The sequence below is a fragment of the Chroicocephalus ridibundus genome, chromosome 12, assembly GCF_963924245.1.
Source record: "Chroicocephalus ridibundus chromosome 12, bChrRid1.1, whole genome shotgun sequence".
Classification (NCBI taxonomy): domain Eukaryota; kingdom Metazoa; phylum Chordata; class Aves; order Charadriiformes; family Laridae; genus Chroicocephalus; species Chroicocephalus ridibundus.
In genome coordinates this window covers 11,384,464-11,520,785 of record NC_086295.1, presented here as the reverse complement: position 1 = coordinate 11,520,785, position 136,322 = coordinate 11,384,464, and the positions used below count along the sequence as shown (strand labels likewise).

Genomic DNA, 136,322 nt, shown 5'->3' with positions numbered 1-136,322 from the left:
GGCTGAGCCCCGTTTGTCGTGTTTCCTCCTGAGCCCATGAAATAGCGCTTTATTCCCGGGGTCCCTTGCCCTGGAACTCGGAAGCTTTCCCTCCCGCCCCGGCTTCCCCGTTCCCTGCTGGCGGCCCGGGCCCTTCGCGCCGCCCGTCGGGGAGGACAAGGTCCGGGAGCTCCCCCCGGGCACGTCGGGGTTTCGCCGCGGGCCGGGCCCCCCGCTCCCGCGGCAGCCCAGGCCGAAGCCGCAGCCTCCGGCAGAGGCTCCGGCGCTGCCGCCGCCTTCCCCGGGCGACGGCCCGTCCCCGCGGCCCCGGCTCTCGCCCGCCGTCTCGGGGCCCCCCCGACACGCGGCTCGCGGGGACCGTTTCCCCCCGCTCCCGCCCCCAGCGTCGGCCGGGGCCGGTAACGGTCTCCGAGCGGAGCCGGCCGGAGCGAACCGCGGCCGGAGCGGCCTCTTCCCCCGCGGCAGCCCCGCAGCCCGCAGGAAAGCGCCGCCGCAGAGCGGCCCCGAGCGAGCCCGTCCCTCCCGCCCCGCGGCTCCCGGCGGCGCCCGTCAGGCGGCGGAGCCCGGCCGGCGAGCGGGGGCATGGCGGCGCCGGGCCCGGCCTCCCTGCAGCGCCGGCTGCAGAGCTCGCAGGAGGCGCGGCACCGGCAAGCGGTGCTGGTGCGGAAGCTGCAGGCGAAGGTGAGGAGCGGGGGCGCCTGCCCGGGGGGAGCTCCCCGAGGCCGGGCCGGGGTGCCCGCGCCGTCCGCGGACGGGACTCGGCGGCGGAGCCCTCGGGGGGCGAAGGCGCGGCCCCGGCGGGGTCCTGCCCGGGCCCTGCCCTGCGCTGCCGCGGGCGGGACGGCGCCGAGCCCGGAGCTCGGGGGAGGGAGGGAGGGAGGCCCCGGGAGCCGCCCCGCCCGTCCCGTCCCGTCCCGTCGGCGGTCACCCCCGAGCCGCTCGCCGGGGCTTGGCCGGGCTCGGGGGAAGCGAAGCTTCCCGGTCCCGAAGGGACTCGGTGTCGGAGCGGCAGCGCCGTGGCGCGGGCTGAGCTCGGGCTGCGGAGAGCGAGAGAAAAGCCGGTGCCGGAGGAGCCGGGTCCGTCCCCGGCTGCAGTCGCTCATCTTCATGCCGTGTCTGCGCCCAGGTCCTGCAGTACCGGACCCGCTGCCGAGAGCTGGAGCAGCAGCTGGAAGCAGGAGCGGTGAGTGCGCAGGGCGCGAACTGAAGAGAGCGGCCGGAGCGTTCGGGAGCGAAAAAGCTCCCCGGGCCATGGCGGGGGAAAGCAAGATTGTGCTCGCGGAGGGTTTCAAGAAGCGCTGCGAGTTTGCCCGCCCGTGTTCTGCCCAGTTGCCGCTCTTAGAGCAGCCAGCAGTCCCAGAAATGCAGGATTGGAGTTGTGTGCGGGAGTGCTTTATTGGCGGGGAACGTTTTGTCCTGGGTCTCGGGCGAGGGCTTTGCTGCCTGTTCGAGGGCTGTCTCTGAAATAGAATGGGTGGACAGACAGTGTTTTGGAAGGCGAGAATGCTGGCGTCGGCCAGAGAGAGCTGTCTCTGTGCTTTTCGTTCTGCTTCCCGGCTAAAGCAGATCTAGGAAAGAAAGGGTGGGAGCGTAGGAGGGCATTCCTGGGCTTCAAGTGGAAGAATTGGACTAACCATTTGCTTTCTTCTTCAGGGATGCCTCCCAGGCAGGTGGGAAGGCACAGAGGCCCTGGAGAAAGCCCTGCTTCAGGTGAAAGAGGAGCAGCAAAGGTACAAGGAAGAAGCGTTCCCTCCTACTCGGTATCCTGGATGCTCACGGCAGGGAGGGAAAACCTGTCAGTGGTAGGCAGTCTCCGCAAGGGGAGTGTTGGGGCAAGCCCTTTGGAAAGGAGAGAGGTGCACCACCTGTTCTGTGGGGCAGTAATAGTGGTGTGTGCTGACCGCTTCTGTTTGGAGCGGGGCGTTCCTGCGGGTGAGCTCCAAGGGTCCCTTTCCAGCCTAAACGCTGCCCTGGTGCAGTAGGTGAGGGACTGGGGGCAACGCTAGAGAAAGGTGATGCGTCCAGTGATGAGGCAGCACGAAGGGGAGGCCCAGCCGTGGGCATCGTCCGAGTTGAAGAGGAAGGAGAAACCCAACCTGTAGGTGGAAATGGAAGGCTTAAAGCAAGGAGAAGCAAATGAGTTGGCCATCAGCGAGAGATCTTAGTTCACCCTAGAAAGCGCTTTTCCTGCCTCTCAGTTTGAGAAGAAAGTCAGTGTTGGGGGAGCCGGGAAATCCCGGGGATGGTGCTTGTGGATAGGGGTTGTTCAGTGACCTCATGGCTGTTCCTCCCTTTGCAAGGTGCGAGGATCTGGCCGAAGCGAACAGTCTGCTGCGGGAGCACCTGGAGAAAGCGGAAGAGGTGAATTCAGCCCTCAAAGAAGATGTTGGAAAGCTGACGGTGGATTGGATGAGGGCGCGGGAGGAGCTGGAAGCGAAGGAGCGCGAGTGGCGCCAGGAACGTGAGGTGAGGCTCAGCTGCGGGAATGTCAGAGGTGGTGCCAGCGTGGCATGAGAACGCGTTTTGTTTCTGGCCCAGAGAACTTGCTGCGAGAAGGTTGTGGCTCTGCTGAGGATGTGTTGGTGTTGACGAGCAGAAGAGAGGGGTTGTCGCGGATGGAGCGATAGACTTCACCCCTAAGAGAGAAGCAGCAATATATTTATAGATATAAACGAATGATTTGACCAAGTCGACAGTAGATGCGACAGTTTTAAGGGGGTGCTATAGCAAGGTCCACTTGTTTTTTTCCTGCACAGAGGACGGGGTCAGAGAGAGCTGTCAGGGAGACCCTCCCGTGGAGTCAAGGTTCAGAAAGGACCCCTGGCTTTCTAAAGGCCTTCTGAGAGAGGAGCCTGGGTGCGGCTGGACCCAATCCCAGTCGCAGACTTGGTCAATGGTTTATGGCTAAAGGATTATATGTGCACAATCAATGCTTTCTATCACAGAATGTCAAAGTTCAGCATGCTATAAACCAATTTAGCGAGGATCTGTTGCAGCCAGGAATCTCGTAACCTGGAGGAGTAATCCTGAGCAGCGTCCCTGCTCACGGGGAGATCCTGGCCGCAGCCCGCTGCCGAGCAGGAGAGCTCCAAATGCCCTTGGGCTCTTGACTATTTATGGGGGGAAGATGACGACTTCCAGTCGTATTTGCACATTGACCACAGTACCAGGATTGCGGTGAGGTGGGCGCATTGCTCACGTCACCCCTTGGCTGTTGTGGTGTTATGCGTCTCCCTGAGACCCCCTGTGAGCCCCGGATGCCGCCATCACGACGAGATGCGCCCATGGTGACCTGCAGGGGTGGTTATCGCTTGGGCAGGGTTATGGGAGCCAAAGATCAAGTTGGTGCGTGGGAGGGGGAGCTCAGCGTGGCAGGGGTGGGAGATGGAGGAGTGTCTGCAAATCGTGGTGATGGAAGAGGCCCACCTGCTGTGGCCGTGCTGCTCGGTCCTAAAGGCAAATGCTTGCTGCTGCTGGGCGCTGTAGGGCAGTGACACAGGAGCGCTCGTCTTTTTGATGGTTCTTAAATCTCCGTCTAGAGCCGTGAGAGCAGAGAGGTCTGTGTGTTTTGAGATTCAGAGTAGCCAAGGGAAGGACAAGACAGGCCTCCGTCACCGCTAGCAAATGGGAGAGTGGTCTTGGAGGGGCTTGTCTTTGTCTTCCTCCACCAAGAGTGTGAGACGGCTCTGCAAGGCGAGGTGCTGACTCGGGGTCAGCTTGCTTTGCTGCTGTCCCCTCCCGCAGGAGAAGGGTGGATGTTGCCTTCTTTGAAGGCAGGTGGCAGGTCTGCTGGGGCTGCTTCTGCGGTGCCTCTTCAGTCCTTGGTGCCCTGTCGGAATAGTTATTCAAGGAGAGCTGGCGATGGTGGTTGTGCTCTCTGCCAGCGGAAAGACTCGTACAGTGATGGCGGAGGCTGAACTGGCATTTCTTTTTGTCTTTGCATCTTTAGCTCTATGAGAACTACTTCAGGGGTGACCGTGACCGTCTGCTCGGTCTGTGGCATCAGATGGTCACCTTCCGCCGTCATTTCCTGGAAATGAAGGCTGCCACGAACCGGTGAGTAGAAGTTGAGGCCCCATCTCTGGCAGAAAAGATGTACCTTCCCTTCACACCTCTCTGAGGTTCCTTTCTCAGAGTTGCCTCCTACACAAACAAGAGCAGCGTAGCCGTGATAGTGTCTGCTGCTGGTGTCGGCAAGCGATTTCAAACTCTGGGTTACCGTCAGCCGTTTATCTTCCTGGATTATGAACCTTCCTTAATGCGTCGAGCGTGCCTTGGTTCTTGTGTTCTTTGTGCTTTTTTGTTACGCCGTTTTAGGCTTATTCTTCCTCCACCTTCCTGAAAAGTTTATTATGTGGCTGTTGTCGTGAGCCTCTGAGCAGTCGCTCGCCAAGGTGTGTCCTGACCCCAGAGTGTCAGGGGAATGATTTGTCCCCAGCCGAGATGTCATCTTTCCTGCCAGCTTTTCCTCTTTGCGCGATTACGTGCGTGAGAAGCGAGTCAGCTGATGGAGATGGTGGTGTGAACGTTGGCTCTTCCTTTGTTCTTCTGCAGAGATTTGTCAGAGCTGAAGGCAGAGCAAATGAGGCTTTCTGGGTCTGTAATGGCAAAGTGCTCCCATCTAAACTGCAGCGTGATGTCCTTCCAAGCCAAGGGGGAGCTGGAGAAGAAGGAGCTTCAGGACAGGTAAAGGTGTTTTAAACTTTGCTGTTAGCACCGTTCTCTTCTGGGGCTGCCTCTTGCGTTCATAGATGGGCTGTGTTCACATTGCAAACACGCCCGTTCTGCACAGCCTTGTTTCTGTCCCGAGTCAAACGGTTGCCTTCAACAGAAAGGACAGCAAAAATCGCCTGACTGCCAGAAGCTCCTCTGGGTAAGACCAGACTGGCAAAGAGGTGGCGTATTCCAGTGCTTTTGCTGTGAACTGGTTCTTGGTGAGCAAGCGAGAGCAGCCTAAAGAGAGCTCTGTCTCTGGTACAGCCCTTTTGCTCCCCGGGGCGGTGCTAGAGGAGTTGGCAGGAATTTGCCCAGCACCATCCTAAGCACTGTAGCACCTCTGTGCTGACAGTTCCTTGCCAGACTGAGTGCAGAAGGCCTTTGGGGCAAGAGGGGCCATTTTGCAACATGCAGCGTATTAACCTGGACCCTCCTGTGATCCCACGGTTATTGGATTGGACATTCATAGCCGTCTCCCCAGAGAGCTTGCAGGGCCTTTGATTCATTCACTGCAGAAGGCAAAAGTAATTGTGGGAGTCGTAGTCTGGACTTTCAAAGTCTGTTTTAGCCCAAGAAGAACTTGTGCAAGGCTTGTATCCAACGTATGAAAGAGGAGAGAGAGAACTAAGAGGCAGGAAGCTGTTGCGAGTACCTGAACGTTTTGGAAACGTTCTGTGATGTCTGGAAGCTTGATTTACTTTCTCAATGACGAACGTTTCATCCGTGACAAAGAGTGATGCAGCTCTAGTCAGGAAATGCCGGTGGTGTTTAGGTGTAGGTCCAAAGCCGTTGGAAGTCATTCCAACTGCCATAGCTGGGACACAGTATGTGCTCCTGGTTTTGGAAAGGAGGATGTTTTTACGTTGACAACTTGTTTGTCTTTCCCCTTCTCACAGACTGAAGGACTTAGTGGCACTTGAAGACAAACACTGCTTGTTACAGCATGAGTTGTTAGTTGCGAGAGAGGCGCTGGAGGAATCGCACCTTGAGAGGGATGTGCTGAAGGAAGAGAAGCATGAGCTTAGAGTGGCCCTGGAGAAGGTATGGTCACCTTGTGGTAGCAAGACCAGCACAGATGCTTTTTTCGTGTCAGTAGACGCCAGGGAACGTGCTGTTCTCCTCCTTGGGAAATGGTGATGAGACCACGCAGGCTCTTTGGGGTAGTTTGTCCGCACGTGCTTATTGGGAGCGCTGACCTGGGAGTATGTCAGCGAGACGCAGGGGATGTGGAGTTGCTGCTCTCCTCTTCTTCAGAGTAAGTCTTGCTGTATTTAATTTCCTCTGTGCTTCTGTGATTGCAGCTGGAGGGAGAGAATGACGCTCTCTTGTGTAAAGTGGATGAGATGGAGAGAGCAAAGATCTCTGCCCAGGAGAAGCTGAGCTTGTGTAGAAGAACAACCAAAGAGCTCTGTGCAGAGAAAGCCCACCTGGAGCAGCTGCTGAAGAAAGCAGAGGAGCAACAAGAGGAGCTGCGGGTAGAGCTGGGGGTCCTGGCAGAGGAGAAGGAAGAAGCCCAAGAGAAACTCCTTGAGGTGAGACCAAAGACCTGGTGCTTCTGGGTGGGCATGTGGCTGCTTGGCTGGGTGAAGCTGTGCGTGTTGGCCTCCTTTTTGGCTTCTGGTAAGTTGCAGGGAGAGGACTGCATCCACGACTCTACTGTTCTCCCATGTGGCAAAAGCAGCAAACTGTGTAGCTCTGGAGCCTTTGTCTGGGGCAAAAGCCAGGGCTGCACGCAAGGACTCTCACTGCATTTTGTCCCGCTTTCAGGTTTCCCGCCAGCAAGAGTCGTCTCGCAGTGGCCTGGAGCAGTTGCGCCAGGAGTCCTCTCGCCAAGGGCACGCACTGGCCGAGGTGTGCGCAGAGAAGGAATTGCTGGTGCGGGAGAAGGCTGCCCTGGAGGTGCGACTGGCAGCCCTGGAGCGGGAGAGACAAGGCCTTTCGGAGCAGCTGGCAGAGGCCAGGTAAGGGCAGGGAGGAGACCCTGGGCAGGACGTTCTTTAATGTCTGTAATGGTAAAGGTGACAATGGTTACATGGGGATTGATTGCATCCTCTGTGCTTTTCACATGTTTTCGCTTCCATGGACAGAAAACGGAAGAATTTCAAGTAAAAAAAACCAAAGTCTACCTTGATTTGAAGGTTATTTTTCTGACAGCTGAAGCTGGCCAAGCTGTCCTGAGCGTTGAGCTCCTGTTTATGCCCCCTTACATGTTCCTCTGTGACGTCCACAGCAAGCCGAGTGGGCTCTCAATGGAGCCATGATTAAACGACACATAATTAAACTAAGCTAACTGGTGTTAGTATGGTGCAGGAGCTAGAGCTGGTGACACCAGCAGCAGGGAAACCTCTCTTGAATTGTCGCCAGCCTTCAGGGGTTCCTGCCCATCACTGATGTCTGTTAAAATGGACATAGTTACTTTGGCCTGCCAGAGACCGGTGTAATCGGGACTGTGTGCTTGTTCTCCTCCTTGAAGATACATCCTCCGTTGTCCACCCAAGTTTTGCTTGCTGGCACAGGCTTGGTGGGCGCAGCTACCCGTGTGTCGTGGATCAGACCCCAGCAAGTGAAGATTTGGCTATTGCAGTCCAATTTGGCTGGGCTTTCTGTGTGCTGCCAGGTGACAAGGGAAGCCTGGCCATTCCCTCGCAGGGGCCCGCATTGCTATTTTAAAGGGCAGAAATAGGCTCTCTGTGCAGGAGTTTCCACGCGAGCCTTTTTCCGTAGGCAGGGGTAGGGATCTTGCACCGCTTCTTCCTGGAACAACTCCCTGTTGGGTGTCAGGAGCAAGCAGCTCCTTTCTCTCTGTATTCACGCTTTGCAGGTCAGGGAAGGAGACCGTGGAATGCAGCCTGTTGGAGGCTCAGCAGCACTTGTCTGAGCTGGAGATCACCAGGAGTCATCTTGAAACCCAGCTTCACGCGGTGGCGCAGGCCAAGGAGGTGATCCAAGGTGAGAGCCTCCCGTTTCTGGTGAGCCCGTGCCCGGGGAAGGTGGTATGAAAGCAGCTCTGTGTCCGCAGTGCTTCTGAGGAGCGAAGGAGCTGGAGACAGACCCCTCCTCCACGGAAACTCAAAGGGCGTAAGGTCAGTAAAGTCAGAGCCGCTGTTTGTGCAGCCTCTGACTCTTGCCATTTGTCGTGTTTGCAGGGGAAGTGAAGTGCCTTCAGTGGGAGCTGGAAGCAGAGAGGTCTCTCCTGAAGCAGGAACGGCAAAACATGGCGCAAGAGCTCCTGCAGAAAGAAGAGCAGCAGCATACCGACACCCTCAAAGTTCGGGAGGCCGACCACCAAGGGGAGATAAACAAGCTCCTGCAAGACGTGGTAGGAAACACTATGCTTCTGAATCCTTCAAGCAAGCTTTGTGGGCTGGCTTGAGGAGAAGAACAGCCTGAGCGTGTGAAATGGCAGCAGTGGTCTGTCCCGGGCGACACGGTGCCGGGCCAGGCAGCAGAGCCAGTGGCTCGTCCTGGAAAGAGCGTGGAGACCCCCAGGACTCTGGTGGGACAGTAAATGCAGGCACGGGTTGCGTGTGGGCGTAAGAGGAGTTCAACAGAAGGTTGGGTGGTCCCCAGCCAAAGCATGGCAGCAAAGGGCTGGGATCTTAGCAGCCTCCCGCCCGCCATGGAGTAGACTCCTAACGCTGCTGCCAGCTGCAGGCGGGGGAACTTTGTTCCTTCCTTTCTGTCCTTTGGCGGCTGACAGAGGTGTTGGAGCAGACGGAACAGGCCCCTTGTTGCTGGTACTGGCGTTCGCGGCCTGTCTTGTGAGGAGGGCACGAGGGTCTGGTCCCTTTCTGACCCTGCAGTCCGTCTGCACCTTTTCCTTGATGAAAAGGGAGCCGAGCTGTGACAATGGAGGCTGTGAGCCTACGCTGTTCTGAGGAGCTTGGCTGAGACTTCATCAAATGACTGAATGGTTTGGGTTGGAAGAGACCTTAAAGATCTTCTAGTTCCTACCCCCATGCCAGTGGGACACCTCCCACTAGACCAGGTTGCTCCAAGCCCCGTCCAACCTGGCCTTGAGCACCTCCAGGGATGGGCCAGCCACAGCTTCTCCGGGCAACCTGGGCCAGGGGCTCACCGCTCGCACAGCAAAGAATTTCTTCCTAATATCTCATCTCAGTCTCCCTTCTTTCAGTCTAAAACCGTTCCCCCTGAGCCCCTTTAGGGACTGGAAGGGGCTCTAAGGTCTCCCCGGGGCCTTCTCTTCTCCAGGCCGAACCCCCCCAACTCTCTCAGCCTGTCCTCACAGCAGAGGGGCTCCAGCCCTCGCAGCATCTCTGTGGCCTCCTCTGTCCCCGCTCCAACAGGTCCGTGTGCTGATATTGATGGCCCCAGAGCTGGAGGCAGCACTGCAGGGGTTCTCCCCAGAGCGGAGCAGAGGGGCAGAATCCCCTCCCTCGCTCTGCTGGCCACGCTACTGGGGATGCAGCCCAGGATACGGGGGGCTTTCTGGGCTGCAAGTGCACGTTGCCGGCTCTCATGGACCATCACCCCCAAGTCCTTCTGCTCAGGGCTCTCTCAATCCATTCTCTGCCCAGCCTGTGTTTGTGCTTGGGCCGAGAAGACAATGTTTGCTAGTAATTGACCATTCAGCTGCTCAAACGCTTTCTGTCAAGCCCAGAAGTAATGAAAGAACTACGCAGCTTGCCGTTAAAATGAATGCGAGTCCAAGAGCTGTGCGTGGGTGATTGCTTCATCTTGCCTAGATAGGAGAGAACCAATGTGTGGCGGCTGGGATTTGGCCTGGAAAGGAAAGGGCACAGTTGACCAAGCGAATGTACTAAACGTAGCAGAATTTTGTAAGGATGGCTGAACAGCAGCGACACTGATGGTGCTTAGAGGATGCTTTCAGAGATGGAGACTTGTGAGGTCCAGCTTTCCCAGGGTATTAGAGAGAATGGAAATGGTACCGTTGGCTGGTGAGGTTGAAGGCTTCATTGCGCTTTCAGGGTGTTCTTTTGGCGCAGGGATTTCTGCGAGGTGATGTGGAGGAGGGCCCCTGGGAAGGGAGAGTGTTGTTTTGGGCTGTGGACCGGGAGGAGGAGGAGAAGGGACGTAGCACTGTCCTTTCCTCCATGGTCGCTCTCCGCGATGTGTTGACTCTGGCCCTTCTCTCCTTTCTGTGGCACCACTCCCATCATCTGCTCTCTGAATGCCCAGCAGGCGATTGCAGAAGGGCAGCGGCTGTCCTGGCTCTCGGAGAAGAGACTCCTGTCGCAGCGGCTGGAACGTCTGCAGCGAGCAGTTGCAAGGCTGGACCGGGAGAAGAGGGAGCTGAAGCAATACAGTGCTGAGCTCAGGAGGACTCTGGAGGAGGTAGACCAGGCTTTCGCTGCCTCTGCGCAGCATCACGGTCCTCTGGAAGACACCGCATTCCCAGAGGCAGCACTGTGGAGTCCTCGGCTTGTTTCCTTCCCTCTCCCACTGTCCCCTGTGGCCACACACTTTTGTCTTTTCTCTCTCTTCTGGCACCCCGTTGCCTTCGCAAATGCACGTTCACTGCGGTACCACCCTTCTTGCCCCAGTGTCCCCGTACACACCCATTGGACACTCTTGTGTCAGGAACTCTTTCCTCCTGCGCGCTCTCTTCCGTGGGCTACTTGGAGTGCTTTTTGGCCCCAGCGTTCTGTGGTGCAATTCACAGTCCCTGAGCAGCCATCTCCTTGCCGTGATGTCCAGAGGTCCTTTTGCTCCTTGTTTGGTGGCAGGCTTCTGTGACCCTTTCTCCTATCCAACGTGCAGGTGGAACGTGAACGGAGGCGACTGAGGAGATATTGCAGAGGTCGTGCGCTGCCAGATGCAGGCGGATTTTCTGTCTCCGAGTCTGACCAGCACGAGATGCTGGCGTCTCAGCAGGTGAGACCAGGATCTTACTCGGTGGGAGGAGGCTCTGGCCAGATGGAGGAACGATGGCAGCAGCCCCCCAGTATAGACCGGCTGAGGAGCAGGAAAGCTCTCATCCAAAGCCGCTGTGGCTGTGCTGGTGGGCACAGCTCTGCACGATGCTGTGGCCCGAGTTTTGTTTGGCCATGGGGAAGGGAGGCCGGCAGGCGGTGGGAATACCCAGTCAGATGCGTCCCTTGGCCATGGCCAGACAGCATCGTTCCCCGAGGTCTGGTCTCTGTGGTGCCTGTGGGTCAGGCAGGGTGGGAGAGGGATTGGAGGAAACTCAGAAAACGGAATGGATGGGAAATAGAGAATAGTCTAAGGACGTTCCCCTTGAGCCTTGCTCGTCTTGTTGAGCTTTCCCATTTTCCCTTTTCACGCGCCAGCTGTCACGTTTTTAAGGCAGATGAGAGCAGAAGAGTTCCTCAGTGCCTTGTGTCACCAGTAACTCTCCTGCTGAGGAAAAAGCCTGTGGCAGTAAGGTGGCAGTAGCCCCAGTCTCTCTCTTGGAAAGGGGAGTTGGGTGACTTAATCCTGTAGGAACCTCTCTCTCTCATATCCATGGGATGTCTCGGGGTTGTACGTGTGAATGGTAAGGCAGAGAGAAAGTCAACTTGTTGATAGTGTGAGGTGAGGCCAGGGTGACTCTGGGAACCTGCGACTTCCATTCCCCGAAGAGCAAGTGTTTGTCGGGGCTGGCGTTAGAGGGTGCGTCTTCCCCGAGAGCCGGTACCGTGGAGCTAGGGCTGGTCCTACCAGCGTGGGCTTGTCTGAGCTCGGCCTTTGGCCTCTTTCAGGTGTCCCTTCTGCAGACGCAGCTGGCGCAAGAGCGAAAATAGAAGCGGGACTGGATTGCGTGCTGTGCAAAGACCGGCCAGGAACTTCAAGACCTTGAAGGCCAAAGCTGCTGCTCCGATGGCAGAGACTCGGGAGCTGCGCTGAACCTTGTCCTGCCGCGGAGCAGCTGCAGCGTCGCAGGGTTCCCGTCTTGGGCCCTTCCCTGGACTGTGTTTGTTTTCCTGTGGGCAGGGGGGGTGCATTTGTTCTCTTTAGATTTTGCAGCATGTGCTAGTGATAGTGGGGTTTTATGTTTTTGTACTAAAAACCGTTTTGTACTATTTCTGAAGGAAAAAAGGGAGAGGGGTTTTTATGTTTTTGTACTAAAAACCATTTTGTACTATTTCTGAAGGAAAAAAGGGAGAGGGGTTTTTAAGTTTTTGTAATAAAACCATTTTGTATTGTTTCTGAAGGAAAAAGAGAGTGCTTGGTACATTCATGGGTCAGGAAAAGGTTAGAGTAGGGATGTCAAAAGAATATGGTTAAAAAGTTCCAGGAGCGCTTTGTATAGAATTGTAGTAGAACTTGGATGGAACCTGAGCTGAACTCCTGAAATTAAACCTTAATTGGCCTAATTAGGGGGATCTCCCAAACCCTTCCAAACTTGGACTTGAATGCACGTGTGTGATGAGGGCTGGTAAGGGAACTGTAGCTCACTCATGGGCTGTATCTTATCACTGTGAACCTGGGACTGTCGGAAACGTGTGGTGTGCTGGCTGTTGTTAAACGCCCGGCACCCGATTCTGCAGAACTGAAATAAAGCCAAATATCTCGACTCAGTGTGTTGATTGGTTTTTGCCCAGCGGGTGAAGAACCCTGATTTAGGGCCATCTCCTCCTGCCCTGGTTTTTCCCATTCCCCGCCTGCAGCTCTCTTTGGGTGAGCCCTGGCACCGGCTGCTCGAACCTGCTCCGCTGCACCGTTCTGGGCCTCCACAATAGACCTGCCTCCCCGCTGCGCAGCGAGGAGACCCAAAGGCCATGTGGCAGAGCGGTCCCCAGGGGGAGACGCCAGCGTCCGTCCGCGGAGGGGCGAGAACAAGGGTTTTGTGCAGGGCTGCTTGCTCTGAGGAGAAAGAGCCCTGGAGAAAGGATCTCAACAGAGCTGGGCCAGTCCCTCTGATAGCCCGGCCACAAAGCTTCCCAAAGGAGACAAAAGCTGGGTCTTTGTCTGACCCAGGCTGTGGGAGGGAGGAAGAGGAGGGAAATCATTGCAGGGAAGATGCCCGGACAGACACAGTATGGCCTGGCCTGAAGGAAGGAAGGCACAAGGCACCCCCTGGGAGCAAACGTTTTATTGTCCGCCTGGTGGAGCTGCGCGGGGGCTCCTTGCCCCAGGAGCCGCACACCTCCTCAGGACCAAACGCTGCCCAAAGCTCCCCAACGTGCTCGCCACAATCTCGCGAGCCACCAGTCCCAATTCCTCCCATCGCTCCGCAGGAGAAGTGTCCAAAGGCTCTGCCTCTCTGGCACTGGCAAACAACCTCCCGCCGACCCCATGGGGAGCCCTCCTGAAGACGTGGAGGGGCTGATCCAGCGCCTTCCCCCATCCAGCACTTCCCCGACCACGGTCTCAGCCTCCTCTTGAAGCTCCTGCTCTTCGGCCAGCGTAGCCCGCAGCAGCGTAGGCTGGATGCTGTTGGGCACGTATTCTCCGGCACGCTTCTGAGACTAAACTGAGGAGCAGCTTGGCATGAGGGGATGGTCAGGCATGAGGGGATGGTGAGGAAGAGCCGCTTAAGACAGGACTGAAGTGTAATGTGTTGGGATTCTTAACTTTGGGGGGTAGGTATGTATTAAGCTGGCCCCCCTTTAAGGGGGCTCGTCCCCATGCCCACTGCATTCCCGTTGCCATGGCCCGTGTTCCATCTGTAACTGCCAGTGCCTGGCGACGGGCACAACGCATCCCCTCTGCCCTGCGCCCGACAGCCCTTCTCTCCTGCTCCCGACACAGCCCTGCTCTCCTGCTCCTCACAGCTCCTACCCTCCACCCAGCCCTTCCCTTCCCATCCCACCTGCTCCATTACCTTTCCCCTAGCGTTGTGATAATGAAGGCGACGAAGACCAAGAGGCTTGCGCTGGCAGAGGTACGTCCCTGCTCCCCGGAGGTGGGCACCCAGCAGTGGTCGGGGGGCCGGGAGCTTGTCTCGCCCTCTCCCCCCACCCCTGCAAGGCCAGGGGCTGGCAGAAGCCCTTCTGGGCTGCTCATGCCCTGCTGGGATGCAGCATCCCTGCGCCGGGGGGACACGTCCCCACACAGCCCAGGCTGCCCCGGGCTGGTGCCGCAGGGATGCTCGGCGGGAGCAGGCGGGTGCTGGCCGGAGCCTGAGCCGGTGCCTGCGCTGCCCCTTTCCAGGCTGGAGCCGTGGGAGCTGAGCCCTGCCAGCGGAGCAGCGCCGAGCCCAAAGGCCACCTGCACCAAGTAAGGAGCTTCAGGGCGCCCAGGCAGGCGCAGGGCCGGGGTCTGTGCAGGGGGGGCGCCTTGGCCGGGCTGTGTGCTCAGGGCCCCATGGGGCAGGGAGCAAGGCCACTCACCCCTGCCCTCACTGTTCCGCCAGATCCAGAAGACCATGCGAAACAGCAAAATTATGAAGACACAGAAGTACAGGAGCCTCCAGCTGCAGGCACTGGGGCGCCAGTGCTGGTGGGTGCTGGTGGCCAAGGAGCTGCCCAGGTCCAGCCAGCTCCTGCTGGGGCTGTGGCCACGGCTCTCCCTGGCCAGCGAGAGGGGCAGGGGTGTGGAGAGCCCTGTCCCACGGGTCCACTCGGCTGCGCAGGGCAGGGCCAATGCACTTTTCTGCTTGCCTCTTGTCTTAGGATGTTAGAACTTGCACTGGAGGCTGTGGACGAGGCTGCCAGGAATATAAACATAGAAGAAAAAATGGAGGTTGACGAGAAGGAGGAAGTGGAAGAGATGGAGGTGGATGTGGAGGAGGAGGAGGCGATGGATGTAGACCTGCCATCAGGAGGACAGGCACGTGCTCGCCATGCACTGCCCGCAGGGAGGGAGGGTCTCCTGCCACCGGGCTGGGGCTGGGGCTGGGGCTGGGGTGGGTGGTCCCCGCTGCAGGGACACGGCAGCCGCTGCCCTCGTGCTGGTGGCACAACCGCCCCCACCGCGCTGCCCTGAGCCCCCGTCCGCTTTGGGCTGGGAGCGGTTCCTTAGGGCCGGGACAGGCAAGTGTGTGCCCGAGCCCAGGTGGGGCTCAGCGCTGGCGGCAGAGTCCCGCTGTCCCCAGCGTGTCCCAGGGCTGTGGCCATCGAATGCCCATCACGGTGAAGCCCGAAGTGAAGGAGCTGCTGCCTTTTCTTCCAGGGGCAGCAGACGTGTGGCAGTTCAAAGCAACATACAAGAGCGACAAAGAGGAAGAGATGTATATAGTTATATTTCTACAGTTGGGTTTCTATAGGATTTATATAGTTATATTTCTACAGTTAGTTGTATTTCTATAGTATTTATATAGTTGTATTTCTACAGTTGTCTTTCTATAGTATTTATATAGTTGTATTTCTACAGTTGTATTTCTACCGTTGTGTTTTGTAGTTACTTGTGTTTTTGTCAGTAGTTGTAGGTAGTTGTGTTGTTGTTAATAAAGAGTTGTGTTCATGTTTTTCACACCCAAGTTCTCTTTGCCTTTGTTTGGGCACCCGCGGCGTTTGCAGAGTTGTGGTTCCAGTGTCTCGGGGATGGCGGGGCTGGAGGCGGCTGGGGGTGCTGGCACGGGCGCCCCGGGGGCAGGGGGTCCCTGTGCACAGATGGGATGCGGCTGACGGCAGGGACAGACCTGGGCACCAGCGGGGTTCATGGGCTGCTGGAGAGTGGTGGCCCCAAGAGCAAAGAGGTCCCCAGCCAAGCGTGAGCTCTGCCAGGATCGACCCCTGCCGTGATGCCATCAAAGCAAGCTGGAAACCTGCTGCTGGCCTTGCTGCTGGAGGGAAAGGAAAGGGAGGGACGGGGCACGAGCCAGCATGAGGCCGCAGAGCTGCAAAATGCAAACTGATCACCCGAGGACCATGACATCCTTGGGAATGGCTGGTACAAGGATGAGGGGAGAAGGTTTTGGAGCTGTAGGTGCTGATGTTTAAGGCCTTGAACCTCCCCATGCTCAGGTCTTTGCTTCTGGTTCTGCCTTGCTTTAGCCGGGGCCGTGCCCAGAGCTGAAGCCCGGAGCAGAGCCCTCCTTGCCCTCCGGCATTCCCGCTGCTGGCAGCGGCCCCGGGCCCTGGTCGCCACTCGGGGCGAGCCGTGGAGGGGGCAGCACAGGTTGCGGGGGGCTTTGGGGAGAGGGAGCTGGTGCAGGGGTGCGGTGGGCGCAGGGTGTCGGGGTGCGGGGAGCCGTGGGTGCCGGCAGAGTGGCGAGGGGGGGCGATGCTGTGCGGGCCGGGGGTGCGGGATGCGGGGAGCGGCGGGGGGCCGGGGCTGCGGGCACGGGGCTGCCCCCGGGCGCTCGGGAGCCGCGGCCCCGCCCGCCCCCTCATTACCCGCGGCTCATTAGCCCCTCATTAGCGGCGGCCGGGGCGTGGTGCCCTCCCCGCGGAGGCGGGCGGGGAGCGCTGCCGGCCATGGGGGTTGCGGGCGGCGGCGCCCTGCCGTGCTGCTCCTGTCCCTGGGGGAGGCTGCCCGGGCGGGGGTCGGGCTGCGGGGGGCCGGGCTGCGGAGGGGCCGCTCCCCGGGGTGCGGAGGCGGGGGGCGATGCGGGGTCCCCTCTCTCCGTGTGGCTCTGTCGGGGCTGTGCGTGTGTGTCCGGTGGGTGTCGGCTGGCGGAGCCGAGCTGTCCGTGCCCCCCCGGCTGTCAAGGCTCCCCTGGACACAGGGGCTTCAGCCAGGGACTCGCAGGTGTCCGGGCTGTCCCAGGGTCAGGCGCTGCAGGGAGCAGCCTGCACCCGGTCTCCAGTCGGATCCTGCTGCCCAAAGCAATCCTTCTCCCTTCCCCCCCGCATGCTGAGACCCTTCCTGCGAGATCCTTTGTCCTTGTGGCTTGAGTTGAGCTCACCCCTGGTGTTGGTGAGTTTGTAGCGAGTGCCCCAAGATGATGGTGTTGGGAGGGCATTAACTTTCTCAGAGCTGTAATAATCCTAGGTGAGCTGGGTAACGAGGGTGGTGTTGGGCGGGTTTGGGGAAAGGTCTGCTTAAAGAGCAATCGAGCAGAAGGGGCAAGGTGGGGGGCAAGTGGGAAGTCAGTAATAAAATGTTTGTGGGGATGACTGGGGGCATCTTTTTGTGCCCAGCAGTGAGTTGTGGGGAGCGCAAAGGAGTTGCAAGGAACTGCAGGGAGCAATGAAGGGAAAGCCCCGGTGCCTTGGTTCGGAGGAAAGGTGCCAGGGCAAGGCGGGGGCTGAGTGCCCGGTGGGTCAGGCTTCCCAAGGTGCTGCCAAGCAGCCCGTGGGCTGGGAGGGGAAGGCATCGCCCTCAGCGGTGGGGTGGAGGCTGTGGGACGCGCTCCTTGGTGCCAGCCCTGCTGGCAGGCATGTGTCAGGGCTGAGGCGGGTGGGGGGCAGCCGGGATGGGGCGGGGGATGGCAGCAGGTGGGGGTCTCAACAACCCGGGACGAGGTGCCAGTGCCGCTGCCAAGGCAAGTGGAGGATCCTCAGCCCTGCTGCCTGCCCCAGCCAAAATGTGGAACTTTGGTTGTTGCCAGAAGGGGAAAACGCTTCAGCAAAACTCTTTTGCTCAAGGAGAATGGAAACTAATTTTTTTTAAAATGTTATTTATTTGGTGCATGCATTCTTCTGCCAGCAAACGTGCCGATGGGAGGTTGTCTGTGACCTGCTCTTTATTGCCCCTTCTCTGCGGGACAGGCTGGCTCGGGATGAAAATTCTCTCTGGGCTGAGGCCCCAGAGATGCAGAATCCCCCCCAGGTTGGTGTCGGGAGTGGGGTTGCTGCCCACTGGCGGAAAGGAGGAGGTGAGGGGGGAGGAGGAGGGATGAGCACTCTCACCGTTGGCTGGGGAAATGGTTTGTTTAGTTTTTGCTCACAGGTGCAGGAATGAAGAGTTTTGGTGCCACCGCAGCAGCCCTGGCCGGCGAAGGGCTGAGATAAGGTGCAGAGCCCCGACTGCGCTGCAGAGCCGGGGGTCCCAGGCTCATCCACCAGCGCAGCAGGAGCTTTGCTTCCCCAGGTTCAGTTCTCCCGACCCTGCTCTGCACAGGCTGCTCGCCCCCACGGGCTGCTCAGGGGAGGGGTTTAAGGCTGCAGAAGGTGGGTGTGCTCCGAGTCCTGCCAAACGGCAGAGAGCTGCTGATTCCTGAGTGTAGTGTCCCCTGACAGGAGAGGTCAAGACGGGGACCCTTTCCACTGCACAAGGAATGCAGAAAGTGTAGGCAGCCCTACAGGGAGGCCCCAAGGCTCCTTGTGCCCATCGGCCGTTACTGGGAACCACTGAAAAGAGTCTGTCTCCATCCTCTTTAAACCCACCCTTTAGATACTTGTCAACATTAATAAGGTCTCCCCTCAGCCTTCTCTTCTCCAGGCTAAAGAGTCCCAGCTCTCTCAGCCTTTCCTCATAAGGGAGATGCTCCAATGCCTCCATCGTCTTTCTTGCCCTATGCTGGACTCTCTCCAGCAGTTCCCTGTCTCTCTTGAACTGGGGAGCCCAGAACTGGACACAGTATTCCAGTTGTGGCCTCACCAGTGCAGAGTAGAAGGGGAGAATGACCTCCCTGGACCTGCTGGCCACACTCTTCCCTCTGCAGCCCAGAATTCCGTTGGCCGCCTTGGCGACAAGGGCACATTGCTTGCTCATGGATAATTTACTGTCTACCAAGACCCCCAGATCCTTTTCTCCAGAGCTGCTTTCCAGCAGGTCCACCCCTCACCTCTACTGGTGCCTGACATTCTTCCTCCCCAGGTGCAGGACCCTACACTTGTCCTTGTTGAACCTCATTAGTTTTTTCTCTGCCCAGCTCTCCAGCCTGTCTAGGTCACGCTGGATGGCAGCACGGCCCTCTGGGGTGTCAGCCACCCCACCCGCTTTGGTGTCATCGCGAACTTGCTGAGCATACGCTCTGTCCCCTCGTCCAGGCCCTTGATGAATACATTAAACAATACTGGTCCAAGGATTGACCCCTGGGGGACACCACTGGTTACAGGCCTCCAACTCGACCCTGCTCCATTAATGACGACCCTCTGAGTCCTGTCACACAGCCAGCTCTCAGTCCACCTCCCTGTCCCCTCGTCTAGTCCACACTTCCTCAGTTTCCTAAGGAGAATGTTATGAGAGACAGTGTCAAAAGCCTTGCTGAAGCCAAGGTAGACGACATCCGCTGCTCTGCCCTCATCCAGCCAACCAGTTATAACATCATAGAGGGCTCTGAGATTGGTCAAGCATGATTTACCCTTGGGAACTCCATGTTGACCACTTCTAATAACTTCCTGCTCCTGAACGTGCGTGGATATGACCTCCAGAACGAGTCGCTCCACTACCTTCCCAGGGCCGGAGGTGAGACTAACTGGTCTGTACTTCCCCGAGTGCTCCTTCCTGCCCTTCTTGAAGACTGGAGTGATATTGGCCTTCCTCCAGTCCTCAGGCCCCTCTCCTCTTCTCCATGACCTTTCAAAGATGATGGAGAGTGGCCAAGCAATAACATCTGCCAGCTCTCTCAGCACTTGCGGGTGCATCTCGTCAGGGCCCATGGACTTATGGATGTCCAGTTTGGCCGAGTGGTCTCTAACCTGATCTTCCCCTACTGGGGAAAACTCTTCCTCTCTCCAGACCGTCCCCCTTGCCTCCAGGGCCTGGGATTCGTGCAGGTCGGCTTTAGCAGTGAAGGCTGAAGCAAAGAAGGCATTTGGTAGCTCTGCCTTCTCTGTGTCTTCCACCACTAGGGCGCCCATCTCATTCGTTAGTGGGCCTACGTTTTCCCTAGTCTTCCTTTTGCTGTTGATATACTGAAAGAACCTCTTGTTCTCTTTAACCGTGGCGGCCAAGACGAGTTCTGCTTGAGCTTTGGCCCTTCTGATTTTCGCCCTGCATAGCTTTACTACGTCTTGCTATTTTTCATAAGTAGCCAACCCCCTTTTCCAAGGATCATAAACTTTCTTTTTTTCTCTGATGGCCAGCCTAAGCTCTCTATTTAGCCAGGCTGGTCTTCTTCCCTGTCTGCTTGTTTTCTGGGACTTGGGGATGGCCTTCTCCTGAGCTTTTAGGAGTTCCTCCTTGAAGGAAGACCAGCCTTCCTGGGCACCTTTGCCCTTCTGGACTGTCCCCCAAGGGACACTCTCAACCATGCTCCTAAGCAGGCCAAAGTTCGCCCTTCGGAAATCTTCGGGATCCGCTCTCGGGAAACGTCTAAATTATCCCTGGCACCCTCAGAGACACCCCACTCCCACAAGGAGTCAGACAAGGAGTCAGACAGCCGAAGGTGGGGGGGTTGAGGTAGGAGGCAGCTTTCAACCAGTTTTTCAACACGTTTAAGGCACGCAAGTCTATGAAACGTGCAGATCAGTCCGACTGCTTTTATACTGGCTACTTTTGCGGGGCAAATCTTTGCCTCGTCCCTCTGAAATCATGACAAGGACTCATGGATGCATTTCAGGAATAAAGCTCCCAAGGTAATGGTCTTTTACGACTAGAAAGGAAGCAGCTGTTCTGGCCAAACTTGGCTTTGGTTGTATCTTTAAATCACAGCGGGCTGACAAATGGCATGACCTGGTCAGAGGAAAGAGCCTCTCCCCAGGGAAGGTTCCGGAGACTCAAGCCTTTAAGCCTAAACGTGCCCCTTACTGCAGGCACTTTGTGTGTGTTCATGCAGACCTGAGAAATATATTGTAGCTGACTTACCGGTTACAAGTTGTAGGAAGTGGCCCTTGGCTACGTGACCCTCTCCTCTACCCTTTCTACCTGTTATGGCTCACCCTTGCTCTTCGATACAAACCAGAGAGGATTGTTGCAGAGGAGCAACAAGAGGAGCTGCGGGTAGAGCTGGGGGTCCTGGCAGAGGAGAAGGAAGAAGCCCAAGAGAAACTCCTTGAGGTGAGACCAAAGACCTGGTGCTTCTGGGTGGGCATGTGGCTGCTTGGCTGGGTGAAGCTGTGCGTGTTGGCCTCCTTTTTGGCTTCTGGTAAGTTGCAGAGAGAGGACTGCATCCACGACTCTACTGTTCTCCCATGTGGCAAAAGCAGCAAACTGTGTAGCTCTGGAGCCTTTGTCTGGGGCAAAAGCCAGGGCTGCACGCAAGGACTCTCACTGCATTTTGTCCCGCTTTCAGGTTTCCCGCCAGCAAGAGTCGTCTCGCAGTGGCCTGGAGCAGTTGCGCCAGGAGTCCTCTCACCAAGGGCACGCACTGGCCGAGGTGTGCGCAGAGAAGGAATTGCTGGTGCGGGAGAAGGCTGCCCTGGAGGTGCGACTGGCAGCCATGGAGCGGGAGAGACAAGGCCTTTCGGAGCAGCTGGCAGAGGCCAGGTAAGGGCAGGGAGGAGACCCTGGGCAGGACGTTCTTTAATGTCTGTAATGGTAAAGGTGACAATGGTTACATGGGGATTGATTGCATCCTCTGCGCTTTTCACATGTTTTCGCTTCCATGGACAGAAAACGGAAGAATTTCAAGCAAAAAAACCCAAAGTCTACCTTGATTTGAAGGTTATTTTTCTGACAGCTGAAGCTGGCCAAGCTGTCCTGAGCGTTGAGCTCCTGTTTATGCCCCCTTACATGTTCCTCTGTGACGTCCACAGCAAGCCGAGTGGGCTCTCAATGGATCCATGATTAAACCACACATAATTAAACTAAGCTAACTGGTGTTAGTATGGTGCAGGAGCTAGAGCTGGTGACACCAGCAGCAGGGAACCCTCTCTTGAATTGTCGCCAGCCTTCAGGGGTTCCTGCCCATCACTGATGTCTGTTAAAATGGACATAGTTACTTTGGCCTGCCAGAGACCGGTGTAATCGGGACTGTGTGCTTGTTCTCCTCCTTGAAGATACACCCTCCGTTGTCCACCCAAGTTTTGCTTGCTGGCACAGGCTTGGTGGGCGCAGCTACCCGTGTGTCGTGGATCAGACCCCAGCAAGTGAAGATTTGGCTATTGCAGTCCAATTTGGCTGGGCTTTCTGTGCCCTGCCAGGTGACACGGGAAGCCTGGCCATCCCCTCGCAGGGGCCCGCATTGCTATTTTAAAGGGCAGAAATAGGCTCTCTGTGCAGGAGTTTCCACGCGAGCCTTTTTCCGTAGGCAGGGGTAGGGATCTTGCACCACTTCTTCCTGGAACAACTCCCTGTTGGGTGTCAGGAGCAAGCAGCTCCTTTCTCTCTGTATTCACGCTTTGCAGGTCAGGGAAGGAGACCGTGGAATGCAGCCTGTTGGAGGCTCAGCAGCACTTGTCTGAGCTGGAGATCACCAGGAGTCATCTTGAAACCCAGCTTCACGCAGTGGCGCAGGCCAAGGAGGTGATCCAAGGTGAGAGCCTCCCGTTTCTGGTGAGCCCGTGCCCGGGGAAGGTGGTATGAAAGCAGCTCTGTGTCCGCAGTGCTTCTGAGGAGTGAAGGAGCTGGAGACAGACCCCTCCTCCACGGAAACTCAAAGGGCGTAAGGTCAGTAAAGTCAGAGCCGCTGTTTGTGCAGCCTCTGACTCTTGCCATTTGTCGTGTTTGCAGGGGAAGTGAAGTGCCTTCAGTGGGAGCTGGAAGCAGAGAGGTCTCTCCTGAAGCAGGAACGGCAAACCATGGCGCAAGAGCTCCTGCAGAAAGAAGAGCAGCGTATCGACACCCTCAAAGTTCGGGAGGCCGACCACCAAGGGGAGATAAACAAGCTCCTGCAAGACGTGGTAGGAAACACTATGCTTCTGAATCCTTCAAGCAAGCTTTGTGGGCTGGCTTGAGGAGAAGAACAGCCTGAGCGTGTGAAATGGCAGCAGTGGTCTGTCCCGGGCGACACGGTGCCGGGCCAGGCAGCAGAGCCAGTGGCTCGTCCTTGAAGGAGCGTGGAGACCCCCAGGACTCTGGTGGGACAGTAAATGCAGGCACGGGTTGCGTGTGGGCGTAAGAGGAGTTCAACAGAAGGTTGGGTGGTCCCCAGCCAAAGCACGGCAGCAAAGGGCTGGGATCTTAGCAGCCTCCCGCCCGCCATGGAGTAGACTCCTAACGCTGCTGCCAGCTGCAGGCGGGGGAACTTTGTTCCTTCCTTTCTGTCCTTTGGCGGCTGACAGAGGTGTTGGAGCAGACGGAACAGGCCCCTTGTTGCTGGTACTGGCGTTCGCGGCCTGTCTTGTGAGGAGGGCACGAGGGTCTGGTCCCTTTCTGACCCTGCAGTCCGTCTGCACCTTTTCCTTGATGAAAAGGGAGCCGAGCTGTGAAAATGGAGGCTGTGAGCCTACGCTGTTCTGAGGAGCTTGGCTGAGACTTCATCAAATGACTGAATGGTTTGGGTTGGAAGAGACCTTAAAGATCTTCTAGTTCCTACCCCCATGCCAGTGGGACACCTCCCACTAGACCAGGTTGCTCCAAGCCCCGTCCAACCTGGCCTTGAGCACCTCCAGGGATGGGCCAGCCACAGCTTCTCCGGGCAACCTGGGCCAGGGGCTCACCGCTCGCACAGCAAAGAATTTCTTCCTAATATCTCATCTCAGTCTCCCTTCTTTCAGTCTAAAACCGTTCCCCCTGAGCCCCTTTAGGGACTGGAAGGGGCTCTAAGGTCTCCCCGGGGCCCTCTCTTCTCCAGGCCGAACCCCCCCAACTCTCTCAGCCTGTCCTCAGAGCAGAGGGGCTCCAGCCCTCGCAGCATCTCTGTGGCCTCCTCTGTCCCCGCTCCAACAGGTCCGTGTGCTGATATTGATGGCCCCAGAGCTGGAGGCAGCACTGCGGGGGTTCTCCCCAGAGCGGAGCAGAGGGGCAGAATCCCCTCCCTCGCTCTGCTGGCCACGCTACTGGGGATGCAGCCCAGGATACGGGGGGCTTTCTGGGCTGCAAGTGCACGTTGCCGGCTCTCATGGACCATCACCCCCAAGTCCTTCTGCTCAGGGCTCTCTCAATCCATTCTCTGCCCAGCCTGTGTTTGTGCTTGGGCCGAGAAGACAATGTTTGCTAGTAATTGACCATTCAGCTGCTCAAACGCTTTCTGTCAAGCCCAGAAGTAATGAAAGAACTACGCAGCTTGCCGTTAAAATGAATGCGAGTCCAAGAGCTGTGCGTGGGTGATTGGTTCTCTCCTATCTAGGCAAGATGAAGCAATGTGTGGCGGCTGGGATTTGGCATGGAAAGGAAAGGGCACAGTTGACCAAGCGAATGTACTAAACGTAGCAGAATTTTGTAAGGATGGCTGAACAGCAGCGACACTGATGGTGCTTAGAGGATGCTTTCAGAGATGGAGACTTCTGAGGTCCAGCTTTCCCAGGGTATTAGAGAGAATGGAAATGGTACCGTTGGCTGGTGAGGTTGAAGGCTTCATTGCGCTTTCAGGGTGTTCTTTTGGCGCAGGGATTTCTGCGAGGTGATGTGGAGGAGGGCCCCTGGGAAGGGAGAGTGTTGTTTTGGGCTGTGGGCCGGGAGGAGGAGGAGAAGGGACGTAGCGCTGTCCTTTCCTCCATGGTCGCTCTCCGCGATGTGTTGACTCTGGCCCTTCTCTCCTTTCTGTGGCACCACTCCCATCATCTGCTCTCTGAATGCCCAGCAGGCGATTGCAGAAGGGCAGCGGCTGTCCTGGCTCTCGGAGAAGAGACTCCTGTCGCAGCGGCTGGAACGTCTGCAGCAAGCAGTTGCAAGGCTGGACCGGGAGAAGACGGAGCTGAAGCAATACAGTGCTGAGCTCAGGAGGACTCTGGAGGAGGTAGACCAGGCTTTCGCTGCCTCTGCGCAGCATCACGGTCCTCTGGAAGACACCGCGTTCCCAGAGGCAGCACTGTGGAGTCCTCGGCTTGTTTCCTTCCCTCTCCCACTGTCCCCTGTGGCCACACACTTTTGTCTTTTCTCTCTCTTCTGACACCCCGTTGCCTTTGCAAATGCACGTTCACTGCGGTACCAGCCTTCTTGCCCCAGTGTCCCCGTACACACCCATTGGACACTCTTGTGTCAGGAACTCTTTCCTCCTGCGCGCTCTCTTCCGTGGGCTACTTGGAGTGCTTTTTGGCCCCAGCGTTCTGTGGTGCAATTCACAGTCCCTGAGCAGCCATCTCCTTGCCGTGATGTCCAGAGGTCCTTTTGCTCCTTGTTTGGTGGCAGGCTTCTGTGACCCTTTCTCCTATCCAACGTGCAGGTGGAACGTGAACGGAGGCGACTGAGGAGATATTGCAGAGGTCGGGCGCTGCCAGATGCAGGCGGATTTTCTGTCTCCGAGTCTGACCAGCACGAGATGCTGGCGTCTCAGCAGGTGAGACCAGGATCTTACTCGGTGGGAGGAGGCTCTGGCCAGATGGAGGAACGATGGCAGCAGCCCCCCAGTATAGACCGGCTGAGGAGCAGGAAAGCTCTCATCCAAAGCCGCTGTGGCTGTGCTGGTGGGCACAGCTCTGCACGATGCTGTGGCCCGAGTTTTGTTTGGCCATGGGGAAGGGAGACGGGCAGGCAGTGGGAATACCCAGTCAGACGCGTCCCTTGGCCATGGCCAGACAGCATCGTTCCCCGAGGTCTGGTCTCTGTGGTGCCTGTGGGTCAGGCAGGGTGGGAGAGGGATTGGAGGAAACTCAGAAAACGGAATGGATGGGAAATAGAGAATAGTCTAAGGACGTTCCCCTTGAGCCTTGCTCGTCTTGTTGAGCTTTCCCATTTTCCCTTTTCACGCGCCAGCTGTCACGTTTTTAAGGCAGATGAGAAGAGAAGAGTTCCTCAGTGCCTTGTGTCACCAGTAACTCTCCTGCTGAGGAAAAAGCCTGTGGCAGTAAGGTGGCAGTAGCCCCAGTCTCTCTCTTGGAAAGGGGAGCTGGGTGACTTAATCCTGTAGGAACCTCTCTCTCTCATATCCATGGGATGTCTCGGGGTTGTACGTGTGAATGGTAAGGCAGAGAGAAAGTCAACTTGTTGATAGTGTGAGGTGAGGCCAGGGTGACTCTGGGAGCCTGTGACTTCCATTCCCCGAAGAGCAAGTGTTTGTCGGGGCTGGCGTTAGAGGGTGCGTCTTCCCCGAGAGCCGGTACCGTGGAGCTAGGGCTGGTCCTACCAGCGTGGGCTTGTCTGAGCTCGGCCTTTGGCCTCTTTCAGGTGTCCCTTCTGCAGACGCAGCTGGCGCAAGAGCGAAAATAGAAGCGGGACTGGATTGCGTGCTGTGCAAAGACCGGCCAGGAACTTCAAGACCTTGAAGGCCAAAGCTGCTGCTCCGATGGCAGAGACTCGGGAGCTGCGCTGAACCTTGTCCTGCCGCGGAGCAGCTGCAGCGTCGCAGGGTTCCCGTCTTGGGCCCTTCCCTGGACTGTGTTTGTTTTCCTGCGGGCAGGGGGGGTGCATTTGTTCTGTTTAGATTTTGCAGCATGTGCTAGTGATAGTGGAGTTTTATGTTTTTGTACTAAAAACCGTTTTGTACTATTTCTGAAGGAAAAAGGGAGAGGGGTTTTTATGTTTTTGTAATAAAAGCCATTTTGTATTGTTTCTGAAGGAAAAAGGGAGAGGGGTTTTTAAGTTTTTGTAATAAAAGCCATTTTGTATTGTTTCTGAAGGAAAAAGGGAGTGTGGTTTTTATGTTTTTGTAATAAAAGCCATTTTGTACTGTTTCTGAAGGAAAAAGAGAGTGCTTGGTACATTCATGGGTCAGGAAAAGGTTAGAGTAGGGATGTCAAAAGAATATGGTTAAAAAGTTACAGGAGCGCTTTGTATAGAATTGTAGTAGAACTTGGATGGAACCTGAGCTGAACTCCTGAAATTAAACCTTAATTGGCCTAATTAGGGGGATCTCCCAAACCCTTCCAAACTTGGACTTGAATGCACGTGTGTGATGAGGGCTGGTAAGGGAACTGTAGCTCACTCATGGGCTGTATCTCATCACTGTGAACCTGGGACTGTCGGAAACGTGTGGTGTGCTGGCTGTTGTTAAACGCCCGGCACCCGATTCTGCAGAACTGAAATAAAGCCAAATATCTCGACTCAGTGTGTTGATTGTTTTTTGCCCAGCGGGTGAAGAACCCTGGTTTAGGGCCATCTCCTCCTGCCCTGGTTTTTCCCATTCCCCGCCTGCAGCTCTCTTTGGGTGAGCCCTGGCACCGGCTGCTCGAACCTGCTCCGCTGCACCGTTCTGGGCCTCCACAATAGACCTGCCTCCCCGCTGCGCAGCGAGGAGACCCAAAGGCCATGTGGCAGAGCGGTCCCCAGGGGGAGACGCCAGCGTCCGTCCGCGGAGGGGCGAGAACAAGGGTTTTGTGCAGGGCTGCTTGCTCTGAGGAGAAAGAGCCCTGGAGAAAGGATCTCAACACAAGGACCGCCAGAACCCAGGCTCAACAGAGCTGGGCCAGTCCCTCTGATAGCCCGGCCACAAAGCTTCCCAAAGGAGACAAAAGCTGGGTCCCATGGGGAGCCCTCCTGAAGACGTGGAGGGGCTGATCCAGCGCCTTCCCCCGTCCAGCACTTCCCCGACCACGGTCTCAGCCTCCTCTTTAAGCTCCTGCTCTTCGGCCAGCGTAGCCCGCAGCAGCGTAGGCTGGATGCTGTTGGGCACGTCTTCTCCGGCACGCTTCTGAGACTGAACTGAGGAGCAGCTTGGCATGAGGGGATGGTCAGGCATGAGGGGATGGTGAGGAAGAGCCGCTTAAGACAGGACTGAAGTGTAATGTGTTGGGATTCTTAACTTTGGGGGGTAGGTATGTATTAAGCTGGCCCCCCTTTAAGGGGGCTCGTCCCCATGCCCACTGCATTCCCGTTGCCATGGCCCGTGTTCCATCTGTAACTGCCAGTCCCTGGCGACGGGCACAACGCATCCCCTCTGCCCTGTGCCCAACAGCCCTTCTCTCCTGCTCCCCACACAGCCCTGCTCTCCTGCTCCTCACAGCTCCTACCCTCCACCCAGCCCTTCCCTTCCCATCCCGCCTGCTCCATTACCTTTCCCCTAGCGTTGTAATAATGAAGGCAACGAAGACCAAGAGGCTTGCGCTGGCAGAGGTACGTCCCTGCTCCCCGGAGGTGGGCACCCCGCAGTGGTGGTGGGGCCGAGACCTTGTCTTGCCCTCTCCCCCCACCCCTGCAAGGCCAGGGGCTGGCAGAAGCCCTTCTGGGCTGCTCATGCCCTGCTGGGATGCAGCATCCCTGCGCCGGGGGGACACGTCCCCACACACAGCCCAGGCTGCCCCGGGCTGGTGCCGCAGGGATGCTCGGCGGGAGCAGGCGGGTGCTGGCCGGAGCCTGAGCCGGTGCCTGCGCTGCCCCTTTCCAGGCTGGAGCCGTGGGAGCTGAGCCCTGCCAGCGGAGCAGCGCCGAGCCCAAAGGCCACCTGCACCGAGTAAGGAGCTTCGGGGCGCCCAGGCAGGCGCAGGGCTGGGGTCTGTGCAGGGGGGGGGCCTTGGCCGGGCTGTGTGCTCAGGGCCCCATGGGGCAGGGAGCAGGGCCACTCACCCCTGCCCTCTCTGTTCCGCCAGATCCAGAAGACCATGCGAAACACCAAAACAATGAAGATACAGAAGTACAGGAGCCTCCAGCTGCAGGCACTGGGGCGCCAGTGCTGGTGGGTGCTGGTGGCCAAGGAGCTGCCCAGGTCCAGCCAGCTCCTGCTGGGGCTGTGGCCACGGCTCTCCCTGGCTGGCGAGAGGGGCAGGGGTGTGGAGAGCCCTGTCCCACGGGTCCACTCGGCTGGGCAGGGCAGGAGCAATGCACTTTTCTGCTTGCCTCTTGTCTTAGGATGTTAGAACTTGCGCTGGAGGCTGCGGACGAGGCTGCCAGGTATATAGAAGAAGAAATGGAGGTTGACAAGAAGGAGGAAGTGGAAGAGATGGAGGTGGATGTGGAGGAGGAGGAGGCGATGGATGTGGACGTGCCATCAGGAGGACAGGCACGTGCTCCCCATGCACTGCCCGCAGGGAGGGAGGGTCTCCTGCCACCGGGCTGGGGCTGGGGCTGGGGCTGGGGTGGGTGGTCCCCGCTGCAGGGACACGGCACCCGCTGCCCTCGTGCTGGCGGCACAACCGCCCCCACCGCGCTGCCCTGAGCCCCCGTCCGCTTTGGGCCGGGAGCGGTTCCGTAGGGCCGGGACAGGCAAGTGTGTGCCCGAGCCCAGGTGGGGCTCAGCGCTGGCGGCAGAGTCCCGCTGTCCCCAGCGTGTCCCAGGGCTGTGGCCATCGAATGCCCATCACGGTGAAGCCCGAAGTGAAGGAGCTGCTGCCGCTGAGCCGGCTCGGGAAGCCCCAGCTCTGCTGGGTGAGGCGCTGCTCGTTAGCCAAACGGCCGTGCCGCTTGCTTTTCTTCCAGGGGCAGCAGACGTGTCGGAGTTCAAAGCAACACACAAGAGCGATAAAGAGGAAGAGATGTATATAGTTATATTTCTACAGTTGGCTTTCTATAGGATTTATATAGTTGTATTTCTACAGTTAGTTGTATTTCTATAGTATTTATATAGTTGTATTTCTACAGTTGTATTTCTACCGTTGTGTTTTGTAGTTACTTGTGTTTTTGTCAGTAGTTGTAGGTAGTTGTGTTGTTGTTAATAAAGAGTTGTGTTCATGTTTTTCACACCCAAGTTCTCTTTGCCTTTGTTTGGGCACCCGCGGCGTTTGCAGAGTTGTGGTTCCAGTGTCTCGGGGATGGCGGGGCTGGAGGCGGCTGGGGGTGCTGGCACGGGCGCCCCGGGGGCAGGGGGTCCCTGTGCATGGATGGGATGCGGCTGACGGAGGGGACGTCCCTGGGCACCAGCGGGGTTCATGGGCTGCTGGCAGTGGTGGCCCCAAGAGCAAAGGGGCCCCCAGCCAAGCGTGAGCTCTGCTGTGACTGACCCCTGCCGTGGTGCCATCAAAACAGGCAGGAAACCTGCTGCTGGCCTTGCTGCTGGAGGGAAAGGAAAGGGAGGGACGGGGCACGAGCCAGGATGAGGCCGCAGAGCTGCAAAATGCAAACTGATCACCCGAGGACCATGACATCCTTGGGAATGGCTGGTACAAGGATGAGGGGAGAAGGTTTTGGAGCTGTAGGTGCTGGTGTTTAAGGCCTTGAACCTCCCCACGCTCAGGTCTTTGCTTCTGGTTCTGCCTTGCTTTAGCCGGGGCCGTGCCCAGAGCTGAAGCCCGGAGCAGAGCCCTCCTTGCCCTCCGGCATTCCCGCTGCTGGCAGCGGCCCCGGGCCCTGGTCGCCACTCGGGGCGAGCCGTGGAGGGGGCAGCGCAGGCTGCGGGGGGCTTTGGGGAGAGGGAGCTGGTGCAGGGGTGCGGTGGGCGCAGGGTGTCGGGGTGCGGGGAGCCGTGGGTGCCGGCAGAGTGGCGAGGGGGGGCGATGCTGTGCGGGCCGGGGGTGCAGGATGCGGGGAGCGGCGGGGGGCCGGGGCTGCGGGCACGGGGCTGCCCCCGGGCGCTCGGGAGCCGCGGCCCCGCCCGCCCCCTCATTACCCGCGGCTCATTAGCGCCTCATTAGCGGCGGCCGGGGCGTGGTGCCCTCCCCGCGGAGGCGGGCGGGGAGCGCTGCCGGCCATGGGGGTTGCGGGCGGCGGCGCCCTGCCGTGCTGCTCCTGTCCCTGGGTAAGGCTGCCCGGGCGGGGGTCGGGCTGCGGGGGGCCGGGCTGCGGAGGGGCCGCTCCCTGGGGTGCGGAGGCGGGGGGCGATGCGGGGTCCCCTCTCTCCGCGTGGCTCTGTCGGGGCTGTGCGTGTGTGTCCGGTGGGTGTCGGCTGGCGGAGCCGAGCTGTCCGTGCCCCCCCGGCTGTCAAGGCTCCCCTGGACACAGGGGCTTCAGCCAGGGACTCGCAGGTGTCCGGGCTGTCCCAGGGTCAGGCGCTGCAGGGAGCAGCCTGCACCCGGTCTCCAGTCGGATCCTGCTGCCCAAAGCCATCCTTCTCCCTTCCCCCCCGCATGCTGAGACCCTTCCTGCGAGATCCTTTGTCCTTGTGGCTTGAGTTGAGCTCACCCCTGGTGTTGGTGAGTTTGTAGCGAGTGCCCCAAGATGATGGTGTTGGGAGGGCATTAACTTTCTCAGAGCTGTAATAATCCTAGGTGAGCTGGGTAACGAGGGTGGTGTTGGGCGGGTTTGGGGAAAGGTCTCCTTAAAGAGCAATCGAGCAGAAGGGGCAAGGTGGGGGGCAAGTGGGAAGTCAGTAATAAAATGTTTGCGGGGATGACTGGGGGTATCTTTTTGTGCCCAGCAGTGAGTTGTGGGGAGCGCAAAGGAGTTGCAGGGGAATGTAGGGAGCAATGAAGGGAAAGCCCCGGTGCCTTGGTTCGGAGGAAAGGTGCCAGGGCAAGGCGGGGGCCGAGTGCCCGGTGGGTCAGGCTTCCCAAGGTGCTGCCAAGCAGCCCGTGGGCTGGGAGGGGAAGGCATCGCCCTCAGCGGTGGGGTGGAGGCTGTGGGACGCGCTCCTTGGTGCCAGTCCTGCTGGCTGGCATGTGTCAGGGCTGAGGCGGGTGGGGGGCAGCCGGGACGGGGCAGGGGGTGGCGGCAGGTGGGGGTCTCAACAAGCTGGGACGAGGTGCCAGTACCACTGCCGAGGCAAGTGGAGGGTCCCCAGCCCTGCCACCTGCCCCAGCCAAAATGTGGAACTTTGGTTGTTGCCAGAAGGGGAAAATACTTCAGCAAAACTCTCTTGCTCAAGGAGAATGGAAACTCATTTTTTAAAAAATGTTATTTATTTGGTGCATGCATTCTTCTGCCAGCAAACGTGCCGATGGGAGGTTGTCTGTGACCTGCTCTTTATTGCCCCTTCTCCACGGGACAGGCTGGCTCGGGATGAAAATTCTCTCTGGGCTGAGGCCCCAGAGATGCAGAATCCCCCCCAGGTTGGTGTCGGGAGTGGGGTTGCTGCCCACTGGCGGAAAGGAGGAGGTGAGGGGGGAGGAGGAGGGATGAGCACTCTCACCGTTGGCTGGGGAAATGGTTTGTTTAGTTTTTGCTCACAGGTGCAGGAATGAAGAGTTTTGGTGCCACCGCAGCAGCCCTGGCCGGCGAAGGGCTGAGATAAGGGGCAGAGCCCCGACTGCGCTGCAGAGCCGGGGGTCCCAGGCTCATCCACCAGCGCAGCAGGAGCTTTGCTTCCCCAGGTTCAGTTCTCCCGACCCTGCTCTGCACAGGCTGCTCGCCCCCACGGGCTGCTCAGGGGAGGGGTTTAAGGCTGCAGAAGGTGGGTGTGCTCCGAGTCCTGCCAAACAGCAGAGAGCTGCTGATTCCTGGGTGTAGTGTCCCCTGACAGGAGAGGTCAAGAAGGGGACCCTTTCCACTGCACAAGGAATGCAGAAAGTGTAGGCAGCCCTACAGGGAGGCCCCAAGGCTCCTTGTGCCCATCGGCCGTTACTGGGAACCACTGAAAAGAGTCTGTCTCCATCCTCTTTAAACCCACCCTTTAGATACTTGTCAACATTAATAAGGTCTCCCCTCAGCCTTCTCTTCTCCAGGCTAAAGAGTCCCAGCTCTCTCAGCCTTTCCTCATAAGGGAGATGCTCCAATGCCTCCATCGTCTTTCTTGCCCTATGCTGGACTCTCTCCAGCAGTTCCCTGTCTCTCTTGAACTGGGGAGCCCAGAACTGGACACAGTATTCCAGTTGTGGCCTCACCAGTGCAGAGTAGAGGGGGAGAATGACCTCCCTGGACCTGCTGGCCACATGGCCGCCTTGGCGACAAGGGCACATTGCTTGCTCATGGATAATTTACTGTCTACCAAGACCCCCCGATCCTTTTCTCCAGAGCTGCTTTCCAGCAGGTCCACCCCTCACCTCTACTGGTGCCTGACATTCTTCCTCCCCAGGTGCAGGACCCTACACTTGTCCTTGTTGAACCTCATTAGTTTTTTCTCTGCCCAGCTCTCCAGCCTGTCTAGGTCACGCTGGATGGCAGCACGGCCCTCTGGGGTGTCAGCCACCCCACCCGCTTTGGTGTCATCACGAACTTGCTGAGCATACGCTCTGTCCCCTCGTCCAGGCCCTTGATGAATACGTTAAACAATACTGGTCCAAGGATTGACCCCTGGGGGACACCACTGGTTACAGGCCTCCAACTCGACCCTGCTCCATTAATGACGACCCTCTGAGTCCTGTCACACAGCCAGCTCTCAGTCCACCTCACTGTCCCCTCGTCTAGTCCACACTTCCTCAGTTTCCTAAGGAGGATGTTATGAGAGACAGTGTCAAAAGCCTTGCTGAAGCCAAGGTAGATGGCATCTGCTCTGCTCTCATCCAGCCAACCAGTTATAACATCATAGAGGGCTCTGAGATTGGTCAAGCATGATTTACCCTTGGGAAATCCATGTTGACCACTTCTAATAACTTCCTGCTCCTGAACGTGCGTGGATATGACCTCCAGAACGAGTCGCTCCACTACCTTCCCAGGGCCGGAGGTGAGACTAACTGGTCTGTACTTCCCCGAGTGCTCCTTCCTGCCCTTCTTGAAGACTGGAGTGATATTGGCCTTCCTCCAGTCCTCAGGCCCCTCTCCTCTTCTCCATGACCTTTCAAAGATGATGGAGAGTGGCCAAGCAATAACATCTGCCAGCTCTCTCAGCACTCACGGGTGCATCTCGTCAGGGCCCATGGACTTATGGATGTCCAGTTTGGCTGAGTGGTCTCTAACCTGATCTTCCTCTACTGGGGAAAACTCTTCCTCTCTCCAGACCGCCCCCCTTGCCTCCAGGGCCTGGGATTCGTGCGGGTCGGCTTTAGCAGTGAAGGCTGAAGCAAAGAAGGCATTCGGTAGCTCTGCCTTCTCTGTGTCTTCCACCACTAGGGCGCCCATCTCATTCGTTAGTGGGCCTACGTTTTCCCTAGTCTTCCTTTTGCTGTTGATATACTGAAAGAACCTCTTGTTCTCTTTAACCGTGGTGGCCAAGACGAGTTCTGCTTGAGCTTTGGCCCTTCTGATTTTCGCCCTGCATAGCTTCACTACGTCTTGCTATTGTTCATAAGTAGCCAACCCCCTTTTCCAAGGATCATAAACTTTCTATTTTTTTTTTCCTGATGGCCAGCCTAAGCTCTCTATTTAGCCAGGCTGGTCTTCTTCCCTGTCTGCTTGTTTTCTGGGACTTGGGGATGGCCTTCTCCTGAGCTTTTAGGAGTTCCTCCTTGAAGTAAGACCAGCCTTCCTGGGCACCTTTGCCCTTCTGGACTGTCCCCCAAGGGACACTCTCAACCATGCTCCTAAGCAGGCCAAAGTTCGCCCTTCGGAAATCTTCGGGAACTGCTCTCGGGAAACGTCTAAATTATCCCTGGCACCCTCAGAGACACCCCACTCCCACAAGGAGTCAGACAAGGAGTCAGACAGCCGAAGGTGGGGGGGTTGAGGTAGGAGGCAGCTTTCAACCAGTTTTTCAACACGTTTAAGGCACGCAAGTCTATGAAACGTGCAGATCAGTCCGACTGCTTTTATACTGGCTACTTTTGCGGGGCAAATCTTTGCCTAGTCCCTCTGAAATCATGACAAGGACTCATGGATGCATTTCAGGAATAAAGCTCCCAAGGTAATGGTCTTTTACGACTAGAAAGGAAGCAGCTGTTCTGGCCAAACTTGGCTTTGCTTGTATCTTTAAATCACAGCGGGCTGACAAATGGCATGACCTGGTTAGAGGAAAGAGCCTCTCCCCAGGGAAGGTTCCGGCGACTCAAGCCTTTAAGCCTAAACGTGCCCCTTACTGCAGGCACTTTGTGTGTGTTCATGCAGACCTGAGAAATATATTGTAGCTGACTTATCGGTTACAAGTTGTAGGAAGTGGCCCTTGGCTACGTGACCCTCTCCTCTACCCTTTCTACCTGTTATGACTCACCCTTGCTCTTCGCACCCTTGGCAGCCTTTCTCTATTCACAGGTTGTGGCATTGCAAATGTAATGCCTGGGGACAAGAAGTATTTAAAATGTTGCGTAACGGGTCCTGTATCAGTCCCAACGTACTGACTGGGTCTACTTTAGACAGCGCTTTATTCCCGGGGTCCCTTGCCCTGGAACTCGGAACCTTTCCCTCCCGCCCCGGCTTCCCCGTTCCCTGCTGGCGGCCCGGGCCCTTCGCGCCGCCCGTCGGGGAGGACAAGGTCCGGGAGCTCCCCCCGGGCACGTCGGGGTTTCGCCGCGGGCCGGGCCCCCCGCTCCCGCGGCAGCCCAGGCCGAAGCCGCAGCCTCCGGCAGAGGCTCCGGCGCTGCCGCCGCCTTCCCCGGGCGACGGCCCGTCCCCGCGGCCCCGGCTCTCGCCCGCCGTCTCGGGGCCCCCCCGACACGCGGCTCGCGGGGACCGTTTCCCCCCGCTCCCGCCCCCAGCGTCGGCCGGGGCCGGTAACGGTCTCCGAGCGGAGCCGGCCGGAGCGAACCGCGGCCGGAGCGGCCTCTTCCCCCGCGGCAGCCCCGCAGCCCGCAGGAAAGCGCCGCCGCAGAGCGGCCCCGAGCGAGCCCGTCCCTCCCGCCCCGCGGCTCCCGGCGGCGCCCGTCAGGCGGCGGAGCCCGGCCGGCGAGCGGGGGCATGGCGGCGCCGGGCCCGGCCTCCCTGCAGCGCCGGCTGCAGAGCTCGCAGGAGGCGCGGCACCGGCAAGCGGTGCTGGTGCGGAAGCTGCAGGCGAAGGTGAGGAGCGGGGGCGCCTGCCCGGGGGGAGCTCCCCGAGGCCGGGCCGGGGTGCCCGCGCCGTCCGCGGACGGGACTCGGCGGCGGAGCCCTCGGGGGGCGAAGGCGCGGCCCCGGCGGGGTCCTGCCCGGGCCCTGCCCTGCGCTGCCGCGGGCGGGACGGCGCCGAGCCCGGAGCTCGGGGGAGGGAGGGAGGGAGGCCCCGGGAGCCGTCCCGTCCCGTCCCGTCCCGTCCCGTCCCGTCCCGTCGGCGGTCACCCCCGAGCCGCTCGCCGGGGCTTGGCCGGGCTCGGGGGAAGCGAAGCTTCCCGGTCCCGAAGGGACTCGGTGTCGGAGCGGCAGCGCCGTGGCGCGGGCTGAGCTCGGGCTGCGGAGAGCGAGAGAAAAGCCGGTGCCGGAGGAGCCGGGTCCGTCCCCGGCTGCAGTCGCTCATCTTCATGCCGTGTCTGCGCCCAGGTCCTGCAGTACCGGACCCGCTGCCGAGAGCTGGAGCAGCAGCTGGAAGCAGGAGCGGTGAGTGCGCAGGGCGCGAACTGAAGAGAGCGGCCGGAGCGTTCGGGAGCGAAAAAGCTCCCCGGGCCATGGCAGGGGAAAGCAAGATTGTGCTCGCGGAGGGTTTCAAGAAGCGCTGCGAGTTTGCCCGCCCGTGTTCTGCCCAGTTGCCGCTCTTAGAGCAGCCAGCAGTCCCAGAAATGCAGGATTGGAGTTGTGTGCGGGAGTGCTTTATTGGCGGGGAACGTTTTGTCCTGGGTCTCGGGCGAGGGCTTTGCTGCCTGTTCGAGGGCTGTCTCTGAAATAGAATGGGTGGACAGACAGTGTTTTGGAAGGCGAGAATGCTGGCGTCGGCCAGAGAGAGCTGTCTCTGTGCTTTTCGTTCTGCTTCCCGGCTAAAGCAGATCTAGGAAAGAAAGGGTGGGAGCGTAGGAGAGCATTCCTGGGCTTCAGGTGGAAGAATTGGACTATTTGCTTTCTTCTTCAGGGATGCCTCCCAGGCAGGTGGGAAGGCACAGAGGCCCTGGAGAAAGCCCTGCTTCAGGTGAAAGAGGAGCAGCAAAGGTACAAGGAAGAAGCGTTCCCTCCTACTCGGTATCCTGGATGCTCACGGCAGGGAGGGAAAACCTGTCAGTGGTAGGCAGTCTCCGCAAGGGAAGTGTTGGGGCAAGCCCTTTGGAAAGGAGAGAGGTGCGCCACCTGTTCTGTGGGGCAGTAATAGTGGTGTGTGCTGACCGCTTCTGTTTGGAGCGGGGCGTTCCTGCGGGTGAGCTCCAAGGGTCCCTTTCCAGCCTAAACGCTGCCCTGGTGCAGTAGGTGAGGGACTGGGGGCAACGCTAGAGAAAGGTGATGCGTCCAGTGATGAGGCAGCACGAAGGGGAGGCCCAGCCGTGGGCATCGTCCGAGTTGAAGAGGAAGGAGAAACCCAACCTGTAGGTGGAAATGGAAGGCTTAAAGCAAGGAGAAGCAAATGAGTTGGCCATCAGCGAGAGATCTTAGTTGACCCTAGAAAGCGGTTTTCCTGCCTCTCAGTTTGAGAAGAAAGTCAGTGTTGGGGGAGCCGGGAAATCCCGGGGATGGTGCTTGTGGATAGGGGTTGTTCAGTGACCTCATGGCTGTTCCTCCCTTTGCAAGGTGCGAGGATCTGGCCGAAGCGAACAGTCTGCTGCGGGAGCACCTGGAGAAAGCGGAAGAGGTGAATTCAGCCCTCAAAGAAGATGTTGGAAAGCTGACGGTGGATTGGATGAGGGCGCGGGAGGAGCTGGAAGCGAAGGAGCGCGAATGGCGCCAGGAACGTGAGGTGAGGCTCAGCTGCGGGAATGTCAGAGGTGGTGCCAGCGTGGCATGAGAACGCATTTTGTTTCTGGCCCAGAGAACTTGCTGTGAGAAGGTTGTGGCTCTGCTGAGGATGTGTTGGTGTTGACGAGCAGAAGAGAGGGGTTGTCGCGGATGGAGCGATAGACTTCACCCCTAAGAGAGAAGCAGCAATATATTTATTGATATAAACCAATGATTTGACCAAGTCGACAGTAGATGCGACAGTTTTAAGGGGGTGCTATAGCAAGGTCCACTTGTTTTTTTCCTGCACAGAGGACGGGGTCAGAGAGAGCTGTCAGGGAGACCCTCCCGTGGAGTCAAGGTTCAGAAAGGACCCCTGGCTTTCTAAAGGCCTTCTGAGAGAGGAGCCTGGGTGCGGCTGGACCCAATCCCAGTCGCAGACTTGGTCAATGGTTTTTGGCTAAAGGATTATATGTGCACAATCAATGCTTTCTATCACAGAATGTCAAAGTTCAGCATGCTATAAACCAATTTAGCGAGGATCTGTTGCAGCCAGGAATCTCTTAACCTGGAGGAGTAATCCTGAGCAGCGTCCCTGCTCACGGGGAGATCCTGGCCGCAGCCCGCTGCCGAGCAGGAGAGCTCCAAATGCCCTTGGGCTCTTGACTATTTATGGGGGGAAGATGACGACTTCCAGTCGAATCTGCACATTGACCACAGTACCAGGATTGCGGTGAGGTGGGCGCATTGCTCACGTCACCCCTTGGCTGTTGTGGTGTTATGCGTCTCCCTGAGACCCCCTGTGAGCCCCGGATGCCGCCATCACGACGAGATGCACCCATGCTGACCTGCAGGGGTGGTTATCGCTTGGGCAGGGTTATGGGAGCCAAAGATCAAGTTGGTGCGTGGGAGGGGGAGCTCAGCGTGGCAGGGGTGGGAGATGGAGGAGTGTCTGCAAATCGTGGTGATGGAAGAGGCCCACCTGCTGTGGCCGTGCTGCTCGGTCCTAAAGGCAAATGCTTGCTGCTGCTGGGCGCTGTAGGGCAGTGACACAGGAGCGCTCGTCTTTTTGATGGTTCTTAAATCTCCGTCTAGAGCCGTGAGAGCAGAGAGGTCTGTGTGTTTTGAGATTCAGAGTAGCCAAGGGAAGGACAAGACAGGCCTCCGTCACCGCTAGCAAATGGGACAGTGGTCTTGGAGGGGCTTGTCTTTGTCTTCCTCCACCAAGAGTGTGAGACGGCTCTGCGAGGCGAGGTGCTGACTCGGGGTCAGCTTGCTTTGCTGATGTCCCCTCCCGCAGGAGAAGGGTGGATGTTGCCTTCTTTGAAGGCAGGTGGCAGGTCTGCTGGGGCTGCTCCTGTGGTGCCTCTTCAGTCCTTGGTGCCCTGTCGGAATAGTTATTCAAGGAGAGCTGGCGATGGTGGTTGTGCTCTCTGCCAGCGGAAAGACTCGTACAGTGATGGCGGAGGCTGAACTGGCATTTCTTTTTGTCTTTGCATCTTTAGCTCTATGAGAACTACTTCAGGGGTGACCGTGACCGTCTGCTCGGTCTGTGGCATCAGATGGTCACCTTCCGCCGTCATTTCCTGGAAATGAAGGCTGCCACGAACCGGTGAGTAGAAGTTGAGGCCCCATCTCTGGCAGAAAAGATGTACCTTCCCTTCACACCTCTCTGAGGTTCCTTTCTCAGAGTTGCCTTCTACACAAACAAGAGCAGCGTAGCCGTGATAGTGTCTGCTGCTGGTGTCGGCAAGTGATTTCAAACTCTGGGTTACTGTCAGCCGTTTATCTTCCTGGATGATGAACCTTCCTTAATGCGTCGAGCGTGCCTTGGTTCTTGTGTTCTTTGTGCTTTTTTGTTACGCCGTTTTAGGCTTATTCTTCCTCCACCTTCCTGAAAAGTTTATTATGTGGCTGTTGTCGTGAGCCTCTGAGCAGTCGCTCGCCAAGGTGTGTCCTGACCCCAGAGTGTCAGGGGAATGATTGTCCCCAGCCGAGTTGTCATCTTTCCTGCCAGCTTTTCCTCTTTGCGCGATTACGTGCGTGAGAAGCGAGTCAGCTGATAGAGATGGTGGTGTGAACGTTGGCTCTTCCTTTATTCTTCTGCAGAGATTTGTCAGAGCTGAAGGCAGAGCAAATGAGGCTTTCTGGGTCTGTAATGGCAAACTGCTCCCGTCTAAACTGCAGCGTGATGTCCTCCCAAGCCAAGGGGGAGCTGGAGAAGAAGGAGCTTCAGGACAGGTAAAGGTGTTTTAAACTTTGCTGTTAGCACCATTCTCTTCTGGGGCTGCCTCTTGCGTTCATAGATGGGCTGTGTTCACATTGCAAACACGCCCGTTCTGCACAGCCTTGTTTCTGTCCCGAGTCAAACGGTTGCCTTCAACAGAAAGGACGGCAAAAATCGTCTGACTGCCAGAAGCTCCTCTGGGTAAGACCAGACTGGCAAAGAGGTGGCGTATTCCAGTGCTTTTGCTGTGAACTGGTTCTTGGTGAGCAAGCGAGAGCAGCCTAAAGAGAGCTCTGTCTCTGGTACAGCCCTTTTGCTCCCCGGGGCGGTGCTAGAGGAGTTGGCAGGAATTTGCCCAGCACCATCCTAAGCACTGTAGCACCTCTGTGCTGACAGTTCCTTGCCAGACTGAGTGCCGAAGGCCTTTGGGGCAAGAGGGGCCATTTTGCAACATGCAGCGTATTAACCTGGACCCTCCTGTGATCCCATGGTCATTGGATTGGACATTCATAGCCGTCTCCCCAGAGAGCTTGCAGGGCCTTTGATTCATTCACTGCAGAAGGCAAAAGTAATTGTGGGAGTCGTAGTCTGGACTTTCAAAGTCTGTTTTAGCCCAAGAAGAACTTGTGCAAGGCTTGTATCCAACGTATGAAAGAGGAGAGAGAGAACTAAGAGGCAGGAAGCTGTTGCGAGTACCTGAACGTTTTGGAAACGTTCTGTGATGTCTGGAAGCTTGATTTACTTTCTCAATGACGAACGTTTCATCCGTGACAAAGAGTGATGCAGCTCTAGTCAGGAAATGCCGGTGGTGTTTAGGTGTAGGTCCAAAGCCGTTGGAAGTCATTCCAACTGCCATAGCTGGGACACAGTATGTGCTCCTGGTTTTGGAAAGGAGAATGTTTTTACGTTGACAACTTGTTTGTCTTTCCCCTTCTCACAGACTGAAGGACTTAGTGGCACTCGAAGACAAACACTGCGTGTTACAGCATGAGTTGTTAGTTGCGAGAGAGGCGCTGGAGGAATCGCACCTTGAGAGGGATGTGCTGAAGGAAGAGAAGCATGAGCTTAGAGTGGCCCTGGAGAAGGTATGGTCACCTTGTGGTAGCAAGACCAGCACAGATGCTTTTTTCGTGTCAGTAGAGGCCAGGGAACGTGCTGTTCTCCTCCTTGGGAAACGGTGATGAGACCACGCAGGCTCTTTGGGGTAGTTTGTCGGCACGTGCTTATTGGGCGCGCTGACCTGGGAGTATGTCAGCGAGACGCAGGGGATGTGGAGTTGCTGCTCGAAGGCAGGGATTTCCCTGCCCTTGTTGTCATGTTGTTCTTTTGTCTCTTCAGGCCGAGCAGTCGGTGGCAGAGCTGACAGGGGCTCAGAATGAGCTGAGTGCTGAACTTGCCGATCTACGTGTTGCAACAGCAAACATGAGCTGTATCAATGAAGCTCTTGCTTTGGACAAAGTGCAACTGAACAAACTTGTGCTGCAGGTGAGCAGAGTTGCCAAAGGTCTTGGCAGGTGTTTGTCTCCAGCTGCTGCTGCTTCTCAGACTTCTTGCCTTCTGAGAGTGTGACTGACTGAATATGGAAGGGTTCCTTTTTCTGTCCAAGCCCAACCTTCATAGGAAGTCTAGCAAGAGCGCCACAGATGCTGTTTCTGGCAGGGGAAGACAGGGACAATCGTAGACTCGTAGAATTGTCTAGGTTGGAAGGGACCTTTAAAATCATTGAGTCCAAACACGAACCTAACACTGCCAAAACCCCACTAACCCATGTCCCTGAGCGCCACGTCTACCCGTCTTTGAACACCGTGTTGCTCCCTTTCCATTCTCCTACTGTTGCTTAAATGCAGTGTCCTTCTTCTTCTTGGGAAATGGTGACGAGACCACGCAGGCTCTTTGGGGTAGTCTGTCCGCACGTGCTTATTGGGCGCGCTGACCTGGGAGTATGTCAGCGAGACGCAGGGGATGTGGATTTGCTGCTCTCCTCTTCTTCAGAGTAAGTCTTGCTGTGTTTAATTTCGTCTGTGCTTCTGTGATTGCAGCTGGAGGAAGAGAATGACGCTCTCTTGTGTAAAGTGGATGAGATGGAGAGAGCAAAGATCTCTGCCCAGGAGAAGCTGAGCTTGTGTAGAAGAACAACCAAAGAGCTCTGTGCAGAGAAAGCCCACCTGGAGCAGCTGCTGAAGAAAGCAGAGGAGCAACAAGAGGAGCTGCGGGTAGAGCTGGGGGTCCTGGCAGAGGAGAAGGAAGAAGCCCAAGAGAAACTCCTTGAGGTGAGACCAAAGTCCTGGTGCTTCTGGGTGGGCATGTGGCTGCTTGGCTGGGTGAAGCTGTGCGTGTTGGCCTCCTTTTTGGCTTCTGGTAAGTTGCAGAGAGAGGACTGCATCCACGACTCTACTGTTCTCCCATGTGGCAAAAGCAGCAAACTGTGTAGCTCTGGAGCCTTTGTCTGGGGCAAAAGCCAGGGCTGCACGCAAGGACTCTCACTGCATTTTGTCCCGCTTTCAGGTTTCCCGCCAGCAAGAGTCGTCTCGCAGTGGCCTGGAGCAGTTGCGCCAGGAGTCCTCTCGCCAAGGGCACGCACTGGCCGAGGTGTGCGCAGAGAAGGAATTGCTGGTGCGGGAGAAGGCTGCCCTGGAGGTGCGACTGGCAGCCATGGAGCGGGAGAGACAAGGCCTTTCGGAGCAGCTGGCAGAGGCCAGGTAAGGGCAGGGAGGAGACCCTGGGCAGGACGTTCTTTAATGTCTGTAATGGTAAAGGTGACAATGCTTACATGGGGATTGATTGCATCCTCTGTGCTTTTCACATGTTTTCGCTTCCATGGACAGAAAACGGAAGAATTTCAAGCAAAAAACCCAAAGTCTACCTTGATTTGAAGGTTATTTTTCTGACAGCTGAAGCTGGCCAAGCTGTCTTGAGCGTTGAGCTCCTGTTTATGCCCCCTTACATGTTCCTCTGTGACGTCCACAGCAAGCCGAGTGGGCTCTCAATGGAGCCATGATTAAACCACACATAATTAAGCTAACTGGTGTTAGTATGGTGCAGGAGCTAGAGCTGGTGACACCAGCAGCAGGGAACCCTCTCTTGAATTGTCGCCAGCCTTCAGGGGTTCCTGCCCATCACTGATGTCTGTTAAAATGGACATAGTTACTTTGGCCTGCCAGAGACCGGTGTAATCGGGACTGTGTGCTTGTTCTCCTCCTTGAAGATACATCCTCCGTTGTCCATCCAAGTTTTGCTTGCTGGCACAGGCTTGGTGGGCGCAGCTACCCGTGTGTCGTGGATCAGACCCCAGCAAGTGAAGATTTGGCTATTGCAGTCCAATTTGGCTGGGCTTTCTGTGTGCTGCCAGGTGACACGGGAAGCCTGGCCATTCCCTCGCAGGGGCCCGCATTGCTATTTTAAAGGGCAGAAATAGGCTCTCTGTGCAGGAGTTTCCACGCGAGCCTTTTTCCGTAGGCAGGGGTAGGGATCTTGCACCACTTCTTCCTGGAACAACTCCCTGTTGGGTGTCAGGAGCAAGCAGCTCCTTTCTCTCTGTATTCACGCTTTGCAGGTCAGGGAAGGAGACCGTGGAATGCAGCCTGTTGGAGGCTCAGCAGCACTTGTCTGAGCTGGAGATCACCAGGAGTCATCTTGAAACCCAGCTTCACGCGGTGGCGCGGGCCAAGGAGGTGATCCAAGGTGAGAGCCTGCCGTTTCTGGTGAGCCCGTGCCCGGGGAAGGTGGTATGAAAGCAGCTCTGTGTCCGCAGTGCTTCTGAGGAGCGAAGGAGCTGGAGACAGACCCCTCCTCCACGGAAACTCAAAGGGCGTAAGGTCAGTAAAGTCAGAGCCGCTGTTTGTGCAGCCTCTGACTCTTGCCATTTGTCGTGTTTGCAGGGGAAGTGAAGTGCCTTCAGTGGGAGCTGGAAGCAGAGAGGTCTCTCCTGAAGCAGGAACGGCAAAACATGGCGCAAGAGCTCCTGCAGAAAGAGCAGCAGCATACCGACACCCTCAAAGTTCGGGAGGCCGACCACCAAGGGGAGATAAACAAGCTCCTGCAAGACGTGGTAGGAAACACTATGCTTCTGAATGCTTCAAGCAAGCTTTGTGGGCTGGCTTGAGGAGAAGAACAGCCTGAGCGTGTGAAATGGCAGCAGTGGTCTGTCCCGGGCGACACGGTGCCGGGCCAGGCAGCAGAGCCAGTGGCTCGTCCTTGAAGGAGCGTGGAGACCCCCAGGACTCTGTTGGGACAGTAAATGCAGGCACGGGTTGCGTGTGGGCGTAAGAGGAGTTCAACAGAAGGTTGGGTGGTCCCCAGCCAAAGCATGGCAGCAAAGGGCTGGGATCTTAGCAGCCTCCCGCCCGCCATGGAGTAGACTCCTAACGCTGCTGCCAGCTGCAGGCGGGGGAACTTTGTTCCTTCCTTTCTGTCCTTTGGCGGCTGACAGAGGTGTTGGAGCAGACGGAACAGGCCCCTTGTTGCTGGTACTGGCGTTCGCGGCCTGTCTTGTGAGGAGGGCACGAGGGTCTGGTCCCTTTCTGACCCTGCAGTCCGTCTGCACCTTTTCCTTGATGAAAAGGGAGCCGAGCTGTGACAATGGAGGCTGTGAGCCTACGCTGTTCTGAGGAGCTTGGCTGAGACTTCATCAAATGACTGAATGGTTTGGGTTGGAAGAGACCTTAAAGATCTTCTAGTTCCTACCCCCATGCCAGTGGGACACCTCCCACTAGACCAGGTTGCTCCAAGCCCCGTCCAACCTGGCCTTGAGCACCTCCAGGGATGGGCCAGCCACAGCTTCTCCAGGCAACCTGGGCCAGGGGCTCACCGCTCGCACAGCAAAGAATTTCTTCCTAATATCTCATCTCAGTCTCCCTTCTTTCAGTCTAAAACCGTTCCCCCTGAGCCCCTTTAGGGACTGGAAGGGGCTCTAAGGTCTCCCCGGGGCCTTCTCTTCTCCAGGCCGAACCCCCCCAACTCTCTCAGCCTGTCCTCACAGCAGAGGGGCTCCAGCCCTCGCAGCATCTCTGTGGCCTCCTCTGTCCCCGCTCCAACAGGTCCGTGTGCTGATATTGATGGCCCCAGAGCTGGAGGCAGCACTGCGGGGGTTCTCCCCAGAGCGGAGCAGAGGGGCAGAATCCCCTCCCTCGCTCTGCTGGCCACGCTACTGGGGATGCAGCCCAGGATACGGGGGGCTTTCTGGGCTGCAAGTGCACGTTGCCGGCTCTCATGGACCATCACCCCCAAGTCCTTCTGCTCAGGGCTCTCTCAATCCATTCTCTGCCCAGCCTGTGTTTGTGCTTGGGCCGAGAAGACAATGTTTGCTAGTAATTGACCATTCAGCTGCTCAAACGCTTTCTGTCAAGCCCAGAAGTAATGAAAGAACTACGCAGCTTGCCGTTAAAATGAATGCGAGTCCAAGAGCTGTGCGTGGGTGATTGGTTCTCTCCTATCTAGGCAAGATGAAGCAATGTGTGGCGGCTGGGATTTGGCATGGAAAGGAAAGGGCACAGTTGACCAAGCGAATGTACTAAACGTAGCAGAATTTTGTAAGGATGGCTGAACAGCAGCGACACTGATGGTGCTTAGAGGATGCTTTCAGAGATGGAGACTTGTGAGGTCCAGCTTTCCCAGGGTATTAGAGAGAATGGAAATGGTACCGTTGGCTGGTGAGGTTGAAGGCTTCATTGCGCTTTCAGGGTGTTCTTTTGGCGCAGGGATTTCTCCGAGGTGATGTGGAGGAGGGCCCCTGGGAAGGGAGAGTGTTGTTTTGGGCTGTGGACCGGGAGGAGGAGGAGAAGGGACGTAGCACTGTCCTTTCCTCCATGGTCGCTCTCCGCGATGTGTTGACTCTGGCCCTTCTCTCCTTTCTGTGGCACCGCTCCCATCATCTGCTCTCTGAATGCCCAGCAGGCGATTGCAGAAGGGCAGCGGCTGTCCTGGCTCTCGGAGAAGAGACTCCTGTCGCAGCGGCTGGAACGTCTGCAGCGAGCAGTTGCAAGGCTGGACCGGGAGAAGAGGGAGCTGAAGCAATACAGTGCTGAGCTCAGGAGGACTCTGGAGGAGGTAGACCAGGCTTTCGCTGCCTCTGCGCAGCATCACGGTCCTCTGGAAGACACCGCATTCCCAGAGGCAGCACTGTGGAGTCCTCGGCTTGTTTCCTTCCCTCTCCCACTGTCCCCTGTGGCCACACACTTTTGTCTTTTCTCTCTCTTCTGACACCCCGTTGCCTTCGCGAATGCACGTTCACTGCGGTACCACCCTTCTTGCCCCAGTGTCCCCGTACACACCCATTGGACACTCTTGTGTCAGGAACTCTTTCCTCCTGCTCGCTCTCTTCCGTGGGCTACTTGGAGTGCTTTTTGGCCCCAGCGTTCTGTGGTGCAATTCACCGTCCCTGAGCAGCGATCTCCTTGCCGTGATGTCCAGAGGTCCTTTTGCTCCTTGTTTGGTGGCAGGCTTCTGTGACCCTTTCTCCTATCCAACGTGCAGGTGGAACGTGAACGGAGGCGACTGAGGAGATATTGCAGAGGTCGTGCGCTGCCAGATGCAGGCGGATTTTCTGTCTCCGAGTCTGACCAGCACGAGATGCTGGCGTCTCAGCAGGTGAGACCAGGATCTTACTCGGTGGGAGGAGGCTCTGGCCAGATGGAGGAACGATGGCAGCAGCCCCCCAGTATAGACCGGCTGAGGAGCAGGAAAGCTCTCATCCAAAGCCGCTGTGGCTGTGCTGGTGGGCACAGCTCTGCACGATGCTGTGGCCCGAGTTTTGTTTGGCCATGGGGAAGGGAGACGGGCAGGCAGTGGGAATACCCAGTCAGACGCGTCCCTTGGCCATGGCCAGACAGCATCGTTCCCCGAGGTCTGGTCTCTGTGGTGCCTGTGGGTCAGGCAGGGTGGGAGAGGGATTGGAGGAAACTCAGAAAACGGAATGGATGGGAAATAGAGAATAGTCTAAGGACGTTCCCCTTGAGCCTTGCTCGTCTTGTTGAGCTTTCCCATTTTCCCTTTTCACGCGCCAGCTGTCACGTTTTTAAGGCAGATGAGAAGAGAAGAGTTCCTCAGTGCCTTGTGTCACCAGTAACTCTCCTGCTGAGGAAAAAGCCTGTGGCAGTAAGGTGGCAGTAGCCCCAGTCTCTCTCTTGGAAAGGGGAGTTGGGTGACTTAATCCTGTAGGAACCTCTCTCTCTCATATCCATGGGATGTCTCGGGGTTGTACGTGTGAATGGTAAGGCAGAGAGAAAGTCAACTTGTTGATAGTGTGAGGTGAGGCCAGGGTGACTCTGGGAACCTGCGACTTCCATTCCCCGAAGAGCAAGTGTTTGTCGGGGCTGGCGTTAGAGGGTGCGTCTTCCCCGAGAGCCGGTACCGTGGAGCTAGGGCTGGTCCTACCAGCGTGGGCTTGTCTGAGCTCGGCCTTTGGCCTCTTTCAGGTGTCCCTTCTGCAGACGCAGCTGGCGCAAGAGCGAAAATAGAAGCGGGACTGGATTGCGTGCTGTGCAAAGACCGGCCAGGAACTTCAAGACCTTGAAGGCCAAAGCTGCTGCTCCGATGGCAGAGACTCGGGAGCTGCGCTGAACCTTGTCCTGCCGCGGAGCAGCTGCAGCGTCGCAGGGTTCCCGTCTTGGGCCCTTCCCTGGACTGTGTTTGTTTTCCTGTGGGCAGGGGGGATGCATTTGTTCTCTTTAGATTTTGCAGCATGTGCTAGTGATAGTGGAGTTTTATGTTTTTGTACTAAAAACCGTTTTGTACTATTTCTGAAGGTAAAAAGGAGAGGGGTTTTTATGTTTTTGTAATAAAAGCCATTTTGCATTGTTTCTGAAGGAAAAAGGGAGAGGGGTTTTTACCTTTTTGTAATAAAAGCCATTTTGTATTGTTTCTGAAGGAAAAAGAGAGTGGGGTTTTTATGTTTTTGTAATAAAACCATTTTGTACTGTTTCTGAAGGAAAAAGAGAGTGCTTGGTACATTCATGGGTCAGGAAAAGGTTAGAGTAGGGATGTCAAAAGAATATGGTTAAAAAGTTCCAGGAGCGCTTTGTATAGAATTGTAGTAAAACTTGGATGGAACCTGAGCTGAACTCCTGAAATTAAACCTTAATTGGCCTAATTAGGGGGATCTCCCAAACCCTTCCAAACTTGGACTTGAATGCATGTGTGTGATGAGGGCTGGTAAGGGAACTGTAGCTCACTCATGGGCTGTATCTCATCACTGTGAACCTGGGACTGTCGGAAACGTGTGGTGTGCTGGCTGTTGTTAAACGCCCGGCACCCGATTCTGCAGAACTGAAATAAAGCCAAATATCTCGACTCAGTGTGTTGATTGGTTTTTGCCCAGCGGGTGAAGAACCCTGATTTAGGGACATCTCCTCCCGCCCTGGTTTTTCCCATTCCCCGCCTGCAGCTCTCTTTGGGTGAGCCCTGGCACCGGCTGCTCGAACCTGCTCCGCTGCACCGTTCTGGGCCTCCACAATAGACCTGCCTCCCCGCTGCGCAGCGAGGAGACCCAAAGGCCATGTGGCAGAGCGGTCCCCAGGGGGAGACGCCAGCGTCCGTCCCCGGAGGGGCGAGAACAAGGGTTTTGTGCAGGGCTGCTTGCTCTGAGGAGAAAGAGCCCTGGAGAAAGGATCTCAACACAAGGACCGCCAGAACCCAGGCTCAACAGAGCTGGGCCAGTCCCTCTGATAGCCCAGCCACAAAGCTTCCCAAAGGAGACAAAAGCTGGGTCTTCGTCTGACCCAGGCTGTGGGAGGGAGGAAGAGGAGGGAAATCATTGCAGGGAAGATGCCCGGACAGACACAGTATGGCCTGGCCTGAAGGAAGGAAGGCACAAGGCACCCCCTGGGAGCAAACGTTTTATTGTCCGCCTGGTGGAGCTGCGCGGGGGCTCCTTGCCCCAGGAGCCGCACACCTCCTCAGGACCAAACGCTGCCCAAAGCTCCCCAACGTGCTCGCCACAATCTCGCGAGCCACCAGTCCCAATTCCTCCCATCGCTCCGCAGGAGAAGTGTCCAAAGGCTCTGCCTCTCTGGCACTGGCAAACAACCTCCCGCCGACCCCATGGGGAGCCCTCCTGAAGACGTGGAGGGGCTGATCCAGCGCCTTCCCCCATCCAGCACTTCCCTGACCACGGTCTCAGCCTCCTCTTGAAGCTCCTGCTCTTCGGCCAGCGTAGCCCGCAGCAGCGTAGGCTGGATGCTGTTGGGCACGTATTCTCCGGCACGCTTCTGAGACTGAACTGAGGAGCAGCTTGGCATGAGGGGATGGTCAGGCATGAGGGGATGGTGAGGAAGAGCCGCTTAAGACAGGACTGAAGTGTAATGTGTTGGGATTCTTAACTTTGGGGGGTAGGTATGTATTAAGCTGGCCCCCCTTTAAGGGGGCTCGTCCCCATGCCCACTGCGTTCCCGTTGCCATGGCCCGTGTTCCATCTGTAACTGCCAGTCCCTGGTGACGGGCACAACGCATCCCCTCTGCCCTGTGCCCGACAGCCCTTCTCTCCTGCTCCCCACACAGCCCTGCTCTCCTGCTCCTCACAGCTCCTACCCTCCACCCAGCCCTTCCCTTCCCATCCCACCTGCTCCATTACCTTTCCCCTAGCGTTGTAATAATGAAGGCGACGAAGACCAAGAGGCTTGCGCTGGCAGAGGTACGTCCCTGCTCCCCGGAGGTGGGCACCCAGCAGTGGTGGTGGGGCCGAGACCTTGTCTTGCCCTCTCCCTCCACCCCTGCAGGCCAGGGGCTGGCAGAAGCCCTTCTGGGCTGCTCATGCCCTGCTGGGATGCAGCATCCCTGCGCCGGGGGGACACGTCCCCACACACAGCCCAGGCTGCCCCGGGCTGGTGCCGCAGGGATGCTCGGCGGGAGCAGGCGGGTGCTGGCCGGAGCCTGAGCCGGTGCCTGCGCTGCCCCTTTCCAGGCTGGAGCCGTGGGAGCTGAGCCCTGCCAGCGGAGCAGCGCCGAGCCCAAAGGCCACCTGCACCGAGTAAGGAGCTTCGGGGCGCCCAGGCAGGCGCAGGGCCGGGGTCTGTGCAGGGGGGCGGCCTTGGCCGGGCTGTGTGCTCAGGGCCCCATGGGGCAGGGAGCAGGGCCGCTCACCCCTGCCCTCTCTGTTCCGCCAGATCCAGAAGACCATGCGAAACACCAAAATGATGAAGACGCAGAAGTACAGGAGCCTCCAGCTGCAGGCACTGGGGCGCCAGTGCTGGTGGGTGCTGGTGGCCAAGGAGCTGCCCAGGTCCAGCCAGCTCCTGCTGGGGCTGTGGCCACGGCTCTCCCTGGCCAGCGAGAGGGGCAGGGGTGTGGAGAGCCCTGTCCCACGGGTCCACTTGGCTGGGCAGGGCAGGACCAATGCACTTTTCTGCTTGCCTCTTGTCTTAGGATGTTAGAACTTGCATTGGAGGCTGTGGAGGAGACTGTGAAGAGGAGGCATGGAGGTTGACGAGAAGGAGGAAGTGGAAGAGATGGAGGTGGATGTGGAGGAGGAGGAGGCGATGGATGTGGACGTGCCATCAGGAGGACAGGCACGTGCTCGCCATGCACTGCCCGCAGGGAGGGAGGGTCTCCTGCCACCGGGCTGGGGCTGGGGCTGGGGCTGGGGTGGGTGGTCCCCGCTGCAGGGACACGGCACCCGCTGCCCTCGTGCTGGCGGCACAACCGCCCCCACCGCGCTGCCCTGACCCCCCGTCCACTTTGGGCCGGGAGCGGTTCCTTAGGGCCGGGACAGGCAAGTGTGTGCCCGAGCCCAGGTGGGGCTCAGCGCTGGCGGCAGAGTCCCGCTGTCCCCAGCGTGTCCCAGGGCTGTGGCCATCGAATGCCCATCACGGTGAAGCCCGAAGTGAAGGAGCTGCTGCCGCTGAGCCGGCTCGGGAAGCCCCAGCTCTGCTGGGTGAGGCGCTGCTCGTTAGCCAAACGGCCGTGCCGCTTGCTTTTCTTCCAGGGGCAGCAGACGTGTGGCAGTTCAAAGCAACATACAAGAGCGACAAAGAGGAAGAGATGTATATAGTTATATTTCTACAGTTGGGTTTCTATAGGATTTATAAAGTTGTATTTCTACAGTTAGTTGTATTTCTATAGTATTTATATAGTTGTATTTCTACCGTTGGGTTTCCATTGTATTTATATAGTTGTATTTCTACAGTTAGTTGTATTTCTATAGTATTTATATAGTTGTATTTCTACAGTTGTATTTCTACCGTTGTGTTTTGTAGTTACTTGTGTTTTTGTCAGTAGTTGTAGGTAGTTGTGTTGTTGTTAATAAAGAGTTGTGTTCATGTTTTTCACACCCAAGTTCTCTTTGCCTTTGTTTGGGCACCCGCGGCGTTTGCAGAGTTGTGGTTCCAGTGTCTCGGGGATGGCGGGGCTGGAGGCGGCTGGGGGTGCTGGCACGGGCGCCCCGGGGGCAGGGGGTCCCTGTGCACAGATGGGATGCGGCTGACGGCAGGGACAGACCTGGGCACCAGCGGGGTTCATGGGCTGCTGGAGAGTGGTGGCCCCAAGAGCAAAGGGGTCCCCAGCCAAGCGTGAGCTCTGCCAGGATCGACCCCTGCCGTGATGCCATCAAAGCAAGCTGGAAACCTGCTGCTGGCCTTGCTGCTGGAGGGAAAGGAAAGGGAGGGACGGGGCACGAGCCAGCATGAGGCCGCAGAGCTGCAAAATGCAAACTGACCACCCGAGGACCATGACATCCTTGGGAATGGCAGGTACAAGGATGAGGGGAGAAGGTTTTGGAGCTGTAGGTGCTGATGTTTAAGGCCTTGAACCTCCCCATGCTCAGGTCTTTGCTTCTGGTTCTGCCTTGCTTTAGCCGGGGCCGTGCCCAGAGCTGAAGCCCGGAGCAGAGCCCTCCTTGCCCTCCGGCATTCCCGCTGCTGGCAGCGGCCCCGGGCCCTGGTCGCCACTCGGGGCGAGCCGTGGAGTGGGCAGCTCAGGCTGCGGGGGGCTTTGGGGAGAGGGAGCTGGTGCAGGGGTGCGGTGGGCGCAGGGTGTCGGGGTGCGGGGAGCCGTGGGTGCCGGCAGAGTGGCGAGGGGGGGCGATGCTGTACGGGCCGGGGGTGCAGGATGCGGGGAGCGGCGGGGGCCCGGGGCTGCGGGCACGGGGCTGCCCCCGGGCGCTCGGGAGCCGCGGCCCCGCCCGCCCCCTCATTACCCGCGCCTCATTAGCGGCTCATTAGCGGCGGCCGGGGCGTGGTGCCCTCCCCGCGGAGGCGGGCGGGGAGCGCTGCCGGCCATGGTGGTGCGGGCGGCGGTGGCCGAGCCCAATGCCGGTGTGAAGCGGTGTCGGGATGGGTCGTCGTTGGGGCATGGCCGTGCTGCTCCTGTCCCTGGGTAAGGCTGCCCGGGCGGGGGTCGGGCTATGGGGTGCCCGGGGGGGGCTGTGGGGTGCCGGGCTGCGGAGGGGCTGCTCCCCGGGGTGCGGAGGCGGGGGGCGATGCGGGGTCCCCTCTCTGTGTGGCTGTGTCGGGGCTGTGCGTGTGTGTCCGGTGGGTGTCGGCTGGCGGTGCCGAGCTGCCCGTGCCCCGCCGGGTGTCCGTGCCCTGGGCTCCGGGCCGGGGGTGCCGGTGCTGGGGTGCCCCGGCTGCCCCCGCATGGGCTCCCTGCCCCGGCGGAGCGGCGCTTTGGGGCTCTCCGCAAAGGGCGGCGGGGCTGGGCAGGGGCGAGGGACAGCATGAGGTTGGTGTGTGTCCTGCGGGGAAGGGGCAGCTCGCCGTGCCTGGGTGGCAGCGGCACGGTGGTGGCCGTGGTGTGCCCGGGTGAGCCCGGGGAGGGAGGTGGGGGTGGGCTCTGTCCCCCGAGGTGTGGGCGCTGACGCCGACCCCGTGGGTGGCTGGCAGGGCACCTGGCCGGGCTGCTGGCATCGGGCACCACCTGCTCCAGCGTTTACCAAGGCTTCTCAGACTGCGTCCTCCAGCTGGGGGAAAACATGGCCACATACGAGGAGGCGGATGGTGTGGAGCTGCAGAGCTTGCACCGAGTCTGTGGGTGAGTAAGGTGGACACGCTTATGCTCCCCAGCTTTTCCGATTTCAGATAGACCTGGTGAGCTCCCTCCATCCCTCTGTCTGTCTGTTGCATGGGTCCAACCAGAGTTGGCGTCCCTGGCCCTTACCAATAGCTTCATCCCCAGGACTTGTGCTGCGACCCCCTGCACGCCTGCAGTCAGGAGTGGGGCTGGTGGGACCTTCTGCCCTACAGGAAAGTCTCCCCTGGACATGTGGGTTCCAGCCAGCGATTCACAGGTGTCCGAGCTGTCCCAGGGTCCAGCACTGCAGGGAGCAGCCTGCACCCGGTCTCCAGTTGGATCCTGCTGCCCAAAGCAATCCTTCTCCCTCCCTCTGCCTCTCCTGAGACCCTTCCTGTGAGAGGTTTCCTCCTTTTGGCTTGAATTGTCCCCCCTTTTTGTGTTGGTGAGTTTGTAGCGAGTGCCCCAAGAAGATGGTGTTGGGAGGGCATTAACTTTCTCAGAGCTGTAATAATCCTAGGTGAGCTGGGTAACGAGGGTGGTGTTGGGTGGGTTTGGGGAAAGGTCTGCTTAAAGAGCAAATAAGCGGAAGTGGTGAGGTAGGGGGCAAGTAGAAGGCTGGTAATAAAATTTTTGTCTGGATAAATGGGGCCATCTTTTTGTGCCCAGCAGTGAGTTGTGGGGAGCACAAAGGAGTTACAAGGAACTGCAGACAGCAATTAAAGGAAACCCCAAGTGCCTTTGGGCACCTGGCTCCATGGGACAGCTGAGCTCAGGATGAAAATTCTCTGTGGGATGTGGCTGAAGGCTGGGTTGAAACAGGAACTGCTCTGCTTTCGGCTGTGATATATGCCTTTTTTGAATATGTGGCTTCTTGGTGTTAGGAAACAGCCGAGCATGCAGCCCAAGCACCTGCTGTGATTGAGTGATGCTGGATTGATTCCTCTGCTGAAACTCACATGAAATGTGCGAGATGAAGGTTTTTTGCAGGTTCTGGGGCACAAACCATCACAGAACAGGTCCTGGGATCTTCCCCGCTGGCAGGGCTGGGGCTCTGCACCTTTAGGGCCATGCCAGCTTCTCCTGTTAGTCCCAGCGCACAGCTAGCCAGGCGTGCTGTGGCTGAAGGAAGCAGGTGATGATGTCCCAGCTTCCTGCCAGGAAATATTTCTGAATTATTGGTCTTTAAGCTTCAGCCTTCTCTGCTGCTGTCTGCTTTCCTGGATCTGTGGTCCCATCTTCGGGAGCGCGGGTAGGGGACAGACATGGAACTGGGAGCTGGCATGGGGCTGGTGGCATCTTGGCTCTGCGTGCACCGTGCTGCCCCAGAGCTGACGGCAGCCTGCCTGGCTGAGCAGATGGAGGGTTTGAAGGGTGAAACACTGGGAATGGCCATCCAGAACCAGGCAGGAGCTGTCATCATTCCCTCAGCCATCCTTTGCTGGAAGACATGGTCAGGTTTAACCCTTGCCTGGCAGAGCTGCCTTCTGCTGCAGCTTGGGAACGAGCGTGGGAGGTCACCTGGGCTGGCACCAGCTTTTCTCATTTTCTGGAGATATTTATTCTGCCAGAGTGACTCGGTTTAATGAACTCCCTCACAGCTGGTGTTCTGACGTAAGCCCCAGTAGGAAAACCAAGTAGAGTGCTCGGGTTCGCCTGGCCGTACAAGGTGTTGTCTCCAGCACAGGGCACTTGAACAAAACCAAGGTGCCCCTTTCCCACGTGCAGGGTCCCTGCTCAGCTGTCCGGGCTCCATCTCCTTCCTGAGGGGTGGCACGTGTGCCTGGTGTCCTGGTGTGATGGGGAAGATGGCAGAGCAATTGCTCCTGTCCTCTATGCAGTCCACAGCTTGCAGGTAAATTATGGCTTGGAGGCGATGCCCAGCCCCAGATAAGGTGGAACAGCAAAACTGAGGTGCAGGAGGTGCCTCAGAGTGCAAGTCCATGGGTGCTGGGGGCTGGCAGAGCCCGGGGAGCTGGCTGGGACCCAGGGGGTGCCACCCGTGGCTGGTCCCTGCCTTGCCCCAGCGCTGGGTGCCAGCATTCCTCCAAAGAAGCTGCAATAGGAAATGCTTTTGTGAAGCTCTTTACAGATAAAAAACTCACTTTGAAAGAAGTTGTGGGGGGAAGGTTAGTAGCAAGTGTGGTGTAGAGCCTTATCTGTCCCTTGGGGAAGTTTTTGTTTTGGTGAGGAGCCACTTCCAGAGGAGAGGATGACCCAAGGCATTTGCTGAGGTTTTCGGGCTCCTACTGTTTTATTTTGTGGGTTTGTACCTACAAAACAGAGACTTTGCCTGTGAGTTCAGCTGTGTCGGGACTTACAGGCACGCTAGAGTGGATGCAGCCACCTGCCAGGCTGTGGGTGCCCTCCCCCTCACAGGGCAGCACCTACAACAGCCTTTGGGGGGGTCTGATGAGGAGCCTAATGCCCCACTATCCTCGGATACTCGGCATCCAAAAAAAATCAGGCAGGGATGCCATTCTTGTCCTCCCTACGCTGAGTGGGGGGCACATGGCCCAGCTTGGTGCCTGCTGTCCTTGTCCCTGGGCAGCTGGAGCCCACCCCTCCCTGCTCAGCCTGACACCCGTGGGCGTGGGATCGCTGGAAAAGGCTCAAACCCCGCTTCTTCAGAGCCACCGCGCTGCTTCGCCAGAGGTAAGGCAGGAGCTCGGGGAGGGGATGAAGCTCGGCAGGCTGAGTACTGCTCTGGGTAAGTACAGCACGGGGTCAGCCCACGTGGCGCTGGCACCAGCATGACGGACTGGTGGGGTGGTGTCCACCGAGCCCCTCCTGGGACAGCTTTCTTGGGGGCTGCAATTTTAAGCTCAGTTTCTGCTGGGATTCTCTGTTGCCTGGTTATACCTCTGGATCTGAAAGTAATCAAATAAAAAGTAAAAATCCAAGTCCTCATCCCCAGGGGAGGCAGCCTATGGGTCTTCAACAAGCAGCTCCTGATTTTTTTTTTACTGCAGGACTGTGGGTTACCTCTGCCTGTCTTGTTGTTTTCCCCTGGTGCTCCCCAAGAGTCTCTTTCCATTGAGCAGCTTCTACTTGTGCAGGGTAGTACCCGGCAGATCAATGGAGATGTGTCTAATGAGAACACAGTCAATATCTCCTCCCGCCCCTGCCCATACCTTAGTTATAAAGCTGCGACCGCCTGCGGGAGACGTTGTCCTTCTTTCTTTGTGCTTGTGTTTTGCCCTTGACTCAGCTTGGAGAAAGCTGTGAATGAAACACGCTGGGCCTTTGTTTGCAGCCCATTTTAGATACTTAGGGTGCTCAGTGCCAAAGGGAGACGTTTGTTGATGGAAAATAATGGAATTTATTGACTTCCAGAGACAGGAGGGAAAAAAAAGAAGAAGAAAAAAAAAAAAGGGCATGAAATAATTTCAGTGTGTTTTGCTGTTTGGAGTTTTAGCCAAGATGCTCTGTGAGACCATGGAGAGGATGACAGAATACTGAGGCAGTTGCTACTCACAGGGCTGGCTTGGGGCAGCAAGGCTCTGCCCAGCTCCTTGGCATTGTGCTACGGCAAAGGGACTGATGGTGCGGTGTCTCCCCCGGCTGCAGGTACTGGGATGAGTTTCACACGTGTGCCCTGACGGCGCTCTGGGAGTGCCAGAAGGAAGCAGTGGCCATCTGGGAGATGCTGAGAAGGGAGTCTCAAAAAATCAAATTTCAAGGCAGCTTGTTCGACCTCTGCAGCCCCAGCATGACCCAAAGCTTTGCCTGGACCCACGTTCCCAACGTTTCCATCCTGGGCATCCCCCTCATCGTCGCTTGGCTGAACTTATAAACGGCAGCTCTGTAAGTATCGCAACAAAGGTGGTGGCAGCGTGTCGTTTTGTTTTTCCAAACCTTTGAGGAATACGCTGTGCGGTGCTCCGTGAACGCTTTGCTCCATCCTGCGCCTGTGAGACGTGGAAGAGCTCGGCAGCATCTCCCACGTTTTGCTCTTCCTCTATAATTTGGACTAACGCCTGTCCCCTTCTGCCTCAAGGCACAGGCACAGATCTGTCTGACTGTGGAATTTGGGAGCTTGTAGATGTGGGGCAGAGGATTGGGGGAAAAATGATAAATTGGCCGTGAACGCTGGATTCTCTTGCACTCTTCTACGGGTACTGGAAAGAAACCTGTTTACTTTGCTGGCTCTTTCCACCTGATCAACTCTCCAGATTTTTGATGTGGGCACTGAAAACAAGATGGGCATTTTCATGGCTGGTTTGTGAGGCACAGGGGATGGTGTAATGGTGTATGTGCTGTCAAAGGCAGAAAGGAGACCTTACTGCCTGTACGAGCCTTTTTTCTTTGAGGACATGGTGAAACCCCTGCTGAAGAACAATCTCAGGTGCATGACCTATTCTCGCTCACATCTGGATTCCTGTGTAAATCCCATGTAATGTGTACATCCCTTTTCTAAGGAAATAGAGGACAAAAATATTTGGGGGAAGAGGGAGTGTCAAAATAGCATGACAAAAAGGATTTAGAACAACTCTCTTGTTTTAAAGCTTTCTCCAAAGGTACCGTCTCTGTGGGTGGCAGTGTGTAATTCCAGAGTATTAAAGTTTGTTGTAGAGTCTGCAGTGTTAAAGAAATTTCTTCACTCTAGGTTTTCTGCAGCAGAGTCTCAGACAAGAGAGATATATAAGTAATTTAAAGTAAAATCAGTAAGTAGTTTATTTGAATGGTACAGCAGCATGAACAGCTCGATCTGGGTATCTCCATGGAGAATAATATAGAAATTTGGGCAATTACACCCTTAAAATCTGAGTTTCCACCCCTCATGTGACAGTTTGGACCAACAGTAATATTCAGCTCTGGGGTCTTCTCATTCCTCACTGGATTCTTTCTCTGTGTCCAGGCGGGATGTTCCTTCTCTTCTGCTGGTGGCTGAGGCTTCCTTATCTTCCAGCTTGAACCACCTGTGCGGCCTTATTTTACTAAACTGGGTAAAATTCAAAATATCTAGTTGAAAGTGTACAACTTCCAGCCCGAGGCTTTGGTGAAATGCTCATGTAAGCTTTTCATAGTGCGAGCACCGTCGTTCAATTATAGTTCACTCTCAATGCTAAACAACAATGCTAAAGTCTCATTCGTTAGTATTCCTTAACCACAGCACGAGAGAAGTTACTTGTCCCCGCTCCTGCTCGACAGCAGAGTCTCTTCTTGCCTCCTTTGTGGCTCAGGGAATTGTTAGTTTTGCGGCTTCAGTACAGGCATGACAGTATTTGTAATAGGGAGGTGCTTACAAGTGATTTCTGGGTCTGTTAGAAACACTCGGCAGTATTTTTGGGTAGTAAGATGCAATTGTGTGTTTTAAGGATGCTAATGAAGCTGTGTGCCCTGCCTGGCTGCACAGGGCCGTAGGAGCCATGGTGACCCAGCGTGGGTACGTAACCCGTTCCTGGGACGGTCTCAGGGCAGTTCCTCGCTAAGAGGAAGCACAGTGAGTCCTGATGGGACGTTCTGCTGCTTCCAGTGCAGTCCCCATGCAGTGCTGAATGGGGAAAGAGCTGGTCTTCATCATGCTCTAGACCTATGGCTCAACAGCTGGATGTGGTGGTAAACTCCATGTTCTAATTATGGGACTCAGCTGTCTTCCATCAGATCTGAAATTTCCACATTCAACTAATGAGGTCGTTCGGCCGAGCTTTCCTAGATGTGTCACACATCACTTTGGCTGTTTTCAGAGATTGTTTGTCCCTGACTAAGGGCACTTGCTTTGTCCTCAGTCGGGGCAGGCAGCTGCTAACAGTGAAGGGTGACCCTGGCACTGATGGTCTGAGTGCTGCCTGCTGTGGGAGTGGGCACAGCAATAGATGCCTCCAACTGTAAATGGATCTGAGAAGTTCTGAAATGGTGTCCCCAAACTTGAAAATGTGCTTTACAGTATGAGCAGGGGACCTGGGACCCTGCTAGCCCCAGAGATCCCACTGGATGCATTACAGGCACGTGGGCAAGCTTCTCCTACAGCAAAGGATCCTTTTACCAACAGTGGTGTTGGGCTTTTTAATGATGGCTCATGCTGCTCTGCTTTGGCATTCATGTGTTCTGCCTCTTACCTTGTCTCTCACTTAACGTTCTGCTCCTGCAGCAGCAGGAGGGAACGAACAAATTGAGGCAAATTCCAAGAAATAAGTCAGGGAGGAGAAGCTGGTGTTCAGGCAGCACTTCAGTGCAATGAACCTAGGCTTTCTACAGACAACAGAGTTGTTACTTATGTACTTGGCATTTCAGACACAAAGCCTTAAGATAAGTAGGAGAGAAAGGGTAAACCAGAGCACTGCAGAACCTGCAGTGAACCACTCAGCTCCTTTGGTTTTTCTTCTTACTCTGCTCCAGCAGCAGCATGTGCTGTTTGATCCTGCTCCCCACTCCCCCTGTTATCTCTTCTCCTGCCTCTGGTTTGTAGCTGGGGAAAGCTAAAGCAGGTGGGTATTGTGTACAAGCAAGGCTGGAGTCTTCTGGATCCAAATCCTGTACCTGCTCTTCATTTAGAATAGGTGTTTAATGCCTTTAGGAAAACAAACAAGCACAGTCCCCCAAAATCCCACAACCCTTAGCTTTTCTTTGGATTTGGCGTCTTTCTCTCTGTTAAAATTTTCTACTTTTAAACAGCTTTGGGGAAAGAGAATATAAAAGTCTCAGCAGAGATCTCCAAGAAGTCGTCTTTTTGCAAAACCATGGATGCAAATGGCTAACTGACACTACCACTGTCTCTAAGAAGAGCAGGTGTTGGGGCATATCTTCCCTGGAAGCAAATCCCTCAAGTCCATTGCACACAAAAAACAAAGATTCATTATGAAACAAAGACCATCTGCCACCATTCTGGTACAGAGCAGCAATTTTTTTTTTTTTTTTTTAAAGCCAAAGGTGCTCCGAAATCTTGACTGAAAGCATGTGAGTGAAAATTAGGTCTCAGTATGGGAGTGATGAGTTTCAGAGGTTCCCTCCTCAATCGATATTTCACTTTTAGCAGAACTTCCCCTATGACTAGGACAATTACAGTAGATTTCCTTTAAAAAACAAAAAAGGGATATAGATTCAGCCCTCAAAGGCAAAGTCAGCAGACTTTCAGAAAGAATTTCTAATCCTACAGCACACTTCGTGCTGATGCAGCGCAGCTCATTGGATCTCCCACAGACTCAGTGTTAAATGCACATTTGTCAAGGATTCTTCTCGTGGCCTTGCTCTGAGCATCTCCAGATACCAAACTGTACCCTCACACACACCTCCCCCACCCCCGGCAAGGGAAGCTGCTGAAGCAGTTACAGCATATCTCATGTTCAGAAAAAAAAGGAGGTAAGTGTTCCTCAGTCTGAAGTTTTCATCTCTGTCCTTACAGGGGAACAAAGATAGCACCTCTTTGATATGGTCTCACAGCAACTCTGGATTCAGCCACCCATTCTCCTTTAAGAAATGGGATGAATGTGGCTTTTCCTCTGCTCTCTCATATTCACTGTAATTAGTCTTCTAGCTCAGATTTGCCTTAAGACCACCCTTGAAGTACATATAAGTTCACACTGTGCTTTGGTGTTAAGCCTTGAATTAAACCTGCAAACTTTCCCTGTGCAGGGCTGGGATGTTCTTTCTCAATAACAGCAACAAAAAGCAGGAGAGGACAAAATGACCCTCAAAGAGTCTTAAAATACGACTGACATCAAGCCAGTGTTTGTCCAGCCCAGAGGCAGAGCGTGCCTTCTGCTGTGAGCTCTGATCCCAATCGCTTGCTTGCTCACCGCTCTTTTCTGAAGGAGATACTGGCACCTACTGGAAGACCAGTTTATATCTAGGCTGAAGGTGACTTGAAGAAAGGCAAGTATCCTTATATATGAGAAACAAGCAAGGTTTTGATGAATTGTCTTGTTGACTGCAGAGCAGGGTTGCAGGAAAAGCCCTAGGAAGTGACCTCTGGGTGGCCCTCCAGCAAGCGTTGGCTCCTGCCCAGAAAAAAACTTGTGCAAACTCTTCCCTCTGAATGACTGCTGCTGTTTAAAACCGTGCTTAAAGGGGCTTTTGGTCAGGAAGAGGTCCTGGCAAAATCTCAGAATATAAAAAGTGATGTCTAAACAAATGTAACCGGCAATCCTCCTCTGTGGCAGACCTGCCAACTATTTAAAACATCAGGATGTTATCCTGGCCCAATTTATAGTATCTGAATATGAAAGCAGGAATTGAAATACAGCTCCGCCAGTAAAAAAAGTCAAAAGAGCAGCTTCAAAGAGTTTATCAACTTCTACATCTCAAATCATCCCACTACTTTTCAACAAACTGAACTAGCAAACAATTTATGCAAATTACCACTTACAAATATTAACATACAAAGGAAAGTTACTGCAGCAAGATGCTGCACAGGAGAAAATCTGTCCTTAGAACTGGCTTTGCCCTCATTTGGTATTGCACAAACTGGTCACCCCTCAGTGGAAATCAGGCAGGATGCAGATCTGCTTGTTTGGGCTGTGGGAGCTGGAGGAACCATCCAGCTTTGGCCCCTTAGCAGTAAGGTGGTGTCCCTGTGTGCCCACAGGTGATGTGTATTTGAAGTGCCACTAAAGGCAGGCACATCCTGTTATTTTGAGACACAAACAGCAGTCTCTCACTTAACTGAACGTCGCCTCTACCAGACCAGATCTGTTGCTAGACTTCTGAAGCCTGACAGGAAGACCCAGGCAAGTGGGAACAGCAGCGTGGCTCCAGGACACCTTTGCAAGCTTCCCCGGGTCAGCTCCAGCCTCGGGCTGAACACGTGGAGACCCTTGATTGCTGACAGCTCCTGAAGCGAGCATTATACTGGCTGACTTCCCAATACAGCACTCATTGATGCCTTCATTTCAGAGCAGAGGTATGAAATATTTATTGTAGGAAATTTTATGTGCCCTAAACAGCAGGCATCTTACAGCCACATGTTCTCCTCTGGCCGACTCCTCCTGTTGCCATGATACAGACACTCATGGTACTTCTTGAAGTGCTCAGCTTCCCAGGAGAACCGTAACACGCTCACAGCAACATAATATTTTTATTATTACAAAAGATTTCTTCAGCAAACCGCTGTCTGACATCTCTATGTATTAAACACGGAAACGGCAAACAAACCCATCTAATGTTACAGGTTATTTAGGGTCTCAGCTGGTGATTCAGGTAAGTACAACTATTTTCTTTCTCCCCATCCATTCTCTTCCTTGACTTTTTTCCCAACCAAAGCCCAAACAAGTTACAGATTGGAAGCAGCAGCTCCCAGCCCCACTGCTCACTGTGCCAGCCCCTGCAAGAAGAGCTGACCATTGCATTACCCATACAGGGCACCCCCATATTTGTTAAATTCCAGATGCTCCTCACACATCCAGTTTTGCTACCTGGCTTTTAACAGTCTTATGAGTGAAGAGTTTAAGAGCACGCTCGCCATACAGTCATATTAAATGCTTTGTGTTAACAAAATAAACATCTGCTCCTCCCCCATTGTTGGCTGATGCCAGAGAAGATGCTCACGCTCATGCAGTCACCAAGGTCCAAAAAAAAAAAAGTCTAAACAGACCTGCTGTGCTTCTTCAGTGGTGATTCTCAGGCATTTAGATGCACTTATGCTGGAAACAATGGCATAATGCAGCATATTGTTGCCAGAGCGAGTCTATACGTTGGATTTGGGGGCAGAATTGAGGGGGATTTCTCTGAGTTCTATCCTCATACAGAGGTACTCCCCGATTGCAGCCATCAGCGCAGTACACACGATGTGCACCAGCCACCACGTGAGAGTCGAGGGAAAGTGTGAGTTATAAATCCAGCAGCCCAGAAGGTGGAAGAAGTGAACTGTGACTGTGAAATCCAGGCACTGCTTTCCTCGGCGGATGAAGTACAGCAAGCCCAGAGCACTGCAAAATAAAGACAAATTAATAAACAAACTGTGCTGTGTCTATGGAAAAGGGGATACAGCAAGAGCTAATAGAAGCTGTCAGTGCTAATTATTTAGCTGCTTTAGACTTCTTAGATGTTTTAACGATAGGTTGTTTCTGATCTTGCTCCCAGCAGCTGCAGCAAGACTTAAATACTTACAGCTTTTTAATCATCTGATAGCAGGGAAATGAGCTTTTAGTTTAAAATTTCCTGCCCGGCTCTCTGCACAATCTCCCCCAGTAATCTTTGCCCAGTGGCAGGGGCAAAATACATTCTTGTTTGTAGATCAGTGTTTGCGGAGATCCATTAATTCTAACTTTCAGTAAAAGCTCTCACAGAAGCAAATCTCATTGCCAGCTGGGAAACTGAGGCAGTGAAGTGAAATGACTTATCCAGGCTTTAGAAAGTCAGGAGTCAGCAGTTCCCCACTGCCCTCAGCAGATGCTCTCAACCAGGCACAGGGCTGTCAGGAGATGTTTTGAAAGAGGCAGTATGTCATGCTGAATTCTCTTAAAGTTTGATGTTAAGAAAGAACAAGACACAGGCACTCCAGCTACTTGCTGACTTACCAGGTGAGCGCATTGAGGATGAAAGCCATCATGGAGAGCCTCCCCGGCGGGGTTGAGAAGCCTAAAATCTACACGGGACTATTAGTAGGAAACCATGGCACAAATCACAGCCCACAGCACGTAATCTCCTCCCGTGGCCCAGCTGCATCGGCATGGCCCTGTGCTGATTATGATCCGTAAGTGGAGCCTGAGCAGTTACAGCAGTCCTTCTAAGAGGTCTGTCTCTCTCCCTGGGGATACCTACAGAAAAGGGACAGGTCTGTTTCTATACTGAGGGGTACCACCTAAACGGGGGCTGTGCCTCCATACTGGGGTTACCTATATGGGGGGGTGCTTGTCTTTATACTAGGGGAACCTATACGGGCTGTCTGTCTCTATACTGGGGGGTGGCACCTGTACAGCTGTCTCTGTACTGGGGGTTGCACCTATTCGAAGGGAGGGGTGGGCCTCCATACTGGGGGCACCTCCACAGACAGTGGGTCTGTCCGTATACCGGGGGGCAGCTGCATGGAGTCGGGGCGGTCGGCCTCCATAGCGGGGTGTTACCTACGGCGGGGGACTGTCTCTCATACCGGGGAATGCCCACACGGGGAGCGGGGCCTGTCTCCCCCAGGGGAGCCTCCGAGCAAGGCCTCCCCCCCGCCGCCCCAGGGGCCTGTGCCCAGGACGGGCCCGCCCCCTCACCTCGTCGCTGAAGACCTGGTGGAGGGAGGGCCCGGTCCTGCCCAGGGTGCCGAGGAGGGCGAGCCAGAGCCCCAGCGAGCTGTAGTAGCCGGCCTGCAGCAGCACCATCTGCGCCACGATCAGCGCCGGGTCCCACACGTAGCTGCGGAACTGGGCCGCCATCGCCCGCCCCGCCGCAGCGCGCCGGAAGTGGCGCCCGTCCGTCCCCCCCCGTCCTCCCGGCCCGCCGCTGCAGCGCCCCCTAGCGCGGCGGAGGCCGCGGGGCTGACCCCCTGACCCCGACCCCCGCCCGCTGGTCGCGACATGGCGGGCGGCGGTCGCCGAGGCGGGGTGGGGGGGTGTGTGTGTGTCCGCTGCCTCCCGCCCCCGCTGACAGCCAGGTAAGCACCGGGCCCTGAGCCGTCGGTCGTCCCCGGGGAGCTGAGCCCGCCGGTCGGCGCGGCCCGGCCCCGCCTGTCAGGCCTCACCGTGAGCGCTTGGGCCTTGGGTCATGGCTGAGGCATCGCCCTGGAGCGCAGGCCGGGCGGCTGCGGGGGGGAAGGCGCTCCCCTCCGCCCCGGAGGCCGTAGCACGTATATGATTTGTTATCTAGGGAAATTCTGTCGGTGAGGGGGTCTCGGCTGTGTGCTGCCCGCCGGGCGATCCGCACCCAGCTCAGTTTCTCATGCCGGCGTGATTTGGGCTTTCCCCATCTCCTGCACGGTAACAGTCCGCTTTTGTTTCACTGGATTCAATCATTTGTCTGAGTGAGCAACCCTTGCTAAAAAGACACCGATAGCAGACATGGAAGAAATGATTGTCCTGGGATATTTCCGTTCATCTCTGGGCAGTTCCCGCAGGTACTGGGACTGTTGGTAGCTGCTGCCCAGCTGTACGTGTTTTAGCTTTAGGCCACAGGGCACCAAGACGTTACGAGTCTTGGTGTGCCCTGGCAGCACTATTCTGTTAGAGGTCAGGTGTAGTGCTTGGCTTCTTTTGGGAGGTTTCTTCTGGTACCTGGTGGTTCTTTTCACGCCCCATGGAATGGTGAGGTGCCAGAGTCCTTCATGCTCAGCCGTACTCCCTCTGTCATTTGTTCTTGGCTACTAGAGCTCATTTAGTGGCCTCAATAAGCTGTCCTGCTTGCTTAGCTTTGGATGTGGGAATCGTCACTAACTGAATACTGAAATCCCCAAGGCTGTGTGGGACAACGGAGCATTTTGGAGATAAGGTCTTCACTGGAAAAAGGAGAGGAGACACCCCTAGGCTGTGCTGGTGGACAGGAGAGTTCTCACAGAGCTCTTGTCACCTAGAAAAGAGAGGAGGAAGACAAAAGGGGAACCCAGCTTTTATGGGAGGTGGTAGACTCACATGGGTCGTGGGTGTGGAATATTTCTGGCTATGGGAGCTCAGATTATGATCTCTGACATTCTCTTGTGACGTTTTTTCCATGTCCCCATATGGGAAGTTCCCTATGCAGCTTGCAGCGTGTTTTCCCTTCCTCATTCTGTGGAAGTCACTGTGCTGAGGCCGCTTTGACACATTTTCCTCCCTGTTCTGGACTTGCCGCTCCTGGAAAGGATTGTGCAAGGCAGAGGCGGTGCACAGTGGATGTGGGCCACTGCTGCTGAGTTCTGACTTGGGCCTTCGGAGAATTTATCTCTGTAGAAGCTTACTAACCTTAGCCAGTGCAGAAATGAACATGGGAAAATCCCAGCCCTATCAGGGCTGTCTGCTGCCAGCATGTTGCTGAGCATAAATTGCAAGACTTAACACTTCCTCTGTTAACTCTTGGTAGAAATTGATTTCCTTTCCTGATATCTGCTATGCTTGGCTCTCCAAGCCACTGCTTAGATATTAATTTTCACTTTTCTCCTTCTTTTTCAAGTTGTATAGGACTGACTTTCCTTTGCCAGCAAAAATTTCGTTGTTTAGCCACAGCTGACTAAAACTCCAAGCTAGCGTAAGGTAGGACTGTTGGTATGATTTCTGGGTGTTTTTCCACAGCCAAAGTCACCAGCAACAATATTTCTGATTTATCCAGCAGTCCCCTCATTACGAGCTGGTGTTTTGGGAGACGCCAACTTGAATTCCTTCCAAATTTGAGACTCCTCCCTTCTTGGTTGCTGCCCTGTAATTGAAGGCATGGGCATGTCAGGTGTGAGTTGAGGCTTCATCCTGCCTTGGGCAGGCAGTGCACCAGCACAGATGCACTAAAGTGCTGTGGCACGAAGACATTTGTGCTGCGAGTCAGCTGCAGCTTGATTCGTGGATTCATTTTGTGGCTGACTGCGACGGCATGGTGCATGGTCACATTTGTTGGTCTGCGCTCCTGAATTTGGCCCTCCCTCCTCTCCAGGCTGCTCCGACTAAGGGGACCATGTCCTTGTCCTGGAAGAAAGGGTGTTCTCCCCACACAGAGCCTCTCCCCACAGCCTTGCTCTGTGGGAAGGGCTTGAAGTGAACCTGGGGAGCAGACGTTTTTGGGGAAATAAGTGGCATTTTCAGCTTTTCTTTCCTTTCTCTTTAGTTCAAACAAAAGTCAGAGGCGGCTGTGGAGAAAAGATGTGTAAAGGGGAAAAAGGATGTTGAAACATAAAGACTGTGCTTTCTAGGATACCATAGTAGGTGCTGCTTGTTTGGCTTCTGCTTAGAATGTCCTTTTTTAACCAGCTGACTGTTTTGTGTGTGACACCTGCATGTCATGAAAAGCAGCAGGTGGAAGAAGAAGTGGCAATATGCCCAGGACATTGCAAATGCCCTGGGAATGTACCCATATCACATGCAGCTATCGTGGTCACTTTTTATCTGGAGTGTGGAATAAGAATGCTCTATTTAGGCATAGATTTTTTCCATAAGAAATCGCTGTATAGGATGGTATTGTTTTTCCTCCTCAGGAATCATTGCCTAAAACAGGAAGCTGTTTATTTAGGTGGTCCATATTTTTCCAGCTGCTGTACAAAGGGCAGTGCTATCTGAACAGGCCTTTACTGGGATTCGTTTCCCTCTTGCCAGGCAGGTAGGATTTGTACTTAGATGACCTTTGCTAAAGGGACGGTAAGGCGAAGATTATACGTTTCCAGAATAACTCGGCATTAAGTAGCTCAAAATAAGGGGTGAGAGTTTTCAGTTGCTCCTCTTCTTCTACCCACATGGTGTGCCAGTGTGTTTTCCCAAAGAGCTCAGCATACTGAATGGACTTTGGGAGTTGAGATTTTTTTAAAACTCTACTTAAGGTTTCTTCGTGCTTGAGAATCCTGCTCTAAGCTCGTTTTAAAATCTGCCTGTAGGAACTATGCTGAGCTTGGCTAAAGAATCTCTTTTTCTGGCCAGTGCAGTAGCATTTATGATCTAGAATTGTCTAAAGGGCTCTGCGTGTGGCCTTCTCAAAATTATCTAGACATTTCTTAACATGTCATGTAAAAATGTAATTCCCCTCGCCCGCCAAATGCATTGTATTTGGACGCTCCATTCCACTTCCAGCATGTTTGTGTTGTGTATTGGGAACTGGCAGTTATTTATTTTTACTTTCTATGCAAGAGTTAGGTGACTGTTCACTGTTGAACGCTGGATTAGGAACAATGGTGGCCAGCCTATGTTATTTCTCTGCCAACTGTAATTTTTAAATGGCGGAGGGAACTGACACACCTTGAGTGTGAGAATTCATCGCCCAGAACAAATGTGTGGCTCAACACGTGTTTTATTTTTCTTCTGCTTCTCTCACGTGTAGTGAGGTTTCAGGAAAGTACTTTTCAGTTGTGCACTTTTTCTCTGTGGGCCCATTTGTTCTCTTTCTCCTGTTCTGTCACATACCCACGATTTTTCTGCATTATGCTAGAGAGGAGAATGTCAACATTTTGAGAGGGGCCACTTGAAGGGCAAAATGAAGCAGACTATTTTATGTCATGGGTTATGGAACCGTATTATGATTTTTGTGGCTGCATTTCCTCTCATGCAAATTCTCTTGAGACACAGTCGCAGAAAGTGTGTGTGTGTGTGTGTGTCAGGGAGGGGGGGGTCTATGTAATGCACTTTGAAAATGTCATCGGTAAGGTTACGTAAATTTGTTCTCGAGGTTGGAAGATACATTAGGGTGGAGTTTAATTTTCTCTTCTGTTTCCGGAGGCCCAAAATTTCTGGCACTTCGCTTGAAGGATTGTGCGTGCAGGTGTGACTTTGATGGATAATGTGTGTGGTCCCTGGGCCAGGTAGGCAGACTGGCTCCTCTCCATTCTGTCAAAGCAGAACTTTTCTAGGAGAGGAAATGGTGTCCTGTGCCATGCAGGGGGACGTTTTGGTGGAGGGGGTGTGCTGAGGAGTATGAGAACCAGGAGGAATAAGGTGTATTGTGCTTGTTTGAAGAGGAAGTTAACAGGGAAGTGAGCAGTGTTTGTAGCCACAATACAGAAAGCTGGTTTTGAAAGCGTCTTTGTGGTGGTTGCTTTACCTGTAAGGAGGTGTTAAGGGGTCATGACCACACACACACAAATACAGGTGCCATTTAGAGGCTTAGGGAGGAATGGAGTGCTTCTGGCCACCTTGTGGTGCTGAGGCTGTCTCCTGCCTGGCAGATGTTGTCATGGTACAGGCCGGTCTTTGCACATTCGACCCAGCCCATGTGCTCTTGCTTCTCTCCGTCCTCTGCTGCCCATCTCTGCTGGGTGTCCAGACCTGGAGGCTCGCTGGAGCTGTGCTCCCCAGCTGCACCAGGAGTGCCTTTCACCAGCTCCTCTGTGTGATGAAGCGAGGGTAATAGTGAAGGTTGGTAACCCAGCCCACAGCACAGATCCCTCCCTCGTGTCCTTGGTGGCCTTGGATGCTGAGATGAACCAGAGAGTTAGCAGTACCTCGCTGTCCTCAGCACAGAGGGTCATGTGCTATGGGAAACTCCACCACAGCCTCCTAACAAACATTGAGGAGACCTCTTGACCTCAGCTTGCACCCTCCATACCTATTTCTTCCCAAAGGAACAGGAAGTTGGGAAAGCTGCTTCACCTTAGAGATCTTATTAATTTGAGGGTTAGCATGCTAAGGTGGGACAGGAGGAAAGCTACAGGTTCTCTCAGGGTAGTTTTGTAGTGCTGGAGCAGGCTGAGAACCACATCTGTCAGAGTTTGCATCCGTACCTGACAGATGGGATCATGGCACACACGCTTTCTAGTCTGTGCTTTGCTTCCCTGTTACGAAAATATTTTATTCTCTACAAACTTAGAGTTCAAGTGCAAACTGATGTGACAGCAGAATGAGCAAGGGACTGACGCAGAGGGCATATCGGGCTGTTAAGGGGCTGAAGTGGATGCTTTCAAGCAAATTCTCATGGTCAAAGCTATTAATGAGAGAAGAAAAACTGAAATAGTTAAACTGCTGTTGGGGGTTTTCCCCTTCTTTATCTGTGTGGGTTTTTGGCACTTGCTGCTTACAGAGAAAACAGACGGAGCGGTTTCATTTTCCATCTCCGAGAAGAGCTGTGTGATGTGTAACACCCCGACCGATAACCACAGCGATGACACGCTGCCAGTCGCAGAAAGTTCTTCTCGGTTTTCTGTAAGTGTGAGACTGTCACTTGTGGAATGCTGTGAAAGCAGAAACTGCTCCCCCCACCCCTTCGCTTTCCCCCCCTCTCTTCTTTCCCCCCCCTCCTCCTTTTTCTTTCCCCTTCTCTTTTCCCATCTCCCCCTCCTCCTTTCCCTTTTAGCCCCTTTCACTTTTCCCCACGCCTCCCTTTCCTTCCCCTCCTTTCCCTTTTCCCACACTCCTCCATTCTTTTTTCCCCCTCCTCCTTTCCTTTCCCCCTCTCCTTTCCCTTCCCCTTTCCCTTTTCCGCCCCTTCTCCTTCCCCTTCCCCCTCCTCCTTTCCCCCCTTCTCCTTGCCTTTTTCCCCCTTCTCTCCCCGCCCTTTTCCTTTCCCCCCCTTCTTACCCCCCTTTCCCTTCCCCCCCTCCTTTCCCTTCCCCCCCCTTGTTGCCGTTGCCCCCCCTTTTCCTTTCCCCCCCTCCTTCTTCCTCCCCCCATCCTTCTCCCCTCCCTCCCCCTTTCCCCCAGCCCCACGGGCTCAGGCCATGCCGAGCAGGCTCTTCGGCTGACCCACGGCCGGGGGGGGCCGTCACAGCGGGGCTGAGATGCCTCGGAAACAACCCGACACTGTCGCCGGCGCCCTGTGCCGGTCCCCGGGCTCCCGCGGCGGGACCGGCGCCGCCCTCCCGGGGATGCCGGTGCGGGGTTGCTCGCATCCCTCTCGGCCTCCCGCCGCCGGGACGGGGGTGCGGAGCCGGGGATGCGGGGCCCGTCCCGGCCGCACCCCCGTCCCGGCGGCGGGAGGCCGCGGGCATTCCCGGTGGGGCGGGCGGCAGCGGCGCTCCGCCCCCGCGGGGGCCGCACCGGCCCTATAAGAGGCACGACGGCGGCGAGAGGCGGCTGGATTCCGTTCCGCCATCCGCTGTCTCGGTCCGTGCAGCCAGCACAGCCCGGCCATGCCGCTGCCCCGCGTCCCGGTGGTGCTCCGCGCCGCCGTGCTTGTCGGCCTCCTTCTGCTGCAAGCCGTCGCCGCCGAGTCGGTGAGTCCCGTGGGAGAGAGGAGGGGGGTCTCCCCCCCACCTCCGTGCCCCGGTAGGGAAGGGTGGTCCCGGTAGCGGGGGGGATCTCAGCCGGGGACGCACTTACAGCGGGTCCCGCTTGCCTGAGAGCTAATGCCACCGGTGCCCGCCTGGGGATCTGTCCCCGGCCGTTTGCCCCTCTCCGGGGAAGGGAGGGGGGGGGTGGGCAAAATGGGTTAATGGCAATAGGGCAGTTGCCAATCCCTCCTCCGGTTCCCCTGCCTCCTTCCTGGCTTGCACGCTGCTTCCTCCGTTTTAGGCCAAAGCTGCGTTTCCTGGCCTGTGTAGACCCCTTGCCCTGTCACTAGCGGCCCTGGTGGCTGTGCCGCTCCTCACATACCGCTTATTTCCCTCTGCACACTGGTGAGCCTCGTCTTGCTCTTCCGTAATCAGGCTCGGTGGAATTAGGGCGGTTCAGGGTACAAGGCTACGTGATAGAAGCAAACTGCTCTCCATTACAGCTTTGATCTCCAACTGCTGGTCATGGACTTAAGTCCTTTAATCCTGTGCCTGGGTAGGCTTTCCAGTCTTACCTGAGTTTGGTTGTGCCGGTACCTGGTGTCATTTCTGTGTGTACCAAATCTTCCTCTCTTCCCCATCGTAGTGAAAAAAGAGTCATTACCATGGAGGGTTTAAGAGTCTCTTAAATATAGAGTGAGGTGAAACTGTTTGGATGCTTCAAGCCAGGCACATGTAGGATCTTTGTGGTGAGGCAGAGATTTTGGGATTCTGTCTTCCCTGCTGTTTGTTTTGTGTGTGTCCATCTTGCTGATAGTGCAGTCAGGGCAGATTCCTCTGCTAGTCTGAAAGAGCTGCGGAGATTAAGATAACTGCGGGAGATCAGGGGGTCTCAAAACAAGGTTTAATCATTCGCATTGCTTCCTTCTGGATGGAAGGCTGGGTGGGCAGATCACAACTGATAAGCCTCTGTTGCTCTTTAATAGGGACACAGGGTTGGGGGGGTTGATGGTTGTAGAGTAGGAAACTCACACAGAGAGCATCTGTAGTAATTGTCAGCTACTCTCTGCTAAGACCAACCAGCCTAAATCCACTTTATTCTAATCTGGTGTCTTTATCCCTGCTATTAAGCACGTGAATCGGTCGTTTGAGAACTGGCCCCAACTAGTAGGGCAAACCTTTGGGGCAGCCAGCATCTGGAAGTTGCATTGACCATGTTTGGTATGAAATGCAACTTGGTGTCCCTGGGGAACAGAGTGGTCTGCAAGCATCGGATTTCTGCAAAGACAACAAATTTTGCACAGATGTATTCTGTAATTCCTTATATAGAACTTGTATGGAGGATTTGTCCATATCTTTTAAGCTACCTAAGATGGAGTGTACGCTTGAGAAGTAACACTGGCTTACTGTAAAGCCTTATCCAAACAATTTGTTTGTGTACAGGCTGCTGGGGAGGAAACGAGGATGACAGACTGTTTGGGAGAGTTCTGCTGGTGCTCCTCCCATTTTTTTATTTTTATTTTTTTTAATAGCACTCCCAAAACGTGCAGGGCTGCACAGCATGTGGCTGTCAGTTTTTCTGTGCGGGCAGGGTGAAGACAGGTAGCTGTTTCTTAACAAGACAGGGATTGTATTTCTCGTGCTTATGTAAGAGCATGGCTTTTGAGAGTGATTCGGTGCTTGAATATTTCCCCGAGCCTGTACAAACAAAAATGCCTTGGCTCCTTTCCCCTTGCCTGGCTTTCTGGTGTAGATGGGATTTCTCCACGTGAAGCAATCTCGGATGTGTAAGAGGGTGGGGAATATTACTGAAGTGCCGAAGTGTGACGTTGGTGCTTGGGCTGTGGGTGGGTTGTGTTACAACAGCATTGTGTGAGAACATCCCCATGTTTCCTTGGGGTGGGGGGAGGTTGGAGCTGAAGCCTGACCTCTCCTAGTGGTCCCAAGCCCTCTCTGGTTGACTGCTGTAGAGAGCAAAGGCTGTGTGAGGCTCTGCTTGTGCTGTGCGAGGATGGGGCTCCTGCAGACGATGCTTTAGGGGTCTGCAGCTGGGGATGGGCAGAAAGCCACCAGCGCCGCCAAGTCATGGCATCAGTGGAGCTGATGAAGGACTTGAGGTCTGCCTTGCTTGGGCAAAGTAGCATCCTTCAGCTCTCCCTGCGCTTTTAGCATCTAAAAGCGCCCCTGGCAGCACAGGAGGGAAGCAAGGGGTATTCCCCTGCAGCAGAGGTGTCTGTCTGCGGTGGGCTTGGGCTGCTCCTGTTTTCAAGCTGCAAGAGGGCTCCAAGTGCCCTGAGCCCAGCAGGGCCATAGCAGTGCTAATGGGCTGCAAGCTTGTTCCAGCAGTCCTATGTTTCTGCCTTGAATTAAGCAGAAAAAGCCTCTGTGCCACACCACATCGTGTGTGTGTGTCCCCAGTAGTGTAGACGAGCAGAAATCCAGCCCAGAAGCTGCTGGCAGAGGATTGCTCAGGGAGAGGGGGGAGGCTTCGTGCTGTTTGTGAGCTCTGTTTGCTGGTTTAAAGCAATCATGCTTGGAGGCCTCCTGATTGGCAAAGCTGGTGTCTTGTTGATGATAGCTGTGTTTGGAAAGTAGTGCAGCATTATTAATGTTAAAACCGGTTTGGCTTGTCCTGCTGCCATTGATCCCCGAGGCCTGTTCTTTCTGCTCTTTGCCCAGTTTCTCATCTGTCCCTCCCAATCAAATCAAGACATTGTTATCTGCACGTTTTACTTTATTTTACCTTCTGACTTGGCAAACTCACGGGGCAGCTGAACATGTAGAGAAAATCATTGCTTTGCTTCAGCCTCCCTAAACCACAGAGCAGGAAAATTACAGTGTCTAAGGCGATGTCCCTTAGTCTTGAAGGGAAGGAGCCCATGACTTCTGGTAGCTGAACCTAGAGCTGGCTGTTAGGATGAAAAGTTTGTAATGTGTAAAAAGAAGTAGGCTCTCTAGCCCCTTGTACCTTGTTGAACTGTGTGCACAACCCGTGGGGCGGGATTTTAGGGGTGCACAGACCCCCTGCAGCCCAGCACCTTGTTCGTACCAGCCCTGGAGGTCCCCAGGTGGGTGGGAGCAGTCACCCCACAGTGCTTGAGGTACTGTCAGGGAAACAGTGCTCCTGCCCAGTTCTCCTCTGTCCTAAGCGCCTGCCAGCTCCCATGCTGGAGAGCACTTTCATGTGGTTCAGAGTTTTCCGAACAGCTTACGCAAGAGGCAAATTGGGGCTGATCTTGGTACTTCTCAGACTCACAACACCAGAGACTCATTCATTCTAGGAAGTTGAGGCTGTTAGCCAACATGATTGCCCTCTTTCCTGCCACTCCTGTCATTGTCCCCCAAGGCCTTGGCACTTTGAGGTCCTGCAATGGCCTGTATCCAGTCCAACAACTGTGAAAATATTTTTTCCCTATATGTCTTCTCCTCCCCTCCAAGCCTCTATTAATGGCTTTACTATTATTGCCTTGAGCTGTCTGAATGGTTGGGGAGGCCGTTTGCTGCTCTAAAATGCCTGAAGTGGAACCTTAATGTGACCTTGCCATGGTTTTCCTGTGGTGGCTTACTGCCTTCTTGGTACACTCGTGTCCTGCTTCCACCACAAGCTGGAAGCTGCTAACTTGACTTTCGGAGTGACGATGGAGAGGAGGGCACCTGGCTGGCTGCTTGGCACACAGACTTCAGCAAAACTGCTGCGGCTAGTTTTCCCTTCCCTCCGACTCCCGGTGCTGGTAAATGCTCTGTTGAAAACGTGCTGGCTGCTTGAATCCACTTGTCTGGCTCTAAGTTGAGTTGCATTTTGCATGTGTTAAATTATTCTCCCTCAAACGGATGGACTGATGGGCTTTGTCTTTAAAACCAACATTTTCTTTTTTTTTTTTTTAAATTTGGTGGTAGTGACTGTACCAACAAGGGGAATCGTGGTAACTGTGGTTCTATGGTCTGCAATGTAAGTGACTTAAATTGACTCAAGATTACTTGATTGAGTTATTGTGGCTTGTTGATTCCGCAGAACTCCCCAGTTATCACTTCAACTAGATAAAACGAGCGTCCATCTTTCAAAACACTTCCTTGCTCTTGAGTCAACACTTATCCTCTTCAGCCTGCTCTTAGATCCTTGCAGCTGCATTCTCCTCCTCCACTCGGTACAGCTTGTTCCTTTATGCCCTGCAACAACAGCAGGGTCGTGCTGCTTTTGCAGTCTCAAACTAGAAGCTAATGTAGTTGAAGCACTACAAAACCGGTGGGGACAAACCCTGTGTACGCCTGACCTCTGGGTTGCTGTTGCGGAGCATGTGTGGCTGTTTGTTTGAGACTCGGTGGAATGCAAACACTTCAGATTAAGGATTCAAATGATTTGCACTAGAATGAGACTCTTGTGATGAGACCGGGCTTGGTGGCTCTGAATAGACAGGGCAGCCTAGTTAAAGAGTTTAACTTGTAATAAGCCTCTGCTCCGAGGGGCTATAAAAGATCCTACGTTAATGAGCTGCAAGGGCTGCACTTCTAGATTAGCTCAGACTTCTATTTTTATTTTTTTTGTTGTTTTTAAGCGTGTGCCTGAATGGTTGTCCAGTGAATGCTGCTGCCTCTGACCAGCTCTGCTGCGTATCACCATCAGCGCTGACTCGCAGCAGTCATGCTCTGACTCAGGGTTTCTGGCACTTGCCTGCCCTGCCAGCTCCTGGAGCCACTGCTGTCACCCTCTGAGTAACGGCCCTGGCCCCTTACCCAAAGCAATGACTCAGGCTTCCGAGGCGCTGCAGCACAGAGGTGGATCTCTTCTTACAGGGGGATGAAAAGCATAATTAGTGCTGCTTGGCGGAGACGGCCTGTGCTGCCCTCGACACCGAGCGCCTGCGCTGCTGCCTCTGGTCTAATCTGCTGTGGGTTGTGGGCATGGGTGGGCAAAAAGCTATCGGGCTCTGACATATGATTGCTGCCAGTAGCTGAGTTGGTGTTGGCAAAGGCAGATCAGAAAACGGCCTTGTCTTGAGCAGCCACTGACTTGCTCTGGCAGCTCTGTGGCGATTGTGTTCTCAGACACATACAGCTGGAAACGAGAGTTGCACGGGGGAGAGAGGAAAGCAGCGGTGTTATCTGAAATGACTAAAAGTGTTCAAAGCAAGTAAAGGAGCGGAAAGTCTCAAAAGAGGGGGTTAAATACTTAATCCTGAATCTGGAGAAAATGTCAGCGTAGGAGGGGAAAACACACAAGATGTAGCTGCGTCCCTCTCAATTTCTGAAGGCTGGCTGACTTCAAAAATGCACTTCTTTTAAGAGTCTTATTTTTGCTGGAAATATGCACTCTTGTCAGTTTTAGCCTTAAATCCTTTGAGGCTGAGACTGCTTATAAAATGCCAAGTGTCTCTTGTTAGACAAATTATTTGGATAACTTAAAAATCAAAGCAGTTAATTAAAGTCTCAGAGAGACACTCCTTGGGGCGGGAAGGAGACTGGGAGACCCGTAGCACTGTGTTACCCAAGCAACTAGTGTCACGTCAAGCAAAAACAAGGTTTCTTCTTGCTTAAACAAATTGCATTCTGTCAGGGAAGGCAAAGCCTGCCATGGGAAGGATTTTGCTCTTCTGGTGTTGCTCTGCCTCTAGCTGCTGAAGGGGAAAAGGTGTCTCCACCGCAATACAACTAAAACTGCGCGGCTGTTCTTTGTAAAATGAATATGAAGTGCCATGGCCTTGCCTTGTTTACTTTGCTGTGAGGCTAACCCTGCCTCCTGCTCTTTAGCTACCATTACAGTCAAACTATAGTGATAAAAAGAAGCACTAACATGCATTAATGACTGTGAAAGTGCCTGCCTTGGACTTGCACCAAAATGGCCCATGCAGCACAGCATGGTAACCAGAAATCTCTGCATGAGGTGAGTGCGGGGAGCATGGCTGGAAGGAGGGTGCCTGGTATGATGGGGTGCTGCGACCCCGGCCTGGAGAGGAGTGGGACCCACGGGTGGAAGGACGACAGATCCTGGCCAGTGTGCTGCTAGGAGAGTGGCAGAAGCTTCTTTTGTGGGCTAGTGTCCCCCATTAAAATCAGAGAAGCTTCTATGGGTCTCTCCCCCAAATGGAAATATAGTCCTTACTGATGTCAGGAGCTTTTGCTTGGAAGACTCTGTTCCCCAGTGAGATAAATATTTATTGCAAATCCACAGCGTGCAGTGGAGCAGACTCTGGAGCCAGGATCTTGCAGGAGACTGTTTATGTGCGGGCTGTTCTTGGCGCTAATTCTAAATTTCCTGAGGCTGAGTATGAGGAGCTGGTCCTGCGCGTTTGTTGCTAAACGACTTGCTAGTCCAGCCGAGTGCAGGCTTTGCAGAACCAGGGAAGGAGTGACCAAAACAAGAGCTGGGTCCCTCTGGTCCTGGCTGTGACCATGTGGGTGCAGAGGCGTGGTCAGGGAGGGCTGGAAAACTGCTACCAGCTGCTCACCCCCAGCTCGGAGAGGGGAGGAAGCCTGGCTGGGAGTCCAGAGCTCTCCGAGAGAGGAAAACGCTCCGGGAGTGACGGGTTTCCCCAAGTATAGCTGCATTATCCCCGATAGCACGCGCTGTGTCTGCTGCTTTCTGGGCCCAAGCCAAGGCAACCTCTGCACAAGTCAGGAATGTCCCTACTGAAAAAGAAAAAGAAAAAAAAAAAAAGAAAAAAAAAAAAACAGAACAAAAAAACCCCACTCACCAAAAACCCAGCCTCTGCATCTGTAGCTAACTAGGAAAACCCCTGCTGTTGAAATGTTTGTTTGTATAAATGCTTACATGGGTATAGCCTGATAGTGCCGTGGCATGGATACTCCATCTTGAGTGCTTTTGTGCTGATAACTTCCTCTGCTACATTTTTGCTGGTAGCTTTGCCAACAGGGCAAAACTTTAAATAGCATAACTTGTGCTGGCAGAGCTCAACCGCCTGGGCTAAGCCTAAATCTTTGGGCTACTACTGCTGATTATTAAAATGGCTTGTGGGAGGGGAGGCATTTGTAAGGTGCAGCATTGGGAATCTTGACTGTACAAACATGCTGAGATTAGCTGCATGGTGAGCCAGCTGGGAAAGGCACCCTTTGAAGTTGGGTGTCTGCCTGGCTTAATGTTCCTAACATTCTGGCATGAGGGAGCATAAAGATCCCGAAAATGCACGTCATGTGTTTCTTGCCAAGTGGAAGTTCTGCTTGTGTGTGTGTCCAGGGAAATATTGGGATGTAGCTGTATTCTAGGAAAGGGCAGAGAGGGCAGACCTCTCCCTGGTGTGAGGGGGGAACGTGATGTATGAAATATCCCAAGCCTGAAGTATCTAGCATGAGAAACCATCCTTGATGGAAGAGTTGCTTTGCTCTGGGGCCTTTATATCCCTTTTCTTCTTCCACAGACGAGGATGCAACAGGAGCCTCCTGGTGCAGAGTAGGGCAACTCAGACTAGGTCGTGATTCAGAAAAACTGAATTCCTTTTTTAACATTGACTAGAGTTCTCCAACTTCTGAATTGAGACCTGGGCAGTGAAGTATATGAAATACCTATGATCAGGTTTGTAAATACCATAAAAAATATAATCACTTTATGAACTAGGTGTGTATTCACTGCCTGTGACTGGGAGAACCTTTCAGGGGCATGAAATGTCTGTGCCGCAGTTGTTTTCCTCCCCGAGTCACATGAGAGCTCCTGCTTTCCCCTCCTGCAGTTCTCCTCTGAACCTTATCTTTATTTGCTTCAGGGCAAGTGATTGACACACAGCCATCTGCAACTGCCTGCTGAGCTTTATCTCCTCTAGCTGGAGGGGGGAGGCAGCCATCTCCTTCCCAATCCAGCTCTCTAGGTCTCTGGAGCTGGGCATTGAGTATTTAGAGCAGCTATTTTGCCAGCGTTGCAGTAAACAGATCCCAGCATGTGCCTGCCTGGCAATGGACTCAATCTTTACGGCTTTGCTCTTGGTTGATAATCAGGCAAGAGCAGTTAAACAAGAATTCATTCCTTTGTAATCTCTCCGTCCTCCTCCTGCTTGCTTCTATGGCATGGCCTGAAAGGCACGCACGCACGGTGTGGTCTGAAGAGAGCAGGCTGTGTGTAAGCAAACGCACACGAGTGAAAAGGTAACTGAGGTTTGACTTTATGAGTGCAGGGAAGCCTATTTTGAGCAAGCAGAGCCTGGGAGGATTCATCCCTGCTGCAGGGGAGGCACCCGTGACAGCGGGTCGCTCTCCGGAGACCGGGATTAGGGTGTAATTGTCACGGGGATTATGCCTCCGCTGCCGCATGAGCCCCCAGGAGAGCTGCTTGCGGCGACGCAGCTTAAAGAACCACCCAGGGTGTGGGGGCAAGTCGGGGGGGTGACCCGGGCTGAGGCTGTGTTAGTGCAGGACGTGCATTACTGCGCCTGCCCCACGCAGCATGTGGGCTGCCGAGTGTGAGCACACGGGAGTGGTTATATGGCTGCAGGGAGACGGGTACCTGCTTGGGCAGGGACTGGGGATGCATCTCTTAAGTCACCTTGAATGAATGATGCTTTTACCAGCCGAACAGTTCATCAGTGTGCATGTTGCCCTTGGCTTATTAAGCAAGACCTTGCTCCTTGCCTGTATTACTGAGCACAAGTCAAAAAATAAATGTATTTTTCCCTTCTTTGGTAAGAGGCATAAAGAGATAGCATGCAATAACTGGTACTGAAGGTGCAGTGCTATCCCCTGCTGCCAGCCAGGAGCTGCCTGCAAGCCCCAATCTGTGCTTCTGTCTCTGATTTCCCCCTTAGTCCTCAGAGGCGTTACGGATTTACTTTTGCAGCTCACTGTGATGGGAGTGCTCCGGTACAGTGGCCGTCGGAGAGGAGACGGGCAAGGCCGGCTTTGCCCAAGCTGCTGCGGCTGTGGTCCTGCTTTAGGATTGCTCGAAAAGTGTTGAGCAAAGGCATGGTAGTATTTAACCATGTCTGGAGGCCTCGGGATGAGCCTGTCGTGCAACTAAACATGCATGTGTACCTGGATGGAAGCTGATTAACTTCTGTCCCTTGGCACAGAGGCCAGTGCGGGCCGTGTATGCTGTGAATTACGTGGGACAGACTGACCAGGGACAAGCAAGAGTTAAAATGATACCCTCCAAGCATGGGTACTAGGAGTTAGCACAAGTGGATTTGCTACTGTGGCTGATGTGTCGGAGGGAGTTAGGTGTGACCTGGATTGAAATAGCAATATTTGCTTTGCTCTCAGAACAAAAGTGACTTTTGTATTTTTCATTTTTTTCCTCCCCAAGGAGCTGGAGCCTGGAGGGAGGGGAGGGAGTAAAGGGTGGTTTGAAGGGAAACATAGACCCTTCCCTTACTAGCCTGGCAGGAGCTGCCGCTGCCAGAAGCTCATGTCACTTCTAATAACTTTCTTTTAGTGCTTATTAGGATGGGAACATAGAGCTGTCCTTGCCTGTTACCTTGCTGTGTGCCCCCCTCCCTTGGAGGTCCACTCTATTTGGCTGACTTGCACCAATCTGAGCGTTGCCACCATTGCGTGGCTCCTCCGCTCCCCTGGTTTCAGGGGGCTGGTGTGCTTCAAGGGGGTGAGCTCAGCTCCTAACCCCTGCTCCTTTGCATGAGCTGTAAAACCTTCCTGCTTTGTGTACTTCTGCAAGAGTTTGGTGGAAGTGGACTGTATGGAAATCCCCTCTCTCGGGCTTGGTGGTTTACAGCGTTTGCACTGGAAAGGCCCCCTTGGGTTCGGAGCTCTGTGGCCTGTGATGCAGTAGAGCAAGAGGGTCAGGGTGGTGGCTTTGCAAGAATCATCTCTTAATAACCAGACTCCGATGCTGGGCCATGCAGGCAGCTGCTCATGTCATTCAGGAGCCCTTTCTTGTTCAGTTGAGCTGGATGTGCATTGTGGTGGTGTAAGGTGACATCTGCCTGTGACAGCACAGGTCTGGGAAAGATGTTTTGTATAATACTGTGCGTGAGGTGATCCATACGACTGTCCCCTAGTACAGAACCCCTGACGGAAGCCCCAGGAGCCACTTACATTTATCTGTCCCTGCAGGCTATAAAGAGTTAACAGGTCTACGCCTCTGCCCCCTCTTCTGCCACCTCCCAGGCTGGCCCAGCTCCATGTGCTTTTGTCTAGGAAAGGCTGACTTTCACCTTGCTCCTGTTTACTCCTAGACTTGTGTACACAGTGCTGGGGAGGGAGACACAGGAGCGAGCGCTGGGTCTCCACGCCAAAGTTATATATATAAATTTGATAGAGAGCTCTCTGGGCTTTGGATGCCCAGGTCGCTCCAGGTCTGACTCCCTTTGCAGCTTGCTGGCTGTGACCCTTCAAAGAAGCTTTTAATGAACTCCGGTGTGTTTGATCAGAGACAAGGGCCAGCCATAAAAGCTAGTTTCATGTCTGTAAAACTTTGTCTCTGCCCAAAACATCATTTGGAGTTTTTTTTTAAAGGGTTTGCAAAGGCTGTGGCGAGGACATGTGGACTGGGGCAGGCGAAGTGCCTGCGTTTGTTACTTCCCAGAATTAGCCAGCGGCTGGGGAAATTCACTCAGTGGACAGAAACTTTGCTTGCTGCCTTAATAAATAGATGTTCTTGCTTTGAGAAGAAGCTAGTAGTATACTGGGGCTGTAAGTAAAGGCCCCAGGAGCACAAAATGGAGTGGGGTGGGCTAGGGATGGAGCCCAGCAAGGCTGGAAGCCCCTGCCAGGGGTGCAATTCCTGTGCTTGAACTGAGTAAACAGTGTCTGGCTTCATCCAGTAGTGCAGCCTCTCTGGGGCTCGAACATGAGACCTCTGTGCCCAGCTTTTCCAGGAATGACGCTCATAGTTCACGTGCCTGACGTGCGGGTTGTCTGGCAGGGAATAAACCCTTATTTTTTTGCCACTGGCAAGCGGGAAAAGCTTCTGCTCCCCGGCACATTGGTTAATCCCCCATGGTGCTTACTGGGGATAAAGCTGCCTAACGTGAGGAAGGAATCCTGGAACCAGACTCCTGCAGAAAAGGTTGATTTTTGTACAGACCCCTCCTAGAGAGGAGCATATTAATAATAGTAGGGCTCGACTTCAGCTGCTGGGACGAGGTGTGACTGTGCAGCCGCCCAGTCCGACACTCCCAGCAAGTCCCTGGCCCGGCTCCAGCGCAGGGATAACAGGTGGTGGAAAGCAGACTCCGGGCAGCGCCGGTGCCCTTCTCCAGCTGGCAGTTGCAGAAGGTGTTAAGCTGAATGTGGCCAGAGATGACTTGGCAAGCACTGGCCATCCTCCTGTGGCAGCCTCCTAGCTTTTTCCTCTTGGCTGCAGCTTGCCAGCCAAGAGGAAGCATGGGCACCTTTTTGGTGCCTCTTCACCTGGTAGTGGTGCTATAGGGAGGGACAGAATCCTCTCGGAAAGGGATGCACTTGTTAAGGAATACTCTTAAGAGCTCTTTATGTGGCCCTTGGGAAGCCCAAAGCCTTGCTTTTAAGTCTGTGAAAGTACCTGTGTGCCCTCTCACAGGTGTGTATGTGAGGAATGTGCCTGCTCCAGACCTGCCCTGTGAGCACAGCACTCCAGTGTTAACTCTTCCCGGGCTGTCCATGCCCCAGATCCCAGGAGGAGCCTGCTCCCAAGGAGAGCATGTCTTGAAACCTGGAGGATAAGTACAGAGATGCCCTGCAGCCCTCTAACTTCCCTGGCAGATGAATTTGTAAAATGAGGCTCACTGCCCACAAGAAAAGATTCCTGTACATTTTGAGAAGCTCTCATGGCTTCCAGGAACTTCCCTGTCCTTGCTCAAGAGTATGATGAAGAGTGAGTTCAGGGAACGCTCCCATATAATCTTATTTACGCTTGTGAGTCAGTAATTTCCTTGTTATGTCCTCTGGCCTGTAAACACTGTCTGTCCTGATTTAAATAAGGTTTTCTGATAGCCAGACCTGGTGCATTCCACAGTATGTACTAATCACCGTGGCTGGCTGCCACTGCTTTGCTTGCGGCTGGGCTGATCTGATAAGGCCAGCCTGCTGTCCAGCCATTCGGTGGCCTAAACGTGGGTTTTCTTGAGCCACCCTCGTTAGGACATTAGTTGGCCGTGATTCATAATGAAGCACGGCGTGAGCTGGCACAGGGGTGCGGCTTGGCACAGCGCTTTTGCCAACATTGATCTACCCTGACGCAGCAGCTGAGTTATACGGATCTGCAGCAAACGTGCTCCCCAGCCCCGGTGCCCTGGCTCAAGCAGGCGGGAATTGGGCTCTTCTTGCCCCTTAATGAGATGACCAGAAGCTCTCATGGGAACAGCTACTGCGTGCTGGCAGCAGTTTCCGTTGCACGTCTGGCTTTGGCTGGGTTTCACATATCTTGAAATGAATTTGCCTTGGAGCGAGTGATCCATAACGTTTGGAATGCCGGGTTCCAGGCTGGGAGGGGATTTCTTCCCAGCTGGCCTTCTTCCCCAGCCCCCTTCCCATCATCTAGTGCCAGGCTCGGGCAGAGCGGAGACAAGGGGTCTAGGAGGCGAGCTGGCCTCAGCACTTCATGCCCTTTAGGCTGTTCATTTGGTTATCCTCCAGCAGAGTTGCTGGGGAAACCAACGATGCCTCAATAAGCACATCTAGTAGCCACTGCTCCTTATGCAAAATGAGAAACATCTTGTCCTGACCACAAGACCTTGTTTGTGGCAAAACCAGTATGCTAATGGACCGGGAAATCTGGGCTGGAAGCAGGGCTGGGGCTGTGGGCAGAGGAAGCTGACACATGGCTTATAGCTGATTGTTGACCTTCGCTTGTGAGACTGATAGCGGATGTAATTCTTCAGTTGGTGTCGCCGCTGGGCTGTAGGATGGGCCACACATGGCCAGGTGAGCAGGAGGGCTGATCCCAGCCACTGGAGCTGCAAAACCCCTTGTCTCATACTCAGGGGCTCGCTGCTGCCCTGATGAAGAACCAAGTGCTGGGGTTGGGTTGGTGTCACCCAGCTCTAACTGTCCCCGTGAGCCTCTGCTCTTCACCCCCGTGAGGCTGTAGCTCATGGTAAACCTGTATGTTAAGAAGAGCCTTCAGACATGCAGGACTGGAATGAATTAAAAACGCTCTCTTGGATAGTTATACATTGAGCTTAAGTTCTAGGAGACACTCGGGGAATGTGTTCCCAATCTTTTGATGGGGACACCATGGAAAAAATGCTGACAGCTTAGCCCCTAGCTATGGGACCCGTCCGTCTGCATTGTGCATCTTGCCGTAGGGGAAAGGGTCAAGTCCCCCACCATGACGATGACTTCATGGCTGTGGAAGCATCTGGAGCTGCTGCGGGCTGGTGTTAAGCAACCAGAGAGCTCATACCTGTGGTACGCTCACCGGGGCTGGCCCCAGGGCTGTGGGGTGAGGGGAAATAGTTCTGGGGAAGTTGCATAACCTTGGCGAGGGCAGGAGGTTTGGGCTTGTGGCTCCTTGAAGCCAAGTGCATATGAGGTCTGGTGTTTAAGTGGCCGTTGTGGCCAAAGAACTGATTCTCTGGGAGGCTGTCCTGCTGTTTGGCTAATGTGTCTGTAGCTGCAGTCATCCGGACTTCATTTTACAGGCTTGTTTGTTTACATGGGTTTTGAGAGGTGAGGCAGGGGAAGCTCTACCTTCAGGCAAGTCATTATTGATAGCAAGTGCTCTTGAACGTCACACTATATTGCAGTGCAATTCAGCTGAACTGACAGGCCACTTTTTAACCCTTGGGTGATAAAATAGGTTTGTTCTCAACACAAGCAGCAATGAATTGTCTTGGTGTGAAACTTCAGTGCTATGCAAAAAACCAACCTATAGGTGCCAGGCTTTTTCTCTGGGAATAGCAAGTCCTTTCAAATCCCCCCTTAGCACAAACTGAAGGTATTGCTTTTCCAAATGCTTTTGCTACAAACTCCTGACCAAGATCCTGTTGTGTTATTTTCACCCTTTGGGTTCACGTGAACCTCCTGAATCCGTAGCCCTCAGGAAATTCCACTCACAGGCAGGCTCTCACTTCTCTTCTGAAAAATTCTAGGGGAATTCAGCTATTTCCAGGCTGATGAAGATAATGCTCTTGCTGGAGAGGAAGTTCAGCATTTAATGTTCTTCTGATGGAAGGGATGTGCTCAGCACAAGCTCTGAACTCCTGACCTTTTATGAAATGCCTCTGATGAGTTGCCTGATACTTAACGCTTTTCGACCTCCATTTTCAGGTGAGAGAAACTGAGACCATGGACGCCCGATGGCTTGACTACCCTGCCTCTGGAGACTTGCCAGACGATGAAGACATTGGCGAATTCAGACCTCACTTAACTTCTGATGAGTTAGATATAGATGAGGCATCTGGGTCTGGAGGTAAGTGGGGAAGGGGGAAATGGATCTCCCTCAGTTGGTGCTGTGAAATTCTTCCCAGTGCCACCAGTCGTGAGCTAAGGGCACACCCAGAGCTCCAGAGGGAACTACAGCGTCAGGTGGAGATGAGAAAGCCGTGTGAATAGTAGGCACTCATAGATGAGTACAGTGAAAGTGGTTGTACCGTGATGTTGAATCACCTGGGGGAGGACAGATGGAGTCCAGCCAGCCTTGTCTTACTGCAAGTGAAAAGGCATTGCACTCGCTGGATCTCTTTCCTGTTGAACTCCAAAGAACTTCTGAGATGCTTGGTGGGGGGGAAATATATATTAAAAAAAAATATCTGTTGTTGAGGCAGTGTTAAAAGGCTTAGGGGTAGTGTCTCAGCTGAGGCCAAACAAGGTAAAGGGCTAACTGGTGTTCGGGTGAACTTTGTGTGACATGCAAAGCTCCCTGCCCAAACCAGTTTCTGTAGCTCCGTGTCCCCTTTATGTGAACATTTGTTCTCTAAGAGGGAAAGAACAAGTGCTGAAATCGGTTCCTGACATGTTTGGGCAGATCTCATAACTAGAGGGCTGGTGAACTACCCTTCAGGGATGGGTGGTGAGACCATTGCCCTCCATTGGCATTAGCTTAGCAAGCCATAGCAGACCTGCTTTGCCGGGCAGCTCCTGATGATCTGCATCAGGGGCTGATGGATCCAGCTGAAGATCCCTCCCATGCGAGAGGTGTTGGCCTTCAGATTACATCTCGTGGTCTTGTGCAATCAAAGCTGTTAAGTGGCGAAAGTACTAGTAGATAAGAGGGAATTGTACTCAGAACATGAGGTCTAGTTTGTCTGCAGTTGCTGGTATTGTTGGAAGTGTCTGAATTCTGGAAAAATACCAAGTAATGAGAGGAAAATTTAGTGTCCTCTTTTTTTTTTTATTTTAATTAATTTATTCCTCCCCCTCCTGTGCAGACTACCCAGACTCTGAAGATGTCATATATCTGACCACCATGGATACTCCTGTGGTAGGTATTGCCTCTGCATGCTTTAAGCCATACGTAGTTCCTCTGGTCTGTCTGAAGCTTTCTGAATACCCTTCCCCCTGCAAGACGTGGCATCAAGATGAATCTACCTGCATGAGCAGGAACAGTGTACTCGTAATGCACTAAGCAAACTTTCTTTTCTCTGCACGCCCTCTTACTTTTAATTGTAGGTAGGCTGGGTGCTGCTTACTGATGGGTGTGGTCTGTCTATATTCTGTAGATATCTGACAACTATATCCCTGGAGATACTGAAAGAAAGATAGAAGGTGAGAAGAAAAACACAATGGTGGACAATGAAATCATTCCAGACAAAGCTCTACCTGTCGGAGAGAACCTGTCCAACAAGATCTCCATGGCAAGCACAACCAACAGCAGCATCTTTGAAAGAACAGAAGTCCTTACAGGTAATATTCCACCTCGTCCTGATAAATCATTAATACTGTAAATCAAAATGGTTTCTGTTGCTCCCTGTTTCTCTGGGGAGCAGTCCCCTGCTGACAAGGGGAGTGAGATGCCTTAACTCTGTGACTACCTGGAGCAAGGTCACTTCTCCCTTCCAGTCCTTAAACAGCAGAAGAGCCTACTAGGTGCCTTGCTGGGGTGAGCAGCTTGGTTTTTAGCCTGCCAGCTGACTGTTGGCTTACGTGCCACGCAAGTCATGTGGCAGCTGCTCTGCACCCAGGTACTGCCTCGGTGAGAGGTGTATCTAGCCATAAATCAATGACATCATAGACTTTTGTATCAAATGCAGGCATTTTCCTTCTAACCTCTGCCCAAGTCCTGCCTTTTCCGAGCCTTGCCAGGAACCAAACAATTCCTGTAAGGGATTTGAACACTGAGTTGACTGTTACGAATTTACCTATCTAGGGCAAAACCAAGCGACTGGCGTCCCTTCAGCATGTGGGGGTATATCTGTCTCAAGGTACACTTCATCCACTTGGCCTGGTGGTCCAAGTACAAACCTCAGCACATCTTGCTGATCTGCAGCCATCCTTCCAGCTGGAGGAGGGGCTGGAAGAGTGGATTGCAAAGCCACCTAACAAAGAAGTTGATTTAGGGCAATGAGTAGGTATCACAGACAACTTCACTGAAGTCTTGTGGCCACCCTTGCTGTGAGGAGAGAGAAAATCTTAGTGGGTTTTTGTGGGTTTGTGGTTTTTGTTAAATTCTTCCCAAGGTGTTTTTTGGAAGGAGATGGTGGTGGTAGTGGGATGTTGCTGTTTAATTGAAGTACAGAGTCTCCAGAATGTGCTCACACAGGTAGTTAACAAAGCAGTCAGATCAGAGCTGTACCATTTTCCTGGAGTTGGTGGTGTTTGTGGGTTGTGGTGGGGCTTTTTTGGGTGTGTTTGTTTTGTTTTGTCTCCATGCGATGGGCATGTCTTTTTTTTTTTTTTTATCATCAAGACTTCCTTCTTGCACTAAACTGGAATATTAATAATGTGGAACATGTGATTATTCTATGGTTGGATGAAAAGCAATTTCTGGCCTTTTCCAAAAGCATCTGCTGTCACTGAAAATGCCAGCACATATGGTGACAGTCACACGGAGAGCAGGGACTCCGGAGGCAGTTCTGGGGGCTGGTACTCTTGAAGCAGATTTTGAGATGTCACTGATGGTTTAGAGTTGTCCAGGAGTTTATACTTATTCCATGCTCTGTTTCCTTCCCCAGCGCTCATTGCAGGAGGGGCGGTGGGCCTCCTCTTTGCTGTCTTCCTCATCCTCCTCTTAGTCTATCGCATGAAGAAAAAGGACGAAGGCAGTTACGATCTTGGGAAGAAACCGATCTACAAGAAAGCCCCTACAAACGAGTTCTATGCTTAAAGCTCAGCAGCACCTTGCGCCCAGCAAGGGACAAACAGACTATGGAAACACAGTGCCCTCAGATGAGATCTGCTGGACAAATGCTCTTTTTGGATTGAATTTTAAAGCGACTTCGAGAAAAAACAAACTTCCTACGTGACCCTTCCCATCCTGCTCAGCTAACAAGGGCCCAATGAAATACAAAGAGTCTGAAAAAAAACCAAAACAACACCTCAGTGTATTTTTTTTCTAAAGCTAGTGTAAAAAGAATAAAGATGCCAAATTTTCTGCTTGGTTTTATAGAGGGTATATAAACACAAAACAGACTGTATGGAAGCAAACACCATGTGTTTGCATCCAGTGGGCCGTGCTCAGATTGGCTGCTTCTATAGAAGATGGCTTTTTTTTAAAAAAAAAAACAACAAACAACCAAAAAACCAAACCACCATGCTAATAGATGTCTTCCAGCAGGCTGTTGGTGTGAAGCTTTTTTGTAGAGAACTATTTATGAATCTCTTACACTACAGATAACTGGTGCCTTATCAGGGAGCAAAAGGCCCATAGGGGCTCAAGATCCCTGAATGCCATAAAGGGCCTATGGGAATGTCTTTCCCAGGAGACTTGTGTCTCTTCCTGTCGGCCCCAGGCAAGGGTCATTAATCCATGAAATCAGGACAGCCAGTTCTGTTTGGCTCTGACGACACCCTTTCCTTGCCTTCAGTCCCTTACCTTTTTTAAGGATTGCTTGTAGGATTTTTTTTTTTTATAACAAAATTTTAAAGAAAATAGTCTAATGTTTATATAAAGTTTGTAGAAATTGTTTTGAAATAATAATAATAATAATAAAAAACCTCTACTTTTTTAATTTCCTCAGATTTATTTTTTCAATCCCTTTGTGTTTCTTTTGGCTGGGCATTTCTCTGGAGATGTTGTTTTATGTGATTCATGTTCTGAACTGAAGCAGAGTTAGCTACAGTGTGTTACAGGTTTCTTTTGGTTCTATAGCAGCTCCTGTAGAGGGTAAAGATATTTATGGTTTTCCTGTAACTTTTTTTAGGATTTTATTTTTTTTTTTTAATAGAATTATTTATAGTTTCTGAAATGGCTGCTCTTCTCATTTGGTAACTTTTATCCCTTTTTATGTAAAACACTAATATAATGAGTCTCTGTGAAAACTATTTAAGCTTTATTCTGTGAATTTTAATTATAAATTCAAGGCAATAACTTCTAGGATTAATCTGTATGCAAAATTGGATTCATAATATGACTGAAGTAGGGAAAAGACGAGAGTATTTCTAGCCTGTAATATATTATAATCAGTCCTATAGAGCTATATATTATATATTTTACTGAGAAATATACAGTTCAGAGTGAAAAGGCTGGAGTTAATTCTTCAGCAGCCTTACTGTGTGTAAGAGGCTTGATCTGTTTGTCCTGCTGTTTGTCCAGTGTCTCGCCTGGAACATGAGTGGGCTTGTTTTAGGGAAGGCAGCCGTCAGCAGCCGGAGCCCTGGGGCTCGGTGGCGTGTCCTGGGAAAGGACACGGAGGCAGGCTGCGGTCGGTGATGTGCCGTGTTTCATCCTCTTGAGTTGGAGCACAGATCCCCAAATCTGTTCTGGGGTTGCTTTTTGAAGCAAGCGTTGAAAGGGCGCAGTGCAGAGGAAATATCTCTTTGTTTTGGGGGTTGGCAGTGCTGCCGCGTCGCCTGCGGTACTGTGCCGAGTGCCGCCTCCTGCAGAAGGAGCGTTGGTAGCTACAAGTCTGCCTCGGTGGCATCTCCCGGCTGGGAGCACTGAGCTTTCCTAGACAGCCGGCTCTGAACCTCCTGCGGTGCGTTTTCCCAAATATGCCATGTACATAGCTCCTACCTCCGCAGAGGGTTAGACCGATTTCCCCCAGTGCTCCCAGAGCGAAGGGTAACGTGCGTGTCCGATGCCTCTGTTTCAGGAGGGCGTTACAGAATGACTTTGTGTGGGTCGTGTCCTACTCCGGCTCTCCAAATCCGGTGTGGTTTGGGACAAAACCCCTGAACTGTGTGACTGGGCAGGCAGCGCAAAACCAGGCGGGTGTGAAGGCTGTTTAGAAATCTCATCAACTCCCAAAGGCTCCTTCCCAAGGCTTTGTTGTAGGCTTGAGGCCAAATTTGTAGAGGCGATAGAACAAAGAAATTCAGCTTCAGCCGGCAGTAGCTGCCTGTCGGAGCCGGGCGGGCGAAGAGGAGATCACAGGGGAGCTGTGTATTGAGACATCGGTGCGAGAGGGCTTTTCCCAAGGTTCCTCCACCGCGTTGACTCACTCCCTTGGTCCCAGCACGAGTGTGTTCGGGGAAGTTGCGGGCTCTGGGAGGCTCTGAAAACTGCACAGAGTTCACTGTAGGCTGGGAAGGAGAGGGAGGACTTCACTGCCTGTGGACAGCACTACCAGGAAGGCAGGAGCAGGGTCTGCTTCTCGGGGTGTTTAGATTCTCTTGTGTAATTGCTCTTGGGGATTTTCCACTGTTACTGGTTCATTTTTTTTATTATTTTTTTTTCCTCAAATAAACTGGTACTTTGTAAAATTGGCTTTTTGGACTGTTTCTGATCTGAAATTACTTTTGGGAGCTGCGTAACAGGGAGATCATGTTTGTGTAACTTCTTGGTTTACCGAAGGGGAAGGCACGCTGGGATCTGGCTTGGCGGTGGCCCGCAGCTCGAAGGGGCTTTGTCAGCTGCTCCCAAGCTGTCCTCAGTGTCTGACCCACAAGTGGCTCCTGTAGGACCAACCTCGCTGGGGTTCTGGAGCTACTGAAGCTCCTCTGGGCAAGTAGAGCAGATGCAGCATGGCACAAGGAGGTGAGTCCATCCCTTCTCTGGTGATCAGTTTTGTGGTGGCACTTGGAGAGGGCTGTCCCCTTGCAGCCAGAAGGGACAGAGGGAGGTAGAGGTGGCCTCGTGCGTGTCCCCTGGTGACAGCAGCACATTCCTGTGCCCTCAAACATAGGGGAGCAATGCACAGAGTCTTGCTTCACCAAGTTTTGAGCCAACCCCCTCTGGGGGGCCTTCAATTGGGGATAGACCTGCAATTCCACAGGTGACTCCATGCTGTTCTGGACTAAAGCAGCTTTTCTCTTAAGCAAGACCCTGGAGGAAGCTGCTGCTTCTCCAACCCCCTCTGCTCTGACAGCCTGGTGTTCTCAAAGGATGGGACCCACCTCTGTGTCCCTGGGCGCATGGGAGGGGGTGGGCTGTGTGGAGAGCGGGGCTGCTGGCTGGGAAGAGTGCCGAGTCTCCTATGAAGTGCTGTATTTAAACGGATTATCGTCCTCGGGAAAATCTAATTCCCGTCTCCCCGGTGGGAACTCCCACTCCGGGTGGTTAGGATTAGCAGGGATGGAGGAAACAAATTAGGACTAGTACGCAGGCTCCCTGGGGGGTGAGGGAATAGCAAACGCTTGCTCTGCTCCTTGTTGCCTGCTCCATCACCAATGCGCTCTCGAAAGTCCTGTGAGAACCTGCTTCTGGTACCGAGAAGAAGCCAAGCGCTCGCAGGGCTGGTCTTTGCTCCGTGGGAGCTGCTGTTTGTCAGTAAATGTATGACGTATTCCTGTGATCTTCATGTTCTTGTGCCTTGTGTGGCTGTGACGGGTTCTTGGACGTGCTCCTTGGAACAGCGTATGTTTGTCTCTTTTTTTTTTTTTTTTTAAAATTTTTTTTTTCCCTTTCCTGGGCTTCATCTCTCTCTGTTGCAAGAATCCCGTGTACTTTCCAAAACCGCCCCCAGCGTAAAAGCGCCTTGTTTTCGCAAAGCAATCTGGACGGGTACTCTGCAAATCCCCGGAGCGCAAGCCTGGCTGCCTGCCCGTGCTTGCAGAGCCGCGGTTCCTGCCATGGATTTGTCACCGTTCCCTCCATCTGCATTTCTGCCCTCTGCAGCCAGCCGGCCTGTGTCTGGTGTTAGCCGAGGGGGGACTCGCACTGATGCCTCACGAATTCCTGGTGTCACTGACCAGCTCTGACCCCGTTGTTTTTCCTCCTAGCACTTGCTCTGGTTTTAAAAACAAAACCCTGAGGACCTGCTGCTCCTGGCTTGAAAAATAGCTGGAACCCTCCCGGGTACCGATGTGATGGAGTGGCCGTGGGCAGCTCTGCCCTTCCCAAATGCTCCCTGGCAGCAGGGGATGGAGGGAATGAGCGGAGGAGCTGGAAGATGAAGCGTAACCTTTACTTTATGGCTTCCAGGTGATTTTGAGGTGGAGTTCATGGGTGTTTGGGTCCCTTGTTTCGCAGGCTGTGGCAGTGCTGGGGTGGGTGCTGTGCTGCGTGCCAAATGGTGCCAAAATGGGTCACGGAGGTGGTGTGTAATAGTGTTGGTGATGGCCGTGCCTGTCCCCACCCCCTCTAACCCCTCTGGAGGGACACCCACGTCTCCGGGTAGGACACCCAGGCTGCCCACAGAAAAGGTGGAGTCTGGAGGGGGGAAATTCCTGCACCCTGGAGCCACGGTGTTTCCCACGAGCATCCCCCAGCGCGCTGGGTGCTGGGCAGGGTGCACAGCGGGGACCCCCACGGCTGCAGGCGGGAGAGATGGTGAGCAGGGAGAGCCCAGGGGATGGGGGTCCCAGCACAGCCCTCCCCTGCCCACAGGGGCTAGAGGGGGCCAGTGGGCTCCCAGCTGGCCAGATGAGCGGGTTGTCCTCGGGGCTGGGGCCTGCCGGGGTGAGGACCTTCCTCCTTCGATATGGCTGGGCGCAGCTGAGCCTTCGCCACAGGCATGTTCCTGTCGCTGGGGCTAAAACTCCTCCTTCACCCTCCTCTGTCCCACCTTGCCGGGTGCCAGCTGGGGTGCAGGCAGTGCTGCCCGCAGGTCTGGTGTCTTTTTGGCGGGGGCCAAGCCCATCCCTCGTATCAAAGTGGCTCCTTGAGGGTTGTGTTTTGGCCCGACCAAGAGGAAGGGAGGGCTGGGATGCTCACTGCCCTGTGCTGGAGCAGCATTGCCCACCTCCCGTGGCTGAAGATGGTGGGGTTTTTTTGGTTTTGTTTTTTTTGGTTTTTTTTTTTGTTTTTTTTTTTTGCACCAGCAGTTGCATTTTTGGGGTGTAAGAGGGCTCTTCTGGGTTTCAGCTGCACAGTTTGAACGACGGCTGCCTGCCTCCCCCTGCCCGCCCACCAGCCCCGTCTTCCTGACACCCCCCAGAGCCCCGTGGCCGAGCACCCCTGGCCCACACCCGGCACCCCCCCGCCCCCGGCACGGCTCCCCGGGCCCGTTGGCTCCCGCTCGCCCGGGGTCTGCTGCCACCTCCTGGGCAAACCCCTCCCGACACGGCCGGGTCGTCCCCCCCGCGGCTCCCACTGGGGAGCGGGTTTTTTCGGGGGGCGGAGGGGGTCGGGGGGGCTCCTCTGCTAAGTACAGGCTGCCGACGGCGGGTGGGGATGCCTGGGCAAGCAGCGGGATCGGGAATTGCGAAGGTGCTAATGCTGTGAGGAAATGCAGCTGCCTGCCAAGAGTGTGGAGTTTTTTCCTTCCCCTACCTTTTCCACCCCCTTTTTTTTATCTTCCCCCCCCCCCCCGTCTCCCCTTTTTTCCTTTTTTCCTTTTTTTCCCCCCTTTCCCCCCTTTCCCCCTTTCCCCCCTTTTTTCCTTTTTCCCCCCTTTTCCTCCTTTTTCCCCTCTTTTCTTTTTCCTTCTTCCTTTTTCCTTTTTCTAATTTCCCCCCTTTTTCCCTTTTCTCCTTTCTTTTCCTTTTTTCTTTCTTCCCTCTTTCTTCCCTCTTTCTTCCCTCTTTCTTCCCTCTTTCTTCCCTCTTTCTTCCCTTTCTTCCCTCTTTCTTCTTTCTTTTTCACCCTTTTTCCTTTTTTCTCCTTTTTTCCTACCTTTTTTTCTTTTCCTCCCCTTCTTCTCACCCTCCTTCTTTGCTCCCCCCCTTCTTTACCCCCTTTCCCTCCCTTCCCCCCCCTTTTTTTTTTGTAGTGCATTGCAAGAGCCTCAACGCAGCTAAAGGCCCTGAGCTCGTGGCAGGAACGGGGAGGAGGGACTGAAACAGCTTCACACCTGGATGTGCCACCAGCTCCTGAATCCTCGGATGGGAGCAAGCCCTCCCCAGTCCAGGTTTGTGCTCCTTAGGGGAAGGATTCAGAGAAAGCATTACTGAGGCATCAGCTGTGGCGCTTTTCATCCCAGCTATTGCAGCCAAAGGTCTTGGGTACCTTTATAGAGGTCGCCTGGGGTCTGAAAGGCTACTGAAAGGGCTAGGAAAAGCTGCACCTCCTCCACAGCACCCTCGATCCCACGATGTAAGGATCTGTTTCGATTTGTGTCTGGAGATGATCAGACCGGGCTGTGCCTCACACTGCAGCCCAGGCAGGGAGAGCCCCCCGGCTCCCCAGCACCCCCCTCCTGCCCCAGCGCCACAGGGGTGGCCCCTTTCCCCAGCAGAGCAGATGGAGATGGAGATCCCTTGTCCCCGCATGGAAACCAGAAGGGGTAGGGATTTCTCCTGCCATCCTAAAACATTGGTGCCTTGGGAAAAGTGTGGGTGGGAAAAGCTGTAATGGTGCATTCATCCTGGGAAGAGATTGAACTTAATAATGCGGGGTCACTGCGGCAAAGGTGCGTCTGATCAGCGCAGCGAGATGAGGCAGAGCTCCATGGTGGGGAGCGGACGCCGGGGGATCAGCTCCTGTGTGTCTGGTGTCACCCTCGTCGGGAAGAGGCTTGGGGTGCCAGCCAGCCTGCTTCGTGGAGGAACCCACCACCCATCATGGGGGTCCCACCAGGCTGCGGGGACAGAGGGTGCTGGCAGCCTAGGGCTCCCTATGGCCCCCCCTCCCTGCTTGTCCTGGCCTGGGACCAGCACCCTGCAATGAGCTGCCATGTTCACAGCTCCAGGAGCCACGTCCCCAGAGCCACCGGCAAGCCCGGACCTGCGAGGGCTGTGCCAAGCATCGCACAGGGTGTGGTGGAGCCAGGGTGGCTCCCAGCAGCACCCCCAGCCTTGGGGCGGGGGGCGGAGGTGGCTCCGTGCGGAGGCCCAACTCCTGGGCATCTCTGGGGCAGGGGCACTGGCTCGGCTCAGTGTCCCCATCGCGTGCTTTGCCACGGGTGGCTGAGCCAGGTGGGGCCGTCCTGAGCCCTGTGGGTGCATCTCCATTCGGCTGCAGGGGTGGGAAGCTCCCCTAGGACTGGTGGCCCCTCATCCCGTGTGCTGGTCCACGTGGCCAAGGCAGGCAGCTGAGTGGGGTGCTGAGCATCTGCCAGCAGCTGATCCCGGTGTGTCCTTAGCCTGGGTGGTGCTTGTGCATTATCTGGCCACCAAGGCTATGGAGGCTGTTTGGCTCGTTGCAGGTTTGCTTTGCAAGTCCATCCTTGGCAAAGGTGATCCAAACCCCTGGTCCTCCTGTTGAGCCTTTCCTGGGGCTACCAGGAAGGTGATGGCCAGGGTCCCTTCATTGCATCTCCTTTGCACAGCCTAAATGCACAGGCAGAGCTTGGGGCTGCCTAATTTTGAAGGCAAACTGCTGGGACCAGCATGAAGGCCAGGCTGGTGTGCTCTGCCCTGCCCCTGCCCCGGCGAGCAGCCGTACCACCAAAGACCAGTTCCTTGTTGGAAACCAGTTTGCTACCGCTGTAAGTCCATTGGGTTTTGGCATGGGCAATGTCGGACAAAGTAGCGATGTCCCCATGGCTCTGCCCAGCTGGGCTGGCGGAAGGGCCTGGGGTGCTGGGGGTGCTCCCTGCCTCAATGAGCACCCAAGGCTGAAGTTACCCCCCCGGGGAGACGGGGATGCTCCCACTGCCAAAGGCTCTGGCTCACCCACGGGCACTGCCCTTGCTGCCCCAGCATCGCCCTGCCGGCCCCAGGCAAGGGGGAGGCTCGGGGCGTTTTGCCCAGTGTTGCTGTTGCAGAGGGAAAAGACCTGCTTTTTAATCATGAGCTGGTTATTTTGGGGAAGCGGGGGGTGCAGGAGGTGGGCTGGCGGCCCCAGGCGCGCGGGAGGGAACAATGGGGCCACTGTGTGGCCAAACGCCCCGGCTCCTGTCAGAAAGGCCCAGCGAGGAGTTTTCAGCATGTTTCTATTCCCCTGCTCAGGTATAATTACACAGGGGAACAAAGAGCCCTTCAAACCTGCCCACTCCCCCCGGCACAGCCCCGGGGGGGCTGCGAGCATGCACGCGTGTCGGCTCCCCACGGGGTGCAAGGGAATGGTGACCAGGCACTCCAGCAAAGGCAGCCCGGCGGGGCCGGTGACACTGGGCAGTGGGGTGGGGACAAACACCCCCAGGTCCCCTGGGACCCACAGCCGGGGTAGGGGGGCTCCTCTCCCATACCCACGCTCCTGGTTGTGCCCCCCAGGGCAGAAAGCAAAGAGCAAATCTCGCCCTGCCCCTCAGAGCTCGTCTGCTGCTGGTGTTAATGGAGCCCTATGCCAGAGCGGGTTTGATAAAGCACTTTTTCCTCGCTGGGCTCACCGGGAGGGAGATGCACCCGGTCATTTCTTTCTCATGCTGCTCCGTAGCTGCCTGGTTTGCATGCCTAATTACAGCGATGATGCATGGAAATCAGGCCTGTGTTTTCCAAGCCTAGTTGTTTATTTAAGCTGTTTAAAAAAACACTTTCCTTCCTCAGCGAACCCTGAGAAAACTATCTGTGTGTTTCTTTGGAAAGGGGAATGAGAGCAGATTGCCAGCTTCCCCCATCCTGCCCCCCGAGCTGGGCTCCCTGGACCCCCCAGCAGTGCTGCAGTGTGGGGCTGGCCGTGGGGAGCCGTGTCCAGCGCTGATCCTGCACCCCCAATCTGGACACCAAGCCCCAGCTGCAGCCCCGGGGCAGTGGTCCAGCCCTGCATCCCAGTGGGATGCTGCCGGCCCCTGGGCTCAGTCCTTCCCTGGGCTGCAGGGAGTCCAGATCTTGCCAGGAGTGAGCTTGTTTTCAACTTGTTTTTAGAGGGGGGGAAAATCAACCCATGCCGGAAAAACAACTTTTGACAGGCTTTTTGGCTGCATGGGCAGGGCTGAGCGCCCAGAGCTGTGGGCACAGAAGCATCGTGGTCTCTGCCCCTGAACAGCCCATCTCAGGACAGGGGCTAATAATACCCGCTTTTGGCATCGCTGGTGACGCAGGCACCCGGGGCTGCCTCTGGATCGCTCCATCCTTAATGCTGTTTGGGTTTGGTTTTTTTTTTTAGAGTCTGGCCAGTGGGGCCGCATGCCTGGGCAGTTCCCGATGCGCTTGGAGCCTCTTGAGCAGGTAACTGTAACTCCTCAGCGATCCAACTCAGCTTATTTTGGCCCCGGCGTAGTTTTGCATCCCGCTGCCCAGCTGGGTTATTCATAGCTCTGTCAGAACAAAGATAAAGTCAGCACAGGTTTTCTGGGCACTGCCCAAACCTACAGCCCCGTAGGCAGGGCTGCGCTGGGCTGGGGCCAGGGGTGCCCTTGGAGGGATGCTCAGGGTAGGGGGACCGCCGTGGGGTCTGCTGGTCGGGCTAGGACCAGTGTGAGGGGTTGCTGGGGAGGGGGATTTTTAGGCTCTTGATGTAGTAACCGGCCCTTTGGTTCAGTCTCGTCGGCTGAGCCTGGTTCGTGGACTGCATCAGCCCCAGAGGCAACATGTTTCCAAGAAAGGGGGTTTTCTCTGGACATTTCCCTTGGCTGGCGGGCAGAGCAGCATCCCCCGTTCTTGAGGGTTGGTGATACAGGCGTTTACACCGAGCAGTGTGGGTCACGGACCACCCGGGGGTGCAGGGCAGGGACAGCCCCAGGTGCAGGGCTTAGGGCTGGGGGAGACAGGCTGCTCTTGCGGGGGGTGGTGGCGCGCTCGCCCCACGTCTCTAGTGCTGGTTCATCCTGATGTGGGGACCCCAGCAATGGTCACCCGCAGCCCCGTGCTCCTCCGCAGGGAGCTGGGAGCGCTGCCGCTGCCCCGGCCACGCTGCTGTCGGGGAGGTGATGAAGCCGCAGCGCCGCAGAGAGGGACCTGCCCTGGGCTGCCCTTGCCAAGGCAAACTCCTCGCTGTTCCATACAGCCCCCTGCCCAGCTCTCCCTCTCTGCCCACCCCTCACGCTCAGGGCGATGCAAAAAAAATCCCCTTTAACCCAAGTTTTTCTGGCCTTTCTGCAGGTGTGGTTGGAAACGGCCCTACAAGCAAGCTGGTGGCGGTGCCAAGAATGGTGTCACCAGGCTGGATTTGGGCTGGGTGAGCAAGGAAGGGACATTCCCCGCACTCTCCATGTGCCACGGCTGCCCCCCGCTCCCCAAAAAACACTCAACATCATGAAACCTGCCTGTATGGTCCGGGGCAAAATGCAATGCAATGGCTGTTAAAAAAAAACCAAACCAAACCAAACCCCCCCCCCCCAAAACCCAAAACCCAAACCAAAACAGCCAGCCCCTCTGAAATGGGCTGAAAATGTCCCCTGGGGATGGCCAGAGATGCCCGGGTGATCCCCAGCACCCAGTGCGGCTCCCGGGCTGGCCCGAGCCTGTGGGCAGCATGGGCACAGGCAGTGTGATGAGCGCGGCGGTGCTCAGCGGGCAGGGCGCTGGTGGCCGGGCTCACTAGATGGCAGCAGCTCTTCTTCCAAAGGGCCGGGATGGTGCTGCACAGCCCAGGCAGAAAGGGAGACAGACCCAGACCAGAACTTCTTGTTCCTCTGGGGTATTGTTTCATGGAAGGGAAAAGCCAGGATTTTATTTTCTTCTTGATGTTTTTGAAAGTCCGCTCACCTCTGGGACCTGAAACGGCTCCTTGTTGTGACGGGGCTCCGGGCAGCCCCAGCTGCATCCCAGCCCCGCAGGACCAGGAGATCCACATTGCCTTTGAGCCGCACCATCAGCCAGGGATGCTCATGCAACACCACGGCTGCACGCAGCGAAAGTTATCCTCAGCATCCCTAAGGCGTTTAATGCTTTTCCTAAATCCCCAGCTCTTGGAGAGATGTGAAGGGTTTTATTTTTTGTCATGCTTCCTTTTTATACCCATGTTTCTGGCTGCCTTGGGGACAAGGGAAAAGCTCCATGCACAATTCAGGGGCACAGAAAAGAGCTGCCAGACGGGCTCTGCCATGCAGCCCAGCTCTGAGCAGGCAGCCCAGCTCTCCGGAGCCGGCAGGACGGTCCGTGCGTGATTCTCCGACACGTGCTGGGTTACTGTAGGATCCGGCAGAGACAGGCACTGCCGACTCGTGAGCGAGAACATAGAACTGGATGGCTGGCGCCTGTCCGAAACATTTGTGTTAATCAGTGATTATGCAAATAAACAGCTCTGCGGGTGCTACGAGCTTCTCCGCCGCGACGTGGAGCATATGTTCCCCGTGGCAGGGAAGTGGCTCCTCCAGAAGCTGCAAAGCTCCTTGTTTCCATTTGCGGGTCCCGCTGTGAAAAGCAGACTAAAAGCAGCCCGCGGCTGGTGGGGGGAAGGCAGGAGCCCCTGGAGGCGCCCCCAGCCCACCCGCCGCCACCTCTCCCTTTTCCCCATGTGGCTTGAATTACCGCAGCTGTTTGCTTAATCCATCAGGCTTCAAGAATGAGCCACTCGGTGCTTTCTTGGCCTCTCCAGCAAAGCGCTGCGCTGTAAACATAACAAGGCAGGCTTGTTCCAAGCCCTTGAAGTCAACAAGTAATGTTTCTCCTGCCCTTCAGGACCAGGCTGATGCTAAATATAGCTGAGGGTGCTTTCCATTCATAAAATGTGAATTATGCCCCGGGCTCCGAGGGAGGGGAGCGGGTTGAGGAGTCCGCAGGCTCCAGCCACTCCTGAGTGGGATGCAGGCAGACACGGAAAGGCTTGGCCCCATCCTTTCACTGCCTCCAGCTCTTCATGGTGACATGGGGGTAGAAATCCTTTTGGGGAAGCATTCTGTGCTGGGTGCATCTGTGCATCTTCATGCTGGGTGACATGAGGCCATCGGTCCCCTGCAGCCCCAAATTCAGCATCCTGAGCTGCAGCGTGGCAGGGGATGCACACGGCAAGGCCGGGGCTGTCGGTGCAGTGCTGGCATCCGAAACACACTGGATGGCGCAAAACACACAGGTAAGCCGGGCGATGAGCCAGGGGTGCCCGTGGGGGGGTCCGGGCGCCCTGTGCTCCTGGGGTGCTGCAGGTGGTGGGGCACCATGTATCCCCCACTCCCTGCCCGCTGCCGCCGAGGTCAGCGTGGGTTAAACACCTCCCTGGGTTTGGCAGTTGGGTTGTTTCAAAACCCAGCTCACAACTGCCAAACCAGCAGGTTTCCAGGCACACCATGGGCCTTTTGATGCCACAGAGATCTGAAGACTTAAATAAAGCTGTAAGACCGACTCCGCGTAATGCTCAGGTCCAGCTCCAAGAAACCTGGTTTCTTTTTATGGCATCTGCAGATCAGCAGTTTCCTGCTGATGCCAGCACTGCAATTTCTGTGTGTGTCTAAGTGTGTGTGTGCGCGCGTAAGTGTGTAAAACAGCGGAGCTCGGCAGAGCCACGCCAGCTAGGAAGGGGCTGGGTTTCACGCTAGTTTTTCTTTCTCTCTTTTTCCCGTTTCCTTTTTCAAATAACCCTGTTTGGGCCTCTTAGGAAAAAAACCAGACCATCTGGTACCAAGTATTTGACTGCTGGAAATCGGCTCCTCCTTACTGAAAAGCACAGAAGCGATGCAGGGATTCCTGGTAGAGATCAATAACGCTTAAGGTCGCGTTTCCTCATCATCCCTCCCGGCCTTTGAATATATGGACTGAGGACATCAAGGGAGCTGTGATGCTCTGTGCCAGCACGGGAGGTAAATCGCGAAGGTGAGTAAAGAAGCAATTGAATCAGTAAAGAGTCCTTGAAGCCTGATTTATTGATGGTCTCATGTGAGATCTCAGCAGGGCGAGATGCTGCCACGAAGAAGAGACAAGTCAGCAAATCACAGTAACTCGGTGGGCATTTGATGTGTGGGGAGGACCCTTTGGCTGGGACACCCCGATCCCCGGATGGGGTCCCCCGGCAGGACTCGGGGCTGCTCCCCTTCCCCGGGGCCGGCGGTGGGGCTGAGCCTCTGCCTGCCCAGATCACTAGCTCTGCATGAAGAGGTGGAAGTTGGTCCTGGTGAACTCCTGATGGATGCTGTCAAGTAATTTGTCCGAGTCTTGGGGGACATCCGAGAGGACCTGCTGTCCTGGGATGAAACTCTGCTCCGGGGTGTAGGTGAACGTGAACGAGCTGGAGTAGATGAGGCCATCCTCCCTGATCAGCAGGAGCGGGACCGTGATGGGGTATCGGAGCCACCTCCAGTCACTGCCAAAGGCAGAGACGTCAGGGACGACACACACAAGGGACTTGGGGTTCCTGGTAACAGCACAGGAGAAGAAAACGTGCATTAGCCCAGGAGGTCCTCGTGCAGGAGCAGCCGTCAGTGAGTGCTGGCGTGTCTCCTCCAGCCTGGAGCTCAGAGTTTCTCCTCTCCTCCCCAGTGTTTCATTCCCCTTGCCGGGGTTGTTTGGTTGTTTGCAGCCCCTGAGGTCCCTGTTGTCCCCCAGACTGCATCCAGAGCCAGAGGCACCAGTGAGACTTGTTCCTGCCTCTCCTCCCAATGCTCATGCTTGATCCCACAGAACGGGCAGTGCCAACGTCCCTGTCCCCAAAGCTGGCAGCCACGTCCCTCCCAGAGCTGCCCAGCACAGCCCAAACCCAGCTGCTATTCCTTGCCCACTCCCTGGCCCCCTCGGCTGCGTTACCTGTACATGGTCTCTGCTTCCACATCTCCAAACCAGACCTTGAGGTGTGTGTGGAAATATTCCCCCTGCACCTCCAGCATGGCCACGTCCCCGCCGCCCGTGAGCTGTGACGGGCAGAGCACACAGCAGCGCGTTACGTGGTGCCATGAGCCGGATTCCTTCTCCCGCAGGATGCTCTGCCCGCGTGTCCCGTCCCCACCGCAGCGGTCCAGACCCAGGCATTCCCACAGCACCCCAAACCCGGGAGAGGCCGAGCGTCGGCGCAAGGGCTCAGGAGCTGGAGCCACGCTGGAGGCAGGTGACGGAGAGGCGGGGGTGGCCCGCAGCTGGCACTGTGCCTACCTGCAGGGCAGTGATGAGCGGCACGGGGCTGACGGGCTCGCGGATGCAGGCCAGGCTCTCGCTGAAGGTGTACTCCACTGTCTCGGTGCCAATGATGGTCCAGCAGGAACCGTCATTCAGCAGCTCCCGGTTGGCTTCCTTCGGGCAGGGAGACGCCTGCGGAGAGTGTCACAGCTCCAAACGCACTGCAGGGGACCGGGGCCAGGATGCCTGGCTTCTGCCCCCCAGTGTCTCGGTTCCAGCAAGCCACTGCTTCGCTCACTGGGAAATGGGGATCACGATGCCTTCACAAAGAGCTCAGTGATGATGTTCCCACCTAAGCAGGCAAGCTGGAAGCAGATGGCTTTGCAGTGATTCTGACCTTAATGTGGATGCAAACCCCGCTTTGCTGGAAGACCCTTCCCAGTGACATGTTCCCCAGCCAGCAGCAAAGCAGAGGAGCTTGGAGAGAGGATGGGGAGCACCCCCGGGGTCCCCACCCCCTCCTCACGCTGCCATACCTGGAACTGGATCACTTTCTCCGTGGAGAGACACAGGTACATGCGGTCGCTGCCCTGGAACTGGAAGGCGCATTTATGGAGCTGAGAGATGGGCTCGTCCACATCCAGCATGGCGTACTGCTTCGTCACCTTCCGGATGATCTGCAGGCAGCAGTGGCACCCCAGGGATGGTACCCGTCCCTCGGGGGCACAGAGCAGCCAGGTCCATGTGCCTGGCACCCGCAGGGATGGAAGCTTACCAGGGGAGGCAGGGTGATGCCGGTGGCCGTGCAGACCAGTTGGACCACGGAGCCGTAGCGGATATACCCTTCCCGCAGGGGGAACTCGCTCCGTGTGCAGCGCTCATCGGCTTGCAGGGAAGGAGAAAGGCAGAGTCACCCCCTCAAGCATCCCAGGAGCTGGTTAACCTGGGCCCCCTTGTTATGCACAGGTCTGGCCATGCTCCTGGTGCTTTCTTACTGCTTTTTCTGCTCTGCAGGTGCTCACTGCTTGGAGAGACCACTGCTCCCTGGGAGCCCAGCATGGGAGAGCAGGACTGGGATGTGGTGCCTCACAGGGACACCGCTGGGCAGGGATTCTCTGGGCTCTGGCCTCTTCCAGGTAAGTTACTTGCTTGGATTCATGAGCCTCCAGACTGGTATGGCTCTTGCTGCCCCGGTCACAGCCTGTGTGCTTTCAGGGCATGATGCGAACCCTCAAAGCCAGCGGGAAACGGCCATGGGCTGCAGAGCCACACCAGGAACACCGGGCAGAGGTGAGACCTGAGCCAGGTTCCCCCATCCCCAGGCTATTTCCCACCCCTTCCACCCCCAAGAACTGGCTGTGCAGGAGGGCAGAGCCAGGGCTGGGGGCAGGCAGTGGCCCCACGAGGCTCCTTACCCAGGTGGAGGGTGAAGGCTGCCCACTGCCTGGCGCTGGCGATGAAGGCCCCCCCCTCGACGGAGAGGTAGCGGGTGCTGACGGTCTGGGAGCGCAGGCGGTTGAAGAGGGAGACTTTGGAGCCCGAGGAGATGCAGACTGTGGGGAGAGGTGGCTGCTTTAGTGCTTCCCGGGGCAGTGCTTGAACTACAGCTTTTGTCAAGCCAAGGGAGGACAAGTCCTGGTTGCTGGTGTAACCAGCCTGGCAGGAGCCAGCATCCCCCCGCTGCCTTTCTCTATGTGAGGGCCAGCCCAGCTGGGCTTTTCAAAGGTGCAGGTGAAGCCCACGGTGTGCGGAGCAAGTTGGCATCGGGGCATTACACATGGTGGTGGGTGAACCATTTGGAAATGCCACTTATGTGCAGATACATCCTCTTTTGGAGGTGCCCATGGGCTTTGGATCCAGCCTGGACCGCTCTGGAGCCAAGCAGCGAGCACACAGAGAGCATCCCACCCTGGGCTCGCGTCCGCTTTCCTCCCCGCAGAGCCACCCCCCCCCTACGCACGGTCCGTGTTCTTCAGCGACTGCTTCTTCTGCGAGGGCTTGGAGATGACCTTGATCAGCTTGCTGTGGAAGGTGCCTATCTCCTGCCCGTTGCTGAAGAAGAGCTTCAGGACCAAGCGGAAATGCTTGCGCTTGTCCGCATCCGAGATGTACAGCGCCTTGGCACAGCCGAAGCCCTGCCAGGGGCAGAGAGGGGCTGTGGGCACCTCCAGCCCAGCCCCGCCAGCCTTCCTCACCCTCCTCACCGCCCCTCCAGGACATAATAGCCCCCTTTCAAAGAGCCCCGGGTTAGTTAAAGGGGGAAATGACCAGAGATGTTATTACAGGTGGAATGAAGAGCTGGGGCTCGGCAGAGGCTTTATTTACACTGGGGGCAGAGAATTCCTCATGGAAATGAATGTTCACGTGTGATTTATCCCACATAACATGAGAAATCACCCTGGGTTTATGGTTTCCCCGCCGTCCTGGCCGATAGGCCATGCCTTAGCAGCAACGCAAGCGCTGCAAACAAGGGCTCTTTTTGTAAGGTTTCTGGCCTGACTCAGACCCTGCGCTCTTTGGGGACCCCAGATAATGCTATTTTTTTTTCATTTCTTTTTTTTCTCCTATCAAAAGATGCCAGATCTCTGACGCCAGATCTCTGCTGAAGCTCTTGAACTTCAGGATCCGTCGGGGTGTGTTGTTGTTTTTTTTTTCTAGCTGTTTATCAGCAAATCAAAGACTGGGCTTTCGTCTTGCGATAAGTGGCAGTGCTGCTCATCGGGAGAAGCTATCGGGGCTGAGGGAGCTGTGCAATTTTTGGCAGCTTGCCTGCCACGGGGCTGCCGACCTGAAAAGATGGTGGCAAAGAAAGATGGGGCTCTTGGCAAGGCAGGGGAGCCTGCCCAGCTGCTTGGGCACGCGCCACAACAGGGCAGCAGAGCAGGAGCGGGGAGCGATGGCTAGGAAGGAAGGAAGGACCACAACATCCCAAGGAAGGGGATGATGTGACATCCCAGGGTGTGGGGTGGCACCAGGGAATGCCCAGCCCCTGCGGGAGCGGGGTCCCCGGGGAGCGGCAGGCATTACCTTCGCGTCCGGCTGCTCCTCGAAGCTGAGCTTCTGGGTCTCCATCAGGCTGCTGCCCATGCTGTCCAGCCCCATGTACCCGCACACCCGAAATCCCGCCTCTCCCAGGTCGCTGGCTGGAAGAGATGGGGAGAAACACCCTTCAGCCCCCACACAGACATGGGCTCAGCTCCTCCTGGAATGGTGGGTGGCCCAGGGTCCAGCCCTCCCCGGGACCAGACCACAGAGGGCTCAGCCTCGAGGGGGAAAGAGGAGTTTTGGGCGGGTAAAGATCGAATAAACTGGGTGACTCCGTCCTTTGCAGAGGTGGAGGGCAGCTCTCCGTGGCATGGGAAGGGAGGGAGGAGAGGTCCAGGACTGCCGCCCGGCGCTTACCTTTTATCTGCTCCTGTTTTAACTTCCATCCCGGCCCGCTCAGGTAAACGCAAGGTGGGGGGCAGAAAAACCTGCAGAGACGAGAGGACGTTTTCTTACTGCACTTCAGCATCCAGAAAAAGTGCTCGGGGGTGTTGGGATGGCTGCGCTGAGAGCGGAGACCTTCATCCAGGGTTCTCCAGTGCCGGGAGCAGCCCCGCACCCTGGCAGGTACGTGGTGCTGCGGGGGCGGGGGGGCTCTGGGAACCTCTCGGTGAGGGGGTATGGACAGGGCTGGCTGGAGGAACTGGGCTCCGCTGCCTCCAGCCACAGGGTCCGGCCCCAGCCCGGGGCGGCTGACACATCTGTCGGTGCCGCTGGTGGCCATGGGCCCACCGGCCACAGGAAGGCACCGGGAGGGGAGGACAGGGCCTTGCCCCCCCGCCCTGCCCGGAGCCAAGGAGGGACGAGGCTCCCTGCCTCTGCCCGTCTGCCATGTGGGAGTTCCGGCAGGTCGGGAACAGAGTTTGCATTCACAGCCAGATTTGGAGCCCAATGCAAATAAATCTATAGCCAGGGTTTTGGAAACCTATTTTCCTGTGTTTTATTTGGGTTTCCACTGTCTTTGCACTTGTGTGAATGGTGCAAATTCATCCTCTATTGATACTGGGTAAAGCGCTAGCAGAGAAAACACCCGTTTGGGGGGGTGGTGGTGGATATTTCATAGCCCTAAAGTCCTTGGTACGGGTTTATTTAAACAAGTCAGCTACAGCACGGGCCCCTGACTCCCCCTGTGAAGGTAAAAAAGCATCAGCACCTTTAAACTTTAACCTGGGAGTCTGTTTTCTCTCCCTCTCCAGACCTGGCATCTGATTTGCACGCTCATCCTTTGCCCGGGGTCGGGAGCAGGGGGAGGAGGAGGCTGTCCCCGAGGTTCAGTGACACGGGGGCTTCCCTCCTGGCTGGGAGACCCCATCCCGAAATAAAACCTTTAGCTGTGGACCAGCAGCTCCTGGCAGGAGGGTGGCTGCAATGAGGACTGTGCAGGCACAGCCTCGAGCTGTCTCCGGGGGTGGCTGGGGTCTGGGTGCAGTTGCGCCTCAGGGATAGAGCTCGTCACCTCACAGCTGCTCCGTAGTTGGGAATAACTGAGGATTATTTATATCACAAGGATTAATGGAGGATTAATTATATTACAGGGCCACAGTCTGACGTCACAGCCCAGGAGTGGCAATTTTGGAGATTCGAGCCAGAACCTCAAGGTGTTTTTGCAGTGCAGGAAGGATTTTCAAAAATAGCTGCTTCTTTGGAGACTGCGGGCATTGATGGAAACGCCCCAGTCCCTGCTGTGGCCGTTCAGATTTTAAGACAAGATTTCCAAAGCGCTAACCTTTCCCCTTCTTCTTCGTGGATAGTTTATTTCCTTCTTTTACTTCATCTTTCTGATCTTCAGTGCGTCATGGGAGGAACCTAACCCCTGGGAATGGCTAACTGGGGTGGATGCGGGTTAGTATCATTAGTTCAAGACTAAACAGTAGTTTTGGATGTCAAGAGGTTATGAATGGATGGAGATAGGATATGCCACATCATTTGCTTCACCAGCTTGGATCAGAGAAATCTAGCAAGGCTGAAATGGAGCTTTGGGTAGCTGGGTTTGGAAGTGGCTGCCGGAGAAGCTGGAGCGATCACCTACCTTTTTTCATTGCCGTATGACTTCTGTGCGACTTTGGCGTGCAGTATCAGTACTGTCTGGTCCGCCGGCAGCTGCAGGTACCTCCGCACGCCGTCTCGAAGCAGGTTGGTTTGGTACGGGTTGGACCTACAAGAGAGACGTCCCCCAGCACCGTAACACCAGCACCGGGCTCTGGGCCTTGCCCTACCAGCCCTGCGCCGAGCCGGGACATCCCTCCGTGTCCAGCATGGTGGGGTCGGGGGGGAAAAGAGGGGAGGCTTTCCCATCGGAAAGCACTGGAGCTCAGAGAACATCTCAGCCGCTGCAAGACCAGGGCTGGCATGGAAAAATGTAAAGTTTGGATAACTGAGTAACGGCTTCTTCAGTTTTCAAACACACACACACAGGGCACTACGTTTGTAGCTCTGAAATGCACATTTCTAAGAATTCCAGTCCCACATGATGGTGGCAGTGCTCTAATTGATCATTAAGTTGTTTTTCCACCTGGTGTACTTGCTGCCGTGTGGCTTTTTGGCGAGCGGGGAAGCGCTGCTGCTGAGCTGTGAGTCCGGCTGGGGAGCTGGCACGCAGGGAGGAGCTGCCTGGTGGCTTCTGCGAGGGCTGCTGGGTGGGAATTGCTGCATTTTTCCCCGAGCCCTAAGAGGTGGGTGGTTTTGCTGATTGTTTCTGCTCTATTAACTAGAAGGAGTTCGCATGCACATGGAATTTAACTCTGTTAACTTAGTAGGTTGGGCGTTAACCGGCTGGAGAGAGATGAGGTGGGTCCAAGCCCGAGGTGCCCTGCTCTGCCGCCTGGGACACGTGAGCAAGAACTGGGGGATGAGAAGGGAGAGTTGTGGGGTGTCTACTGGGGAGATCTTTTGTGGTGCTGCCTTGCTTTCAGAGGAGGCGAGACTGCCCATCTGAAGACCATCCTGCCCTACGGAGATCCCCAAAACCACTCAGGTACCTTTGGCTGGATAAGAAGTAACCAGAGGAGGGGAAAGCAGTGCTGTCTGGGCAGGAGCCCCTCGTTGGCACATCTGCTGATGTCTGTCACGTTGCAGCTGGGCACATTCAGGAGAAATTGCTCCTACCAAGGGGACCCAGCCTGGCTGGTTATGAAAAGGTCTTGACTTAAGCCTGAGCTCGCTTCTTCCAAGTGCTGAGCTCCCTTGCCTTGCTCCAAAGGGGTGTTCATACCTGCTGGTACTTGGCCAATGCCTCTGTGTTTCAGCTCTGCGAGACCAGGGGATGATTTCAGACCCACCTGGGTGACCATCAGACCCAAAACAGATCCAGCATCCCCAGGAGAGAGAAAGCTGTATGGAAACTGGCTTCAGGCTCTGGCTCTTGAACCTCCCATGGATGGCTACTGGGATCACTCATGACCTCCCCGCACAGTGACGGCCTCGCATCCGAGACAGAGAGAAACAGCAGTGACCAGAGAAGGCTGGGAAGCCCCAAAGACAGCTGCAAACACGCTGCTGAGCCACCGGCAGAAGGTGGACGGGGACTGCAGGAAGTGCCAGGGGAATGCTCAGAGGAGAAGCGGTGAGGATGGGGGGCTCTTGCAAGGGAAAAACTTGCCAAAGGCACCCAGTGGAGCACCCCCATTAAAAACAGTCTCCCTTGCTCTTAAATGGGCTAGAAATGGAGAATAACTGAGGGCAGTGATGTGTGAAAAAAGGTAAATCGTGTCCTGCCAAGGGCCCCACGGCAGGCCATGGTGAGCTGGGTGCTCGGAGGCCAGAGCAAGCTCAGGGAGGGAAGCAGCAACCGCTGCCATCCCAAGCAGAGACCAGCTCATCAGCCAGTTTTACTCTTCCCAGTGCAAGACGTCTTGCAGCTTCTAGGTCCCTTCGCAGCTTCTAGGACCCACATTACAATTAGTCTTAAACTTCTATCCCTTCTCTTCCCGCTTTCCCACGTTGTGGATGGAGCTGATGCTCTCCTGTTTGTGCATGGAAGACAACGGCATCTCCCATACCAGCAAATATGTACCCAGCGTTCTCCTCTGGGTAGTCCCACGGGGACTTGATGCTTTTCACTCCACCGATTTTCCCATCGCCGCTGTGTTCAGGCAATATAATCTCCTGCCCTCCTTGTTCCCAGCTCTTTATCCTAGACGTGTTAGCCTGATCACCGGCAAACATAAATCAACAGAGCTCTGCCAAAATCAAATTTACAGCCGGTGCCAGTGTCACCCACAGCATTAGCTGCTGCTCTGTGTCTGAGAAATGAAGGTTTTATGGCCACGGCAAGCCCCTTCCTGACTGCAGCGCACACGCTGCCGCCGAGCTCCTCTCCCCACAGCAGCCCCGATGCTCTGGGACTCTGGGCTCAGCCCCGGCCGGCACACACGGCAAGGCAGAAGGAGCTCCTTTGCCAGACAGACCTTTGGATCACCCTTAACAGCCCCCACAGCAGGGCTGGATCTGTTGCCTCCAAACCTCCGTCTGGGAGAGTCTTGCTCCGGCACCCTGCAGTTGAGCTTTACCAACCAGTATCCCACCAGTGCCTTCTCTAGGAGGAGGTACTTGGAAAGGCTGGGGTGAAGCTTTTCAGCAAGTCTACCTACTGACTGGTTTGTACCTTTGCACAGCCAAAGAGATCCTGCAAGAGCGTTGTTTTATCTTTTTCCATAATGGCAATGCGGAGCTGTCTCCCTGCTCTGCTGCCAAGGTATAGTGTGATTTCGGCTTTGATCCACCTTTGCTATTTTTCCCTTCATCTAAAAGCACCATTTGGGAATCTCTTTGCGATAGTCTTTTTTTTTTTCTTTACAGAACTACTGATTGCGACCAGGATAAATGTGGAAACGGATCAAGAAAAAGTCTGCCTTGTTGGCCTGACCTTGGCTATTCTTTTACACTAATGCAACGTGGTGAAAAATGAGTATTATGCCTCCATCCAGCAGCATTTCGCCCTCAGTTTGTCAGAGACAACGGGCAGAGAGCAGGGGAGAACCAGGCTGGCTGCGTGGATTTTTTCCTGGTGAGTCTCATCATTCGGTATTCAGTGCAAAACGAGGAGCGTAGCTTTGGGTCCTTGCTCGTGTCTCAGCTGCGGGGACACGTGCTCCATCCCTGCTAGTGTCACCCACCAGCACCCACCCGTATAGCTCATGGTGGGCCGGGGAAGCGCGGATCCTGCAGTGGTGCTGGAGGGAGCCTCTCCCATTAACCCCTCAGCAGAGCAAGGATCACCCTGGTACGGAGGCCGGGCAGCGGCAGGGAGTGTTCAGGAGCAAATTGCCAAATCCTGTGGATTAAGACGTGTGCTGACAGCGTGGCCAGCAGCAACGCCTGCTCCGCAGAGCCTCCCGCGGCACCGGCTCGGGGCAGGGCCAGGCTTGTGCCGGTATCGCTGCTCCCTGCCATCCGCACGTAATACCAGAGGCACGTGGGTTACTGCCCGGAGCTTATTAAAGAGCTTTCTGGAATAATTATCCACATGTTATTTACTGCTTAAAGTGGGGAACGTGCATACCAAAGGCAGGTAAGCAGCCCGGAGTTCTTCAGATTTGATGTCTAGCTGGAGGAACGACTACTGAGAAACTTGTTTTTCTTTCCTTTGTCCGTTCTCTGCAGCCATTGCCTTCCAAATTTTGGGGCTAAATTGTTTCGGTGACGCACTTCTGAACAGTGCTCGCCATTCTGCCCACCGAGGCGACCACCCAGCATCCATCATCTGGTTTAAATTTACCTTCAGAGAGTCAAAGGGCTATTGCTAAAGCAGCTCAATATACCCACTTGGCTCCTTCTGGCACCTCCAGCCTCCTCGGGCTTACAGGGAATTATTCACTCCTCCTGACATTTATTATATTAAATTATTAAAATGCTTTGATTGTAGTGCAGTGTTAGTTCAGTGTCATGTTAGCAGCACCGCACAGGCCGGGCTCTGGGAGCTCAGGCTAAAAGCCTGCTTTTCAGAGCCTGAGGTCTCAGCTGGGACTCGGCTGCTCTCGCACACAGTTGGGCATTATGTGGAAAAAGTTGGGGGGGCGGGGGGGAGAGCAAGCGGGGAGCCACCACCTTTCTCCGACGCTGATTTTTGTGAGGCTTTCCCCCTCCCTGCTCAGCCTGGCGTCGCTAAAGCTGAAGGCTTTTCCCTTTAGCTCAGGCTGTGCCTCGGGAGGGGGTGCGAAGGCGCTTGGAGGAGCATCTCTGGGGTGGCTCTGCCCCCGGTGGGATAATCCCAGAGCACCCATGGGTGTTCTGCACTCCCTGGCCGTGCTGCTGTGTCCTCATCCATGGGAAACGAAGCCGAAAAGGAGGAGTGCCCCGTGTGCTTTGCCCAGGAGACACACAGCTGGACCATCTCGTGAAACATCTGTCCTATGTGGGGACGCAGGGAACCCAGGCGGGCGCCGAGAGGCTTCGGTGGGGTCGGACCCTGCCATCCCCTCCCTGATTTTAGGAGAGCTGGTGTTTAACACCACAGCTGAAAATTAGCCTTCGCCTTCCCAGCAGCAAGTGTGGGGGGGCCTCAATCAGCTCTTTGTCCCGTCTCCAGCTGGGAAATGCATTTTCTCCTTCCTCAGTCCCGAGGGGTCGGGCAGAGCTGCACATCGCTGGCTACCCACCACTGCAGCTCGGGGTGTCCTGCCGCCCTGGGTGACAGCCCTGCCGCAGGCATGGCTCCTGCCTGTGTCACAGACAGGGGGGAACTCAACAGAGGGACCTCTTCTGCTCAGCCTTCCCCTGCCACTGCGTCACACGTCCCTGCTGAGACAGCCACGCTCGTGGTGTGGGACATATCCCGGTCCCTGCATCGCTTTCTGCTCTGCGAGGATGAATTGAACCAGAAATCCCACAGCACCCTGTGTGTGCACCCTTGGGTGGCTGCAGGAGCTGAAAAAGCACTTTACAGGCACTGGGAGAAGCAGTTTGCTGATGTTCACCAGCTCCATCTGCAGAGGATGGTCCCCAGGAATAAAAGTACCCAACTCAGGAGACCAAAATACAGCCCCAGCGGCTATTGTTTAGAAACTGGGTCTTCAAATCCGCTCTTTATACAAGAACTTTAACTCATGGTAATGCTGTCCTCAAGTGCAGGTAATGCTGAATTTGAGTGCAGAGATTTAATTCGCTGCTTTTCCCCCTCAAAGGAACTGCCATTTGCCTCACTCAGGAGATGGCTGCCCAGCAGCTTGCTGCCACAGAGGGCAATTGTTCTTTCCTGGGCTTGGGGAAACCAAACGTCCTAATAAAAAATATCCATTTTAGAGGTCTGGGTTATATTTTGTGCAGAGCAGGGGAGAAAATGCCTGAAGTGCTCTTGGGTATGGAGTCAATGCACTGTTTATGCAAAAGGAAAAGCCATTAGAAATCACAGAAATGAGAAGCCTGCAGTTTCTGGCTTCCCTCATTTTTCAATACCTCCTTTAATCCAGACCAACCCAACCCACAAGCCCTTGTATATGCATGGGTATTTATAAATCCTATATTTTCCTCACTGCGCACACAAGTGAAATTCAGCCTTTTCTGGGCTTGGGGGATTTATCGACCACACCAACGGCAAACAGCAGCGGAGAGCAGGAAGCACAAAACCCCTGCGGCGGTGAGCTCTGCGGGAGGACTGGGGGCCAGCCGGGGTGGTCACCCTGGGCATGTTCCCGGCTGCCCTGCGCCTGCCCCAGCAGCACCAACACCCTCCAAATGCCCCAGTTTGATAAAGCAGTATTGCACCGTCTGCTAGAAAACACAGCTAATGTGGGTGATTTACTGTAGTCCCCTTTCTCTGTTCCTCGTGTAGCTGTTGATGTTAGTGCAAAAAGGAAGGAAAGTGCTGTTTAGGCACTAAAACACAGTTGTGTAAAGCACTAAAGGTGGTTCCTACCACCACTATATTGATCTATGTGCTGAGAAGAGGTGGAGCGCTGGGAAGGTCTGTTCCAGGGTGTCTAAGAAGCCTCTGTTAACGATACCCATTGCCACAGTTGGGCACATCAGTTGACCTTCTTGCTGGAAGCTCAGCCTGAGGCTTTACAGCCCTCAGAGCCCTGGTCGCCAGCTCCCTAGTCCAAGCCTACCTCCCTACACTGACTGCAGCCACTGCCTGTGGAGGTTCTGAAACTCCCAGGGCACCATAACTCAAATGCATTGAGCTTGGACTCTGCTTTTTCCAAGACCTTCTGAGTTTATGGGGTTCCCAGGTGCACTCCCACATCAGGGGAAGATGAAAAAAAAAGAAAAAGAAAAAAGAAAAAAAAAGGAAAAGAAAAAAAGAAAAAGTAAAGAAAAAAAGAAAAGAAAAAAGAAAAAAGTAAAGAAAAAGGAAAAAGAAAAAAGTAAAGAAAAAAGTAAAAGAAAAAAGAAAAAAGGAAAGAAAAAAGAGAAAAAAGGAAAAGAAAAAAGATAAAGGAAAAATAGAAAAGGAAAAAAGAAAAAAGGAAAAGAAAATAAAAAAGGAAAAAAGAGAAAAGAAAAAGGAAAAAAGAAAAAAGGGAAAAAATAAAAAAAGAAAAATAGGAAAAGAAAAAGAAAAATGAAAGAAAAAAACTAAGAAATTAAAATGGAAAAAAGAAAAAAGAAAAAAGGAAAAAGAAAAAAAAGAAAAAAAGAAAAAAAAGAAAAAAAGTAAAAAAAAAAAGAAACAAGACAAAATAAGGCAAGCCTTCCCCTGGACGACACTCTCCTCGCCGCAAGGGCTGTGAGTGACCCCGGGCCGTGCGCGGCTCGGAGCCGGTGCCACCGCACCCCTCTGGCCATCGCCGCTTCCACCTGCGCGCAGGTCCCGCTTGCCCGTGGGCACCTGCAGGGACACGACCCGCGGGGCGGGGGCAGCGGGGAGCCCGCGGGCACCCCCCCATCCCAGCGCTGCCCCGGGGCCGGGCGGGGGCGCGGCGGCCGTGCCCGCCCCCCCCCGCTCCCCCCGCCCCGTTAAAAGCCGAGCGGGGCCCCGCCGCCTCCCAGCGCTGCCGCCGCCGCGCACCGAACCGCGCACCGCCCCGACCCGCGCAGCTCCTCGCCCCGCGCAGCTCCGCGCCCGCCGTACCTGATCCAGCAGCGCGGCGGGGAGCGGCTCCGCGGCCGGCACGGGTGAGTGAGGGGCTCCGCGGGCACCGCCGCCCCTGCGGGAAGGAAGGGAGAGGAGCGGGGTGAGGGCGAGCCCGGTCCCCGCGGGGGTTGGCAGCATCCCCGGGGGAGGGGGGTGCTTTTCCTTGGAGGGGAGCAGCGATGCTGGGCGTGAGGGGCAGAAAGCAAAGCCAGGGAGGGGGGATGAAAGCGGAGCCTTTGACACGTGTGTTTCTCCCAAAGCTGTGGGCTGGAGCCCTCCCGAAGCCCCCCCGGCTGTATGCTCTTCTCCCCCGGCAGCGGTGCGAGTGGTCGCCCTCCCTGCCGGGGGACACGGTACCCGGCTCTGTCACTCGGTGCCTGTGCGGGGGATGTAAACGCTGCTGGGCTCTGGGCATGGCGCAGTTTGCCATCTGCTCTGCTCACCTTTTGCCTAGCTTTCGGGCAGGTTCCTGCTTATACAATGGAGGATCTCTTTTAGCAGGGAATAATAAGGTCTGGTACACCTGGGCAAGGCGTTCCGAGCAACAGGAGAGCGAGATCCTGCAAAAAGATAAGCTTAAAAGTGTGTTCCCTGAGTTTGTTATGCGCTGTTTCTGCACGACTGGAAAATTGGGTCTGTGCATACTCGTAAATATGTTTGCACAAGCAATCACCCACCTTTGGCTTATAATTCCAACCATTTCCCAAGGAAAAATTAGCTTTGGGCACTTCTGTTCCGAGCAATTGCGTGGGAAAACTTGTTTGGAAAATGAGTTTATTCTGCACTCATCATATTTGCACTAACACGCAGCAGTCAGAGATAAGCGGAGCCGAGCAGATACACGATGTGGTGGTACCTGCTCTGGGGTTTTCCCCCTGGTTCTGCGAGGACAGCCTTTGCTGCCGTGCTGGGAGCTGCCAAATCCATCCAGTAGGCAGGACTCCAGAGTGGGAACTGGTGTCGGTGAGGAAGATGGGATGGAAATGGGACTGTCCCACTTTGAAGGAAGCCACCACGTGTGTGCAGGGGTACTGGGGGAGACGAGGAATCACAGATGGTGATTCCCATTCCTGGGATGAGGAATCACAGAATGGTCGGGGTTGGAAGGCACCTCTGGAGATCATCTGGTCCAACCCCCTGCCAGAGCAGGGTCACCCAGAACAGGTGGCACAGGAACGCATCCAGGCGGGTTTGGAATGTCTCCAGAGATGGAGACTCCACCACCTCTCTGGGCAGCCTGTGCCAGGGCTCTGCCACCCTCAAAGTAAAGAAGTTCCTCCTCATGTTTAGGTGGAACTTCCTATGTTCAAGTTTGCGTCCGTTATCCCTTGTCCTGTCACTGGGCACCACTGAAAAGAGCCTGGCCCCATCCTCCTGACACCCACCCTTTGAGTATTTGTAAGCGTTGATAAGATCCCCCCTCAGCCGTCTTTTTTCCAGACTGAAGAGACCCAAATCCTTCAGCCTTTCTTCAGAAGAGAGGTGTTCCAGTCCCCTAATCATCTTGGTAGCCCTTCAGAGCCCCCACTCTGAGATGAGGCACACCACTTCACCTCCTCTGCCTAAACCCGTAGGATTTTTGCTTCGATCAAGCCCAATTTATTTATAAAGTCGCTCTGAAGTCCTCCCTGTGGCACCCTCTGTAGCGTCTTTTGATAGTAAAGTTTTTTTTTTTTTCTTTTTCCAAGAATGGAAGCAATTAATCACAGGCAATGAGCGTGCAGGTTCTCAATAACAAGTAGAAACTGCATTTCATAAGCAGGTTCTTGTGCTCTCTGCAAGGATTCATGAGATAGGCATTTGATATCAGCAAAAAGTGTGTGTGTGGGGGGAAATCTGCTCACAGATCTCAGCCCTGATATTTGCCACCGGGATATGGATAAATTTGGCCTCATCCGAAATACAAATTCCCATCTGGAAAGCATGGAAGAGATCTTGGTGTTTGTAGTAAAATGACACTTCCCATCAAAGCAGGCGGGGTATTGCTGCGTCCAACTGGAAAAGGCTGTTGTTGATTTTTGTGGAAGTTGTAACTTTCTTTTTTTCTCGAAGAATGAAAGAAATTTGATGTGATTAGTACAAGACGGGCTCGGGAGCTGCCCTTGTTGGCGACGGTAGCCAACAGAAAAGACGAAGCCAATAAGGCAGCCCGTTGTAGGCAATCTGCGGTCACAGAAGATGTTTGTGCTCCGATTGCTCATAACATAGCATTTCCCTTGAGGTTGGCATTAGGGGTTAAAGGTTTTCAAGAGAAGCCTTTGTTTAAACATCTTTAAAGTTTCCAATAGGGGCCCCTTTGTTGGCTTCCCGAGCGGTGTGCCTGCCTTGTTAAAGACTCGAGCTCATAAAATGCCATTTACAAATGCCTGATGAATAGGGCTGGAACACGGAGTGGGGAGAGAAGTAGCGTTTGTATCTACACGCACATGAGAACTACAGACAAGTCCTGACACCAGTGAATTAATGGCACCTAGAAAAAACACAGGAAAAAAAAATAATAAAAAAAAAAAGATCGAGTGGTGCTTATAAAGAAACTTATAAAAATCATCTATTGCCCCCGAAACAGTCAGTCCCTCTTGTGCCAGATGTCACACGCATCTCCTCCAGATGTGCCTCTCGGAAATTGTGTTTTCTCCACTTTGGGCCCAAACAGTAGCAGATTGATGACTGGGGCTGTGTTTGCCGGGCGGGAGCAGACGCAGTGGCCATAAGGGCTCCATTGAGCGGCCGGGCCGGGGGACCCCGACTTTGCGCGGTCTGTTCCCTGCCGTGGGCTGCCAAGAATCGCCCCTCTGTAGGCACTTGCAGTGCAGAGGTGTCTTTAGGTGTCGAGTAACATTTTTAGCATTTTGAAGGATTTCGTCCCCTCTCCCATCCTGGCTAAAGGTAAAGGGTTTAAATACATCTCTGTTAAAGCAGGGGAGGATCCAGGTGTGTGCTCGGAGTCTCGCTGAGACTCCAGAGACTGGTGCACAGCTATGGCCGTGTTTCCCCAGGGGATGCCCCTGGGATGCCATGCCTGATCCTGTGTCTGAAGATTTTCTGCTTCTCAAGCAGCTTGTCCTGCCTGATGGAGGCTGGATCCTTCTTCCCTAGCAACTTTCTGCTTTTGCCTGCGTCTCTTTGTCCGCAAACTTCTGATCTCTTGCCTTGCAGGCCCTTGGTGGCGCACGTGAATCCATCACTAACCCGGTCCCTCTGGTGCCCATCAGGGACATCTGTAAGGATCAGCTGTGGTCCCTTGCAGAGAGGTGGCAATAAGTTGGTTTCTTTTCAGATTTCAGCCTTCCCGTCTCTGGGCTGTGTCATGCTGCTTTGCTGCTTGATGGCCAACATAAAAGTTTGTGAGTTTTGGGTTGTGATCTGCGGACCCGTAGGAGCCCATGGTCTATGGCAGGAATCAATAGGAGCAGATCTGCTGACAGCAGAGGCAACCCACTATACAAGAGTCTGCATCTCGGCAGGAAAATTAGCAAGGTCCACAAGCTGAAAAATATAGGGAAACCCTGCCTTTGGGTGTTCACAGCTCCTACACTTGCGGCTGGACTTGGATGGCTTCCCCAAAGTGTCATGTTAGGCATCCCCCTCGGTTTTTTTCTCTTTTCACAGCATCTTGCTTTGGCTTTAACAGCACCAGCAAGGACGAGAGTGACACAAAACATTTCAGTCTGTGCTCAAATGCTCCTGCGTTTCACTTTCTCTTGTCATCTGCTGAAGCTCTCATGTCAAGTTGTTGAGGCAGATGGTGGGCTGAGAGCGGCTTCCCCATGCCCAGGCTCCCTAAGGCACGTCTGGGTGTTCCCTCATCTGTCTTCAGGTGCCCTGAGGTGTGCCCTCACCCCGGGATGCGAGCGGGAGATCCAGCACAGGTCCCGGCTGCCACAGTCTTGAACAAGTGGCTTTGACTCTCCTCGTCTCTGGTTCCTCATGCCATGATGTAGGACTCTCCTTGGAGAGCCTCATGAGGCCTGAAAGCCTCAGTGAAGCAACCTTGGACTCTTCCCTGATCTCTCCTGGAAGCTAAGACCTTGTAGGCACCCTTGACAAGAACTTGGTAAATGCAACAGGGTGAGATGATTTCAACTGATTGCTCCCAGGTTGACCAGAAAGGGCTAATCCCACAGAGGGGTGAGGTTGAGGTCAAGCGATCCTCAGCTGTGGCCTCCAGTGCTGCTTTGAGGCTCTGGGGAGGTCTCGCAGCATGTTTCCACGCAACGTCTCTGTGTGTTGATAAGGACAGGATGATGCTGAGGCACAAGGGTCCCCGAGGCACCTGCTCTTCAGTTTGAGCAGCAGTGAGGCCACAGGCCACTGCGACAGTGGCGGAAGTTCTTCTCTGGTGCATCTCCTATGGGCCGATGGCACCCTGGTCCTGGAACAGCAGTTCTCCTGCCGTCCTGCTGTCAGAGGGACGTGGCAGCCGTGAAGTTAAATGGGAGCAGTTCCCCAAGCTACCTTTGGGAAAAGTTTCTAGACAAAGAATTTTACCGGCTTGCTTTTCTGTCTTGAGGAGGGCCGAAAAGTCTAAGCATGCCTTTCTGCAGGCGCCAAACACTCCTCGCTTTCTGCTATTTCAATTAAAGCCATAGCAGGATGGGTAGGATAAAGGGGAGAGGCACAAGAATATTCTCCTGGCGTGTTTCCTTATGCCAACACATTGAGTCACGTCTCCAGAGTGAGAAATATGATATAAAGATTTAGAGAAGGAGGTCAGGCAATGGATCTATGATTGCGGGGCTGAAATAGCAGGCGCTCCCTGTGGTTGTCTGTGCCGTGTTAATCTTGCTGGAGGTCAGCTGGGGATATCGGTCCCAGCAGATTCAGGAGACAGACATCCTGCTGGTAACTATCAATCTCATTGCTTAGAGATACCGGCTCTGCTGCGTCAGGAGCTCAGCTGACAATCTCTGCACCAGCCCAGGGGCTGCTCCGGGCCATTTCTCTTTCCTTTGTGGTTGAACATGCATATTTCTGGGGAAAAAAAATGCTAACACCTTCCTCCCAGAACAAGAACTTGGGCAATGGATTGCTGCCTCAGCTTCTGGATGGCCCAGAACTCCTTCCCTCCAAAGTTTGAAGTCTCTTGGCCCAGTTCAGCTGTCCTCCAGGGGCCTGTTTGCCAAAGAGCATTTGCTTTTTAAAGAGAGTTAGTGAGGTGGGTCTTTCCCCTGTTGATCGCTCTTCATCAAAATCTAAAAGGATTCCAAAATCCCTCCGGTTTTGCTTAAAATACCAGTTAGGAGCAAGGCTGAGTTTGCCTGTCATGCAGCCCAGGGGACAAGGGCAGCCTAAGCGGACTGAGAGGAACAGAGAAATGCTACCAGCAGTCCTGAAATAGGAGCCATCTCTTGACATGAGAACAAGCGGAATTGGCTGACCATGTTTTTTCCTCTTGGCTAGATCTTTAACACCGGCTTCAAAGGGCCGTGTTTAATTTGCAAGTGAATACGGCATTTATTCTTGCCAGCTTTCGCCGCAGCAGCCCAGGTACGGTGTGTATGAGAGCAGAGGCTGGCTGGGCGAGAGGCTGTCCTAGCTGAGCTGCAGAGCTCTTTTAGGAATAGATTGACTGGGATTTTAACTTTAGGAATTAGGCTGGGAGGTCTTTTAGGAATAGATTGGCGGCAGAGAAAGATCCCATAGTGCTGTCGTGGAGAACCTCTAGAAGGGGATGGTCTGTTCATTGCTACACCCAGCATTTCCCTCCCCAGGGGGCTTCAAATGTTATAGTACAAGCCTGTTGGGACTTATATGAGCTGAGAAACAAAGACATCTGTCACTCAGCCTGCAAATGGACCTGGACAAAAAACCCGTCTTCCTCCTGCCCTCCCTGCGAAGATGCTAATCCTTTCCAAGTGCAGGAGTGGGCCCCATAAAACGAGGAATTGGCTCTTTAGGGGAGCAAGGGGAGGGAAAGAGAAGTCCCTTCCGCTTCCAGCAAGGTTTTCCTGTTAGAACACTCCTGCCGGTTTGCTCTTGTTGGGTTTGGAGCCGTGATGTGCTGTTTGAGAAATGCAGCCTTGTTTTTTTTTTTTTTTTTTCAAACAACGTGTCCTTCCAGGTGGCACTTGGCCCAGTAAAGCTGCCATAGCGTTGTAACCGGAGAGTACTGCGATGTCCTGGAAAGAGTCTGATCTTGTTCTCCCACACGTGTGTTTGGGAAGAACCAAGGACACAGCAGTCCTTAAAAAGAGACAAAAAAACCCCATTTCCATGCCATTTTCTTGCTTTTGGTGTTCTTGCTCAGCTCTCTCCTGGGAGTTGCAACTCGTCACCCAACCGCTGTGGAGGATGAGCACTGAGATGCTGAACTGTGATGAAGTGCAAGGTCAACGCTGCCTGTAAAATGGTCCAGAGGGTGGATTCGGTGCTCGTGGGCAGCAGAGGCACCGCTGAGAGCCGTCACCTGCAGGCAGGGAGTGCCTAGAGATTGTGGCTTATCTTGGGAGAAACCAGCTTTTGGGCAACCCTCCAGGAAAGGGTGGATCCAGCTCCGTGGCTGCCCTGGGCTTCAGCCGTTCAGACGACTTGAGGGTCTTGCAAATATATGGACCACATGCCAGCGGTCCCTCAGGGTCTCCACAGCAAAATCTGGCATTGAGAGGTGCCTCCCAGCTGATGTAAGTTGTCTGTATCTCTCCAGACAGATCTGGTTGCTTCCTTGTCCCCCATGCCTGGGGTAAGACACGCTTCTGTCATCCTCTCTTGGTCTTACGTGCACTTTTTGGGCAGTCTTTCTCTCAGGCATGGACCTGAAGGATGACTTGCTGTCCCACCAAGGACAGATGCAAATTCGTCCCCCACTCCTCCAGCCTGAGGCCAGCTCTTGCTGTGTTTCTGCTGTTGTCCTGGCAGGACTCGTGTCCTAAGCACAAGGAGTCTGTATCCAGGCTCATGAACCTGTTTTGGGGCTTTTTTGATACTTTGGTCAAATAACACTCATGTGGGAGTTGAATTAGGACCTGCCAAAACAGCTTGATTGGGTCTCCACAAAGAAAGACCCTGCAGAACAAAACAGGCTCTATGGAGAGGCAGGCGAGATGGGTGAGTCTCAGGAACACCACGTCTAGGGCTGCTCTACCATCGGCCAAGGCTTCCAGCACAGAAATAGGTGCTATTAGCTGGTAGTGTGTGTGGCATCAGTATCGTGCGCCCCTGCCATGTGTACGTGCTCCAGCACATGGGCACACTGCATGGCACAGCTCTCCAGCCTTGCTCGTGTTGGGTAGCAGCGTGCTCGGTCAGAGGCCCCCAGCTGTGCCCTGCGACTTGCAACGCATGGGGATCCCTTGTCCTGGCTTCTCGCGGGGTCTGGAGCCAGGGCAGAGCTGCTGCTGCTCCCACAACGTGCCAAAGGTCTGCCAAGCCCAGGCAGGTGCTGGAGTCATCGTAAACAGAAATCTCAGCTAAAGGCTGACGTGCCCAGATATACGAAATCTTGTATGTGGTTGGATGTGAGACCTGGCTCACAATTCCATAGCTGTGGTGTCCACAACCTGTTTTCTTCCTCCTGATGCTACGGTCGGGGCTTTTCCTGGGCTGCGAATACACTGCCTTCTCCTGAGTCTTCCACCCCTCCTTTCTCCATCTGCTTCATCCCTGCTACAATTCAATATATAAAGCCCCCACCCCTGTAACAGTGAGGAGGGTACAGAGCTGGCTGCATCCCTCACCCCACTCCCTGCCCTGCCCTGTCCTTTGGGCTTGACCAAAGGATGGTGCACTCAGGTCTGACCTGCGCGGATGAACCAGAAGGGGAACATACGGAGCATTTCTGTTAACCTGTAGCCAGGAGAGAGCTGCCAAGGAGGCCACGCTGAAACCCGAAGCGGCTGTTTTTCCTGAGACTCAGCACTTGGCAGGGAGAGCAGACGGAGGAGTGGCAGAGCGGGGATGGATGCAAGCACCTGGGGGGCAGCGCTGCCAGGGAAGGTACCCAGGGAAGGTGCCTGGGGAAGGCATGCTGTCTTACCTGTTTGCCTCTGGGGATTCATCTCCATGTCCTCCTTGTCCGAGATCATGAGGAGAGCCGAGAGGAGGCTGGGGTCATTGCTGTCCCTTCCGTCCTTACGTGTGGCTCTTCCCTTGGTCACCCTCTTTGTGCCACGTACTGAGCATCTCCTTCAGCAAGGACAAACACTGGCTGGTTTTCCCCTCGCGTTGCTCAGAAAGCTCAGGAGATGGTCCAAGTGTCCCTCTCGGCTCGGCTGCCGTGGGGTTCGGCAGAGCCAGCCCGTCCAGCAGCGCTCACCCTGCCTGTGCTTTTTTTCCTTTATAGCTCAGCGTTATCTCAAGGTCTCCGGCGCTGCGGCCGGCGCTGTGTTTGCCTTGCCTCGCAGCACCTGCCTGCCAGCCGCTCGCTTCCCACCCATCTCCCTCCCGCTCCCGGCTGGTGGCAGGGGGCTCGGCGGGGACATGGAAGCCCTTGGGGTAAGGGGGACTCCTGCGGGGCTGCAAGCCAGCCCCAGTGCTGCCAGTCCCAGGGCAGTGAGGACAGTGAGGAGCCGGGGACGTTGCCCAGTGTGGGATGGTGGGAGGGATACTCGGGAGCTTCTGTCCCATCAACTTTGCTTCTCTGTCCCCATCAGCCTCGCTGCTGGGGCAGGGCTGGGCATTATATTGAATCGGAGACCAGGGCACCATCCCATCCTGGGTCTCTCCTGCCAGGACTGGTGCTGGATGCATGGCCGAGCCACCGTGCCCTGCCCTGTCCAGGCAGCATCAGCCCCTCCAGCCAGGAGGAGTGCCAAGACTTCATCCAAAGCTGAGATGCTGTTAAAAATAGATCAGTCATGAACTGGTTTTCTCCTCCTTGGTTCCTGGCCCAAGAGCTCATTCCTCTCTCCGGGATGGCTTTGAAGCTATCTGGATGCTGCGAGACGCAGGCTGCGTGCCAGCCTGCCGTTGCGGGGAGCCTTGGAGAGCAGAGGGCTGCAGGGACATTATAGGTGGCATAGCTGTCCCTAAAATATTTAGTGGTTACTGAGTGCTTTCTCTCCCCCCCAAAAAAGCGTCACTGGAAAAATAATTTTGTGGGGAAATGAAGCTGGGATAGCAGAGGCTGTTTTCTCCTCCGCTTGCACATGGTGCTTTTGTGAGGGGGTGCAGGCACTCGAGCACTCCCGGCCACAAAACGATGCTCGCCTCGGCCCTGTGGCTTCCTAGAAGATGCCTGCCGTGCTGCAGCCTCCCCTCATCTCCCAACCCGGAGCGATCCCTCCACTGCACGGCTCTGCAGGAGCTCCCAATGCCCACGGCGCGTCCTGGGCTGGCTGGGCTGCTCACCCTCCCTGGGAAAAGGCCGTGTCTCCCACTTGAGACTGGTGTTCTGGATCCCGGTTTCCTCTTGTAGCCCTTTTCTGTCCTTCTAATTCCTCAATATCGTTTTTCAGGTGTGAACACTGAGTCTGGAGACAATTTTAAGATGCAGCTGTGAAACCTATTATCAGCATCGCTGCTATCAAATGCATTAGGTTCAGGGCTGCACGTAGACACTGAGCAATTAAATGGCAACCCTGGTGATGAATTACAACTGAGACCTCCTGGGGCTAAATAAATATCGGCTGATAACTACTGATAAAATGAATTTCCATGTGCTTTTTTCAGAAGCACCCTTCCACTATCTGTGCCTACGTCTCCCGGGGGAAACCGCATTAACTGTGGTATTTCCCAGCCCGCCCCCCGCCCCCCCACCCCAGCACCTTGGGTTTCCAACCAGAGCTGGAATAAAAATAAGCCAAATAAATCTGTGTCCCTGCAGGAGCCAGGCAAGGGCAGGGAAAAGCAAGGCAAGACAGGGGTGGGCAGGGAGGGGGAACAAGTGACAAGCTGAGGTTTTGGGTAACTGGTCTAAATGTTTTTCCTCCGCCTCAAACGCATGAAAAACCTGTCGGGGTGCAGAGTATGCCTTGGAAAAGGCAGCAGGATGGGGAATGCTGGTGAGAGAGCGGTGGGGTCCCCCGGGGTGATGCTTCCCCGTGAAGAAGGAGAGCAGTGGGCTGGCAGTGCTTCTGCCCGGGGCAGGGGGACGGCTGCAAGGCCATCTGCACAGGCACCCTGCCACCCCACGCCTGCGGAGGCTGCTGCTCTCCTTTGGAAAAAGGCAGAGAATAAATTCATGGAGCTTCTTGGAAAAAGGGTCTTTGACAGTGACTTCGAGAGCCTTCTGAGCAGGTTTTGTCTGTGCTGGTGTTTCATCTGGGGGCTTCTCTTCCCAGCATGTTGCGGAGGGAGTGTCGGGGGGGGCCGGTGCTCCCCATCTCTGGGTGCAGCCTTCCCACTCTCCGGCTGGCTGCGGAGAGCAGCCGCACTGCCAGTGAGAAAGCATTTGGCTGAACATCCCATCCGCCTGGTTTGCAAGTGAAAATAAGGTTTGTCCGATGGCCAGCTCCACCCAGAGCAGAAAATCAGACCCTTTGGCAGATGGTTGCTACTGTACTGAAATTTAACTGTGCTGAGACTGCCAGTCCTCGAATGGGAAACGTCCCACGTGGGTTCAGAGGAGCTTGGGGATGGCTCTGTCACAACTGCTGCTGCTGCACAGGGTTTTTGGCACTGTCTGGGGACACCCACCGCAGGCGAGCGTGGCCCCGCGGCTCAGCCCACTCTCAGCACTGATTGCACATCATCTTCTCCCCACAGCGAGTTCCCCCAGCCCCGGAGCCGTGTGGTCTCGCAGAGCCATGATGAAGCTCCTGCCCGTTGCCCCTCTCCTCCTGCTTCTGACGGCACTGGAAGCCAGACCAAAACCTGCAGGTGAGCCCTGGATGGTGGGAATTGCTACAGGGAGAGGGAAGGGAATGTGTCAGGGCAGTGAAGCCCTCTGAGGACAGCTTGCTGCTTGAGGGGGGGGACACCTGCTGCCTCTTCTTTGGAGGCATCCCCAGGAGGATGGAGGATCTCCCCAGGCATGGGACCCGAACTTCCCAGCACTGCCCAGGGGAGCGGGAGCCCAAGCCTGGCCCCAGCATGGTGGGTCTGGTGCCACTTGCTCCGGGCACATCCTCAGCCTTGGCACAGCCCAGCTCAGGGCTTGTCACCCTCCTGCTCGTGGGCTCTGACCACCCGAGGGGGAACCCCCTCCCTCCATGGGTCTCCTGATGGGGGGGACAAAGCAAACCCAGGGCCACCAGCCTCTTTCCTCCCAGGGCAGAGGGAGCTAAATCAATTCCATTTTGAAAACAGTGAAGGCACCGAACAGAGAAAAGAGCCGGGTATGTCTTGGAGACCTTCGGAGCAGTTGAGATGACAGCCCAGGTCTGGGCATCATCCCAAGGGGACGCAAAGTGTTTGCTTACCATTAGGGCCAAATTCTCCCAGGCTTGGGTACACACAAGCCAAGCAAAATATGTTCCTTGGCATTTCATATGCTAAACACTCTCCCGGTTTGCACTGGAAGTTGCACCCATATATCCAAGAGAGGCTCTTTGGCTCCATCCCCACCATGTGCGTGCCCTTAGCTGTGCTTTTCACTGTCTCGTTTTCTGCCCTTAAAAAAAAAAAAGCAGACCAAAGCAAGCTCTGGTTTTAGGCAGAAACTGGCAAAATGCAGTAAAACCATGGGAGGCTGGAGCTGTGGGGGAAACAGAGGAAATGCCCAGAGTGGTATTTTCATGGAAGGTGCCACAGCAGCGGGAGCCCGTACGGGGCAGGGTCTGGAGCAGGAGCTGCGGCTTACAGAGGACAGCACAAGGCACTGGGCTGTTTTACACTTTAATGCTCTGATTTACTGCAGAGATGAAGATGCCGCTGCCTAAACCTTGCCAGGGCAGATGCCGACAGACAGAGAGGCGTTTCTGCAGCCTGGGGCCATCGGCTGTGGAAATACAGGGAGCAGGATCTGGGTCTGGCTGCAGAGACAGTGTTGGGGAGGAGGGGACACTGCCATTTCCCCACAGCCCCACGGCCAGGACCTATCTCCCCAGCCTATCATCCCTGCTCCCCCTCTGCCGGCACCCCCCATGGGTTTATTTGGCAGGGGGAAGGTGCTGGTCTGTGGGGGCTGCCCAGACCTGCCCTCTCCATCCCCCACTGAGCACCCCTCCAGCCACCCAGTGGGGATGTCTCTGCTCCCAGCCCTGCTCCCCACAGGCAGCCGCAACGCTGAACCCTCCCTTTGCCCCCTTCCAGCCCTGAAGTGCAGGACAGGACCCCTGGACATCGTGTTTGTGATCGACAGCTCCCGCAGCGTGCGCCCCTTTGAGTTCGAGACCATGCGGCGCTTCATGATGGACATCATCGGCAGCCTGGACGTGGGCCCCAACGCCACGCGGGTGGGGGTGATCCAGTACTCCAGCCAGGTGCAGAACATCTTCTCCCTCAAGACCTTCTTCACACGGGCGGACATGGAGAAGGCCATCAACAGCATCGTGCCGCTGGCCCAGGGCACCATGACGGGGCTGGCCATCCAGTACGCCATGAACGTGGCCTTCACCACGCAGGAGGGCGCACGCCCTCTGCACAAGAAGATCCCCCGCATTGCCATCATCGTGACGGACGGGCGGCCCCAGGACCGCGTCACCGAGGTGGCCACCCAGGCCCGGAATGCTGGCATCGAGATCTACGCCGTGGGCATCCAGCGGGCAGACATGAACTCGCTGAGGGCCATGGCCTCGCCGCCGCTGGAGGAGCATGTCTTCTTGGTGGAGTCCTTTGAGCTCATCCAGCAGTTCGGGAAGCAGTTCCAGGACAAGCTCTGTGGTGGGTGAGAGCTGCAGGGTGGCAAGGGTGGCCCTGGCGCCTGCTTCTCATCCAGGCTAGAAAATGACCTTCAGAGGGGCATTTGGGGTGGCTGCCCTTGCTAGAAGGAGTGTGGACAGGGAAGGAACCTCCCCAATGGGGTGTTGGGACAGGCAACCTTTCTTCTTGCTCGCCTTTCTTGGGGGGAGATATGGAAAGCTTTGAAAGCACTGCAAGCAAGTGCTTTTCTTCACCTGTGCTCTGCCCCAAGCCAGGACATCGTGGCAGCAGTGACAGGAATATTCAAGAGCAGAAGACGTGGAGCTGTTTTCCCGGGTGTGATGGGGGCGGGTGACACAGAGCCTCATATACATTTCGACGTGGCTCTAGCAGGGTTCTCCTCCTACGCAGACACGTGCATGGCATCTGCTGCACACACATTTGTGTTTAATAAAACCCTGGCCGCGTGGTGCTGCTCTGGAGCGTCCAGCCGGTCTCGGCGGGGAGCCGGCAGGCTGGTTCACACCGTGGCCGTGCTGGCGGGGCTGGGACCGGTCTGTCCCCTGCCATGCTGGCGGGTTTTGCCCGAGAGCTGGCACTGCAGCAGGCTGGCAAGACCTTGCTCATGTACTTCAGCACATGTCAAAGGGCAGAAGGCAGCTGCCAGCATCCTTTGGGCAGCGTTTCCCAGCCAGGGGCAGGTGCGTGCCTGCAGGGCTGCATTATTGCCGCGGTGGGTCCCTGCTTGCTGACCAGATATTTCTGGTGGGTCCAGGGCTGACCAGATATTTCCCCCCCGGGGCCCTGATGTGCTCCTGTGCCTGATGCCTTTGCTTACAATGCCCTGTCCATCGCCTGCCTGCCCTGGTGCCCGCTTCCCGGCCGGCTCCGCAGGCTCCTGGCCGCACGGACACACAGACCTGACTCATTCGGCATGTTCTGGCTGAGCTCAAGCTTTCGCTTACTCAGCTGGAGCTATTGACAGTATCAATTAATATTGAGCGTTAATTTAGTGCTTGGGTAGATCAGAAAGCTGAGGCAGTCCAGAAACCTGCCCCGTGCGGTGTCCGTGCCCGTGCATTGGAAATCAGTGGGTGAGCACTGGGGCTGGAAGGGCTGGGGCCATGTGGGTTGTCCCGGTGGCTTCGGCTGCAGGGACATGGCACATGCCAGAGCTGGGGTCCCTGCGCATCCAACCTGCCCGTGGGCTGCTCTGACGCCCTTTCTGTCTTTCAGGGGTGGACATGTGCATGGAGCAGGAGCACGGCTGCCAGCACAGCTGCGTCAGCACCCCCAGCTCCTTCTACTGCGAGTGCAACCCGGGATACAGGCTCAATGCGGATGGAAAGACCTGCTCCCGTAAGAACCCTTTTTTTATCCTAACTCTCACAGAGGGCTTGTAGCTACAGGTCTCAGGGAGGGAAGCCGGAGAGGACCCAGTGAGGCCAGCAGCAGCCCAGATGCTCTGTTCACCAGGGAAGCTGCCTCCCGGGTCTGTAACGACTGCGGACGTTCAGCATTGCTAAACCCTGGTCACCTCTCTGGGGTGGGACACTTGGGGCTCATGTGGGTGTACCTGGCTGTCACCCGAGTGCGCAGTGTTTTGGCCCTGTATTTTGAGTGCAAAGCGGTATTCATTAGTTCTGGCCACTATCCCGGGACTTTTCCTTCTTGTCTGAAGGAGATGGGAGGTTTCCCGAAGCCCTGGAGCAGTCCCTGCTCGGCTGCTCTGGGGCAGGAGGGTGACGGGTGTCGTGTTCCCCTGCAGCCATCGATGCCTGTGCAGACGGGAGACATGGCTGTCAGCACCAGTGCGTCAGCACCCGTGGGTCCTACTCGTGCCGCTGCCGCGTGGGTTACTACCTCAACCAGGACAAGAGGACCTGCTCCAGTAAGTCTCTCTCTCCCGTCCTGTCCCTTCATTTGCTTCTCACTCTCCCTCTCCATCTCTTGTCTCTCCCTTTCTGCCCACCCCTCTCCTTCTCTCACCAGTGATCGATTACTGCAGCTTCGGAAACCACAGCTGCCAGCACGAGTGCGTGAGCATCCCCAACGGGCACTACTGCCGCTGCCGCAGCGGGTTCACGCTGCAGCCCGACGGCCGGTCCTGCAGGGGTACGTCCCGGCGCAGTGGCACAGCATGGGCTGCGGTGTACGGCGGACACCGTTACGTCCTGCCCGGTCCCCAGGGGAAGGGCTGTTCCCGGGCCACCCCACCTGGACGGGGATAACCCTAAGCTCTATGTCTTCCAGCCACTGACCTCTGCAACGGGGTGGATCACGGCTGCGAGTTCAAGTGTGTGAGCACGGAGGGCTCCTACCGCTGCGTGTGCCCCGAAGGCCAGCAGCTCCAGGCTGACGGCAAGGCGTGCAGCAGTGAGTACTGGGACCTGGCTCTTGGTGTCCTCCTTCTCTGGGCTCTCTGCTCCTGGCAAGGGCTTACCTGAAACTAGGCTGGGGGTCTAAGTGGGACTTCATCTGAGCTGGGTTGGAAGGAGGATGGAGAGCTAGCTGGGCTTGCGGGAGCGCCCCGGCTGCTGTGGGGATGGATGTGGGCTTGTGTCCTCAGAGACATGGCCCAGAAGGTGCAACAGGAGCTTTGAGGAAAGGCTCAGGAAAAGGGAGACCTAGGAAGGACTTTCAGGGGACGCTGAGGTGGCAGTGGAGGTTTTTGGGCTGAGACCCCTGGGCACGCTTTGTCCTGCTTCCTAGCCTCACCCCAGTTGAAGATCCAGGGGGTCCACGTGGTGTCCTGAAGCTCTGCCCCAGCCCTGGGCATCTTCACCCTGATGGTGCTCCCAGCCAGGCTGGTCCCTTCTCACCTTCCTCCTCTGCCCACAGAGTGCGGGGCCGGGCACGTTGACCTAGTGATGGTGATTGATGGCTCCAAGAGCGTCCGGCCCCAAAACTTCGAGCTGGTGAAACAGTTTGTGAACCGCATCGTGGACCTGCTGGAGGTGTCCCCCCACGCCACGCGGGTGGGGCTGGTGCAGTACTCCAGCCGCGTCCGCACCGAGTTCCCCCTCAACAAGTACCACAGTGCGGACGAGATCAAGAAGGCAGTGATGGAGGTGGAGTACATGGAGAAAGGCACCATGACTGGCCTTGCCCTCAAGCACATGGTGGAGCACAGCTTCTCCGAGCTGGAAGGTGCCAGGCCTCTCTCCCACAACATCCCCAGAATTGGTCTTGTCTTCACGGATGGGCGCTCCCAGGATGACATCTCTGAATGGGCCAGGAGAGCAAAGGAGTCAGGTGCGGGGGGCCGGGGAACGCCCATATTGCAGTGCTTTGGGCATCCCAGGATGGTTCCTTGGGGTGGCTGGCTCTGGGGGAGGCTGCAGCATCCAGCCTTGGCGTTCTGCATCGCCTGGGTCCACAGGGGCAGACGTGCCTCTGCTGTGGTCACAGGGTGCTCTGAGCAGCATCCTTCATGCAGCATCCTCCACCGTGGCAGTGCTGCTGCATTCCTCAGCATCCTTCCCAAATTCCTGATGTGGATTTGGGAAGCCGAGGGGAAATCCTGCATCCACGGCTTCCCAGGGGAGATCCTGCATCCTCAGCTTTGCTCCCTTGGGGCTTGGGGCTGCTTGGTGCGGGGTGGCTGCCATGGTGCTCAGGATCCGTCCTTGCCATGCAGGGATTGTCATGTTCGCCGTGGGTGTCGGCAAGGCCGTGGAAGAGGAGCTGAGAGCAATCGCCTCCGAGCCGGTGGAGCAGCACTTCTCCTACTCAGCAGACTTCACCACCATGACCCACCTCGTGGAGAACTTCAAGCTGAACATATGCCCAGGTGGGTGCTCCTGGCCACAGCAGGGGGCTCAGCCCCGAGCTGGGGGAGCCCTCCTCGCCCTGCAGAGCTGGAGGGGGGGTTTGTGTGTCTGTCACCCTGTCACGTACCCCAGGGCTGAGCCGGGTCGGCGTGAGCCTAGGTTGTCTCTGGATCTCACCAGGCTGTTGTGGGTATGGAGGTGGGTCTCAGGGAGGCATTTGGAAGAGAAGGTGGTGGAGCTGGGGGGTTTAATACAAAAATATTCATGTGAGTGGCCACTGCAGTGCTGTTGTGTGGGCAGAGCCTGGGGTCGCACCCTGCCTTGAGGGACACTGCCCCAGCTCTGAAGACGACCTGTCTCCTCATCCAGACTGGCACTTCTGCTGCTGACGGGTGCACCATGGAGGACCATGGTGGTTTACTGGGAGGGTGTCCCTGCCCAGGGGCAGGCTGGGGCTCCCCAGTGCCCTTGGGACCCCCACAGGACTGTAGATGGGGGGGTCAGCATGGCTCCTGCCACCACAACTTGAAGGCAAAGTGAAGGTCGGCACTGGCTGTCCATGGCACGCTGTGGCCACGTGCGCGGCAGCTCCGCGGGATGCCCGGCGGCGAGCTTACTGGGCTCAGAGGGATGCAGCCTGGGGAAAGGAGCGAGGCTGGAAAAAGAAGGGAAAATAGAGGGAGAGCCCTGAGCCTCAGGTCCGGTGGCTGCAGGGACAAGGGACTCGTGCTACCTGGGGGCAGGGCAGAGCCAGGCGCCGTGGGGCCATGGCTCTGACTGCACCCAAACCCCCCCGGTCACAGAGGAGGGCAAAGGGGAGATGGAGATCCGCAGCCCGTGCGAGTGCGAGGCGCTGGTGCAGTTCCAGACGAACACCGTGGCCATCCTGCAGAGCCTGACCGAGAAAAATATCCTTTGGGGTGATGCCTGGGCTAGCCGGGGTGCAGGGCAGGCTGGGGACAGGCTGCACGCAGGGAAGGGAGGGGGGGATAAATGGGAGCGGGAAAGATTTTAGGCTTTTTCCTCTCGAAGGAGTCTTTTGCCCCGCAGACCATTGGGCTCACAGTGTTTCCTTAGCACGTTCACTTGCTCAGATGACGGCCAGACTCGAAGACCTGGAAAAGCAGATTGCCAACAAGAAGTGATCCTTGTGGAAGGCTGCAGCGCTCGGACGGGGCACGGGGACGTACAGTAGCTACGTGGCATTGTTATTGCTAGGTTATTGTAAAGCATCAGTGTTTGTTCTTGTATTGCAAAATCCCGGGGGGGGATGCGGAGTGTATTTACAAAAACAAAAACCCTAAAAAAAAACCAAACTAAAAAAGAACTTGAGCGAAAACCCCTGCTGTGAAGCCAAGGGGTTCAGCCGTCGCTGTTGCCTCGTTCCTCCGAACTGGCAGGACTGGGATGAGGTGGGATGACTGCGTGGGCAGGCTGGCCTTTGGAGGAGAAGACACGACACCTGGCTTTTTCCCTGGGATGAACCAGCCCCCCCCCCCAGCCCCTGGCCAGCCCCCAGCGCCCAGCGAGCTGCTTTGCAAGAGAAAAAAAAAAATATCTATACTGATCGCACCCTGAGAGCTTCTGCCATCTCAGCGGCTGCTGAGTGGTGGGGCGAGGAGAGCTGGGTGCCGCGGGCAGTGCATGGGGATGTGTGCCCCCCCGGGGCCGGCTCCCGGCATGGTGCCCGGGTGTGCACCCACGGGAAAGCAAGGGGGCAGGAATCGTCAGGTCCCCCTTGCCCCCATTTCGGCGGAATTATTTGGGAATCGGTCATTATCTTGTTGTTTTTTTTTATCACATAGCGAAATGGTAATATTTCTTTCTATAAATATCTACGTGTGTGTGTATATATATATATTTCATTTTGAGAACAGGGTAGTGCTATTTCTAAACACTTCTTTTATATAAAAAAAAATTCTATCTGGACAATAAACGCCCTGAAGATTTGTATGACCCGTCCCTCTCCTTTCGGCTGGGCTGCAGGGCCATGGAGGCAGCTCTGAGTCAAACTGGGGGCCTCTGGCTTTTGCAGAGGCCCCCTGTCCTCAGGCTCCAAAATCCTTTGGGAAAATCCTTGCTCTGTGGGCCCCTGAGGATGCTGCAGACCTGGCCTCGGCTGGAGGGAGCCAGTGTGGCATGGGGGGCTGTGTCACCATTCCCAGTGTTTGCTTTGGAGCCTGCGCTTGTCGGAGCGTGGGGAACTGTCACGTCCCACTCCCAGGAAAGAGAGGGGGAGTAAGTGACTTCAGATTCATAAATTCCCAACGGCGCGGACTAAGGTGAGATAAATCTCAAGGTCCATATGGAAATATTTATTAGCTTCCCCAAACGGTTAGTATAGGTCTTAACAAGTCCACAATAATTGGTTCGGTATATGACAAATGATGGCAAGTGGTGGGGTATGCATTGTGTTACTTAACAACGGGTACAGGACAACTTATGGCGAGCTTATGGTACAACTTATGGTACTTAAGGTCGTACTTAAAGTCGTTACTTAACAACTCTAAGAGAAAAGGGAAACTGAGGGATAGAGAAAGGAAAAGATAGAGAAAAAGACAGAGATAGAGAGATCACCATTCCTGGTTCCAGCGTCTTTTCCAGGGGATCTTCCCAGGCATGATCTTCTTTCTTGGAAAAATCTTCCCAGGTACGGTCTTCTTTCTTGGGAAGGATCTTCCCAGGCATTATCTTCTTCTTTTGTTTCTTCTTTGTTCCCCCTTAGGGGCACTTATTTTCCCCTTTTCTGTTTGCTGAATGAGCATGGTCCAGCCCCCCTTGCTGAGGACAGCCTCGGCTCAGGCTTCTCCCTTCTCCCAGGTGAGGTGTAGCTTGGTTTGGGTGGAGAGACGAGTGTCATAGTCATACGTGTTTAGCGTGATCTCTATAATCTTCATTAGCATATGCAGGGTGTGCGCTTTCATATGCATTTCACGGATAATGAAGCTAAGGTCGCTTATTGGACACAATGGCCTCGAGAACTGAGAACTAGGGAGCTCACCACACGAGTGGCAGAACAATCCTGTCTTCACAAGACAGTTCTCCCACACTTTCAGGTGCCAGAAGTGTTGGCCTTACCAGTTCCTTGAAGGCCGGTTCTGCATTATTTATTTCCTTGCGAGCGTTTGAGGCATTCCACTGAAGGCTTGGAGGGCCTTCTGCCCCTCGGCAGGGAATTTCCAGCCCGTCTCTTACAGGAACTCAGTGCCTGCTTTAGAGGGGTGTAAATGTGCCAAGTCAGTGGTGTGGGGCCACTTACACCCATGGGGGGGGGCATGGCCCTGATGCTGGGATGTGTCTGCTCGGGGCAGGAGAGCCACCGAGCGCCCTGGCTGGCTGCACGGGGAGGGATGCTGAGGCAGCCGGGGACCATCTCCCACAGGTGCATGGGGCAGAGGTGGCTTTTCAGTGACAGGAGCCTGCCTTGGTGTAGTCCCTGTGTCCCACACGCGGGGAAAAGGAGGGCTCCACTTAGTCCTGTCTCCTGCATGCAGGCAGAGGCTGCTGGGTAGGGACAACGACTGGTTTTTGGAGGGTCCTTCACGTACCCACCTTGCCTGCTTGCTGGTGCAGGAGGAAGAAGAGGAGGAGCAGGAGGGTTTCAGCCCTGGGCTCACACCACTTCAGCACAGTTCCTTCTCCCCGAGGATGCTGTTAGTGGCTCCAGCACCCACCTTGGCTAATTTGCTTTGCAGAGCTTGGGTGTTTCCACTGCCGTGACTATTCCTGGTGGGTTTATAGGGCGCTTTCAGGGGTGCCCCATCCTGCTGGTCCTGCTTCCGTGAGCAGTTTGTTCGATGGGACTTGTGTCCTCGGGAGTGTGAGCAGGGATATGGAGAGGTTTTTGTGTGCTTGGGGCTGGGATGTGGAGCCGAGGAGCAGGAAGCTCAAAGCAGGTCCTGGGCTGGGATGTGGAGCTTGCTGGGACTGCTCCCAGAAGAGCTGGGAAGTGCTCAGGTATTCGCTTTAGGAGGTGTGGAGTAGCTTTTTCCACATGCAATCGAAAGCAGCAGCTCCCTAGGTCAGCATGGGGGTTTGATGGCTTGTGAGCAGGGCTCTTGTCCCAGTTGGCATGGACTGGGGCACTTGTGGCCTCGTTATATCTGTTTGCTGGGCCAGCAAACGAAGCCCTGCTGATTAGCTCTGTGCGTATCCCAGCTGGCAGCCCCATGGCCCTCCTGGCAGCCCTGTACCCGACTCATCAGCCCTGTACCCCATCCGTCAGCCTTATATCCCATCCGTCAGCCCTATATCCCACCCGACAACCCTATATCCCACCCATCAGCGCTGTACCGCATCTGTCAGCCCTATATCCCATCCATCAGCCCTATACCCAACTCATCAGCCCTGTACCCCATCCGTCAGCCTTATATCCCATCCATCAGCCCTAAATCTCATCCATCAGCCCTATATCCCACCCGTCAGCCCTGTACCCCATCTGTCAGCCCTATATCCCACCCATCAGCCCCACATCCCAGCCATGCACACGCACCCCCCCCACCCCCCGCCATCCCTCTCACTGCCCCGCAGCCCAGCAGACAGCCCTGGGGGGGGGTTAGGAAGGTGCTGATGGTCACAAGCCACAACCAAGCCAGATCCTATTGCTACAGAGCGCAGTGACCAACAAGCCACAACAGCGTGCTGCCAGCTCGAAATTGGGGGCTGGAAATTCACTGCTTTGTATGCAGCTCTCTAAAAAATCACACAGTAACTGCAGGGAAAATTAAAAAAAAACGGGGGTGGGGGGGAAAGGAAGCAATTAGTTGAGTAATAACAGGCTTGATTAGGGCAGATAACAGCATGGTCTGAGGGCACGATTAAGCCTCCATTGGCCCAATATAATTTTGGCAAACATTAAGGGAGGTTGTAGGCAAAGTGGAGCTGGGCTGGCATTGCGGTGTGGCCTCTGGGATGGCAAAGTGTCGGTGGAAAGGTGGGAGAGGAGAAGTGGGAGGCAACGAGATGAGCAGTGGGAGCTGGGCATCAGCTGAGGTGGGATTTTTTCAGGGAAACATCACTGGAACACGCTGTGGGATCGCGTCTGGGAGCAGGACTGTATCTGCATGGTCCTGCCGAGCTTCATTAATGGCTTTTCACTAGATGGCACCAGACACCAGCGCTACTGAGGGTGCACTGGGCTGGGGGCACCCAATCTCCGAGCGATGGACCTGGCCCGGGGCAAGTGGAGCATCCTCAGCCGTGAGCTGGGATGAATGGATGGAGCTTGGCGTCAGGCAAAGCATTGCATTGGCCGGTGAGGGTGTCATGATTTGAAGAACACACAGATATTTACTGTCATTTAGACAATTATTCTATCACCCGATGACCCCTCCCCACCCAGAAAGGGGAATGAAGGAAAAAAAAAACCAAGGAAACACGAGTGTTGAAATATGAATAGATTTAATAGAATGATACCAAGTATTTAACATTAATAATACTAGAGAACTAATACTGATCCTGATACCAATATAAAATAGACAAGGATCATTTCCAGCCCATTCCATCAGCAGGAAGACATGCACTCCCAGCAGGGGACAGCCAACGTGGGACACTGCGAGCGCTGCGGCTCCGGGAGCAAGGGAAGGGCTCAGGGCTCTGGCACCAGGGCAAGGAGTTCTCAGGATCGCAGCCATGAAAGGAAGAGAGAAAGTCCTCAGCAAACTTTCTAATTTATATTGAATGTGACGTTCATGGTATGAAATATTCCTGTTGGCCAGCTTGGGTCAAGTGCCCGGGTCTTGCTCCTCCTCATCCTTCTCACCTGGCAAGGCTCGAAAACACCGAGACCTTGAAACCCGCAGGTGCTTTGTGCACCCTGCTAAGGCTGGGGCTTGGCCATGGTCAAGCCCTGAGCCAGGGGACCGGGGGCTGCTGGCCTCCCTCCTCGCCATCCCTGGGAAATACAAACCGGAGACGCCTGGCCTGGCTGGGAAACTGCAGCATGGGCCGGCAGCATCCTCAGCATTGCACAGCTGCACTTGGCTCAGAAGGTGCTTTGCATGGAGGAAAGTATGAGCAGCGTGGGACGGGGGCAGCTCTGAGGGACCCTGGGGCAGCGGGTGCTGCACACGTGACAGAGTGCAACGCAGAGACTGCAGGTAATCCCGCACACAGAAATGCCATGGTCTGGGTTATTCCATGGGAATTTGCAATAGAAGCAGATTTTAGACTTTTCCCCTAAGGTCTTGCTATGGATAAAGCACTATCAAAAAGTCCTTCAGACGGATTTCTTCCCCCTCAGCTTTTCTGCAACTGAATCCAAGCCCTTGCTCCTTAGTGTTTTCTCCTCTCTTGGAGAAGGGAGGAGCACTCCACCCAAGCACCACCTCAGCCGGATCCTGGCACCAGCTGGGAGCACAGCACTGTCCTCTCCAGTCCCGGCAGCAGCTGAATGCCAGAGGATTGCTTAAAAATTAATCCAATGCTTGTCTTTCTCATTAAAAGTGCTAAATTATTGGTGCACGGCCCAGAAAGTCTATTTGGGTTGGCTAAATGCTCTCCCGGTTATTTAATAAATGACTTCACAAAGAACTAAGTGCAGCCACAGAATCATTAGGGAAACTGGACAATAATTAACAGATATCCAGTAAGTTAAGGTCCAGTTAACGTGCCCCATGGAGACACGAGAAGGGAAGTCTGAGCAGGAAAGGGCACGGTGAGACGCCCACCATGCCCTGGGTGGAAAGCGGGGGCTCCCGGGGCAGCACGATGGCTCAGGGGCTGCGTGGAGCACGTCGGGGCGATGCCCGGGCTTTCGCTGTCCTCGCCCTGCCCAGTTGTGAAATCGGGGGCTGCCCAGGGGGACCCTTCGCAGGAGCACGGGGTGTTTGGCTGCGGGTGCCTTCTCCTCCCAGGGCATTCCCAGCGCCTCTTTCCAGCACAGCTCAGGTTCCTGCCAGCCCCAGAAATCCCAAGGAAAGGCTCCGGGAACGCGTTACACAAGGCGAGGGGGACATTGACCCGTTGGTAGGAAATGGAGTAATTTCCCATTGCCCAAGAGCACCTAAAGAAAACAGCTTTGCCCGGAGCGGGGGTACGACCTCCTTGTGAGGGAGAAGACGGAGGCCTGAAGGCTGCTGAGATCTTTGTCCTCTGAGCAAGGACTAACAGTCCCTG

The 136,322-nt window shown here is 55.1% G+C and overlaps 5 protein-coding genes and 1 long non-coding RNA gene across 8 annotated transcripts; 4 read left to right on the top strand and 2 right to left on the bottom strand.

The window, feature by feature from the left end:
• Positions 1-51,171: 51,171 nt before the first annotated feature.
• LOC134522476 (neuritin-like) lies at positions 51,172-56,450 on the top strand. The gene is made up of 2 exons (XM_063350176.1): positions 51,172-51,298; positions 55,502-56,450. The coding sequence occupies exons 1-2, from the start codon at positions 51,201-51,203 to the stop codon at positions 55,725-55,727; spliced, it is 324 nt and encodes a 107-aa protein (XP_063206246.1). The 5' UTR covers positions 51,172-51,200; the 3' UTR covers positions 55,728-56,450.
• A 130-nt stretch (positions 56,451-56,580) lies between these two features.
• SYS1 (SYS1 golgi trafficking protein) lies at positions 56,581-63,268 on the bottom strand. 2 transcript variants are annotated; one of them, XM_063350311.1, is made up of 3 exons: positions 63,073-63,268; positions 62,389-62,456; positions 56,581-61,797 (listed from the first exon to the last, which is right to left on the bottom strand). In XM_063350311.1, exons 1-3 carry the CDS (start codon positions 63,232-63,234, stop codon positions 61,557-61,559), a joined length of 471 nt encoding a protein of 156 aa, XP_063206381.1. In that variant the 5' UTR covers positions 63,235-63,268; the 3' UTR covers positions 56,581-61,556. The 2 variants fall into 2 exon arrangements, 1 of the variants encoding a protein (XP_063206381.1); XR_010073077.1 differs by having other exon boundaries at positions 61,716-61,797; positions 62,389-62,628; positions 63,073-63,210.
• A 73-nt stretch (positions 63,269-63,341) lies between these two features.
• SDC4 (syndecan 4) lies at positions 63,342-89,283 on the top strand. Of its 2 annotated transcripts, XM_063350179.1 has the most exons (6): positions 63,342-63,452; positions 68,474-68,595; positions 83,748-83,889; positions 84,848-84,900; positions 85,139-85,322; positions 86,591-89,283. In XM_063350179.1, exons 2-6 carry the CDS (start codon positions 68,524-68,526, stop codon positions 86,740-86,742), a joined length of 603 nt encoding a protein of 200 aa, XP_063206249.1. In that variant the 5' UTR covers positions 63,342-63,452; positions 68,474-68,523; the 3' UTR covers positions 86,743-89,283. The 2 variants fall into 2 exon arrangements, with proteins under 2 accessions (XP_063206249.1, XP_063206248.1); XM_063350178.1 differs by lacking the exons at positions 63,342-63,452; positions 68,474-68,595 and adding an exon at positions 69,432-69,605.
• Positions 89,284-99,260: 9,977 nt separating this feature from the next.
• On the bottom strand, positions 99,261-116,684 carry RBPJL (recombination signal binding protein for immunoglobulin kappa J region like). The gene is made up of 12 exons (XM_063350338.1): positions 116,595-116,684; positions 112,753-113,132; positions 105,772-105,897; positions 104,100-104,170; positions 103,725-103,840; positions 102,658-102,832; positions 102,113-102,250; positions 101,473-101,582; positions 101,234-101,374; positions 100,734-100,889; positions 100,392-100,495; positions 99,261-100,002 (listed from the first exon to the last, which is right to left on the bottom strand). The coding sequence occupies exons 1-12, from the start codon at positions 116,682-116,684 to the stop codon at positions 99,729-99,731; spliced, it is 1,881 nt and encodes a 626-aa protein (XP_063206408.1). The 3' UTR covers positions 99,261-99,728.
• LOC134522518 (uncharacterized) lies at positions 105,928-108,792 on the top strand. The gene is made up of 3 exons (XR_010073073.1): positions 105,928-106,414; positions 106,496-107,304; positions 108,540-108,792. It is a non-coding gene; the product is annotated as an uncharacterized LOC134522518 (long non-coding RNA).
• Positions 112,650-131,042, top strand: MATN4 (matrilin 4). The gene is made up of 11 exons (XM_063350243.1): positions 112,650-112,796; positions 123,397-123,510; positions 124,885-125,454; positions 126,670-126,792; positions 127,202-127,324; positions 127,426-127,548; positions 127,687-127,809; positions 128,275-128,688; positions 129,074-129,226; positions 130,010-130,114; positions 130,293-131,042. The coding sequence occupies exons 2-11, from the start codon at positions 123,438-123,440 to the stop codon at positions 130,349-130,351; spliced, it is 1,866 nt and encodes a 621-aa protein (XP_063206313.1). The 5' UTR covers positions 112,650-112,796; positions 123,397-123,437; the 3' UTR covers positions 130,352-131,042.
• Positions 131,043-136,322: the final 5,280 nt, after the last annotated feature.

Excerpts from the sequence above, each read along its gene's own strand:
- RBPJL (XM_063350338.1), bottom strand. The coding sequence starts at position 116,684 with ATGAGGAACCAGAGACGAGGAGAGTCAAAGCCACTTGTTCAAGACTGT. Across the intron at positions 103,841-104,099 it reads AAAACAGGAGCAGATAAAAG|CCAGCGACCTGGGAGAGGCG; the intron begins GTAAGCGCCGGG and ends CATCTCTTCCAG. Across the intron at positions 100,496-100,733 it reads CGCTCATCACTGCCCTGCAG|CTCACGGGCGGCGGGGACGT; the intron begins GTAGGCACAGTG and ends TGCCCGTCACAG.
- LOC134522476 (XM_063350176.1), top strand. The coding sequence starts at position 51,201 with ATGGTGGTGCGGGCGGCGGTGGCCGAGCCCAATGCCGGTGTGAAGCGG. Across the intron at positions 51,299-55,501 it reads CGTGCTGCTCCTGTCCCTGG|GTACTGGGATGAGTTTCACA; the intron begins GTAAGGCTGCCC and ends CCCCGGCTGCAG.
- SDC4 (XM_063350178.1), top strand. The coding sequence starts at position 69,522 with ATGCCGCTGCCCCGCGTCCCGGTGGTGCTCCGCGCCGCCGTGCTTGTC. Across the intron at positions 83,890-84,847 it reads TGAGGCATCTGGGTCTGGAG|ACTACCCAGACTCTGAAGAT; the intron begins GTAAGTGGGGAA and ends CCTCCTGTGCAG. Across the intron at positions 84,901-85,138 it reads CCACCATGGATACTCCTGTG|ATATCTGACAACTATATCCC; the intron begins GTAGGTATTGCC and ends TATATTCTGTAG.
- MATN4 (XM_063350243.1), top strand. The coding sequence starts at position 123,438 with ATGATGAAGCTCCTGCCCGTTGCCCCTCTCCTCCTGCTTCTGACGGCA. Across the intron at positions 126,793-127,201 it reads GGATGGAAAGACCTGCTCCC|CCATCGATGCCTGTGCAGAC; the intron begins GTAAGAACCCTT and ends GTTCCCCTGCAG. Across the intron at positions 127,325-127,425 it reads GGACAAGAGGACCTGCTCCA|TGATCGATTACTGCAGCTTC; the intron begins GTAAGTCTCTCT and ends TTCTCTCACCAG.
- SYS1 (XM_063350311.1), bottom strand. The coding sequence starts at position 63,234 with ATGGCGGCCCAGTTCCGCAGCTACGTGTGGGACCCGGCGCTGATCGTG. Across the intron at positions 62,457-63,072 it reads ACCAGGTCTTCAGCGACGAG|ATTTTAGGCTTCTCAACCCC; the intron begins GTGAGGGGGCGG and ends AGTCCCGTGTAG. Across the intron at positions 61,798-62,388 it reads ATCCTCAATGCGCTCACCTG|TGCTCTGGGCTTGCTGTACT; the intron begins GTAAGTCAGCAA and ends TTTATTTTGCAG.